The 144,179-nt window shown below is 33.0% G+C and overlaps 4 protein-coding genes across 12 annotated transcripts; 2 read left to right on the top strand and 2 right to left on the bottom strand.

Annotated features, from left to right (window-relative positions):
- The first annotated feature begins 25,665 nt into the window (after positions 1 to 25,665).
- Positions 25,666 to 41,726, top strand: LOC124362153 (ER membrane protein complex subunit 1-like). The gene is made up of 8 exons (XM_046816395.1): positions 25,666 to 25,983; positions 29,944 to 30,059; positions 30,988 to 31,156; positions 32,183 to 32,335; positions 32,709 to 33,009; positions 33,988 to 34,183; positions 38,933 to 39,049; positions 41,588 to 41,726. Exons 1-8 carry the CDS (start codon positions 25,880 to 25,882, stop codon positions 41,707 to 41,709), a joined length of 1,278 nt encoding a protein of 425 aa, XP_046672351.1. The 5' UTR covers positions 25,666 to 25,879; the 3' UTR covers positions 41,710 to 41,726.
- Positions 41,727 to 44,021: 2,295 nt separating this feature from the next.
- On the bottom strand, positions 44,022 to 57,122 carry LOC124363464. The gene is made up of 5 exons (XM_046818713.1): positions 57,071 to 57,122; positions 46,256 to 46,424; positions 45,053 to 45,209; positions 44,372 to 44,507; positions 44,022 to 44,116 (listed from the first exon to the last, which is right to left on the bottom strand). Exons 1-5 carry the CDS (start codon positions 57,120 to 57,122, stop codon positions 44,022 to 44,024), a joined length of 609 nt encoding a protein of 202 aa, XP_046674669.1.
- A 1,711-nt stretch (positions 57,123 to 58,833) lies between these two features.
- On the top strand, positions 58,834 to 98,859 carry LOC124362152 (probable elongation factor 1-delta). 5 transcript variants are annotated; one of them, XM_046816390.1, is made up of 11 exons: positions 58,847 to 58,989; positions 61,106 to 61,217; positions 62,471 to 62,587; positions 66,901 to 67,182; positions 74,041 to 74,127; positions 80,240 to 80,336; positions 81,256 to 81,446; positions 82,740 to 82,809; positions 90,182 to 90,307; positions 97,191 to 97,306; positions 98,629 to 98,859. In XM_046816390.1, exons 3-11 carry the CDS (start codon positions 62,498 to 62,500, stop codon positions 98,665 to 98,667), a joined length of 1,098 nt encoding a protein of 365 aa, XP_046672346.1. In that variant the 5' UTR covers positions 58,847 to 58,989; positions 61,106 to 61,217; positions 62,471 to 62,497; the 3' UTR covers positions 98,668 to 98,859. The 5 variants fall into 5 exon arrangements, with proteins under 5 accessions (XP_046672345.1, XP_046672348.1, XP_046672349.1 ...); XM_046816389.1 differs by lacking the exon at positions 61,106 to 61,217 and having other exon boundaries at positions 58,834 to 58,989; XM_046816394.1 differs by lacking the exon at positions 66,901 to 67,182 and having other exon boundaries at positions 58,849 to 58,989.
- A 4,617-nt stretch (positions 98,860 to 103,476) lies between these two features.
- Positions 103,477 to 142,177, bottom strand: LOC124362150 (aladin-like). Of its 5 annotated transcripts, none has more exons than XM_046816385.1 (12): positions 142,089 to 142,177; positions 140,949 to 141,116; positions 136,931 to 137,071; positions 134,421 to 134,545; positions 131,593 to 131,746; positions 131,032 to 131,237; positions 125,079 to 125,238; positions 121,335 to 121,504; positions 120,037 to 120,267; positions 113,888 to 114,016; positions 104,819 to 104,903; positions 103,477 to 103,744 (listed from the first exon to the last, which is right to left on the bottom strand). In XM_046816385.1, the coding sequence occupies exons 3-12, from the start codon at positions 137,054 to 137,056 to the stop codon at positions 103,592 to 103,594; spliced, it is 1,539 nt and encodes a 512-aa protein (XP_046672341.1). In that variant the 5' UTR covers positions 137,057 to 137,071; positions 140,949 to 141,116; positions 142,089 to 142,177; the 3' UTR covers positions 103,477 to 103,591. The 5 variants fall into 5 exon arrangements, with proteins under 5 accessions (XP_046672341.1, XP_046672342.1, XP_046672344.1 ...); XM_046816386.1 differs by having other exon boundaries at positions 140,949 to 141,300; positions 142,089 to 142,134; XM_046816388.1 differs by lacking the exon at positions 140,949 to 141,116 and having other exon boundaries at positions 142,089 to 142,153.
- Positions 142,178 to 144,179: the final 2,002 nt, after the last annotated feature.

Raw genomic sequence — 144,179 nt, 5'->3', positions numbered from 1 at the left:
ATATTGTGACCTATACCAAGTATAAATTAGCAGATTGGTATCCTTTCATTACTTCAGCGTGGATTTTCCTCAGTAAATTTTCACTTTTTATTTTTTGTGTGTTCTGTATGTTAAAATCTCATGGTGTGAGGAATGGTTGGGGGTTGAAGCCCTTTTGGAACCCTCTTGGCAATGCTACTGATAGTCCTGACAACAGTGGCGTAGCCAGGATTTAAAAAATGGGGGTTATACTATGGAGTTTATATAGACACACAATGTGGTAGCCATATCAGAAACCAAGCAATATATTATGGGTTACACTACGTATAAACTGCTGGTTGACACAACTTTTTCATTGCTATACGTTGGTTTTTCACAGCACCTTTTCTCTCCGATTATAGACTTTGGTTTCTCTGTATGTTGACATCTCATAAGGGCGTGTCCTTCATGACCTTGAGAATACCACTATCCACAGTCCTGAGAAACAGTGGCGTAGCCAGGATTTAAAAATGGGAGTTATACTATGGAGTTTTTACAGATACACATTGGGGTAGCCCCATCAGAAACCAATGTATTGTGGGTTACACCACGTAGTATAAACTAGCTAGCTGGTTGTCAACTTTTTCATTGTTTTACACAGTCCTGAGAAACAGTGGCGTAGCCAGGATTTAAAAATGGGAGTTATACTATGGAGTTTTTACAGATACACATTGGGGTAGCCCCATCAGAAACCAATGTATTGTGGGTTACACCACGTAGTATAAACTAGCTAGCTGGTTGTCAACGTTTTTCATTGTTTTACACAGTCCTGAGAAACAGTGGCATAGCCAGGATTTAAAAATGGGAGTTATACTATGGAGTTTTTTACAGATACACATTGGGGTAGCCCCATCAGAAACCAATGTATTGTGGGTTACACCACGTAGTATAAACTAGCTAGCTGGTTGTCAACTTTTTCATTGTTTTACACAGTCCTGAGAAACAGTGGTCAGGATTTTCAAAAGAGGGTTCATACCGGAGAGTTTATTAACATTCACAATGAGACAACCTCACCAGAAAGCAATTTATTGAGAGGCAACTAACGTATAAATCAGTTGGTTGGCAACTGTTTCATTACTAGTCTATAAGAGTAGGTTTTCCTCGTAATGATAAATTGTTTTTTCCTAAAGGTTAATTGACTCTTTTAAACTGCTAGTGACCTGATCAGAAATAAATATAAGCAAGGATATAATTATATGAATAAAAAATTAAATATCTCAAACGTATGTTATTAACTAAACAAATACTAAAAAGTGAAAATAAGTTGTATTATTAAGTTTATTCTAAACAAACATAATTTTTGAAACTTATATATTCAGCATTTTTTAAGGCGGATAATTTACAGAATTTTAAAAATGAAGCGTTGAGAGACGTTGTACATAATATTTTAACAATAACGAAAATGACGATTACATATCTATAGTTACACTACATAAGTAATTGAAGTCAATATTGATGGGGTACAGCTGTTGGACGGAAAATAGCAGTATACTACGTGTTGATGTATATAAAAAATTGTATATGTGTAAGAAATAGATAGTACTTTCCATGAAAATATGAATCATAAAACATATGTAATATACGTTATCCTAGTGTATTACTGTATAACTTATAGGCCTATTAACTTCTAGAGCGCTCCGCCTTCAAATTGTATTTCTGGGTTTTCACATAATTATAGTGCAGTGAAGGTACATTTATCGCTTAAAAACATTTTCTACTATTTCTTCTCAATAAATTAAAGAATAAAATCATTTTTAATTTTTTATATTTCAAGAACTTGCCTTGTATAGTTTTAAAGTAAGTTTATTTAAAATTGTATATTAGTACCTTACTTTATTAGCACCTGAAGTTAAGTAACGTCGATTAGTAGATACATCGTGTTAAGTCTCACTTTTATATAGGTTATTACATTTACAGGCAAACGGGTCCATTATGTATTGTTGCTCCCCGTCACATGCCACGGACTTCCTAGTGGACCATCACCACCTGAAACCGTAACGTACGAGTATAGGCTACTATCTCCCAGCCATATTTGAGATTAGTTATGGTCATTTAAAGAAACCTCAACCTCCTCAGGAGAACTAGGATATTACTATGAAACTTAGTAGTAACAGCTACACCATATACTATATTCTACCAGTAGGGTATGTGATGGTTATTGGGAGGAAATACTCTCAGAAATATATTCCATCTTGCTGCTCAATATTATGTTTCAAATATCTCTGCAGAAGCGACAAATTGTTTTTTTTTTTTTAACATCTCACTGTTTCAATCGTGTATCTTCAGGATAGATCAGTATTGCCTCTGACACGTTACTTGGCATGAACAGCGTGCCTTATTATAATATAAATACATTGCCGTTGGAATGTATGTATGTGCAGCGAAGTATTTACTTGCATCAGAGAAGTAAGTATGTAATTCCCTTGGATAAAAACTACACATTTACCTCATTACTACTATACAAACCTACCTGGAACCCTGACGTAACAGGGATATTTTTACACATCAACTTTGAATTGATAACTTGCTATTATTGACAAATCTCTGCAATCTATCCTGCAAAATATCAATCTCTGCATTCTATCCTGCCACAGTGCTTTAAGATAAATACATCAATCTCTGCATTTTATCCTGCCTCAGTGCTATAGTAAAAAACAAATTTATTCACTCTATCCTACTTCATTGCTTTAAGACAAAAATATTAATCTCTGCAATATCTGCAAAATATGCTCTGCATCTATCCTGCCACAGTGCTCTAGAACAAATATATAAATCTGTGCACTCTTTCCTGTCTCAGTTCTCTAGGACAAAAATATATTAATCTCTGCACCTTTTCACTCTTTCCTGTCTCAGTTCTCTAGGACAAAAATATCAATATCTGTACTCTATCCTGCCACAGTGCTCTAGAACAAATATATAAATCTGTGCACTCTTTCCCGTCTCAGTTCTCTAGGACAAAAATATCAATATCTGCAATCTATCCTGCCACAGTGCTCTAGAACAAATATATATAAATATGTGCACTCTTTCCTGTCTCAGTTCTCTAGGACAAAAATATTAATCTCTGCACTTTTTCCTGTCTCAGTTCTCTAGGACAAAAATATCAATATCTGCACTCTATCCTGCCACAGTGCTCTAGAACAAATATATAAATCTGTGCACTTGTTCCTGCCTCAGTTCTCTAGGCCAAAATATAAATCTCTGCACTCTTTCCTGTCTCAGTTCTCTAGGACAAAAATATCAATATCAGCACTCTTTCCTACCTCTGTGCTCTAGGACAAAATTATCAATCTCTGCACTATATCCTGCCTCAGTGCTATAGAGTAAAATATCAATCTCTGAACTCTATCCTGCCTCAGTGCTTTAGAGTAAAATATCAATCTCTGAACTCTATCCTGCCTCAGTGCTCTAAGGCAAAAATATCATCTCTGCACTATATCCTGCCTCATTGCTCTAGGACATTTTTAACATAAAAAATATTCTCTTACATTTAAATTTTAGTTAACATTGTCATATCGCAGTTATACAGTTAGAATGGCTTCATATTAGTATAGAGAATATCATGCAGTTCAAGGATCTGAGGATCTACCCATCTTAACTACAACGTATAGTATGAAAATTAGTTTCTTCGTCCTCAAATATTCTCTCACTAAGTGATATTTTACAAACAAATGCAGCTATGATTTAATAGCTCCCATCATACTAATTACAGTAACACTTATCCGTGTTTTTCTTGTAATCAAATAACAGACCAGCAGATTTTCGTTTATCCAACACCAACCAACAGAATTGTTAAAACTATGGGTATATTTATACGTTACTTAGAATTAATATAAAATTACATTTATAATCAGACTGATGCATTAACTAATCAAGTAATTAGGGTTCATGGATTCAAATACTGTCTAAAAAGAGAGCATGTGAAGTTAAGAGCCCAACTTCTCGGGTGACCTGTACCGGTACCGGTAGCGGCTCCTCCTCCCAGGTACTACTGGTCAGTAGCCGCGATCGCGTTCTACTTTTTGTAGCTGGTACACGGTAGCGCGATTGGACGGCCGTAATTGGTGCTGCCTCGCTTTGCATACAACACCTACCCCTTCCCTTCCGGCCTGTGGGAGTTGTTCTCCAGTGGCCATTACGATTGATGAATAACATGGGGGCTCGATGCTCACCTTCAATCTACCATATGATGTTCGGATATGTCTTCTGGCGAACCTAGAGTTAATCAATCATATCCAATGTAAAAGTCCAACAATTACATGTGGTACACCTATGGTTCAATTTCTTGAATTGTGGTGAAGAAAGGGTTATCCAACTTCTCATCGATGGTCAAGAACAGCGTGGCGGCCGCCTATCCCACCTGAGTCACGCAGAAACCGGACAACTCTGTTCTGTTTGGCAGGAAACGGAAAGTGAGTTATAAAACAAAGACCGCTCCTCGCCGGATATTGACCTTGGGCCAATATTTGGTTCCGATTATCAGTGACAAGTGGTGGGCTCGCCTTGTCCTGCGCCGCCTACACCGTGTCCGCGTCTCACACCTCCGTCTCTCTACCTCCCCATCCTTCCGACCGACACTGAAACTGCAATCCAACCTCTCTAATTGTCTATTTCTGTCCATTTAGGCCAAGAAGATGAGGAAACCCTCGTTGCAATTAGTCTTCAAAAGATTTTTCTCTACTTCCGGAGTGACAGGATGGGTTTGGGGTATGAGCTGTCCCCGTTAGATATTCCACGAGAAGGAATAACTGGTCTACTATTTCACTCATATCACGTTGGAAGAAGGAGAGGCTAGCTCTGCTCCGGCCTCTTCCAGCCAAAGCAGGTAGGAGAAACTACAATTCCTCATTGTTCCTCTTCAATAAGTCTTCAACATTAAGAGATCTCCTTCCGCAGTAAACTAGACCTATCGAGCAACCCTTTTATTCAGTATCTCGACATTTGTGGTTAGTAGTGTCTCTCCTGGACATCCGCTGAGTTGCTCAGACTGAAGTGACACATCGGGGTTTGATTTATCCAGGATAGGCTCTTCAAGCAGGTATATAAACCAACAAGAAGAGATCCTTCTGGAGATGAATTTTCTAATTGTTGACATTAAGAATATGTATCAATAACCATTTTACCAGTAAAACAATTCCTTCCATCCATCAGTTTTTACACGTTGCCTACATCATCCAACTGTAAAGTAAGATGAGAATGATGATGATAGTGTGCAGGATGAGAGGCTGCCTGTGATCAAATCTACCCGAAGCAGTTGACGGAGGCTGGTCACAATGGTGGCGGCTGCTGCGACCTCGACTGAGGTTAATGAAGTCTCCCACTCGTCACATTGTTGGCTGATTCTTCTGCTCCTCCGCGATCTCGCAACAATGCTTCTTTCAGGTCGGTTTTGAAGCGACGAATGTGAACTTGCGCGTTGTCCAGGCTGCGGTCAAAGTAGAACTGTTAGGAGTTGTGTAATGAAGCGTTGTTTACTTCTACAGCCACAAGGTGGACAGGGTGGTCAGATTCGTGAATTCCTTCTTTTTCCTCCACTATCCTTCTTTATGTCTCCGCCAAACAAATTTTTGTTTTAATATTTAAAATCTAAAAGTAATATATTAGCCTTCACCGTGACACTTTTATGCAGTGAATATACACCACGCAACTGGATTTTTAGTGAACTCAGAAAGTACGTGTAGTCTAGAAGCGTGCCACGGGGGATGAGAAGGTCAAAACTGTCCAAAATTTTGAAGAAATAGATTGAAGAACTCCCAGTTTGTATTTTTATTTATTTTATATATAGTTAAACTTTGTAATAAAAAATACATTTGAATTTTTAGTTTAGCTCTATTGTGTTCAAAGGAAGGTTCCTTTATTGCAGCGTCTGGTATCTGACGTTGTCTCATACTTGACTCCTGGAATCTGGAGTCATGTTCGTCTGAAGAGATCTCGACGACAAAAAGGAAATTGAACTGGAGCTAAACTCAAAATTCAATTGAATGAACCATTCCTACCATCGCTATGTTATTTTTGTAGAAAACTCGGTTGCTCCACCGTGCTTAGAGATCGTATCTACGAGTATAACATCGTAGTGCACTCAATTGTGTACCTGATGAGACTGCCACTTCACCTGTTTATGGGTGTCTCTGATGTCGAAATGATGTAAATATTTCGTTTTGAGCTTCTTTGTGCGCAAACGATAAAAACACCAATTTAATATATATATATATATATATATATATATATATATATATATATATATATATATATATATATATATATACACACAACTATTAAATACATGTTATAAAACACTGGAAATAATAATAGCTAACCGAATTAAATGAACAATAATTTTAATTATTTGGCAAGATATCTTGAAAAATTTTCATTTGTAAATTTCAGAAATGTTGGATAAAACTTTATTTCTACATAGACAAGAACGAGTTCTATGATGGTGCTGTTCAACTATGGAATTTGGCTGAGCGTTATTGAAGCCTATCACTCGGACACAATTTAGGCCTTATAGAACAACACAACTTCTCTTTAGACTGGTGGGTTATGGATGTGCATCTTTTCTGTATGATGCTTTGTCCGCAGGACGTCTTGAGAATAAAATGAGCTATTGACACGAAAATTTGCATGGAACCTCAATAAAGTTTGTTACCCGATACTTGGTGTGGCGTACTCCTACCATGTTTTAAGAGCTCTTGGCTCGGTTACACTCAAATACAGCACATTGCTTCTTCGACTATTAATGCTAAAACCTTGAGATGTTTGGCCAGTAATGTTGTGTTTGTGAAAGGCGCGAGACGGCGCGGTATGGCGCGGCGGTAAGGCACTGAGCGGCGCCGCCCGGAGAGGTGACAATAGACATTGTGCCGTGCCAGATCACACCTCCCCATTATATCCTAAATCAACGGTTGCTGCGGTGCCACGGAACCTCAAACTGCGCTCCCTTGAATAACAAAGGAAGCGCAATCAACGGTTCGGTACGTCCAGCCTTCTTCTTCTTCGAAACACGTGAAATGTGCCTTCTAGAAGATTTGAATTTGTACCAGAACCTATGTACTATTATCTGCGGGGAAAGCTTTTACGAAATAATCGTCACATTGTTCTTACATGTGCTGCAATTGCCAAGCTAAACCCCAAAAGCTTTGGTGATCCGGTTTAAAACTGGAGCTAAACTTAACATTCATATTGAATGAACCCCTAGTACCATTGCTATGTCAGATCTAGAAAATTCGGTAGCTCCACCATGCTTAGAGATCGTGTCTAACACATCCTAGTGCAATCAATTATGGACTTGATGATATAAAGAGAGTATCAATTCAACTAAGTTACACTATGTTTTGTAATCTAGGTATCTCTGATGTAAAAACCATGTCTTGAGCTTCTTCGTCACCGTCTCTTTTGGATCTCTTCAGACGAACATGACTCCAGATTCCAAGAGTCAGGTCTGTAACATCGTCATATTCCAGACGCTGCACTAAGAGGAAGGTGAACTGGAGTTAAACACAACATTTACATTATCACAGGGAACAAAACAAATTAGGCAAATGCTGTGGAAGGCAAAGAACGGAACTGCAATAGAAATATAGTTACTAGAGCAGCCCGTACCAAAATAGTCTCCGATGGTAGATGGTGCAACTGGATCCTCCCTCCACACCCCGCACCCAACATTGTTGCTAGTTTTACGTATGCAAAACATTACTGATCAGTCACATCATATGTTGCAATAAACAAACATTATCAGTCATTATCAAAAACAAATATACGTGCGTTTGTTTTCATTCGCCTGCGTTGCAGACAACATGTAAACGAACAGATAGTAATCACCATAGCCACGTCATAGCGGGAAAAGCTGGTGGTAAGCAATGATATGGTAATACCGCAATACTCGAATGTCAAGATTTTTTATTGTTGTATAGGAATTTCAAGGATATGGAGAAAATTTCGAATTGTCTACAACTATAGAGAGCAAATAAAATAAAAGTTAAATTGTTCTACTGTGCATGACTTAACAACGTTCAAATCAAGCGCGGGGTAGACTAACGGTAGTTACGATGACATTGGTTGATCATGCAAAACGAGTAATTAGAAAAATAATTAAGATCAGCAAAAAACCATTTAAATTATAATGATTATGAAGTATTTAGCGAGGGATAATTTTAAAATGTGTACTATTTATAATTTGGCAGTGCAAAACACAGTGATCGTCTACGACATGGAAAGTTCGAGAAGCTCAAACAAGAAACAAACGGAATGTCTGAAAAGAACATTCAATAAATAGCATTACAATAATCTAAAATGGAAAAATTGTTAATGATAAATAATTTTAAATACAATAGTTTGGATCGTTTCACAATATCATTTACAATTATAAAATATAAACGTGACCATTGCAGCCTTTCCAGAGGTATACACCGAAGCTTCATTATTATTCTGTGACAGGCTGGACCGGGAACTTAAACGGTATGTCTTCAATTGCACAATAAAGATTTTCCCAATTTCGCGTAAGTAATGAACCTACCACACTGAATTTCTTATTAAACTACTTTAAACGTTCAAGTGATCGCGGCAAAACATATTTAAAGAGCTGAAAATATTATTCATTGAATAAAAAAGTTTTCAACCGTGCACTTGTGCGTAGACACTAAATTTGTATTCAGAATAGGGCTTTGTTCTGCTCATAATTTGTGTTTATACAAACAATAGTTCAAATACTCATGTCGTTTTTTAATGAAATTCAAATAAACTTATTTTTAACTCATACTTTTATTGATTGATGCCAGATAATTTACCAAATTGCCCTTTATAACAATTTGATCATGGTGATTAATTAAAAAACAATTTGACAGCCCATTACGCAACACTCACACATTATGCCGAGGCAATGTAAAGAATTCTTCAAAATTTCGAATAAAATATCCTTGAATTATTCAAGATCGACTGCTGTTTTTGTTTTACCTATAACTTTCACAAGCAATCTAGCCTTGATCAGTGAGCATTGATGAGGGATAGAATATTGGTTTGACAGAAGCACAGACACTACACGGAGTTTGTTTAGCATTTCCTTCGACAAGCGTGATATCACTCTCTAAATTATAATTGGGTAGAACCATTTCTCTTCTAGGATATGAGTACTCCTTCTTAAAAACTTCAACTGAAGCAAGATGGTAACTTGTGATACCGTTGTCTCTCTTTCATTGCGAAGTTGAACAAGAGCATACTCAACATTTCCACGTAGAAGCGTAACTTCCTGAACCAGGGGCTCATACTTTAATGTTCGGTGGTGCCTTTTCATATAAACAGGACTAGGAGTGAGAAGCCATGACGGAGCAGATCCTTAACTTACAGAACGATGAGGATGCATGAACATACGTTCATGTGGAGTTGAATTACGTTCATGACAGTGTAATGAACGGACCAAGTGAAGATCATCTTATTAGGACCAATTCTCAATGACTACTTCCAAGATTAGGACTTTTCAAGGCCAATTCTACTGTCTTCCACAAAATACCATTATATCTCTCCCTTGTCCATTGCTAGCAGGATAGTAAGTGGTAGTTCTACTTGAGGCTATCCTAAGTGCATTCAAGAATTATTTGAATGTATTCCATAGGTGTCACAAAAACATTAAAGAACGGTTTTAAATTAGTCGACGAAACATCTGTGTAAGGGAATGCAAAAGGAACTCGGGAATACTCATCAACAGTAACCAGAAGATAACGATTTTTACTTAGTAAAGGAAGGGGTCCTTTGAAATCGAAGTTCAGTCTTTCAAAGGAAATGTAGCCTTAATCAGTGAGCCTTGCTGAGTGATAGAAGCACAAACGTTACAAGAAGCTGTTACACGCCTTAGCTTTTCAAAAGAGAAATGTAAGTGTTTGCAGTGTATCTAAAGATGAAGCTGAGTAACACCAGGGTGACAAAGTGACGTGTGAATCTCTTTCAAAGTCAGAAATGCAGAACATATCCTAGAGAGAGCATCAGCTGCCACGTTCTCGGATCATGGTCTATAAATAACGTTGTTCTGAAAACATGACAGTTCCTATCTCCATTACATGATTTTCTCATTCTTCAATCTGCCATGGCGATTGTTATCAAACATGAAGGCCACAGATCTCTGATCTATTATTGGTTTGAAATGATTACCGGTAATTTAATGTCTCAATTTACGCAAAGCTTCAAGAATTGCCTAAGGTTCTTCTGTACATAAGAATGTTTTGTTCTGATCCACACAAAGTCCTTGAAAAGAACGCAACAGTGAGTGACTAGCCTGGGATAAAGTTGAAGCAATAGCATTTCCTGATAGATCCGTTTCAACCTTGAAAGGCACTTGAGGATCAGTTCAGGTTTCAACAGAACTCTCCATATCACTCTTCAGATATTCAAATGCTTGAAGTGCTTCCTGAGATAAAGGAAAAGTACAATAGGTAGAGGGAACTATTTTATCTGAAAACTGAGGAATAAGAGATGCATAGAGAGAAATAATACCTAATGCTCTTCTCGATGAAACAGCGTCAATGGGAGGAGGCAGTTTTCTCAGAGGCTCCAACCAATAGAATATGGTTTAATAGACCTATTAGCAATCAAGTACCGCAATATATTGATAGATTTTAAAGATGATTTCTCAGTATTTATAGTAACGTACTTTCGTGCTGCTTTCATAGATCTCTTCAGATGTTTGCCATCCTTATTTTGAGTTTCTCATATAAAGTGGCATCATCCAAATAAGCATGTGTCTTTTGAAATTACTCTAATATAACTCTTTGAAATGCAGTGACACCATTAATTGCGCCAAATGGGATCCGTTTGAATTGGTACAACTGTCCTCCAGCTTCAAAAGCAGTGTAAATTCTATCTTATATCTTAATGGACGCCTGATTATAGACAGACTGTTTATCAATGGTGCTGAAGAAAGTACTGTATAATTAGCAACTTTGTTCACAGTATCTTCAATTCTGGGCTGACGATAAGCACCTAACAATGTAAATCTATTGATGGTACGAAGATAATCAATAACCATCCGTTTCCAATGGTTTTCATTCGAGACTGCCAACGCCTACGCTCAACATGCAGAGTTAGTTTGTTCGATTACATCTTCCTTTAACAATCGAGCAGTTTCGTTTTCTATTATGGCAACAGGCTTAAGCCAGGCTTTAGATTACCAAATAAAGAAGGAAGGAACACCTGCAGCTGCTACACTGCAAATTGTCATTGGATCTCTATTGTCACCAAACATCAAGTTACACTAGCGTGCTTCTTCAGTATATCATGCCCAATTATTACATCCATAAGTCTGGCAAGAGAAAAAGTTGTATCTCTTTATTTATGTTAGAGAAAGGCAGGATCGACCGTACACTCACCTGCGATTTTTGAAGTGAGTGATGCTAAAGATACTGTTCCAGTTGAAGGAAAATTTTGTAAACAAAGTTTTGTTGCAGTGCTCTCATTTACAAAACTTAAAGGACTTCCCGTATCAATTAGAACATTTACCGATTCACCACTGACTGTAGCTGGCACTGTCCTTTAAGCTAGATGACCTACGAAAGCAGCAACTCCATTACATCCACCAACCGAACTTCCACTTGTTTAGTATTACTTGTGTGTTAATCAGTCGAGGTATATACTTTAGAAAAATCTTCTTGCTTCCTTCAAATACTGCAAGTTTTATGCCTAACCTAGCACTGTGTACAACGGTGGTTTTAAGCCCACAAATAAACACAGTTTAATAACGGCTCATAATTCGGGTTTCGAAATTTCTTCATTTTGAAGTTTGACTAAACATGTCTGAGGTAATAAACTGTTGACAACAGGTTGCATTCCTAAATTTAAAGATAACGATTGTTCGCAGAAAAGTTGCAGACAACGAGCTTGATCACGTGCTTCTTAGAGAGTTAACTATGGCTTTTCTAAAAGATATTGATGAATATATACTGAAGACCACTAATGAAAAGTCCCGTACAAAAATCATTTCGATTTGTATCTGTCGTGACAGCTTTAAACTTCCTTAGCACGAAGAACTTGAAAATACTGGTCGATAGATTCACCCGTCTCTTGCCTTCGTATCGTTAATTTTTGTCTTGCGAAATCTTCATTGACAGGTTCAAAAAATATACTTTTGAGAACCTATGTGACATATCGTACTTATCACAATTAGTAGTATACTCATCTATGGCCGGTGATATGTGATTGATTAAAATCTTCATTTTGTGTAGTTCAGAGAGAGTAGGATCAATACTAATTAAGAGTCAGTTCTTAAGTAGCAGTGCATACATTTAGACCAGTATTAAATCTTTCCAGTTCGATCCAGAATCGCATGGAGGTTGGTGGGTTTTAAACTATATTTTACAGTTCATGTCACGCTGCTTTCAGTATACTGGTGCTTACTTGAAATTTTACGTATTTTTACTTCATCTACCATTGAATGTGATTCACGCGTATGTCACCATATTAATTTCGAAGCATGTTGCTTTCATTCTGTACTTTTCATTGTATTTATGTATTGTTCTGAATTAGTTATTTAATATGAGTGGATTATAAAAGAGCTAGTATTAAAGTACACGAATAAAATATATTATACTTTTACACATACGCATGTCTTTGATTTTATTACACTACTGCTTAAAAGTGCAACAAAATCGCTCAATAATTAACTTATAGATTTATTTACACAACAAAATTGTTAACCAAACTACTTTGAATTTTTAATTAGGGACAAATTTATTGATAAAATTAAAGCCTTGAACTTTAATAGTCTCGTATTCTTATTTGTGAAAATTCAAAATAACTTTGCAATCCCAAGACTGAGGAAATGTAGGCCAGAACACGTTGGACCACGGAGTGCAAATGCTGAAGTAATAGAAAAATCAACATAACAAAATAATTGCTTGGTTAAGTTTGATTATTGTACACCGAGAAGGAATAGAACATTTTATTCACGTATGTATACATATAACTTTACACTGCTTTATGTCAAATTAGATCCTGTGTAGTATCTTGCAGTGGAGGTATCCTTAGATTCCACTACTTATATTGGCGCTGATTTTGATTTAGATTATAACCACCTCAATAATAAGGATTTTCAAGATTTTTTTTCGAATCAAGTTATATCCATTGATGATTGGTTTAAATCAATTAAATCCTTATCGTGGCCATCAGAACAAATGCGCACTAACCTAGGTTAAGAAGTTTAGTTTGTGATTTTCCTCACTGATTTGTTTTTAATTGTACCATTTTTATAGGTTTAAATTTTAAAATAATTCTAAGTAAAATTAGTACATTGTAATATTTCTAAAGATTATTAATAAGCATTTTAGAAGAAAAGCGGATTTTCATTTTAATTCTGAAACTAACTTAGTTTATTATGATAATTTTAATGCAAAAACATTATGTTTAATTGATTTTTTAACACTTTTATAATTAATTTCAAAATTAGTAAAACTAATATTTTCTAAAAACAAGGTATACAGTTAAAATTGTTTTAAAACCAAGATAGTGGATATTAACTTCACATTGTTGCAAAATGTGTTATATCCAAAAATTGTATTTTTATTATTTGTAGACAAAGAAATATAACGATAGTAAAAATAACTTTGTGTACGAAATTCAACTGCATGATTTGATCTTATTAATACTAAGATGTATTTTTTATGTAAATTCTTCATACAGATTTTTATACTGAAAAATTAATGAAATAGATAAAACTTGATTTACGTTATTGCTCATCAATTAGAAAGGTCATTCAGACCTTGTGGACATCGGATTTCCCAGAATTCACTGGTCAGAATTAAGCCTGGTACAATGCGTGGCCGATTTCTATACATATGTATAGTTATAGGAAGCACTTGGTCACATTTGCATAGGTTTGTCTCTCCCGCTGGCAGTATTTCCAAACAAGCAGACAATCATAGCGGTCATAATTCGCTACGGTTCATTAGGTGGTTGGCCCATATCCATACATGTCTGCAAGTATAGTAAGTATTTTGCCACATTTGCACAGGTTTATCTCTCCCGCTGGCAGTATTTCCAAACAAGCAGACAATCATAGCGGTCATAATTCGCTATGGTTCATTACGTGGTTGGCCCATACCCATATATGTATGTAAGTACAGTAAGCATTTTGCTACATTTGCATAGGTTTGTCTCTCCCGCTGGCAATATTTCCAAACAAGCAGACAATCATAGCGGTCATAATTCTCTATGGTTAATTACGTGGTTGGCCCATACCCATATATGTCTGTAAGTACAGTAAGCATTTTGCCACATTTGCATAGGTTTGTCTCTCCCGCTGGCAATATTTCCAAACAAGCAGACAATCATAGCGGTCATAATTCGCTATGGTTCATTACGTGGTTGGCCCATATCCATACATGTCTGTAAGTATAGTAAGCATTTTGCCACATTTGCATAGGTTTGTCTCTCCCGCTGGCAATATTTCCAAACAAGCAGACAATCATAGCGGTCATAATTCGCTATGGTTCATTACGTGGTTGGCCCATATCCATACATGTCTGTAAGTATAGTAAGCATTTTGCCACATTTGCATAGGTTTGTCTCTCCCGCTGGCAATATTTCCAAACAAGCAGACAATCATAGCGGTCATAATTCGCTATGGTTCATTACGTGGTTGGCCCATATCCATACATGTCTGTAAGTATAGTAAGCATTTTGCCACATTTGCATAGGTTTGTCTCTCCCGCTGGCAGTATTTCCAAACAAGCAGACAATCATAGCGGTCATAATTCGCTATGGTTTATTACGTGGTTGGCCCATATCCATACATGTCTGTAAGTATAGTAAGCATTTTGCCACATTTGCATAGGTTTGTCTCTCCCGCTGGCAGTATTTCCAAACAAGCAGACAATCATAGCGGTCATAATTCGCTATGGTTTATTACGTGGTTGGCCCATATCCATACATGTCTGTAAGTATAGTAAGCATTTTGCCACATTTGCACAGGTTTGTCTCTCCCGCTGGCAATATTTCCAAACAAGCAGACAATCATAGCGGTCATAATTCGCTATGGTTCATTACGTGGTTGGCCCATATCCATACATGTCTGTAAGTATAGTAAGCATTTTGCCACATTTGCACAGGTTTGTCTCTCCCGCTGGCAATATTTCCAAACAAGCAGACAATCATAGCGGTCATAATTCGCTATGGTTCATTACGTGGTTGGCCCATATCCATACATGTCTGTAAGTATAGTAAGCATTTTGCCACATTTGCACAGGTTTGTCTCTCCCGCTGGCAATATTTCCAAACAAGCAGACAATTATAGCGGTCATAATTCGCTATGGTTCATTACGTGGTTGGCCCATATCCATACATGTATGTAAGTGTAGTAAGCACTGCGGTCAGAATTCAGTCTCGTCCATTGCATGGCTGGTAGGAGTAATAAGCACTTGGCTACATTTGCATTCGTTGGTCTCTCCCGCTTGCATTATTTTTAGTCAACCGAGCTATCTCAGCGATTAGAATTCAGTCTGGTTCAATGCATGGCTGGCAGGAGTAGTAAGCACTTGCATAGGTTTGTCTCTCCCGCTGGCAGTATTTTCAAACAAGCAGACTATCCCGGCGGTCAGATTCAGTCTGGTTTAACGCATGGCAAGTAGGTGTAGTAAGCACTTGCATAGGTTTGTCTCTCCCGCTGGCAGTATTTTCAAACAAGCAGACTGTCCCGGCGGTCAGATTCAGTCTGGTTTAACGCATGGCAGGTAGGTGTAGTAAGCACTTGGCCACATTTGCATTGGTTGGTCTCTCCTGATGACATTATTTCTAACCAAGCGGTCTATCTCGGCGATCAGAATTCAGTCTGGTTCAAGCGTGGTTGGTCTATATTCATTCATGTCTGTTAACTGTAGTATACACTTGGCTATATTTGTATTGGTTGGTTTGTCCCGCTGGCAGTATTTCACATCAACCAGACTACGTAGGCGGTCTGACTTTAGTCTGGTTTAATGTATGGTTGGCCCATAGCAATGCATGTCTTTAAGTGTAGTAAGCAATTGGTTACATTTGCTTTGTTTGCTTTCTACCGCTCGCATTATTTCAAGTCTACCAGACTATCTTGGCTATCAGAATTCAGTCTGGTTCAAGCGTGGTTGGTCTATATTCATTCATGTCTGTTAACTGTAGTATACACTTGGCTATGTTTGTATTGGTTGGTTTATCCCGCTGGCAGTATTTCATATCAACCAGACTACGTAGGCGGTCTAACTTTAGTCTGGTTTAATGTATGGTTGGCCCATAGCAATGCATGTCTTTAAGTGTAGTAAGCACTTGGCTACATTTGCATTCGTAGGTCTCTCCCGCTTGCATTATTTCTAGTCAACCGGGCTATCTCGGCTATTAGAATTCAGTCTGGTTCAACGCGTGGCTGGCCCATATGTATACGTGTCTGTAAGTGTAGGAAGCTCTGTAAGGCTGTGGCCATTGCATAGATTGGTCTCTCCCGCTTGTAGTATTTCCCATCAGCCATACTATCTCGGCGTGTTCATTTTTTCTCGATATTTCCGATTCCGTCGGTGGTTTTCAGTTTACCAATAGAATTAGACTGATGATGTAAATGTACTGTCATCCTCCATTATTGAATAAAATCCGGCCCCCTTAAGTCAAAAATCAATTATTGCATGGTGTGTTTTGTTTCCTTAATGTATGTTAAAGAAAACTAAGGAAAATCTTTATCCGATTCACGGCTATTTTCTTCTACTAGCATGGAAGAGTCCCTGACACAAATGATGGTGGAACACTATTTTTTGTTATAAATATCTGAAACAGTTTTAAATTTAAGACTTACAATTAAATTACTAAATTCAAATGTCTTGTTGAACAATAAGTTTTGTTAAAAAATGACCATAAGCAATTTTTAATTGATCCTTTAGTTAAATATGTGAAATTGATGATTCAGTTACTTTAGAGACAACTCAAGGTCGAGAGTAGTCCATCACGATGGTAAGCGCTTAGGCAATTTTTACCGTTTAAGTATTTTGAAATTGGTTCGACGGGGCTCCTATATATGGATTACAAGTTATGGTAGCTTGTTACTACTGTACGATGGCTATATGTATTTTCAGTTTTACACGAACTTGAGTGAAATATCTCTGAAATTATCTCAATGTTCTTTGTCGCAAAAGATTGATAAAATGGGCCAATGTTGCATATACTCGTATGAGAAACTTCTTTGTCGCTGATATTACGTAAATTTACTCGATGGGGCGTCAACATTGGCACTTATGAGTTTTTGTGCAAAACAATCCTAGTGGAATACAATTAGGGCCTTGCAAATTTCTCAATTCAGAACTTACATCAGTGCGAGGTTAAGCCTTAAGACAGCGCTTAACTCAGTCCATACTAACACTCTCCTGAGTCAACAACTCATACTTTTTCGCACTCAAACTTATCGACGTCTCCAACAGCGACCGCCTCTTTCTTGAAACCGCCTCGCTGTTTGTCCATCTGTACGGTAACCCACAGGGGTTTGTTGAGGACCGCGGAGTATCGCAGTACCCGGTGGAGTAACAAGTGTTACCAACCAATCCGACAAAATATCTTCATCACACGAAGGTCGAATTGAGAGAGGTATCAAAAGGGTTAAAACATATGAAACCATAACTTTTCCTCAGATGTTTTTCTTAGCTTAACACGTTTAAAACAATGCCTCTTACACATAAATTAGTGTTAAATCAGCGTCAAATAATTATATACTTAATGCGGCAACTTTCAGCCTCTTTATCTTGTCTGACAGTGACATAACTGTTATTCAACACCTTCACTGCGACAAGAGTCATGTACCGGCTTTAGGACAGCCGGAATAGTAGTAAGCTACGTCCACAGCAGTATGTGTTAAACTGTAATACATCCCAAGCTACAGAAGATGTTGTTACATTTAAGAAACAAAGCTATTGTTTTATATTTTTTAACTCTTTTTATAACCTCTAATTTCAATATTCGCCAAAACTAACATCGAAGACGGTAGATTTCTTTTTTAGGAAAAAATCCTCGATCGATTTCATGAAACCCCAGGTTGTGTGTTTATACACTGTGAATTGGTTCTTGTGTTATAGACTACAAGGAAAAAACACAGAATAAATAAATGTATGAAGAAACAGAGAACAGTCATATGATGAACAGGAATTTTTCGGAGTGATGAAGATATTTTGTCGGATTTGTTGGGAAGACTTTCATTACTCCTTTGTCCTTTACAAACCCAAGTGGATATTCAAAATACACTAAAGACCCGATTAAAATGAATCGCCAGGATTCCCATAAGCAGTTATTGGTTGGGAAGAACAGGATAGTTACCTTTTAGGTAATTCCATATATAATACTCGCACGGCGGTGGAGGGGGGAGGGGGCCATCAGCGTCAGCGGTCGTGCGCGTCAATGGGAGTAGCCCCAGGACTCCCAAAACTAAATGAGTCAGTTAGTGCGGCTGTAGTGCGGCTGCGGAGAGATGAGTAAGCACTGATTGTCTATGAGAAAGCATTCTAATTGGCAGGAGACGAGCGAGCTGGGAAGAGCCTGCGGTGGGGTCAGTTGCAGTCCACGAGTGGGTGCATTCCCACGCCACGCCACCCGTCTCTCTGGGTGTCCAACATGGCTGTCCGCCGCTATCCACCCTACTTAACACCTACTTACGCACTTCTGTGTCGTATTACCTTCAAACTTTATCTGTTTAAGACACCACGTGTCGCGTAACAGGCTTCTCTGAGGTTGCATGAGTAATTTCAAGTTCACAGCACATTTCATCCTCGAGATGTACTGTGGACAGATAAATAAACACACAGACATCGTACAGAAAAGAAATTTTCATTGCATGAGCATGAGTAATTTCAAGTTCACAGCACATTTCATTCTCGAGATGTACTGTGGACAGATAAATAAACACACATACATCGTACAGAAAAGAAATTTTCAATGCATGAGTAATTTCAAAATTCACAGCACATTTCATTCTCGAGATGTACTGTGGACAAAGAAATAAACACACAGACATCGTACAGAAAAGAAATTTTCATTGCATGAGTAATTTCAAATTCACAGCACATTTCATTCTCGAGATGTACTGTGGACAGACAAATAAACACACAGACATCGTACAGAAAAGAAATTTTCATTGCATGAGTAATTTCAAATTCACAGCACGTTCCATCCTTGAGATGTCCTGTGGACAGATAAACAGACAGACATGGTACGGAAAAGAAATTTTCAGATCCCTCAAAGATAAACTGAGTCAGCCTGCCGAATGGCAACCTTCAATGACACGAAGCCAAATTCCTTAGTTGGTTATGCACAATCATAGATAGTACTCATTCTTGTCTATGTAGAAAGTTTTATTCAAAATTAAAAGTTTACAGATAACCTTTTTTGAGATATCTTGCCACAAGATACATGCACATTTTGATGATTGCGTTAAGTTTCATAAGAGTGTCTGAATAATAAAAGTTCCTGTGAGATAGGGAGTGTACTACAAAGAGGGCGTGCGCCAAAAACAGCTAAATCCTTTCACCAACTTTTCTTCATTAAATTGATTTTCTACTTTATTATATGCATTTTATATTTACTGTACAGATAATCTACATGTGTTAATATGTCACATGATTGTACGCAGCTTGTTTACCAATTTATTTGTCCTGCTATATTCTAGTTGCCATTATGGTTACCCATAAGAGCAATATAGAAATATTTGCTAACACTCAAAACATTCCTTGGAGTGACATGCAACATCATCTAACGCAGTTTTTTTTATTAATACATAAATGAAGCTTCATGCAAAATTATATATATGATTTTATATAAAGTCTTTATATATAGGTCAGTTCATTTTCAAGATATCGTGCGATCGGACAGACATGAATTCATTCCTACCCCACGAGCAATAGGCTTCGCTGACGCTCAGCCAATATATCAATTACAGAGGGGAAATATGATCAATCTAAATTTAGCATTATTTGATATCAACATAACTGTCCGAAATAGTTGTGGGTTCTTTATAGACTGGTGTGAACTAGGATGAAGATGTAAGGTGTAAGAACTGTGGCGACTGCAAAAAACCATTAAAGCGGCGCAGGACCAAATCGTACATAAATCAATGTAAAGCTACAGCTAGATAGATATGATAACATTCTTGATCCCTTCTCGGTGTACAATAATCAAACATAACAAATAATTTTTTTTTTGTTATACTTGTATATTTATTACTTCAGTTTATACCCTTTGTGAGCCAATATTGACTTACCATTCTCCCTTGTTCCTTTTTTGGTGAGCAAAGTTTATTTACAAATTTTTAGGCTAGTAGATGTTTTTTAAGTATCATAAACAACGATAAAAAATATTGAAGTAAAGGTTTTAATTTCGTTCCTAAATTTGTATGTGAACTACAAAAATCTAAAGTTGCTTTGCTTAACAACTTTTTAAATAAAAAATAAGTTATAACCTATCTCAATTTTTTTCGTACTTTTCAATCCAAAATTGTGGCAATGAAGTAAGTACACACCATGTAAGGTGTCAACTGTTAAAGACTGCGCATTTTCGACACTTATCTGTAAATGTAAAATGTATGCTTATGAACACACCAAAATTTATTTAATTATATCCTCCTTTAATTGTTTTAATTATTCTAAAATTCTTTTGTTATATGTTGAAAAAGGCAAAAATGACTAGGTACTCTACATGTTGGCGCTTCTTCAGATACAAACAAGTGGAATAAAAACGTAAAATAAAAATAAATAACTATACAGCATTGTTTTGAGAATGTGTAGCATATCTTTAGACCGTGGTAGTATAGATGTAGATGGTGTGTGGTCAGATGATCCAAATTAACTATGGAGAATTTAATCCAAAGGGAATTTTATTTTGTGACAATTCGGTATGCTTGTTTAAGGTTTCTTAATTTTGATGTATATAAATAATTATTATTGCAACGTATTGGTTTCACTTTCTACAAATTTTCAAAAGCTTCGTTATTTACTTGTCCAAAACTTACTAATGGTTTGTTTCGACGGTGTGCCTAAAGTCACAACGGTGACCTGTCATAATTTTTCTGGGATTGTTTTTTGTGGAGCCAATGTACTCTTTTTGGCATTTTCACATTGAATTTGATACACAACGTTTTTTGCATCACACGCAAGCCACCAATAATTTTGTAGAATTTTTTAGTTGAGTGGTTTGGAATTGTTCATAAATATCACAAATACTTACTCGACCCCGACGCAAACCCGTATCTCTCCTTTGTTGCGAACCACCACTTCAAAACAATACAACAGATTATAAGTTAAATACAATATAAACATCGTGATTTTTAAAGTAGGCCTATACGAAATATACGAGTAGATATTAGTGTATCAAGTGAAACTATGTACTACAAATACAATAAGTTGAAAGCTAGGTGATAATAACTGGAAAAATTAGTCCATACTCCAGCATCCCTCCTCATGCGATTCCGCTCACTGCGATTTCGACATAAGTGACGTCATTGTGCTCTGAACTCCGCCTTTTTAAGACCAATTCTAATTATAGTCTGGGATCCGAGAGCCAATTTGTATTGCGTGAGCACAAAACCTCGTTTTCCTTGAAACTTTATCGATTTCATTACAATTTAAGTTGTGTGTTTAATCAATCAATAATAGGTTATAAATTACACATGCATCAAGAATGGTCACAGAGACAATATATACACAAAAATTAATGGTTATCAAGTTTTAAACCAAAGAAATGTAAGATCTGGTTTAATTAAAGGCAGCAAAAAATGTTGTCAGACAATTATTTTAAGGTAATGAAAACATTAAAATGAAGTCTTACGAGCAGTTAACAATCAATGTTAACAGTATTAGAAAACTTATCGAGGTTGTAAATTGAGGTAGGCTATTTACTAGCAAACTGGTTAGTCTTTTCTTGAAATGGTTAGTCACATTTTGAGTCTCGCTACACTGAAGAGATGTTTTTTGGTGTACAAATTTCCAGGTCGTGACATTTGTGAGTCGTGTGTTATGGCTGTAAACCACCAACCTTTGGTAAATTTTCAAGTGCTGACATTTGCGAGTCGTGTGCTATGGCTGTGAACCACCAACCTTTGGTAAACTTCCAAGTGCTGACATTTGCGAGTCGTGTGTTGTGGCTGTGAACCACCAACCTTCGGCAGATTTCTAAGTGCTGACATTTGCGAGTCGTGTGTTGTGGCTGTAAACCACCAACCTTTGGTAAACTTCGAAGTGCTGACATTTGCGAGTCGTGTGCTATGGCTGTGAACCACCAACCTTTGGTAAACTTCCAAGTGCTGACGCTTGCGAGTCGTGTGTTGTGGCTGTGAACCACCAACCTTCGGCAGATTTCTAAGTGCTGACATTTGCGAGTCGTGTTTTATGGCTGTGAACCACCAATCTTTGGCAAATTTCCAGGTGCTGACATATGTGAGTCGAATTTACACCCCTTCCTATTTTTATATCCTCTCCGTATTTTCTAAAAACAATCGACATCTACAATGAATTAATTTAACATGAATGTCTATACAACACTTATTGATACCTAAATATATACTGATATAACAAGTATGTGTACACAACGTGAATACCCAAACATGTACGTATTTACCATGAATGCATAAAACACAGTTAATAACTAAGTGTGGATTGATGTAACATAAATGTCTATACATTTCTTAGCTACCTAATCAGTACTGCAGTCTCCAACAGCAATTTACATGATAAATGCTGTATGAAGAATTTACAGTACCTGGTACTACTTCGCCTTCTCATGAGTCCAAGCATCTTAAGGCGTGTGAAATATACAAGCAGTAATTGCATGGCTAGTTGTATGTCGTATTTTATACGGTAGTTATAGCTAGTTTACCAACATACATTACCATAATTATGAACTTATAATATAACCCCTTTCTACGTCTTTGTGATGTCGATGTAAAATCAACTCTTGTCAGAGTACAAACCTATAGACATTTACCCAAAAGAATGATAAAGCTTCTATTTGTGGAATTCGATCACAATATCTCTGTACAAAAAGGTTCGCTAAAACATCTCCTTTGAATTATTGTGTTAATTAAGTCACTTTTAACGGCTTCCCCGATACACCGAGAGGAAGAGACGTGATCGCAGCTGTGGATATTAAGTATATTATCTTCAATATTATTATAGTCCTCAACTACGAATAAACAATTAATATCAACATATACCTTCGTCAAACTGTAGTCATGACGCTACTATAGTTTCAAACTCTAATGAGTCATTTTCTGGCTTCAATCAATACATATTATAAATTATGTTGCTTTTTGTGTTAGTCTGTGCATCGATATTTTCTAAACTACTCAACGGATTTTGATACAATTTTCAGTGTTGGCTTCGTTATGAACTAGGGCGGGTTTCTAGGTATGATTCATTAATAGTTAATAGAAAGTGTAGAAAAGTTTGTATAGTGCGAAAATTGATATTTTTGAGCGCTTTCACTGTTAATACTGTCTAAACCTTTCGACTTACAACAAAATGATATTCTACGGTATTGTAGACTACATTTAAAAGGCATACAAAAACGTCCGCGTTGGTATATATCCATCTCTAAAAACATAAACTACAATAACTATTCTCTTTTAAAGTTTATATATTTTGAGGAAACAGGATTTTTCCGGACATGTGCCATCATTCAATGATACAATTGTGTTTAAGTATTACCCGAAACTTAAATTACAAAAGCAGATTTTATAGTTCGTTCAATATTTGATGGATGAGAATCACACAATAAATGGACTAAATGACAATTTGGAAGGTTTACATCAATGTCACAAAGGCAGCAAATTAAACACGCTTGAAGAATACGAAATTTATAAGCATTTTAAAGGAATCAACTAGGCGAACTCATTCAGACGAGAAGCTACAATTCAGCTCCCATTATTAGACAACAAATCCATCGTAAGAGCGCCTGATCAACCGACCGAACAGCTGATAAAGTCGATGCACCGGGAACTGGAACCATGGAATCACCTAATGTCAGTTGTCCTCTCTTCTCCCAGCCGCGATTTTGTGTCATGTTAACTATTCGTGTGTTAAGGACATAGCCAGCGAGGGGGGCCGGACCTTACCCCAGTTTTCATTTTTTTTCAATTACTTGTTTAGTAAACGATTATTATTATTTAAATAATTCATTATTACTAACATGTACTGCTTAAAGATCGTTCTCAACAAATAAACAGGCCAAGAACTTTTTAAGGAACAAAATATGGTCTTACTCTCTGTTTACAACGGGAAAATATCAGTTGTCTCGACCCCCCCCCCCCACATTTTCCTGCCTAAGTACTTGTCGTGTGTTATTCCAACCATTCAAATGGCGGTTAATGATGTTCAGAAGGACTCAGTCTGTTTTATCTTTATAAGTCACTTACAGGAGATGGTCAGACCGATCTGTTTACAGCGGGAGCTGGATATCCTTTATCTACGCTTTCTGATCTGCTGGGATCAGCTATACATCTAAGTTATATTTTCTATCCTTGTTACCGTCGGAGGTCGTTTTCATACCGAACAGGCGAAGTCTCATCTGAATTGACCTAAATCTGTTATGCTGGTTAGCTTGTCCCTTTTCCTTTTCAACAAACATGTTGCAAGGTTTTTATAGTTTTTTTGGGAGTTCCATTGCTTGCGAACCAGAATACTTCATGGAAATTTTGTAATAATGTCATGCAGCAACCACTATGTAGTATAGAAGATGAGTTTGAGGCTATAAAAGTAGGCCTGAGTATGTTTTTGCATATTTAAAGAGCAACACTGACATTCGGGGATCGTTGATTTAAATATGGAGCGTGGTATCGACGGTAAAATCTGTGACTGGTGATAAATTTTGTGGTTACTAGTCTACCTTTCTTTTGGGGCGAAAGTCATTGCAAGAAAAACTGTCCTCACTTTGGTATCCTTCAGCACCGCCCATGGGGTGTTGATGATGCAGGTTGAGCGATTTACTAAATTCTTGGGGGGAATTGAAATATATTAGATGCTAGTTATTATTGAGCAATTTTACTTTAAAACAAAACCAAGATTTGGTGTCTGTTCGTCACACTGTAAGAATCATACTCATCACACTTTGTTGAGGTAAGGATAAGAAGAAATAAGTTTTTTCTGATTTTCTATGAGTGTTCAATCGTTTTGGATTTATTATATTGTGTGCAAAATTGAATTATTATCAATGTTACTAAGTCAGAATTATGTATGCCAGCAGAGATGAACGATTGCTAGTGAATGATAAGCAAATATAGCATTCCATTTTTGAATAGCACACTTATAACTTTAAATATATTTTTTAAGGAGAGGCCGATCCTTTTCTAAGTTTTATTTTGCTCGTCCTCATAGGCCAATGGCACGTGCGAGGATCTTGTGAAACAGAATAAGGAGCAGAGTCGATACAGTCCGATACAGTCCAATCTTTCATCGACGTACTTGCCAAATTTTCGTAAGTTAATATTGTGAGCGTATATTATAGCGGCGATTGGTTTACTGTTTTTGTTTACAGGTTCAAAGATGTGTTAGAATTTTAGTAAGGAGGCTACGCATATATAAGTGTTGGGTAGTCCATTTAGTATCCACGGTTTACCAAACAGACGTCATTGCATTCTCCATGGATTGAGATTGAATCTTTCTATACTCCGTGGTGTTGGTCTTAACTTACCGACTGCTGCTGTTTGCTGATAAAACTCAAACATAACCTTAAAATTATGCGTTATTGATACTTGAAGTGATGAATACTGACTAGTAATAGCGATAATAAATGAATTATTGGACAGTGTACATTGAAGGATTTGTTACAGTGTTGTCTTTTTCTGTGAACAATAGTTACATTTGGTTTTGTTAATTTTAATGAGTGATAAGTTATAATAATTATGCATATCATGTATCTACATTACGTGTTCTTTAGTTTAGTGTTATTATCCTACTTCGATTTAGGATCCAGTTTGTATGAAGATCAAATTGGAAAATTTGACTGGTTTGTAAAAATCTTAGAGTGCATTTTTACTCCAACGCTATTTTTTTACTATGTCTATGTTAATTTTAAGTAGCCTCATAAAAGTCATAATATTAACCCTTTTAAGGCTGACACATTTTTCGTGATGTCCTAAAAACCATTCTCCTATATGGCGTTGTACTGAAAAAAGCCAAAGCATTTCAGCCTCAGAGTAGAGTTTCACAGAAAAACCATACCATTGTTATTCTTGATTGAAAATTAACAATTTTTTTATTCCCTTCACTACTAAATATTGATCTTTCTAGGAAAAATTATTTTACTACTTACAAACATTTTAAACATATTTTTTGTGTAATTATTTAAAACTTGACACAACATAATAAATACTAAACTTTATATTAGGCCTACATTATATTCGGGTAGGGTACGATAAATGGACCCGGTTTTTTATATCGAAGAATGTAATTATCGATACCTAATATTCGCATATCAAATCCTAGTCTATCAATCGATATAAAAGTATCTATAGTCCTCAATAACAATCATATGTTTTAAATTAAAATATGAATTTAATATTTACAGTAATCAAACAAATTATTACAACCAAAATTAGGAAAACTGAAGACGACCATATTTGCTCCTCTCACAGTTACAGCTGTTTCTTTCCCACACATTTCACGTAATGGGTTTTTCGGTACGATTCCAACATGTTGAAGCCATGAAAATCATGTCTTTATCAACTTTCAAAGCAATGTCGCGTAGTTTTCTAAAATTGACTGCCTTTTTTAACAATCAAATGTTGCTCATGTAAAATTGAAATATTACCCTACGTGTATTATTCAAAAGTGTTTACAGCTGTTGATATAGATTATTTAAGTTAATTGTTCAAAATAATTAATCACTATCGATTGATTATATCAATGGTTATGACTAAGTAATATCGTTTGCTAAATTTCGATATAAAAAACCGGGTCCGCTTATCGTACACTATCCTCATATTCACATATATATATTCATAAAATAGACTTAAAAATACATAGTCTATGTACCAATTTTGAAGTGTGTACTTTTATTAGATTTATAAATGTGGCCGATCTCTTAAAAGTTAACACAGCGCCTGATTTACAGCAAAACTGTCTGAAATGGCCGTCTTCCTTACTGAATCATCAAAATTTTTATAAAGTTTAAAATTAAAAGGGAAAGAGATTTAAACTAACACTAATAATAACTTAATAAAAAGTTATTGAACAATGATTAAACTTACATATTCCAAATTTAAAATTAACAATAGTGTTCACCAAAACAGAGGATGCACTTGCACTTTTTACAACTATATCTGCTCCTTTTTCTGGAGCCACCAGTAGCTGTTCTGGTATGATTACATACAGCACAGTTCTCCACTTTCCCAGGTAATTTTTCAATTTCATATACATTTTAACCACCATCTCATCCTCAGTTCATTGGCCTAACAGTTCGATTCTGCGCTTCTGACATTCATCAGCCGATGCATCTCTCTAATATCTGCCGTGTAGTTGTATCTGAATAATATATTAGCCTACCCGAAATATTTTCTTTGTACAAGATTTAGGTATTTAGAACCATCCTGGATATAATGTTAAATGCTAGTTTTTTCCATTATGTCACTGTTCTTCACTGGTCTAAATAGCAATATAGCATTTCTGAGGTATCAGTTCCACTCATGTACATGTTGTATTTGTCAATAAAATTGGACTTGTATACCTTCAACTCTGTATCTCACCTTTCCTAACTTTTTCTAAAGTTTCTGCTTTGTATTTCGTAAATAACAGTAACAGTGAGTTTTTCTGACTTTTCTCTCTCGAAAACTTAGCATCGGGATGTTTCTTTTCGCATCTAGAGTTGTTGGCCAATTTCTAACTTCTCTATAATTTTATTAAGGATACCTTTTCTATTTCTCCTCATTGTTCCTTTGATGTAGGTTTCTTTTTGTACAAGAATCTTGAGTTTCATGGCATTTGGAACTATAGCTAGCCAGTAATATATAAAACAGTTGACCGTGAACGTCAGTTTGGCTGCAGGGTCTATTACGTCCGTCGGATACAAAAATACATTTCACCGCAGGGGTCTATTACGGCCGTTAGCCTTAAAAGGGTTAGTAGTCCATTAAGCATGGTATTTTAGCCAGCTATAACTTTTTCAATGTTTTTTAGTTCATGATAAAAATCACAGAAAAATTTTAGAGCTGGACCTAATTAGAACATTTTAATATACTTTATATTCTATTTTTCATTTAGCCCAGATCTGAGGTCCAACATTTTTCTTTTTAAAATAGAACGTTTCTTCCAAAAAATAGTCCTCTAAATAATTAACTGGGTGACTTAAAATGATATCCACATAGTTAACTATACTTGAAGTATAGCTTTCAAGTGTTAAGAAACCAACATCTTTTAAGTGAAATTAGACACCATATGTGCTTAGAGTTTTAGTAAATGAGGTCATTTAGTTATGCCAAGGCCTACTTAAAAGTTATACTCTTTCCAGTGAGCCGTGCATGGTTCCTGAATAATTATAAATTCTTATCACTTCACACTTCCACAGCTGGCAGCTCCAATCCCACTATCTGCCTGCAATGAGTGATCTACTGATTTCATGGCGTGCAAGAAAATAATTGTATGAAATGCCCAAATAAAGAGGCTAAAGAGAATAAGTCTAAATATGGCATAAATGTGACATGTCTAAAAAATGATGTTTTTAATATAGTCTAGCCGTATTCATTTAAATGTTAGTTTTACTATTTCATAACACACTAGCAGGGCTGTACTCAACTTGGCAGGCCCCCGGAAAAGATATTCAGCCAGGCCCCTTCATGTTTCTTCACCGTTGAACCCGGTTCCTTCTAATAGATGTGTGGCGATGCCTGGCCCGGACACCCTGAGGGGCCTAGCCCTGGTAAAATTGTCCTAAAAAAGCACACATTTCTATACAATTTACTGTAATTGACCTATTTGGACTAAAGGAAGTTGATTTTCTGTGAGCCACACAAGGTACGATTACGCCACACCACATGTCACATAACAGGCTTTGCTAAGGTTGCATGCCAAAATCCAATTCTATATTGCTTATTTCATTCTCTATACGTCCTGAAGGCATTTATAGACAGACATACAATCATGTAAAAAATAAATGTTTACATCCTCCCAGCAGACAATAGAGGAACTGTGTTAGCCTACTTAATAATTACGTGCTCAGCATTAACGACTTAGCTAAATTCCATGGTTTGACAGGCACCATCATATAACTCATTCTTGTAGCCAGTTTCATCTCATTCATCTTTATAGCCAGTTTTATATTGAAAAAGATTATATATATAACATGTTATAGTTTGCCTTATTTTATCACATGAATTTTATTATAAAAGCTTTAAATTAAAGCTCAAAATTGGGTGGCATTCCAGAGTTAAATGATGGGCAGCTATAGAGTTAAATAACGAATAGGTAGACGCATGCGTATAAAACTTAATCTAGGAAAATGACTGTGTTTCCTGAAAACAAATAGTGCAAAAACCGTTTTTATCATCACTGTGTATGGGACTACAGAATTGCACCCTTACGTAGTAAATATACATGATGGTTAACACAGAAGTCTGTAACAGATGCAGCAAACATGCTACATGATTCCCTTCATCGAGTGACCATAACATTGAATCAATTAAAATATAAAACCATGTGTATGACAGGATTTCAGTTGAAATCTAAACTGATATCTTGTGTAGAAATATTTTATAGAGATACTTATTAGATAGATTATTATTTTAAAAAAATTATCTATACCATAATAAGAGTCTGCTATATAGTTTGTAATTGGTACAATTATTATAAATTATTCAAAACAAGACAATATGAAATCATATTTTTAAACAGGAAATCATATACTCAAGTAGTTGTTATTTTCAATATAACTTACTTTTCTGATCTTACAATTGTTTTTTTTTTTTTTTTTCAGGAAAATTAATCAGTTAGGAAAGCTCAAGTTCTCAAGCATCGATTTAAAATCTCCAACAAAGAAAGTTTTTGTAGCGACAGAAGAAAATGTAATCGCAGGTCTATCTACTAAAACCGGTAGGTCTTCATGTGTATTTTTCTTTTCAATTCACGCTTAATTTCATATAACTTAGTTTAATAATTTAGGACTACCGTTATTTAAACAGTTGAAATATATTAGAAATTGTGGTACTTGTTAATTATGAATATACATGGCTTTTTACTGGGGAAAACGACGATATACTATTAGTTTTGATTATCTTCTTTGTTGTACAGCAGCGCTTACGTGACCTGCGCTTGAATACTATCTCGAGGGATGTTACCTTCGGCACCACCTCACACTTCTGATGAAAATTAGAAAAACATCCCTTGAGATATTTCCTCAATTCAAGCTCGGATCATGTAAGCGCTTTTAAATGTTTAATTATTGAATATTAAACTACTGGAACCAACAGAAATGGGGACACAGAAATAAATTCCACCATACACGACCGCAGCATTAGCATTATCGTAATCAGACTACTACTGGCAGTTTGAGAGTTATTGGCTTTAGGTAACTGAAACTAATGACATTGACTAGAGCTACTTGACCATACAACATTGCAGAAACCCAACAATAATCAAAACTTATAGTATATTGTTGTTTTCCTTGCTAAAAAACCACGCATGTTTTTAATTAACAGGTATGAATTTCTTGATAATCTTTAGTATCCATTTAATAATGTATGCTTTTTAATTAACTCTCTCCCTTGCATCTTAAAAAATATAAGTAAATCCTGTATATTTAAATCTTAAGTTTATTTCAGTAATAATGGACTATCAAAAAGTACTTGCTCTACCAGTACTTGAACTCAGATCTCTTATTTACCGAGCGAGCATGTTACTTTTATTCATAATATTAAATCTTAAATTTGTTATTCTTTGAAATTTTAGTAGAAATCATTTTTCAGGTATCATTGAATTATGCTTTATGTATGTGTGACTCAAGCCCAATTTACTTCTGTAGGTGAGATATTATGGCGACAAATTCTAGAGAAAAACAGTCACGGAACTGTCCAGCTGATGCATGTGGACGTAGAGATGGTCACAGTGACTGGCTCTGGACCTTACACGGTGCGAGGGTGGAACATCAATTTGGGCAACATGCTGTACGAGTGGAGTATCACGACAGTGAGGTTAGTCCGTTATTGTGCAGCCATTGTTTAACGTCAGCGAGTTGTTTCAAAATTTCCCATGAAAATAATTAGTCTTTCCATTAAACAATTAAACTTTTCATAGTAAATCATGTTGAGCTTACTATAATGAGACTATTTTTAATCAATTGTTTTAGAGTAGTTTATAGATTATATTTTGTATAAAATTAAGTTGTTCATAAATCACTAGAGAATAGTGAAATGGTTACTGAATATTGTAGGATTTAAGTACTTGAGTTAAAAATGTGTCTGTCAATTTTTAACCTTTTCCTAGTTTTAACCCTAGAACTGGTGATCGCCGAATATTTGTCGAGAGAGTTTGTCGTTCAAGTACTATAAGATATACAGTGCATATACAAGTGCTTGCTTGTGATTGAGTAAATATTCACTGATCGCTTTAAAATTCACAGTTATAAAGAGGAAGAACCAATTATGAATGAGTTTTGTTGGGTTTTAAACTTATCCTGCCAACTAATGGGGTATCCTTGATCAGAATAGAGTGGCTTTTCTTCACTTGTTTGTTTAATAGGCTACGTATGCAGTATACCTTTCAATAGCTGTTCTATATTCATAATAATTTATAAAAAACTCTGTATTCAAAATAGGGGTTCATAATGTGAAAATGTATACCGAACATAAATTAGAAACTTTTACTATTAACAGATAATAATATTTTTAACAATTCATTAGCAATGAGGCAGTAAAATGATGTTTTTGAGGTGAAACATTATATATTAGACATGAGTTTCAGTGTGTAACACAGTTTTAAACTTTAGCCCCATGTTAACAGCAGAGCTTAGAGCGAGTGGTGGGCAGCGGACAAGTTTTCCCTCGAAATCTCGAGACCAACCGTCAACAACAAAACATTTTAACACTCTTAGAAAGTGCTTTGAAAGATGTATGCTAAAGTTAGTGCCTCTATCATATTTGGGTTTAGAATGATATGTTATTTCCAAAGAGACCTCATTAGAGATTTCACTCCCACTTAGCTAAGTTATCGATGTGTAGATGGCGGAATGTGAAGTGGGCTGTACACCAGGGTAAGCTGTACATGGTCAACATAGGAGCACAAGAAGCAGAGGTCTCTGTGTACAACGTCAGGGTAGGGGGTCAGCCAGTCACTCACTCCCTGCGTCTGCCACACACTCCTGACAAACACAAGTGAGTTGCTGATTAACACGTTAGGTACTGTTCTAACTGTATGTCAATTTTATTTTGCACGCTGACTTGAACTTTTTAGGATTGCATTCAAAAAAATTGGCAACAAGGTTTTTCACACTGAACATTATCTTCTATTCCAAGCTTTTATAAATCATTATTGCAGTTACAAAATAATTTGTGTAATCTGTTAATTTAGTTTTGCATCTTTCATTTGGTTTTATTATACAATATTGCTCAGAAGTTATTTTTCTTGGTCTATTCAAGAATTGATCTAATTTCACAACATATTGGCAGCGTTAGTATTGTCATCGGAGAGTTTAGTTATCAATAGTATTTCCCCGCTTATCAGATAATTTGTGTTTCTCTGTTACAGTGTGGTGGTGGCAGGTCTGAATCTGGTGTACATTGATGCATCGAAAGAGCTGCTGATCAGTGTTCCATTGGTAGGAAACTCACCATCGTCAAACGTGCGTCTGCCCAGTCCTGGAATATCGCTCACTGCCGTCACTGGTGTTTCCGATCAGCTGTTCGTGAGAGTCAACCATCATCTGGTGGCCATCTCTGCAGACCAATTGAAGCTTTTAGACTTTGAGGTTCCAGCCGACAGTAACATCGCAGTTCACACTCACACCGCCGAGCAGAACCTCATCATCATCGTTCAGCCTTCAGAAAAGGTATTGTATAAGTTTGTAACAAATTACAAATATGAAAAACATTACAACAATCTGAATTACAGTGGAGTCCCGCTAATCCGAACACGTGTAATCCGAACGTCGGTTTAATCCGAACAGGTCCAGGAGGAATTATTTATAACGATAATGAACAGTTATAGGAACTAATTACATAAAAAATGAAAATTGGTGCATCATTTCGTACATAAACAAAGAAAACTTTAATTAAATAGACATACAGTATTTTATTAAGACAAATTGTGTATGGTACAGTACATAAATAATGAAGTTAAATACAGTACCAAATTGAAACTTATAGGTTAAGTATCAGTTAAATTACTGTATTAAGAAGTGAAATCAAACAAAAATTGGACGTACAGTACTGATATTATTATTGAGTACAATATTAATTGTTAAAAGACATAAATTCAGTTATTGTCTTCTGTCGCATTAAAGAGAGTCTATTGGATGACGCGTAGTTTCGTACAACTATTGAACGCGTGGACCCGTACAATATCCAGTAAGCTCACATTGCTTAACAATAGAACTCTCACACTAAATACGGTAAATGTGCTTAGTATTCGCAAACACGTTTATTTGTCAAGAAATACAATGCAACAGTCAGAAAACATGTTTTAATAAACAATGTTGATAATTCTATAAAAAAAAATAGACCCATCTCAAGTTTAAAACCGTATTTTTCTGTAATTCTGGCTAATCCGAACAATCACATAATCCGAATAGGGCTCGGTCCCAATTAGGTCGGATTAACGGGACTCTACTGTATTTCTTGTACATCAAAAACTTCGCCAAGTTTATTTTCTGATGGTGATATAAATGTAGAAATTCATAGAAACTACTTTTGTTTATGTCTGATTTCAGTAATTTGTATTGCTACCACATTGGTGTAACAATTAGATTATCAAGCAATGTTCATCAGTATCTTGTGATCATTTTGAAGATATGTCGATGGGTGTACAGGAACTGACGGTGAGTGGGCGGATACTCGAGACAGGTGCCACAGTGCCGGAGTTGAGTGGCCAACTGTCCCACGTTTTCCCGCTAGCTGCTTGTGAAGTGAGCAGTGTTGTATGTCTGACACGTAGAGACAAAACTGTAACCTGCCAGCTTCTGCTGTCTGCTCTCGATCACTCCATGGTCTTTGCCCAAGTGCCAGGTAGTCATAATTTTTTTTCTTTCCATACTACTTAGCTTTCCCTTCCCTTCTTTACATTCTATTTTTCACTATTATCATTAAATTTGTCTGTTGTCACATGACAACATATAATAGGCAATGGTAAAACACATGTCAACATTTTAAAACGTCTATTTTAAATTTGTATATAAACTAACAGTTATGCACAGTTTTGCAAGTGATTTCGTATTGAACAACAGGTACGTCATAGGCATATCCTTTATAATGGCATAATAAACACCCTTGGAAATAAGTAATGATCACTGGATATATTCTAATCTTGTGATACATTTAAGAATAATTGGGTTTAGAACGAAGAGAAGGTTTTGGGGCCACTGAACTTGGGGACTGAAACAGTTCCTATGAGTAACAATGTAATATGCAAATTCAAGCCGTTTACAGTTGGTTTGAATTTCCATTTAAGCAGTATAATTAATAAACTGAAAATGTTTTAAATGTTAATATTAATAATGTAAAACTGTTCTACAATTAATACTATTCAACACAGTTACAGTTAGTTGGGTTGAGAGGGAGTGAAAATGAATCAAACCAAGAAAAATTATTGAACTATGATAGGCCTAACAAAGTTATTTGTGACTGATAGTGGCTTTGAACGGCTGTTATTTCTGGCTCGGTTGTCCTTTTGAGCTTGGGTTTATGGTATTGTACTCTACTAATTCAGAACTTTGTTATTAATTGCTTTCATTTAAGATTTTTTCTGACCCCTTGTAGGCTGTCCCTCTGAGGAAGTAATGAGTCACTGGATATGCGTTATCAGAATCATATTTTTATTTGTCGCCATTAAGATAACAAATATCGTCAAGAATGAAAAATACAACTATTGTATTTTGTTAAAGTGTATTTTGTGTAAGCAGGAATTTTTCCAACTCGTATGGTATGACTGTTCCTTGGGGAGGTGGTTGAACAGTTTTCTACCCATGTACAAAGGTTTTTCTGATACAATGTAAGATTGTGGTTGGGCTTCTCTTGTGTTTTGTTGATGTATGCTGTTAGCCCTTCAACTGTAGCTATGGGCTTAACTCAGCTAGTGCCTGTATACGCCACCAAGTCGATTGCCAAAACATGATAGCAGTTATAGATGCAGGGTGCTCTCTCTGTAAGTAACAAGAGAGCTATGGAACGAAATATACTAATACCAGTTTAAATTACAACGGCCATAAATACAGGGTCATCGAAAAATAATGCCTAGATTTTAAATAACTGTCATAAAAAACTATTAAAGGTAATTTAAAGGTTGTAGTCTTAAAATGTGCGGAAAGAAATAAATTTTTTTTTCATACCTTAGTATGTTTCAATGTGAGCACCGTTCGTTGCCCTGCAGATATCAAGTCTGTAGTCAACTTCCTGCCACGTGCGTCCAATCATATCTGGCGTAACAGTTAAGATTGCGGAAGAAATTCGCTCCCGAAGATGGTCCAAATCCCGAATCTTTTCTGCGTAAACTTTATTTTTTATGTACCCCCAGAAAAAGAAATCCAAAGGGGTAAGATCAGGACTTCTAGGAGGCCATGAAATGGGGGCTGCTCTACCAATCCAACCGTTTGGGAAGCGTGCGTTTAGTGCAGCGCGTACCTCGCGATGGTAGTGAGGTGGAGCCCCATCTTGCATAAAAATGATTCGCTGTCCAGTCTGTTGTTCGATATTGTCTAATTGGGGGAACACAAACAGTTCAAGCATGTCCAGGTAAACTAGGCCTGTAATGGTTTTTTCTACAAAAAAGAAAGGTCCAATAACTTTGTCATGAAATAAGGCGCACCACACATTGAGTTTGGGAGAATCACGCACATACTCGTGGATTTCGTTTGGCTGTTGCGATCCCCATACACGGGATTCCTTTTTGTTGCACGGTCAACATCGTACTGAGCGGCGGCGCATCTGTGGCCGGCTGACCTTGACGATTGCGCAGCTTGTCTGCGCATCACAAAGACAGGGAAACACAATCAGACGAACTAAAAACAAAACTTGCGTTCACCAGTTATCGTCCAGTGAAAGAATTACTCATTTAACATGAAAGGTTTTGATGTTATAATTTTATTAAATCTAGGTATTATTTTTCGATGACACTGTATACACTTTTTGATATATTTTCTTTATTGTGGCAACAAGGCAAACTCAACATTGACGTCAGAGATGCTTCAGGGAAAGCAAATGTAATCAATGAGCATTTGTTAGTGTAGCAAATAGTATCAGCTTGGGATCAAATATAACAATTGCATTAAACTTTGCCAGTCGTCATTGGAACAATGATGGCCATTCCCTCTACTTGGAAAACCAGTTAATACAGAAGAAACACTAACTGTAATAAAATTAGTAAAAAATAAGATGGCTTCTGGCTGGTTCTATGCTTTTAATAAAACGGGTATCTAACATTATACCACCTCATTTGGCCTATATTTTTAATCATTGTCTATCTTTTGAGATTTTTCCGGATGTAATGAAGTATTCAATTATAACACCAATTATAAAAACCCGGTCTCTCTGATTTTGAAAACTTTCGGCCGATTTCAGTCCTTTCAGTTTTTCCAATCTCTTAGAGCGAATAATATTGAACCATCCTCTATCTTTCCTACAAAGATTTAATATAATAAATTAACAACAATTTGGTTTCACTCAAAACTTATCAACAGTTGATGCTATAATACGTTTAACATATTTATTATATGAAAGATTTGACAAGAAACTACCATTGACTGCAATTTCATGCGGTTTATTTCAAATTCAATTTAAAAATCATTTGAATGAATGGAGAAATTCTTTTACAGAAAGATGGAACTATACAGTATTCAAGGACTTTTTAAATCTTTTCAAATCATATTTCACCAATCGTTTGCAAAAAGTTAAAATAGAAGATCTTGGTAATTTTCAATTTTCTGATTGGAAACTTAGCAAAATTGGCTGTCCACAAGGTTCTATATTAGGATCAATTTTATCCTGAATTTATGTCTCTGATTTACCCAAAAATGTATGTTTCAATGCAACTAAATGGAATATAATTCAATATGCAGATGACACTTCTGCTGTAGTAACAGCAAGTGACCCAGGACTCCTAAGTCTGAGGTTATCGAATGTATAAAGTGTCTGAATTATTGGTTTACAATTAATGGGTTAAAAATGAATGGGGAAAAAACACAACTGCTTTCATTATCAAGAACAGCAAGTTCATTAGGCCTGATCACTCCAGAAAACATCTTAGAAACATCAAAATTTGAAATTTCTTGGCACATCAGTTGATTCCAAAATTAAAATTTTGTAACCATACCAACCAAATAGCAAAAAAGCTTAATCCCGTATGCGTTATTCTAAAAATTTTGTAAAACTGTGTGGACTTATGTGGCACAATAAGAAATGTATATTATGCCACTTTCCACAGTATAATGACTTATGGTTTAATCATCTGGGGCGACTCAACATTGAGTAGTTTTAATAGAATATTTGTTTTACAGAAAATAGCATTAAGAATCTTACGTAATAAACCATTTTATGAACATTGTAAACCATTATTTAAATCTACAAATATTATAACTCTGCATTGTCAGTATATTCTAGATATTTGTAAATGTTATGTCAAGAACAAGATTGGGTTTTCCAGAAATTCAACTAGTTGATATAAACACAAGACATTTTTTTAACTATTCCCTTACATAATACTTTCAAAATTGAATATGCAACTTATTTTATTACTTGTAAAGTAATTAATCAAATTTTAAAACTCAATTAGAAAGTTTAAATAAATATAAAAAGCTTAAATAACATCAAAAAGATACTAATAAACAAAGCCTATTACTCTGTTAATGAGTTTTTACTAATGTTAACTTTTTGTATAAATTAACATCATTCATTTTTTCCTTCAAATTGTTGGATTTCTTTAAAAACTTATGATTTATTTTAAATAGTTTAAAACAAGATTACGATTACAAACTAATCCATATGCTAATGACAATTCTCTATGTATTGCACTGTATCCAAATGAAAATTAAAGATTTAATAATTGATTGATTGATTAAATATAATTCTCTTGAACCAGAAGTGCCAATGAATTTGCGTGTGAAGGGTAACTGCTAGTATGGTATATACTGTGGTTTAGGTGGTAAAACAGTTTTGTCTAGCTATTATTTTAATATTAAAACATGAAATAAAACAAATATTTAGTAAATTTAACTGAATTAAGGAGGAAAACCTAAAAACTAAACAAATTCTTATATTTGGTCTAATATGAATTAAAAAATGTATCAATACTACTTGGACCAACTAACTAACCATTGATTCCAAGTTTCAACTTTGGAATCTGTTTTACACTTGATATTATTTTATCAAACAAGTTAAAAAAGAGAAAAAAGGCAATTTGCTTAAGAAAGACCCAAATTTAGTTTTAATATTTTTAATGTATTCATTTTATTAACCCTTTTAACCCAGACGCCCGTATAGTGTGGACGTGCACTTTTTATTATTTTACTGGCCACCTATTTTACTACATGCTTTGAAAATCCACATACTTGTGTACTAAGATGTATTGCATCAAAATGTAGTAGTTTGTAAAGCTTTTATTTCATACTTAGTAAGCTGTTTAGTGTCGAACTCGGTGTCAATAGTAAAATATATAAGAAATTGCTAGTAGCAAGATACGGCATCTTGCAGCCTTATTAATTCTGTATTTTTAAAATCCAAAACCTCTTAAGAGAAGTCGGGTAACATGCTGTGTTTTCTGTTAAGGCAATGTAATGTGGGTACGAGAAGAAGCCCTCACCTCCATCGTGAACTTGGAGCTGATTGATCTGCCAGTGTCTGATGTTGAGGCTGCCATTGAAAAGGAGTTCAATATAAAAGAAGGTAAGGAGGTTTATAGATTTGGCCACTTCAGAAGCTGCACAAAAAGTACTTAAGTGTTGAGTACTTGGAATCTTACAACATTCTGTACCCTGGGCCTAGATGGTTCATAATAATGTTTTTAAAATAGCATAACTTATTATTTATTTGTTTTATTCACTTATGGGACAAATGATATTTGTACTGTAAGTATCGTAGTATATTATAATTGTGTGAAAATTTACCAGTTTGGTCCTGCTGCCAGGCCTACTGGTAACTAGCTAAAACTGTTGTAAAAATCTAAAGAGATAAAGACATTATTCACTTTACTTTTTTATATTTTGTTGTAGTAAGGAGTACAGATTGAAAAAAAAAGATTTAAAACTAAAATTAACAAAATGTTTAATAAAGATACAGTATGGATTCAAGTAATATCCCAAAGTGTGAAGAGTTGCAAAGCTTAATACAGTATACAAGATTTGTTTTTTTTTTTGAAATTTAAAAAAGCAAGTATACATTTGTGAATGTTGAGTTTAGCTCCAGTTCACCTTCCTTTTAGAGCAGCGTCTGGAATCTGATCTGTCACAGAATTGACTCCTGGAATCTGGAGTCATGTTTCTCTGAAGAAATGAAAAAAGTCGGTGTTGAAGAAGCTCAAATTGAACTCTACATCGTTTTGACATGAAAAACGTCTAGACTAAAAAATAATGTGTAATCTAGGTGAAAAGGTTCCCATTGTCATCATTGTCTCATCAGGTGCTCAAATTGAGTCCCTGGCAGTAAAATCAACATTCACATTGAAACAAACCTTCCCACCATCGCTACGTTATGTATAGAAAACTCAGTTGCCCCACCGTGCTTAGAAAGTATACATTTATTAACAATTTTATAAAATCCTGTAACTATGCTTTTCCAGATAATTTTCACCATTTTAGGACAGTGTGATGGGCACAGCTTTACTACCCGTCCTCTTAGAAATTTACTGCATTAATCAAAAATTCCTTTTAAAATTTAGAAAAAAGTGACAGTCACTGGAGATACTAGACCGGAACTGTACAGAGTACGATCAAATTGCTCCCATCCAATATGATGAGATTTTGGGTTCGATGAGTTGTGAGTGGAAAAATATTGTGTCATAAGGCAAACATCCTCATGGAACATCAGCTGCTTGTCCCAAAACACAACATTCCAAAACTTTCCAGGCTAAAATTGTTTAAAGTTATATTTTACATATACATAAAACTCTTTGGCTGTTTTACAACGATTTATTGTTGTGTCTTTTCTACAAAAACAGTTTTGCGACAATGTTTAATTGAAAGATTGTTAAACATATAAAAAAGATATAAATTTCATTATGTATTGAAGTTTGAAGTTTATTGTATAGGAATACTATACAGAAATATATTAGTCCTCTATATCTTAATATATTTCTGTATAGTAGTCCTATACAGTGAATTTCAAACTTCAATATATATAAAGAAATTTATATTTTTTTGTATGTTTAACCATTGTTTTCTCTGAAAGACATTTCTATTTGCTGAAAAACAAGGCAAATTTCAAGCAAATATCATGGTTACAAAAAAAAGGTTACAAATTTTTTAAGTTAAACCCTGCAAAAAAAGTCAATTTGAGATGAGCAATTTGGGTATTACACATGTTATAAACTTGAACATTTTTGGAAAAAAATTTTTGTTTTTGTAAACAAAAACAAACAAACCTGTACACAGTCAACTGTTTCTGTTACACCAGCTGTGGCACCCTAACAGATGCAGATGAACAGTGCACGCCATCTGTAGCACTATGATGGTGGCATTTCATAAAAGCACTTGCTTAGAAAACACTTGTATAACCTTGTATAAAAGAGAGGAGATAAGGCTTCAATACTTCAAGTTTGCATGCAACATTTATAGAACCTATTATTATAAGATATTTAACCATTTCAATTACCAACTGTTGTTACTTTGTTCAAGAGGACTGCTTGTGTAAAGAACATATTTTTTGTCTGGTTTAAATAAAATATCAGGAGTTAAAACAATAGTGGAATTTATTATTACTACTGTTATAGGTGTGCTGAAACAAGAAACAATTACCATTTGTGTTCAGTAAACACAAGTAGTAAAAAATACTAAATCACTTAATTGTTGTTTTTTAATTTAATAATGTTATTACTTTCTGAAATCAAGTAATAGTTTTTATTTTTAGCTAAACCTTTCAGTTTAAAATAAACTTATTATTTATTCATTACACCATACCCTAATAATATTAATTGCCATTACTTATTCTGAAACAATACAGATTTTCTTTTGAAATGTAAAACTCAGTTTCTAAAAATAAAATTATTACTGGATTTTGTGAAGTATTTCTCAGTTATGAATTAAAAATTGGAATACAATGGAAAGAGTTCTACAAAGGCAAACACAAAGTTGTTTAAAATTTCTACTCAAACTGCTTAATATGTTCACTAAACTCTCATAGTTACTAAGTAAGGTTTTAAATGTGTCATTACATTATTTTCATCGACATTTGTTATTAAAAATGATCGTCTGTGTTGATTTTTATTAGTTGGAGATTTGGGTGTTTCTGGTAAGTGTGGAGTTTGTAAATGTCTTGTTTCGTTTGGTTTTTCATTTGATATGCAATCAACTCCAGATTTGTCCAGGGTAATTAAAGAGATGATTTACTAGATTTATATTTAATATGTGCTCAACTCTTTTAACCAGAGACTCCAACTAACTCTTTCAAGATATTTCCACAAAACCTGTTTTCCTAACTGTGTTTTGATACAGGAATGTAATGATCAGTTAAAAAAAAAAAAAAAAAAAAAAAAAAAAAAAAAAAAAAAAAAGAATGCAACAAAAATTAAAGATATAATTATTCCTAGTCTAAATAAAAAGCTGAATCAAACAAATAAGTAGTTTTAGAGAATGGAAGATCCGGAAATGCCAACTTTTATTGTCACAAAGTTTTACTTCATATTAAATTTCTGATCTTTAACCCACTTCCTATGTTCCTTGTACAGTTATCAACTTTCTTTTTGCTTATATAACTATATTTATTTATCGAACCACCATAGCTAGTCCATAACATGGTTAATCCACCCTTGGATATTCTGGAGTTGAATGAAATGTTATTTCTGCTTGACTCATAATGCAGTTTCACTTTTTATTCTGTTTCGTGTTTTTAATGTTTTTGTATTTCCACAGTCACTTTTAATGCAAGTTATTTAGAAGTTGCATGAGAAGTTCTGTGAAACCAAATACCTATGCTGGTTAGCTAGCACCGGTGTTGTTATTTTACTAATTTGATTTTAAAGTTAAATATATGAGTTGAAAGACTCTGTAGTACTAGTTCATTTTTAGAGCGTTAGTTATAACGTCTGTATTCTAATTTGTATAAATTGTGTGTTGATGCTTGTAATATTTTTTTAGTATCTCAAGATTTGCTGTATTTTTCTGACAGTGTCTGTTATTCAGTTTGTCAAAGAGGCTTCCAAATATCCGTAATATCTAAGTTTTAGGGAACTTATTCTATTATGGATCAATGTGAGTAACAGTAAAGTATTAAATTGATCTTTTACAACAGTTTTATAAAAAAACTAACAAAAGTTCACCTTTTTAATCATGGTTTTATGAGCCTACTATTGTGACAAATAACAATGATACTGAACGTCATTGCAATGGTAATTACTAATCAACTTGCTTTTGAAGAGGTTTTCTGAATTTAGTGGTTATACTGTCTTATAAAAGCAATAATTTCTTAAAATATCAACAGACAGAGCATTTCATTTGTATTACTATATAATTATTAAATAGTTCTCATATTTAAACATTATATGAGAACTATTAAAATTTGGGTACTTTGGGATTATACCGACCACACCCAGACATGAATCGTTATTTGACATTTTGCTTCTACTGATTACTAGATTAGCGTAAAACAATATTTTCGTCAATATAAAACAGGAATTGTCTTATCGCAAACCCCTCCCCATCCTCAGGACAGAGGTCAAAGTCGAGCAGTATAGTAGATAACGTGATTGCAGAGTCTCGTCACTTTGTTGTAGGCCTACTTCCATGTTTTACCTTCCAAACACAAAAATTCAACAAAAACAAACATTACCAAACTAAAACTAAACTCTTTATTGAAAAAAACACTCAAAACTTGTTTTTATTCTCAAGGGTGCTGCCCCGCGCTGATGTCAACGAAAGAAAAACATCCCTCGAGATAGTAACTATCAGTAAAATATCAAATTCTAGAGGGGCTGATCAGATATAAATTGAATTGTAATGGAAAGGCAATTATGTACCGTGCAAATCATGTGATGCCGCGCGGCCTGCCGTAATCGGGATTCTCGAGAAAGATAAGATAACAGCGACAACAATACCGATCACAATACCTGGAAATGCTTGTAATTTTGTAATTATAGAGTTGTTTTTTCGTTCTACTCATGTTTTGTTTCTATAAATTTATATTTTTGTGTTCTTCATTTACTGGTGTGGTCGGTATAATTCCCAAAGTACCAAAATTTGTTTATGTAATCAGATTTGTCTGGAAAATTAAATAAAACATTTAAAAAATTCAATATCTGTGTCCACTATAGTATTATTTACAAATTAATGGTTTCCAAATTATAAGTTGTACAATACAAAATAGAAATGTAAAAACAAGACGTAACAGAATAAAACATATCAGAGTATTTATAAATGTATAAAGAGCGTTACATATCAAAATTAGTGAATAGAATGCTGCAGCCTAACCATTGGTCATGTGACAAACAGACCAAATTTAATGATAATAGGTTGAAAAAATAAGAATGTAAAGAAGGGAGGGGAAAGCTAAAGTAGTATGGAAAGAAAAAAAAATTATGAACTAACCTGGCAACTTGGGCAAAGACCATGGAGTTGATCGAGAGTCAGACAGTCAGCGAAGCTGGTCAGGTATACAGTTTTGTCTCTCTACGTAGGTTCGCAGAACAGTGATCAACACATTGCTCACTTCACAAGCAGCTAGCGGGAATACGTGGGACAGTTGGCCACTCAACTCCGGCACTGTGGCACCTGTCTCGAGTATCCGCCCACTCACCGTCAGTTCCTGTACACCCATCGACATATCTTCAAAATGATCACAAGATACTGATGAACATTGCTTGATAATCTAATTGTTACACCAATGTGGTAGGCAATACAAATTACTGAAATCAGACATAAACAAAAGTAGTTTCTATGAATTTCTACATTTATATCACCATCAGAAAATAAACTTGGCGAAGTTTTTGATGTACAAGAAATAATTCAGATTGTTGTAATGTTTTTCATATTTGTAATTTGTTACAAACTTATACAATACCTTTTCTGAAGGCTGAACGATGATGATGAGGTTCTGCTCGGCGGTGAGTGTGAACTGCGATGTTACTGTCGGCTGGAACCTCAAAGTCTAAAAGCTTCAATTGGTCTGCAGAGATGGCCACCAGATGATGGTTTGACTCTCACGAATCAGCTGATCGGAAACACCAGTGACGGCATGTGAGCGATATTCCAGGACTGGGCAGACGCACGTTTGACAGATGGTGAGTTTTCCTACCAATGGAAACACTGATCAGCAGCTCTTTCGATGCATCAATGTACACCAGATTCAGACCTGCCACCACCACACTATAACAGAGAAACACAAATTATCTGAGCGGAAATACTATTGATAACTAAACTCTCCTGATGACAATACTAACGCTGCCAATATGTTTGTGAAATTAGATCAATTCTTGAATAGACCAAGAAAAATAAACTTCTGAGCAATATTGTATAATAAAACCAAATGAAAGATGGCAAAACCTAAATTAAACAGATTACACAAATTATTTTGTAACTGCAATAATGATTTATAAAAGCTTGGAATAGAAGATAATGTTCAGTGTGAAAAACCTTGTTTGCCAATTTTTTTGAATGCAATCCTAAAAAGTTCAAGTCAGCGTGCAAAATAAAATTGACATACAGTTAGAACAGTACCTAACGTGTTAAATCAGCAACTCACTTTGTGTTTGTCAGGAGTGTGTGGCAGACGCAGGGATGTGTAGTGACTGGCTGACCCCCTACCCTGACGTTTGTACACGGAGACCTCTGCTTCTTGTGCTCCTATGTTGACCATGTACAGCTTACCCTGGTGTACAGCCCACTTCACATTCCGCCATCTACACATCGATAAACTTAGCTAAGTGGGAGTGAAATCTCTAATGAGGTCCTCTTTGAAAATAACATATCATTCTAAACCCAAATATGATAGAGGCACTAACTTTAGCATACATCTTTCAAAACACTTTCTAAGAGTGTTAAAATGTTTTGTTGTTGACGGGTTGGTATCTCGAGATTTCGAGGGAAAAACTTGTCAGCTGCCCACCACTCGCTCTAAGCTCTGCTGTTAACATGGGGCTAAAGTTTAAAACTGTGTTACACACTGAAACTCATGTCTAATATATAATGTTTCAACCTCAAAAACATCATTTTACTGCCTCATTGCTAATGAATTGTTAAAAATATTATTATCTGTTTAATAGTAAAAGTTTCTAATTTATGTTCGGTATACATTTTCACATTATGAACCCGCCTATTTTGAATACAGAGTTTTTTATAAATTATTATGAATATAGAACAGCTATTGAAAGGTATACTGCATACGTAGCCTATTAAACAAACAAGGGAAGAAAAGCCACTCTATTCTGATCAAGGATACCCCATTGGTTGGCAGGATAAGTTAAAACCCAACAAAACTCATTTCATAATTGGTTCTTCCTCTTTATAACTGTGAATTTTAAAAGCAATCAGTGAATATTTACTCAATCACAAGCAAGCACTTGTATATGCAACTGTATATCTTATAGTACTTGAACGACAAAACTCTCTCGACAAATATTCGGCGATCACCAGTTCTAGGGTTAAAACTAGGAAAAGGTTAAAAATTGACAGACACATTTTTAACTCAAGTACTTAAATCCTACAATATTCAGTAAACCATTTCACTATTCTCTGGTGATTTATGAACAACTTAATATTTATAACAAAATATAATCTATAAACTACTCTAAAACAATTGATTAAAAATAGTCTCATTATAGTAAGCTCAACATGATTTTACTATGAAAAGTTTAATTGTTTAATGGAAAGACAGTAATTATTTTCATGGGAAATATTGAAACAACTCGCTGACGTTAAACAAGGGCTGCACAATAACGGGACTAACCTCACTGTTGTGATACTCCACTCGTACAGCATGTTGCCCAAATTGATGTTCCACCCTCGCACCGTGTAAGGTCCAGAGCCAGTCACTGTGACCATCTCTACGTCCACATGCATCAGCTGGACAGTTCCGTGACTGTTTTTCTCTAGAATTTGTCGCCATAATATCTCACCTACAGAAGTAAATTGGGCTTGAGTCACACATACATAAAGCATAATTCAATGATACCTGAAAAATGATTTCTACTAAAATTTCAAAGAATAACAAATTTAAGATTTAATATTATGAATAAAAGTAACATGCTCGCTCGGTAAATAAGAGATCTGAGTTCAAGTACTGGTAGAGCAAAGTACTTTTTGATAGTCCATTATTACTGAAATAAACTTAAGATTTAAATATTACAGGATTTACTTATATTTTTTAAGATGCAAGGGAGAGAGTTAATTAAAAAGCATACATTATTAAATGGATACTAAAGATTATCAAATAAATTCATGCCTTGTTAAATTAAAAACATGCGTGGTTTTTTAGCAAGGAAAACAACAATATACTATTAAGTGTTGATTATTGTTGGTTTCTGCAATGTTGTATGGTCAAGTAGCTCTAGTCAATGTCATTAGTTTCAGTTACCTAAAGCCAATAACTCTCAAACTGCCAGTAGTAGTCTGATTACGATAATGCTAATGCTGCGGTCGTGTATGGTGGAATTTATTTCTGTGTCCCCATTTCTGTTGGTTCCAGTAGTTTAATATTCAATATATTAAACATTTAAAAGCGCTTACATGATCCGAGCTTGAATTGAGGAAATATCTCAAGGGATGTTTTTCTAATTTTCATCAGAAGTGTGAGGTGGTGCCGAAGGTAACATCCCTCGAGATAGTATTCAAGCGCAGGTCACGTAAGCGCTTGCTGTACAACAAAGAAGATAATCAAAACTAATAGTATATCGTCGTTTTCCCCAGTAAAAAGCCATGTTATATTCATAATTAACAAGTACCACAATTTCTAATATATTTCAACTGTTTAAATAGCGGTAGTCCTAAATTATTAAACTAAGTTATATGAAATTAAGCGTGAATTGAAAAGAAAAATACACATGAAGACCTACGGTTTTAGTAGATAGACCTGCGATTACATTTTCTTCTGTCGCTACAAAAACTTTCTTTGTTGGAGATTTTAAATCGATGCTTGAGAACTTGAGCTTTCCTAACTGATTAATTTTCCTGGAAAAAAAAAACAATTTATTGTAAGATCAGAAAAGTAAGTTATATTGAAATACCAACTACTTGAATATATGATTTCCTGTTTAAAAATTTGATTTTCATATTGTTGTTTTGAATAATTTATAATAATTGTACCAATTACAACTATATAGCAGACTCTTATTATGGTATAGATAATTTTTTAAAATAATAATCTATCTCTATAAAATATTTCTACACAAGATATCAGTTTAGATTTCAACTGAAATCCTGTCATACACATGGTTTTATATTTTAATTGAATGAATGTTATGGTCACTCGATGAAGGGAATCATGTAGCATGTTTTGCTGCATCTGTTTACAGACCTTCTGTGTTTAACCCATCATGTATTCTCTGATATTACTACGTAAAGGGTGCTGCAATTCCTGTAGTCCCATACACAGTGATGATTAAAAAATCGGTTTTTTGCACTATTTGTTTTTCAGGGAAACACAGTCATTTTCCTAGATTACAGATTTTATACGCCATGTCGGTCTACCATATTCGTTATTTAACTCTATAAGCTACCCATCATTTAACTCTGGAATGCCACCCAATTTTTGATGCTCTTTAATTTAAACAGCTTTTATTAATAAAATTCATGTGAATTAAAATTTAAGGCAAACTATAACATGTTATCAATATATAATCTTTTTCCAATATTAGAAAACTGGCTATAAAAGACAAGAATGAATTATATGACAAGCGGTGCCTTGTCAAACCATGGAATTTTAGCTAAGTCGTTAATGCTGAGCACGTGAATTATTAAGTATGGCTAACACTAGTTCCTCTATTGTCTTGCTGGGAGGATGTAAACATTTATTTTTTTACATGATTAGTCAATGTCTGTCTAATAAATGCCTTCAGGACGTATAGAGGAATGAACCATAAACCAAATATAGAATTGGATTTTGGCATGCAACCTTAGCAAAGCCTGTTTAGTGAATGTGGTGTGGCGTTAAATCGTACCTTGTGTGGTCTCACAGAAAATCAGTATATTAGATGCTAGGTTATTATTGAGGGCAATTTTTACTTTAAAACAAAACTAAGATTTGGTGTCTGTGTCGTCACACTGTAAGAATCATACTCATCACACTTTTGTTGAGGGGAAGGATAAGAAGAAATTAGTTTTTATTCTGATTTTTCTATGAGTGTTTTTTCAATCGTTTTTGGTATTATTATATTGTGTGCAAAATTGGAATTATTAATCAATGTTTATCTAAGTCAGAATTATGTATTCCAGAAGATGAACGATTGCCTAGTGGAATGATAAGCAAATATAGCATTCCATTTTTGAATAGCACACTTTATAACTCTTAAATATATTTTTTAAGGAGAGGCCGATCCATTCCTAATTTTTATTTTGCTCGTCCGTCATAGGCCAATGGCACGGATGCGAGGATCTTGTGAAACAGAATAAGGGAGCAGAGCCGATACAGTCCGATACCGTCCAATCTTTCATCGACGTACTTGCCCAATTTTCGTAAAGTTAATATTGTGAGCGTATATTATAGCGGCGATTGGTTTTACTGTTTTTTGTTTACAGGTGTCAAAGATGTGTTTAGAATTTTAGTAAGGAGGCCTACGCATATATACGTAGTGGGTAGTCCATTTAGTATCCACGGTTTTTAACCAAACAGACCGTCATTGCATTCTCCATGGATTGAGATTGAATCTTTCTATAACTCCGTGATGTTGGAGGTCTTAACTTACCGACTGCTGCTGTTTGCTGAATGCTGATAAAACTGAACTGAAACAAAACCTTACAATTATGCGTTATTGATACTTGAAGTTATGAATACTGACTAATTAATAGCGATAATAAATGAATTATTGGACAGTGTACATTGAAGGATTTGTTACAGTGTTGTCTTTTTTCTGTGAACAATAGTTTACATTTGGGTTTTGTTAATTTTTAAATGAGTGATAAGTTTTATAATAATTATGCATATCATTGTATCTACACATCGTGTTTCTTTAGTTTAGTGTTATTATCCTACTTCGATTTAGGATCCAGTTTGTATGAAGAGTCAAATTGGAAAATTTGACTGGGTTTGTAAAAATCTTAGAGTGGCATTTTTACTCCAACGCTATTTATGTTTACTATGTCTATGTTAATTTAATAAGTAGCCTCATAAAAGTCATAATATTAAACCCTTTTAAGGCTGACAACATTTTTACGTGATGTCCTAAAAACCATTCTCCTATATGGCGTTGTACTGAAAAAAGCCAAAGCATTTCAGCCTCAGAGTAGAGTTTCACAGATAAACCATACCATTGTTATTCTTGATTGAACATTAACAATTTTTTTAATTCCCTTCACTACGTAATTGATCCATTCTCGGAAAAATATTTTTTTGTGTAATTATTTAAAACTTGACACAACACAAAAAAATACTAAACTTTATATTAGGCCTTCACATTATATTTCGGGTAGGGTACGATAAAATGGACTCCGGTGTTTTTATCAATCTATCAATCGAAATAAAATTATCTAAAAGTCCTCAATAACAATCATATGTTTTTTAAATTAAAATATGAATATTAATATTTACAGTAATCAAACAAATTATTACAACCAAAATTAGGAAAACTGAAGACGACCATTATTTGCTCCTCTCACAGTTACAGCTGTTTCTTTCCCACACATTTCAACGTAATGGGTTTTTTTCGTAACGATTCCAACATGTTGATGCCATGAAAATCATGTCTTTAATCAACTTTCAAAGCAATGGTCACGTAGTTTTCTAAAATTGAACTGCCTTTTTTAACAATCACAATGTTGCTCATGTAAAATTGAAATATTTAACCCTACGTGTATTATTCAAAAGTGTTTACAGCTGTTGATATTGATTATTTAAGTTAATTGTTCAAAATAATTAATCATTATCGATTGATAATATCAATGGTTATTGACTAAGTAATATCGTTTGCTAAAATTCTCGATTAATAAAACAAACGGGTCCGCTTATTGTCAACACTATTCCCTCATATTCCACATATATATTCATAAAATAGACACTTAAAAATTACATCAAGTCATATGTACCAAATTTTTGAAGTGCTGTACTTTTATTAGATTTATAAATGTCGGCCGATTCTCTTAAAAGTTAACACAGCGCCTGATTTACAGTGCAAGAACTTTTTGAAATGCCCTGTCTTCCTTAGTGAATCATCAAGAATTTTTATAAAGTTTAAAATTAAAAGGGAAAGAGATTTAAAAACTAACACTAATAATAATTACTTAATAAAAAGTTATATTGAAACAATGATTAAACTTACATAATTTCCAAAATTTAAAATTAACAATAGTGTTCACGCAAAACAGAGGATGCACTTGCACTTTTACAAACTATTTCTGCTCCTTTTTTCTGGAGCCACCAGTAGCTGTTCTGGTATGATTACATACAGCACAGTTTCTCCACTTTTCCCAGATAATTTTTCAATTTCATATACATTTTAACCACCATCTCATCCTGAGTTCATTGGCCTAACATTTTCGATTCTGCGCTTTCCTGACATTCATCAGCCGATGCATCTCTATATATCCCTGCCGTGTAGTCCTGTAGTTGTATCTGAATAATATATTAGCCTACCCGAAATATTTTCTTTGTACAAGATTTAGGTATTTAGAACCATCCTGTATATAATGTTAAATGCTAGTTTTTTCATTATGTCACTGTTCTTCACTGGTCCTAAATAGCAATAATTGCATCTTGTGAGGTATTCAGTTCCACTCATGTACATGTTGTATTTGTCCATAAAATTGGACTTGTATACCTTCAACTCTGTACTCTCACCTTTCCTAACTTTTTCTAAAGTTTCTGCTTTGTAATTTTCGTAAATAGACATTAACAGTGAGTTTTTCTGACTTTTCTCTCTCGAAAACTTAGCAAATCGGGATGTTTCTTTTCGCATCTAGAGTTGTTTGGCCAATTTCTAACTTCTCTATCAATTTTATTAAGATACCTTTTCTTATTTCTCCTTATTGTTCCTTTGATGTAGGTTTCTTTTTGTACAAGAATCTTGAGTTTCATGGCATTTGGAATTATAGCTAGCCTGTATTATATTTAAAACAGTTGACCGTGAACGTCAGTTTGGGCTGCAGGGTCTATTACGTCCGTCGGATACAAAAATACATTTCAACCGCATGGGTCTATATACGGCCGTTATACGCTTAAAAGGGTTAGTAAGCCATTAAGCATGGTATTTTAGTGCAGCTAAAACCTTTTTGTCCAATGTTTTTTTAGTTCATCTAAAAAATTACAGAAAAAATATTTAGAGCTGAGCTGGACCAACATTAGAAACATTTTAATATACTTTATATTCTATGTTTTTCATTTAGCAATATTCTGAGGTCCAACATTTTTCTTTTTCAAATAAAAGAAAACGTTTCTTCCAAAGAATAGTCCTCTAAATAATTAACTGGGTGACTTGAAAATGATATCCACATAGTTAACTATACTTGAAGCTATAGCTTTCAAGTGTTAAGAAACCAACATCTTTTAAGTGAAATTAGACACCATATGTGCTTAGAGTTTTAGTAAATGATGTCATTTTAGTTATGCCAAGGCCTACGAGAAAAAAGTTATCACTCATTGCCCAGTGAGCCGTGCATGGTTCCTGAATAATTATAAATTCTTATCACTTCACACTTCCACAGCAGGCAGCTCCAATCCCACTAGCTGCCTGTAATGAGTGATCCTACTGAATTCATGGCGTGCAAAGAAAATTATTGTAATGAAATGCCCAAATAGAGAGGCTAAAGAGAATAAGTCTAAATATGGCATAAATGCGACATGTCCTAAAAAAAATGATGTTTTTAATATAGTCTAGCCGTATTCATTTAAAAGTTAGTTTTTACTATTTCATAACCCACTAGCAGGCCTGTACTCAACTTGGCAGGCCCCGGAAAAGTATATTCAGCCAGGCCCCTTCATGTTTTCTTCACAACCGTTGAAACCCGGTTGCCTTCTAATAGATGTGTGGCGATGCCTGGCCCGGACACCCTGAGGGGCCTAGCCCTGGTAAAATTGTCCTAAAAAGCACACATTTCTATATCAATTTACTGTTAATGTGACCTATTTGGACTAAAGGTCAATTACACGTAGTTTCACGTATGTTAACTTAATGTGAAAACTAAAGGAGGAGTACAGTAATTTGGTCTAGATTTGTAAAATAGATGTATAAAGCACAGAAAAGTTAAATTATTATTCTAAGTTAATAAATAAATTGTAATGGTGATGGTAGGAAGTACTGGGGGTATAGTTAGGGAAATATTGAAATAGAAAAAATTCAAGAGGAATAAGCAGCAGAAAATCAGAATCCAGAATCAGAATTTTTATTGCCGTTGCAAATGGTGGTATGCATGGCATCGTCCATCTCATACAAATACAAAATTGTATTTATAAAAAGTAAAAATTATTCATAACCTAGACTTATGTTAGCTTCAATATGGATCTATAACTTCATCTAAAACTGTATGCTGCCTAGATTTACTAAGATATTTTTTTAAGCATTTCTTAAACCTAATTATAAATCTAGACATTTTAATATGATTTGGTAACATGGTTTATTAAATTTTAATACCTATCTCTACAAAACTATTTTTGGTACACTGGTAGGTACCAGTAGTTTTACTCTTATGATTAAAGAACAATTTCTAGTAAAGTAATTATGTATAGAGCTATTTACTGTTATTGTCTGCAAAGTTATTTTTAACATACATGTAATTACATACCAGAAACAAATATAGAAGGCACAGTCAACAACCTCTAATTGTCTAAACAAAGGTTTGCAATGGGTTTCTATTGTTTACATTACACATTATCCTAATAGCTCTCTTCTGCAACATATCAAAAGTTCTTTGGTGTTAGGATCATTGCCCTCATACAATAACTCTCATAGGACCATAATGACTCTGGATAGTGTGCAATATTATACTGCAGTTAAATGTTTCAATATTTTACAATATAATCTCAATCTTAACAACATAAAAATGCCTCCTTTTGCTAATTTTTTACATAAAAACTTCTATATGTCTGTTCCATTTCATGATTCTCCTTGGGGGTGAAACACCCAGTAAACTTTACATTATCATGGTTAGGTTTATGTTGCAAAACTAAAATTTAATCTCCTGAGTTTTCTCTCATGGTTTTACACAGAGGATGTTTCGCCGCACACCAATCATTCACAATTGAGTTAGGCGACTAAATAGAGAATCATTTACGACATTAAGATTTTTACCATTTCAGTAAGATTGCTAAGGATCGTCTGCAAAACATGTATGAATCTTGTCATAACATTGTTATTTATGGAGGCTGGCAGGTCATTTACATAAATTATAAATAATACAGGTCCCCAAAAATGGATCCTTGTGGAACCCCTGCTGTAACTGCATTGTATTGAGAAGAGCTTCACATTAAAAGCAACCATATGATTATCTCTCTTTGAGATGATGATTTAAAAAATTGTTAAAGAACAGATCATCCAAAAACCAATAATACTTAAGTTTATCTAACAAAATTTCATGATTTACCGTGTCGAAGTGCTTTAGACTGTCGAAGAACTTGCCTATGACCACTTTTTTATCATCTACACCATAAATACCAGTTCTTCATAAATTTTTACAATAGCATTTTAGTGTTTCCTCTCTTAGGGCTAAAAACCAAACTGACTATCTGATAACAATAGGTTACTTTCACAAATGCTGAATTACTTGCCTATTTATTATTACCATCAAACAATTTTGAAACAAATTGGAATTAACGAGACAGGTCTAAAAACTCTTATGTTCTTTCCGTGAACCTTTGTTTATACAGTGGTATAACCTTTGCCAGCTTAATGGCACCCTTGGAAATGTACCATTATTAATACAAAAGATTCAAGAGATAGGCTAGAGCTTCGGCAATAAAAGGTTGCAGCAAGTTTCAACAGCTCAGGAATTAAAACCATACACATACACTCCTCAGACATGAACTAATTAACTTAACAAATTAATAGGCATCATACATCTGATTCAACCTTTACTTCCAGTAATACTAAATTCACAGTTAGACACATTACAACTTAACTTACTTAAATAGTATTATGACATAGACTTGACTAGAAAACAGGCGCCACATTAGCAATGAGATCATTTACACTATTCACTAATAAAAGTTATTGAAATCACAAGCTTGTTAGACTACTTCCCAACTTCTGTACTTTTAGACCCTATCACTATTACTTATATTTTCATTCAATAATAGGATCCAACATAATTTTAGGTTTATTTTTAGCAGATGACAACCCCTCTCACAATTAAAACGAGTAGCTTATCAACTTCTAAAAAAATCGCTTTTATAATTTCTTCTTTAATTCTCATATAACATTCTTTAAAAAGTAGGTTATGCCTGTAGACTTATACTGAGCATAACATATATCAAACAACTTTCCTTAAGTTCTTTGAGGTCTGTATTATACCAAGAGGTGAAGTTCGAAGTTTACAATAATCCCTAACAGTCTGGTTCACATACTTAATAGGAAAAGCAATATTCACAATGTTCAATAAATTTTATTTAAAAAAATAGTTCAAATTTTATCATCTATTGCTATTTTAACTCATATAGAAGCAACCAGTTAATTTTTACTAATTAGAGTGGACCAAAATTACAATGAATTGATATAATCAATGTGTTCTGGACAATTTTAATAATCTTTTTGCTCTAGAACTAATTTACATTTGGTTAGGCCTACTATTTACATTGACTGGTAACGTTATCTTTTCCTTGGTAATCAATTTGCATTTTAGAACAATCGCATGATGGTCTGTACATAAACCATAGGCTCCACTGCAGCATTCGTCAAATTCTGTCAAAATGTAACAGTGGTCGGCAATGTTGATCAATACATTGTTCCGCCATCCACAAAATTCGTACTAGCGCTACCTTGTTTACATCAGAAATGGTTGTCCCAAAAGGTTTTAAAACCTAAAAGAGTTAAATCTAAAAACTCTAGCTTTTCCTAGAGTCATTGACTAAAAATATCCAATATTAAAATTCGCCACACAGCATAATTGATGCCTTATTCTTATTACTATTTCATAAAATTACTCGAACAATGAATAGTAAAAAAGCATTAAAAGCATCAAAAGTAAACGACCGCCCAGTTAAAGTAATGGGAAATGAGTCTCTCATTGCTAATGTATTCAAACAGGTATTATTGTTAGTGCTGTACCGAACCTAAAAATGAATACAATTCGGGTGTGACATGTTTTCTACAGGAACAACAACCTGTAACTGATGTTTACTTGTTGAATAGGTTTGATCATGGAAAGATAATGGATTATATATAAAGTAGTATGTGTGGAATGAAAAATAAGAGTAGTTCTGGGATAGATGGCTAATTTAGCCCAGCATAGTTGTTAAAGATATAATATAGATATATTTGTTACCATTGTTGTACAGCCCAATTTATGAAAAAGTCTCTTGCCACAGGGCGTAGTTCCGGACCGATTTTATGAAAGAGGTGGCTGTAAAGTGGTACCTGTATACAAGTCTAGGGTAAAAAAATGACCAGGATGGTGTCCATCATACTCGTCCAATATCTCCTCATAAACACCGCGCTAAGATATTAGAGACACTAATTAAAGAAAGATTATAATAGTACTGCAAGGAATTTAATATATTTTCCACCAATCAATATGGGATTCTTGTACCCTTGGTGTAGGGTAACCGACTTTATGTCCTTTGGAAAAGCATAATAATTCAAATAACAAAATTCAGTTAAACGCTCCATAAAATTTACATAGGCTATTTATTTGGATCTCAGGAAAGCATTTGAGGTTTTTAGATTATAGTAATAAATTGATACAAAAAATTTAGAAAAATAAGGTATTTGGGGGCAATGGCCTTTGGACTTGGTTGATATCTTTTTGCAAACATCCGAAGACAATTAGTAAAGATAAATAATTGTTACTGAGTGAGGTTCTAAGAATTGCAATATGGGAACAGCTCAGGGGGGGGAGTGTTGGGCCCTCTTATGTTTTTAATTTATATTAATGATCTTCTAGATATTGAACTTTTCAACCTCCTACTATATTTGCATATGCTTGATGACACGGCTTTGGTGTGGTTCATCTGGCAGGCCCAGAGGCCTTCTCTCAGGACAAAGATTGACAGGGACTTGGTAAGGGAAATTGTCGGAAATGGGTTGATTGCCAACAGGTTGTTAATTAATGTATCGAAGACTAAATGTATTCTATTCTTTGATAGTAACAAAGCCTAAGTCTGGAACCTGCAGAATATGTTTTTGATTTTTGTTTCTGCCATGGCCACCCAGTGCTTGTACGGCTGTACGTGTTCAAATATAGAAATAGTCATAATGTAAACATATTTAGAGAATGTTACGGTTGACTCTACAGTTAAAGTGGGGATTCCACGTAACGTACCTGACAAAGAAACTGAGGAAAATCAATTATGCGTTGGTTACCACATGAAACAGTTTTTGACCTAGCGAATTATTAATACAGTTATACATGTCATGGTTCGAGAGCACAATGAGAGATATGGGGGATCGTGACACTATGGTGGTACCTTTAGCCACGGTGTTGTTGTTGCAGCCTTGGTGGTAATGAGTCAGAGGCATGCTTTTCGCGAAACGGTTATTTCGGATCTTCGGCGTTAGACGGACAGAGTTAGTTACTTGTTCACTGATAACCATATCCTAACTTTCAAACAAGTGTCATGAGTCTATACGTATTGATGTATGTATTATAAACACTTGCAGGATTATCCCATTAAAATTGACGTACAGGGAAACAAGAGCTGCTCAATTAACACTTCTCGATGTACCAAATTATTTTAAAGAAATTGCACCAGACATCAGTTTTCCGGTATGGTTGGCCCAAAGATGTTTAATAAAATGGTTGAGAGAATATGGCAATGGTATATATTTGTGAACGAAAAGCCATAAATTTAAGATGAAATGTTTTAAAATTTATAATGGAATACAATGTATAAAGGTTTCATATCAGGAGTAAGTCTGGAATAGAATTTAACCTGTTTTTCTGTCTTTGTTGTTTGATATATTTTTTATTGTTTATTTAATATTTAATTATTTATTTAATATTTATTATTTATTTAATATTTATTATTTTATTTATAAAAATTATTATGTACTAGTTATTGTTGTTATGTTAATTTATTGTTGTTATTTGTTTTGATTTGTTTTCTATGTTTATACCTTGTTAAATTGCTTATATTAATTTATCTCTTGTTATTTATATACAGATGTGTGTAAGTAAGGTGTGTGGCCTAATATGTATGTAGATTTACATGCATATATACAAAACATTGTTATTGAAGGATATAAAGTATGGTATTCATGCGTGTTAGTTGTTACAGTAGCAAAATTGGAGAACATTGGTGGGCTCAATCAATTTAATTTGTGTACATAATAAAATTTTTTACTATAGTTACAATTTAAGCATTTATATTTAAAACATATTAATATACTGGGAAAAAAAAAGCATTTGTATCAAATATCACTTTTTAGAATGTAGTGCTTGGTTGGAATAGTGGTGAATGACTTGTGCATGGAGAAGATTTGGGGGGGGGGGGGGGTGGGGGGGGGGGGGGGTGGGGGGGGGGGGGGGTGGGGGGGGGGGGGGGTGGGGGGGGGGGGGGGTGGGGGGGGGGGGGGGTGGACAAGTCAGAAAAAGCAGAGTAAGTATATTCTAGCGCAACTGCATTAATAGTCTAACTTCTCGGTTCTGTTCTCCATTTATCTACCCTGCAATATTCAAACGACCATTAATTTGTCGGGTATATTTATATAAGGATTTCCGGCTGTTTGCAAGAGTAGCGCTTGGAAACCGACAAGATTACCAGCAAGATAATGCTGTGTAATTAAACAACGAAAAATCGAATGTATTTATTATTACAATACCTTCAAGTAAAGCTTGTCATGAACAAAACGAGAAAGTAATAACAATTGTATTATTACTAGTGTTGTATCTTTGAGACAATGGAAGCTTTAATAAGTAACATTATATGAAATTATTGTGACATTGACAAAATGTATTCTGTGACTTGGAACACCCAATTTTTGTCGCTTACCTTTTCCTTCGCAGCTTCACCATTTTTATGAAAATTATTTCAGTGATATATATTCTTATTATTCTGCTTGTTAGTGTGCGCATTATCAGTATTTATATTTGCAAGCCCGTTATAAAAACAATAATAATAATAGAAAGAAATTGTGTTAAGTGGTATTTTTGTTGTATGTGTACGTATAGAAATACAGAAATACAGTTTCTCTTTGAATGTAAACGTCATTCCGATTCCAAATCCAATCGTCCGTCATTCCAATCCAATCCTATTGGTTCGGCCTTCCGGTTTCACTACTGACTGATGTTCGTATTTTTAGTGGCGTACTGCCTATTGAGAATACGATAAAAATATATAATTAACAGAATAGTGTCATTTTGTGATTACATTTACTCTTTTTGAAGGTTTGTAAGCCATTAAATGTATTAGTTTTCGTAACTTAATTCATTTTAATATTAGTTTTGATTTACAGGGTTTTGTGGTGGAGGTTAAGATGAACACTTGTCGGCTACGTAGTCACATTAATTATTAAACTGATCTGAAAGAAATGTAAATACATCGTAGTTGGCTACATAACGGGAAGAAACTTTTCCGATTCCTATAGAATTACCAAAGGATATTTCCAAACAGAAAAAAATTTCTCCAGAACATGTTTGTGCCTAGGCATACACCTGCATTGACATTTCCAAAAAACCATTGTGAATACACGACCTTTACCAGCAATTTGTTTTGCTGATCTAGTAAGATTGGGATAACAATGATCTAAACCAATCCTTTAAACTATAACATGGCATGAATGGTGTAATTTAAATCCTATATATTTGCTTCCACATTGGTCAGTGACCTCATGTTTTATCTATAGGTCTAATCAAAATTCCAACCTCAAGGTATAACTATAAACCAAATGAGATTGGAGGCTGCAAGCCTGTTTTGGCCCTTCCTTACAAGTTTGGTAAATGGTTACTTTATTCACAACACACACACACATAGCATATGGTCACATTATTTTGTGGAGACAAATAAGTGACCTACACTCGTAATTCGATTTTTATTATCCAACAATTTGATATATCATCCAATTTCGATATTATATATAATAATCGTACTTAACAAAAATTAGCCTATATTATGTTAACAAGTAGGCTGCAGTATGATAGTGTCCAACAATCGAATGATCGATAATATTGAATCATTAATTAGGACAATTTAAATGCTGTCAATCACGTTTACCCTGTTAAGTAATTGTAAGTACTATGATGTGCAAACGTAGTACAAACAGTTTTATTGTGTTCTCTAATCTAAACTGCATATATTTCTTTGACACATAAAATATAGCTATCTTAAAATTCAATAATATTCAGTTTGATATTATTTCTAATTAATTTAAACATTGAAGTTAAATCATGTGTATTGTGTTTGAGTAATGGCCTCTAGAGAACTGGAAGTACTGTTGTTTTTCAATTACTTTATTACATAATAACATATTGGGGTAATATGTTTCTAGTAACCTGTTACCAGTAATAGTAAAAATAAAGTAAATGTCATAGTGTTTTGTTTTAGTTATATTATAAATATACATATCATACATTGTTTTTTATTCACCATACCATTATTACTTTTTATACTGTAATTTGTAATGCCTGTTACGTAATTTGGTTTTTAAAGTAGTTATAGCAAGGATTCTTTGGTCATGAATATCAATGATTAAAATATTGATCAATCTAGTGTCGGACGTTTATTATACTGCAGCTTACAATTTTTAATGAAACAAAATTTAACAATAGCATTAAAATATTACAAAACCATCCTAGACCTGGATATTGGAAAAACATTACAATATTTGTTACTCGCCCAGATAGCAGAGTGAGCAATTGATTTGTGTTTTAATAGAGGAGAAAAGGTTCTCTCCATTACTTATCAGGAGACAAATCCAAATGATGAAGCCACTTAAAACATCTTGTAATTTTTAAGAAATATCTCATAAAATTTCCTCTTACCAGCATTACCACTAAAAAATGTACTGTAACTAATAAGTTAAAATCATATGTTAATTCAAATGTCGAGTGAGGGCTGCTCATTAAAGTCTACCCAATATTGTCTTATCCAAAAGTAAAATGTTAAAAAGTAAATTTAACAGAAAACAGTTGTTTTTGAAAGGCCAAGAAATGTTTTTTTTTTTTTAATTCTTATAAGAGGAACTAGTAGTTGAACGGGCTGTCAGAAATGCTCCTGTCTATCAGTGCGGGCTACAACAGTACCTATGATGCTAATCTGCACTTATGGTGGTGAACGAAAAACATCACTCAATGCATTACAGTTTAAAATATTTCAAACATACTTAACCATTTTATTCTATGTATCTTAGTAGGGCAATGGTTGCTACACTTTAAGTAAAGAATTTTTAATTCCCATTACGAATAAAAGAAAACCACACAATGTGTTTTGGTCCATTCTGATAGAATGAAAGTAGTCTACTTTAATGTGCATTCGGACACTATTTTTTTTTTTTTTTATGTGCAGATAAACAACACTCACTGATGTGAGCTTTGCAACTGAAAACTAACCAATCAGAAATTTAGCAATACTGAGATACCCAAAGAAGTGTAATGGCAATCAAGACTGAATAACAAAGGTAAAACAATGAATAAACTTCTCAATGGAAGTAGAAACTGTGACTGAAATAACAAAAAAACAGGAAAAACTAGGGAAAATTCATAAATTAGCCTTAAATGCTGATGATAGACCCATATTCCTTCCACTTAACCTTCTGGTCTTTTTAAAAAAGAAACCTGTTATCCCCTCTGTATTATTTTAAGAAATTTTTAAAAGTGGTTGTTAAGTAATATGGCTGAAGTAAACATTATCCCAAGTTTCAACACACCTGTGGGCATGTTAAAATGTTGAATATGATGTGGTCTATTTGGTGACCAGCAGCTGAGGCTAACTGCCGGTGCACCCTCAGCCCAGCTCATTTTAGGTGAAATGGTGATTTCATGTATCTGCTTTTTAAAGTATTTTTAACACATTTCAGATTAACACGCTTTATCCTAGTTGTTACTAAACAGGAGTTTACTTGGAAATGTTTTACTGTTAAAATGTATGTTTTTTATAAATATATTATTATAAATGTGCTTGACCCCAAAGTTTTTCTTTAAATCAAACCATATAGCCTGTTACAACGAGGTTGTAAATGAGGAGGTTAAAAATTTAAAATATTAAAATGGGATAGACAAATTCAATTTGATTGCATAACAAAATCTGTGGGTGGATTTCTGTTGTTCCAATTAGAATACTTAGCTTGTGTTTCTGTTTCCTTTCAGCTATAATTTCTCGTTGATCCACTAAGGCTTGCCATCTGTTTCAGAATAAATACATAAGCTGATCAATCAGAACAGTTAAAAAAATGAAAATAATCAGCTGCAATTTGATTTCTTGCATTTCCTATGACTGTACGTCCTTCATACTATATATTGGTGTACATTTTTTTTAAATAAAAAATTGATATGTGACATGTTATTTTTGTTTTCTATATCAGTTATTTATTTCGTATTACATCTGTTTTAGCAAATAATATTTACAACACAAATATTTTTACCTCATTTTTTGGAGTACCACAATGATAACCCAAGAAAAAGGTTTCAACAGTATAAAATTCCAATAAAAATGATACTATAAGCGAGTATACTGTAAGGAAAACATTATATTATTAGTTCAAACTAAATTGGATTTTAATTAGTTAAAGTGTTTATTGTTTCTTCGTTACAGTGCCAAAAAAGCAAGAATCAACAAATAGTTTAACTTAATCCATTAGTACATAATAATCAACGGTTTAGTAAATATAACTTTTCGCTACCTTCCTTTACCTGTACATATTGATTTGTTTAGGTCTAGTATCTATCCAACTAACTAAAAATGGAAGTTGCTCTTGCTCAGGAGAAAATTTGGTTTGATAAGTACAAATATGAAGAAGCTGAAAAGGCATACTTTGAAAATCTCTCAAAGGTAAGGAAAGTTTTTTAGAAAATAACTTAAATATACAGTAGAGTCCTGATAATTTTAGTTGATTTTTCTGGATGGTACAAAAACAGTATCTGTACAACATCCAATGGAAATAAATTTTAATACTGAAAAGTCTGGATGGACAATTTTACCACTTAAGGATGTGTTGTAAAATTTTAGGTACTCACTTTTTTATGTACTTTGTATAATTGTTGGAACACTGTAAATACTTGGAATCTTATACTTGGTACAGAGATTTGAATCGCCATGACGAACTGTAAAATAAATAAATACCCTAGAAAATGTGTGGCTAGAAACTAAAAATGCTACATTTTAAATTTAACACTTAAAGCACTAAAAGAAAATATGGTTTCGTTTAATTTGTGTGCATTTAGAGATTTCTTGATTGGTTCTTTAATATCACTCAATCAATCTTTAATGAATTGAGTGATAATTATTAAAAAGTATTATAAGACTTAATATTAGTACTAAATGTTTCTTAATTTTTATCTCTAAAGTGAAATAGATCATGTTTGAATAATTTAAACATTAACTTGGTACAATTTACAATATAACTATTTGCAGCCAACCACAAACTTAATAGTATTATTAAACCTATGTACATTAAACACAATTATTACTATAAGGCAGAAGGGTCAAAACAAAAGGCAACCTGTCCTATATAAAACATTCCTTGATCGACTAATACACACACTCATCAGAGCTTTTTCAATTATTTTTTTTAAGACAAACTGATTGCACTATCTCAACTCAGATGTCAGTTTCCAAAATAGATTAGTTGCGAAGACAGCCAGACTAGTGTGATGACACATCTACCTCAAACACTTCAATATATTATTTTCTTGCAATTTAATTGCTAATATCAAATTGAATAATATGAAAAAATCAACTAACATAAAATGTGTTATGTTACTAATAATGATGATACATTTTTAACAACCATAGGTAAAATTTATTTGCAAATCTTTTTCTTTAAATGACTGCACTTTTAATTTTTTCATGTTCTACTAACTTGCCATTCAAGTGTTGGTTTACTTTAATGATTTGTTTTCCTATACCCTATAATTCCAGTTTTTTAGGTTTGGTTGTAGGTTTGTTTAGTTAACTAAGTAAATAATTAAATTTTTTTCTCATATATTGTGTATTGCCTCGCTACAAAAATAGTGAAAAGTTTTTCTTTAACATTTACCTAGAATTAATGTTTAACTTATTATTTGTTGATATTTAAAGCAGCACATATCTAAAGAAGTGCAACTACCATAAAACCTTATATATTAATTTAAACGAAATAACAAAAAATTTTGTTTTAGAACGTTTTGATGCTTTGTTATCAATTCCACTAAAGTTAACATTACATCAATTTTAGTGGATAGAACACAGTTACATGTAAAACTTATTAATTGACTAAGCCGTTACTAACAATTAACATGCAAATATAACTTATTACAGAAGTCACTTTCTAGCCACACATTTCATTTAATTAAATACTTTTTAAATTGTTATATAATTTTTTTCCTCTTTGTATTAATTTAAATCAGTGTTAGCGTTTAGGCATTCTGTACTTATCACTTTTTCCTCCCAAAGAAAATTATAATTTTGTATTATAATTAACAAAATGTGCTAAAATTAAGTATATATAATAATATTAAAGGATTACTGTACTGGTAATATTAATAATGTTACACAAACAGAATTTCTTTTCTAGTAAACTACAATGTCAGTTATGAAATTTTGAATTTGCTTCTCAGTTAAGCTTACAAAGATTTGTTTTCTAACTCTATTGGGTATTTCGCGGATGGATTTTTCCTAGGATTCAAACAAATTTAATTTAATAACAAATTGGTTGATGTTGAAATTAAAAAATTAACTAGTAGAAATTCTAAAAATTATAACTAGTGGAAATATTTTTGTTAATTTTATCCAATAATTGTGTAACTCAAAGAAATATGAATTTTTGTTTAGTTCAAATATTGTTTTACCTGTGGTTAGTGAAAATTTTAACTAAAATGTTATAATTTTCATCTTTGTAAATTATTAAGGTTTTACTGTTCTGTCCAGTTACTCAAATAACTTTTTGCATTTAAGAAATTTGATAACACTTTAAAAAAAACCTTTGGAACATTCTTTTAGTAAAATGGTATAAAAAACAACTTCCTTGCCATTTTGTTGAATCTGGTATCGAGTCTTGAACGTAATCCAGTAGGGTTCATAAAAAATCCTGAAGAAATGCATCTATTTTTAAATTTTTATTGTTTCTTTACATAAATTTAATCTTTTTATAAATCAGTAAATATTTGTCAAATATTATTATATCATATACATGTTTTTTTTTTTTTTTTCAAGTACAAAGTACATTATTTTCATACACATAGATCAAATAGTAACTGATATAAGAATACTATAATCAACTGGAAATTCAAATTTCTATCTTTTTCCTGCTTCTATAGTCTTTCCAACATAGTTGTGCTTATCTGGTATTTTATCAGTTAGAGATAAATGTGACATGATTAGCGATCTCTTCTGCTTGTATCAATCATTTCTACCAAGTTGATCACCTGTTCAAGTGAAGTCAAATCTTTCCTCTTACTACCCAGCAACTATTAGAAGTCGAACTGTGTTACACTTTCTGAACACAGTCATCCATATTAAATCAAAGTGAGCACTTTGTAGTAAATAGTTGAGTTTGCTTACACTTTTATGTATCTGCTAACTGTGACTAAATGTCCCCAGCAACTTCTAGAAGTTGAACTGTATTACACTTTTCTGAACAATCATCCCCACTAGATCAAAGTGAGCACTGTGTAGTAAATAGTTGAGTTTGCTTACACTTTTATGTATCTGCTAACTGAGACGTTTACATTATTTAAATGGAATTTAGAGAACTCCACACAGCTATATGTAATAGAGAAGCATCTTCCTAATTTCACGGTTTAAAAGTTGGCACTTTTTTACATGATTATGATAGAGTGAATCTAAATACAATACTGTTTTAAAAGAAATGTGTCATCTGATTAGAAAAACTTGTATGTAAATGTGCTTAGTAGATTGAATATATGGACAGCTGAGAGCTGTGAAATTTTAATTATTTTTAGCTTTAGGTACAAGTTTTGATATACCACTTAGCATGCAGGTCATCTATACCATTCCTCATACACTCAGAACTTGTGGCAAGGCACAGCTCTATTCTATCACTAGTTCAAACAGTAATTTAACAGTAACTGCATTTACAATAATTTTCTAATGATGGTGATGGGTGGTGAGGGCGAGAATACAATAAGTATTGGTTGCACCTCTTCTTTTTAAGTCGAGTCTAAAGCATGAGTATGTTTTTTTAGTTTAAAAAACTGCAATTGTTTACATTAAACATGTAATAAGAAATTAAATATGACCTGTAATAATTGAAATGATTTTATATAAGAACATGTCACTTAGATGCATTACAACAGTATTATGTTTTAGATGTAATGTCTTGAACTTTTTGAACAACCAAGGCATATTTTGAGAAGTTTTTTTAAAATAGAAAGTTGCTATGCAAGTATCACGGAAACAAGTAATGGTGAATTGTTAGATAGCTGTCATTGTTTTTGTTTTTGTTTCAACTTTAACTAAGTATTGTCTCAAAACCTGATTTTTCTTAACAAATTTAATTTAGTATTTAAATACCAGTTCTTTTTAGTCAGGACAAAGAAATGTAATTAAATCATTTATTTATTTTTTTTTAACATTTGTATCAGTGTAATTTATTTTATCTTAATTTTAATAATTCACAGGAAACATTTTCTAAATACTGTACATGTTTCAATGATTGGAATTAATGTACAAGTGTCATTTCTATTTATTTCATGTGACATATTTTTATTCACGGGTTCAGCATCAATGGTTTGGCCATCTCGTACACAATTTCTGAGTGCCATGGTCACCCCTGTCTCGATTTACACTGAACAAAGTATTTTCTGAAGACACATTAAAATTTCAACACTACATGAGTGAAAGCCAAATTAAAATGTTTAAATACTTCCCTTTATTGATTATTTTTAAGGTTTACTAGGAACAAAATAGTTTAAAAACTAAGTTTATAGATTTCAAAAAGATTATTCTCATATTTGTGAACCTCCTTTTACTCACATAGATCATAGTATTATATATATATATATATATATATATATATATATATATATATATATATATTCTGGGTTATATGATAATTCTAGTGGTAAGATTGTAAGTGATAAAGGTATGTTTCTGATGGCTAAGTGATTTATAATGTTTTATCAATTGGATTATGTTTTTGCAAGCTGCAAAAATTGGATGGATTTTCAAATCAAACACCTGAACCCCCTAAAACCAATATTTCCCGTTCCCCAGCTCCCAAACCAGCTAAGGATGATACTGTCAAACCTGTCCCTAATCCTGATCCTACTCCGAATCCTGCTCCAAATCCTATTTCTAATCCTGTGACCTACATCACTATTACTGAACCTCGTATGGACGACAAACGATTTAAAGTGAAGAATCGAAATAAAACCAAGAAGGATGATGAAACGAAAGTTGAGAAAACTGTAAAAACGGAGATGAAGGTGAGCGTCACTGGTACATGTGAGGGAATTGGTTTTCATTTTGATGTGTTTGGAAAGTAGACTATTGTGAGTATTAATAATGTTTCAAGTAACCATTGGTTGATGTTTGTTTCTAATAATTTACCAACAATTATAATTCCTAATGGTTTTTACAAAAAGAGTTATGATTATCATCAGAAATCCTTCTCTTTTATTTTTTTAACTTAATATAACCCTTTCAACCCTGTGGCATCAATATCCAATGCGGTAAAAACCTCGTATATTGCTGGTGCCAATCAGCTTGACGATCCATATATAGACAATATTTAATACCTGTATAGTACATAGTTGAAATTTCCGAATAATCTATAGTTGCATTCGATCCATTGATTAATGCCTATTTTGTTTCTTTCTTATAGATCTTTGGAATGGTAATGAATTAATATGTTGTTATGGTGTGTCAGCCCATGGATTATTATGGGTTACACGCTTGGCTAGTAGCACTGTTTACTTTGTTCCGTAATTGTATTTTGGTATAAAAACAAACCATGAAACATTGTAAAATTTACATTTAAATGTAATAATATCAATATTGATTGATATTTGGATGTTTCTATAGCAATGATCTTTTGTTTGTTTTATTATTTCCTGTACTGCTGTATAAGAGTTTCAATGTATTGTTGACATTAGTTTTTTAGTACACAGTACATGAATAAGTAGTGTTGGTTTGTGCCTTATTATTTTGATGTCTTTTATTTATAACAATGAGTGAAGAAAACTTTGTAGACAATGAAAATCGTCCCTTACAGGCTTTAGACTAGAATATTAGCTCAACATTTTTCAGTAGTAGGCCAGGTGCTGCTGGTGATTAATTATTTTGTATAAAATGTTTTTATTCGGAAAAATATAATATTTGACTTGAACTTTGATTTAATATTCAATGAAAAAAATAATAGGCCTACATATGGACAATATTGAATGAAACTTAAAAGTTCAGAAAAACCTAAAAACGTTAATTTGTACTAACACATATTAAAAAATATTGTACTTTATTTTTACCAGGAAAAAAGTATTATATTTGTGTGTGTTTTTCAGAAAGGTTTGCAATATATAAAACTGAGACCAGCTATTTAAGGGGTTAATACACAAAAATAGCTGTGGCACCCAAAGGTTAAAATTCAGTGCTCCAGCGACTCTGGTTTAGAAAGGTTTTTTATCGGCAACACTTATTTTATCCTAAAAATTGTTTTAAGCTAAATAAATGTTCCTAGCTATTGTAAATTTCTTCTTATTGTTAGATAAATGTAAAATAACATTATCTTCCGGCAGTTAATTCTGCTCTACTGTATGTCAAATTGTAAATTACACAAACATATCTGGTAGTAATATGTATGTATTTCAATATTCATTGTCCAAAATTAAGTTTAATTCAATTATTTAAACATTATTTATATCTTAAATTAAAAGTAAATAATAAGTAAGGAAATAAGTTCAAGTCTCACTGGACTCACAGTAATGTTTATTCGTTGGACTTAGCTCCTCGGGCTAATTGTTTTCTTGATCTTCGTGTATTATCGCCTTTGTCCTCTGCTTCAGTTACAAATTATTCTTAATTAGTTTATGTTGAAGTTCACTGTAAATGATTCACTATCTTTATAAATCATAATTATTAATTTTAAATTTGTAACCTACCTAACAATTTTTTTTAAACAAATGTGCATCGAAAAACTTGATTTAAAACTTTTGTAAACTAATATCTTTTTATGCAATTTTATATATGACTATTCAAAATTTAGGCAATATAGAAAGCTATATAAAAACGGTGTAGTTATGAAAATAACTGTTAATATTTGAAAGTCAATATTTCTAAATTTATACAGTCACAGAGAGCAATTACAATTTATCAAAACTTTTAATTAGATACTTTTAGTGATTCACAAAAATAAAGCGGTGTGGTAAAAAAAAATTCACCATGTATTGCTTTGGGTATTAACCCTTCAAAAGCTGTTGACGTGTATACACGATCTCATGACTTGCTCTTAACGCCTTTGAGGCGTACACCTGTTCTGGCTATATATTATTTTTTTGAGTCTTTATAGTTACCAAAACTGATTAAAGGAAATTGACCAATTTTAGCACATCGCTCAAGGGTTAATATATAATAAAGTGTATACAACATGAATATTCCTGTTTAGAAGGTTCTGTTCTAAACACTCGCACATGTTTTTCAGTTCTGGGGTGAAATGTCTTTCTCAGTCATTTCATTCGCTGGACTGTGTCCTGTAAATAATTAAAGTACTTAACTTAATTAGTACATAAATTAAGGGTGTACTAAGTACTAAATTATGTATGTAATTAATGTGTAATATTATTGAACGGGTGTATTATGTTTTGTAAATTAACAATTTAACATTTCGTAAGTTAAATGTTTATATGTCTGAACAATTTTAATGTTTATTAAATCGATTTCAATGGACTAAATTAATAATAACTTTAACGTTGTGATAAAAAAAATGTAATACTGAAAAAATACAAAATTTAAAAGTATTTTTTGCAGTTGTATAATATAATTAGTAAAAGTTTTAGTATTGAAATTTGAATTAGTGATCGTAATTAATCTTTATAAATAAATAAAAAAAAATTTATAAACCTAGAGTTTTTCTAATGTAGTATATTACTTATAACTAACTGCTAATTTATTATACTAATAAATTATAATAATAGTAAATCTTTAATGATATCAAAAGCAATATGGAATATTGTACGAGGGTCGTCCACAAAGTAACCTCCGTTTTGAAATAAAAAATAAACCAGTTGAGATACAAAAAGTTTATTATATAAATGTTAAAACTACAGCTCTTCTCTACTTTTCTACATATTCACCATACAAATTCAAGCACTTATCATATCTTTTAACAGTTTTTGAAATTCCATCTTTAAAAAAAATCTGCCGCCTGAGAACGTAGCCAACCTGTCACAGCGTTTTGAAGCTCTTCATCACTCGCAAACCTCTGAGATGCAAGCCACCGCTTCATGTATGGGAAAAGATGGAAATCACTGGGAGCCAAGTCCGGGCTGTAGGGTGGGTGGTCAAAAACGTCCCATTTGAACTTTTCCAAAAGTTCTGTTGTTCTTTGAGCTGTATGAGGGCGGGCGTTGTCATGGACAAACAACACCAGATGTCAGAAGACCACGACGCTTGTTTTGAATCGCTCGTCGTAGCCATTTTAAGGTTTCACAGTAAGCTGCAGCTGTAATGGTCATACCACGCTCCATAAATTCAATGAGCAAGATGCCCTTAGCATCCCAAAAAACTGTAGCCATCAATTTTCTCGCTGAAAAAGATTGGCGAGTTTTCTTTGGCTTGCTTGGCGAAGCGGTTTGACCCCATTGCATTGACTGTTGTTTTGTTTCGGCATTCACATAGGCTACCCAAGTCTCATCTCCTGTAACGATCCTGTTCAAAAATGTTTCTCCTTCAATGTCATACCGAGTAAGAAAGTCTATGGCAGAACTCATTCTTTTCATTTTGTAATCATCGGTGAGCACTTTTGGAATCCAGCGAGCACAAAACTTGTGATAGCCTAGTTTTTCTGTCACTATCTCATACACAAGACTTCGAGAAATTTTAAGAAAATGATCTGAAAGTTCCGAGATTGTGAAGCGACGGTTCTCATGAATTTTCTCATCCACTTTGTTCACCAAGTCATCACTGACGAGAGATGGTCTACCACTCCGGTCTTCATCGGGAACATTCGTTCTTCCATTTTTAAAAAAAACGAACCCATTGACAGACTACACCTTCACTCATAATGTTTGGGCCATACACCGCACTCAGTTCACGATGAATCTCAGCTGCTGTGTAACTTTTTGACCACAGAAATCTTATTACATCACGCACTTCACACTTGGCAGGATTTTCTATCACGCCGCTCATGTTTTTACGTTGTAACAAAGGAACGCGCGATCACACGATGCTCTCCCTTGCACAGCTAGAAGCGTACTGAATGGCTGCGCACACCGATGTGAGAATGGCGGCGCTACCCCACTAGTTATCACACCACGCCTAAACGGCGGTTACTTTATGGACGACCCTCGTAAATTAAATAATTTCAAACAAGACTTTTAAATGTTATTAAAACATTAGTAGAATGAGAATTAAATCTAATAAAATTTATTTAATAAAAATAATTACATCAACAATTTAGTATTTTGAATTAAATTCAAAATGTTCTTCTAAGTAATTCCATTTTTACCCGTGGGTTTAGTCTACGTTTTTGAAAAATATTTACATAAGTAAAATTCATTTCAAGTGTAGAGCAATGAAAACATAACACCAAAAACTATATTAGTTAAGTATACCTATCCATGTAGCATCATAAGCACTTCATTTGCCAAGTTTCAGAATGCCCAGCAGCAGATAGTATGCAGTTGTCAACTCAGATTTTTAAGCCTTCTAAAACTAAAAACTCTTAAACTTTTAGATGTCAAGTTCAGTTTTCGACTTTTAGATGACATGTTTATCAGTATTGGAATAGTTCTTCAGACCTTTGTCTGCTTTATCCCTTAATTGTTTAATAATAAAGCCTTCATTTTAAATGAATTCAAATTATGAATCCCTGATTGTTTTATATTTATTATATAGAAATAAAGTATGCTGCCTCAGATATTAAAGTATAAATGCAAAACAATGCAAAATTGCAGCCAAAATATTGTGAAGATGCTGCAACTTGTCAAACTAAGTTTTTTCTAAACTTTTATTTATACATTTGAAGCATGAGTTTTACATGATATTTATAGATATTTGCTTGAAGTAACCAGGCTCAACCTTTGATTCTTGCAAAGACTTCAAGTACTACATTTGTGATGCAATTTTGAAAAGTATTACAAATTTCAAAGTTACATTGTTATGGACTTTATTTCATGTCCTATCCCATGATAGAAAGAAAAATTTGAACTTATGTTTTTATTGTACAGTACTTTGGTGTTATAAGTGCAATGCGAATGAGTATTATTTTACTGTACAGAATAATGTATGTTAAATTATATTAAAAGTCTAATTCTAGGACGAATATATTCAAATTGGAAATATCTCCAATTTTAAGGTAATAATCACTTGATGTGTTCTTAACATACACTGATATTCACTATGTTGATGGATTGGCTGATGGCAATGCTAGTTTAGTAAAAATACATTATGCAGAGAGTTTCCCTAACAGGCACCAATCGGGTTATAAGGTGTTTACTACATTCCACAATCATATATCATAGTATTTAGTTACAGTACTGAATAATTTTCCATCTATCTATCCATCTTATGTAAAATGTACACTAATAAGATCATTATACTTACAAAGTTTCCACTTGATATCTCAAACCATTTGATAGGTACAAATTAATTTATAAAAAAAACCCAGTCAGACAGATAAGAAACTAAGCAAGCAACTAATTGCTCAGATGCAAACTACACAATGACAAGATTTAATTGTGAGGATTACAAAAATTCTAAACAAGGAGTAAAAATACAATAGAAAAATGCTGAAAAATACTCATAATGAACTTACAAAAGCCATAGTATAAGCAAAAATTTGCTGAAAACATTCGTTCAAAATATTTATTGAATTAATGAAAATCTATTATAAAAAAAAATTAAAAAAATATGATAGCTGACATGGGAATGAAAAGGGTTAAGAAGTAACTTTCAAAGAACCTACTCAATTAGTCTAGTAACTACCAATCCAGTAGTTAGACTGTTACTTAGAATTATCTTCTATTATTCACCTCATATACAGGATGTTTATGAGCCATCTTGCAATCTTTTAGGATTTGTTCTTTGGGTCAAGGTAAAAAAAGTGTACTATAGAAATTGGTCAGAAATGTTAAGTTTATTGTCTGTCTATCTCCAGGTGTTATTTAGATTTGATTTTCTATTTCAGAATAAAGTAAAGATAAAAATTCAAATTTTGTCAGTTATTGCTCTTTGCACAGTTGTTTAAAATCAAGAAAAAAAGGATTATCATATTTACAAATCAAGACGATGGGTGATTGAAAATTTTAAAGCTTAATAACGTAAAAACTAATAGGATTATGAGCATTTTTAAAGAATAATAAAAGTTGCTAAATTTAATTGCAAACATTATGACACAGATCAATGAATAATATAGATGCTTTTTACTATGTAGTGCATGATTAATTGTAACAGTGCCATAAATATGTAAACCATAAAAGTAGTGATGGTGTACATTACTACACTTAAAAGTTTATATATACATTATTTTTATGTTCTAAGTTTCAAAATGTTTGTAAATAATTTTAGCAACTTTTATTATTTTTTTATTGTTTTTTTATTTAAAAAATTTTATTTGTTGTGAACATGATATGATAAACTAATGTTAATTTTTATATTGATTTGAGATTGCAAAAGCAATAATTAAGCCTACTTTGAAATTTGTCTATCTGTTTCTAAAATAAATAATCATATTTTAAAAACAATGACAGACAGTAAACTAAGTATTTTTAAACCATCTTTATACTATATGTTTTGTTTGCTTTGATCTGAAAACACGAATATCCAAAAGATGACTGGAGAATTTGTAAACAATTTGTATAGTTGTTGCTATTGCCCTGGTGACACAGCAGTTTACTGGGTAGATTCCACTTTGCCCGTTTATAATGGTGTCATTCTCGTAACCGGACAATTGTTATGTTCTGATGACAATGATATTGAGTGACTCACAATGATTGTTGAGTTTGATCTTGTAATGTTTCAGCTCTTGCATGAGTAGTCTGCTTGCGTAGTTTCCCCGAACAGAAGAGTTTAATGCTTGTTTGCATGCTGTACTACTACTGAGGTTAACGTGTTTGTTTCTTTGGTGTCAGGTTTCCTCTAACAATGCTATAATGAAAAACTCTTTGGCAGAGGAGGTAGCAAAGGCTCGACAACACATAAAAAGTTCTCTTGAGTGTGTGAGTAACTACTAAATTTACTGCTCAATCTAATTAACTAATTTCATTATTTTTAGGTCTCTTAGTACTGGTAAATTAGTGTATTAGTTCATAGTAATTCAAGGTTCACAGGAATTGAATTTTAAATGATTTTTGCATGTGGTTTTTTAAGAAATAAAATATTTTATTTTGTATAGAGCTTACAGTTATTTGATTTGTTTCTTGTACTTCTGATGAGTATTGCTATCACATCATAAGCTCTCATCAAGGATTTTTTGTATTTTGTGAAACTGTTATTTCACTGTTCAAATGGTTGCTAAAAAGTAAAATCAAGGTATCAATAAATCAATCAGATTCTAATTCGCTAAAAAAAGTGTGGAAAATAGTGAATTTGTTTAACGTTGATCAAATACAATCAGCTTCTTGATGCGTAAACACAGTAAATGTACCCAGGTAAACATCACTATAAACTCTAATAAATAATTATTTGTCATACAATTTGTACAAGCATTGACATTATTATGTATTAACTGTCTATGTATACTTTTAATAAAATTAAATAAATAGATTTATCTACGGACCACAATGTAGTTTAAAGTTACAATTCAGGTTTAAAATAACTCATTGAACAATTGCTAATTAAAACAAATCATTACAAAAAATCTGTTTTCTTGTCCAAAGAACTCATCAAGTGAATAGAAGGCATTGCCTAACAACCATATATAAAACTTATGAAGGAACTTACTGGATATAAAACAATTTTCAATATAAATCTTTTAATTAATTATTAATTTTTAAAGACAACAATATGACAACAGTTTTTGACAGCCTATAATAATCTATTACAACATTTTCCCTATTCCTAGTATTCTATAAATGGGTTTTGGAAACAAAATTTAGTTTCAGCTTCCCGAATAGTTCAACCTAAGAGGTAGCTTTAATAAATTATGAAGCCTCACTAAATATTTTAAATTTTGACAGATATAAAAAAATATTATGAATTCAATAATAACTGAATAACAATGAAATAATGATAAAATCTAATAGTAATAACAAAAGCGTTAAAAAGTAAAATAAAAACGAACAACAGACACAACATAAAAATGTTCGCATAGTGCTAAGTAGCAATTCAATGTCAAAATAAGTCTTGAGGGTGGTGCTAATTCATTTGATTTTATATTGTATTTTTTAATTCTTTAAAGGGAGATATTTAATTTCATTAATCAAAAAGTTATAAAGCTATAGTCACTAGTCACATAAAGGTTTATAAATATTTTACTGTACAAATTACAAATTATATTATTTCTGTTACAAGCTAAATAACAGTTATATAAAGTATGATTTTTAAGATCATATTAGTTATTGTCAACGTAAACACTGAAGCAAAAATGCTATATAAACTGTTAAAATCTCTAAATTAATGAAAATTTGCTTACAATGAACATTTCAATTAGCTCCATTTATTATTCTAAAAAAGAATAACTTGAAGCTTAATCACCAGAAAAAATATATCTGGGATATACCTACATAGTTGTATCAAAAATATTGTAAGGGAAGTCATTAATATAAATAAGAAACAACAACTCCTAAAACATACCCTTGAAGCATACCATGTTCAACTGTAGAATATTTAGAATATACACCCTTGAAGTTGTGGATATATGAGAAAAATAATGTGCAAGATCAATCACAATTTAAGCGTTAGAATATTGTGATGTATTGTATAGAATATATGCCCTTGAAGTTGTGGATATATGAAAAAATCATGTGCAAGATCAATCACAATTTAAGCGTTAGAATATTGTGATGTATTGTATCAGATGCTATTGATATATCAAACATCTTACTTATAGGATTTCTTCAAAGATATAAAATTCATTCAAAAACTCAGTTGCGTTACATTCCTAATCTAAACACTAACTCCTTTTTGGAAATTTGATTATTATTTTTAATGCATTGATTGTTTATTCAAATATATTTAGATTTTAGGAATCGTAAAAAATCAGTCTCCAGCTGTCACAGGATGGATGAATTATTGCCCTTTTCAAAGATTGACTAGATATTTTCAAGAAATCTGAGAAAAATTGTCATTGACATAAGTATTAAAAATACTGTGTAACATTTCCAATTATGTTGTTTGCGTAAGCTGCAGTTTTACAATAATTGCATTAAGATTTAAATTTCAAGAGAGTGACTGTTATTAAGATTGCAAATGGATTTATTTATTTCTTCCAGGTGTAAAAGGTATTTTAGTAAATTTTAAGTTGAGATTCTTAAGGGCACTGTACGTTTATTATTTTTGTCTGATTTTACTAAATAAATATTCGTAATAAATACTATTAATAAAATGAGCATTATTAGTAAGAATCGTTTCATTTGTGTTCGTCTAGTATACTGAAATTAGGAGGCTGCTATAGACAAACAATACCTAAAACGTGTAGTTTTTATTTTGATGAAGTGTTTTTGAGAGTTAAAAGGATAATTAAATAACACGATTACAGTGCAGATATTGAATCAACCAGATTTTCAAAACGAACCCGCATATTTGGTAATTGTCTTATAATACTTACTTTCTCAAGGTGCAGTCAATGTTATGATGAAATACTTTTAGTTATTATAATATTAATTTTCTCAAGGTGCAGTCAATGTTATGATGAAATACTTTTAGTTATTATAATAATTTTCTCAAGGTGCAGTCGATGTTTTTATGAAACATGCTTAGTTGGTATTCTTCATCTGTAAATTGATTGTATTTATTTTATCTGCATTTTCTTGGAATTAAGGTTTCTGAAATACTGTTTTCAATAATAGTAATTAGTAGGGGAAGAGGAGTTTTGTAAAGAAGCTGGGTTTAGTCTGGTGGATGGATTAATGAAATTGTCAATGATGTTTTAGTTAAAATCACTTGTTTACTGAAAAATGCTCTTCATTTTTAAGAACTTTTGCAGTTGGTTTTTAAACTGTGTTCATAGGAGATAGAAATTTAGTATTTTTGAGTGTTTGTTTGGTTCTTGCCCTGGGAGGAGTATTATATTAGTACTTTGGCTGTCAATTTCAGAAAAGCAATGGGATTGTAATTTTAAAGGGATGTTAAGCCATTAATGTTTTCTAAATATGAGCATACAGCTTCTTCTAATTGGTTTCACTGACTTAAATTATGTAATATTTAGAGTTCTGTGTAGTGAGCACTACACTTTTGCTGTAGTGAACTTTTTGTTTTAGTTGTTAATTTAGTTTTCCAAGTATAATATCGCCTTCTTTGGTTTATCTACTAAAAAATTTTGCATTCTCTCATTCTCTTTATATAACTTTTGCATTTCTAATCTATGATTCTTCCTCTCAGGCAGTCAGCTTGAAATTTGTTTAGCTTTAAATCAATTTCTAAATGAAGAGTTTTATTTTATCAAAATTGAATGTCTTGAGATGACTATTATTCTGGAACGGTAGGCTACCAGATTCAGCTCCCAACAGTTGAGTTTTTCAAGTCAGTTTCTTCATTTGTTACACTAATAACATTTGTTTCTACTATTTTATGTTATCCTGTTTAGTGTAGAGTCTACATGTTGATGTTAAGGTTTTACAGGTGAAGTTGTCAATTTCATCTTTGTTCAATTTTGTAAGGACTTGCCAGTGATATTTACACATCCAGCGTATGATCATTACAGTTACACGAGTGAATTTTACAACTAAATCATATTAAGTGGGTATTTTCAACCTGTTGTAATCTTGTTCTTACATTATTTATAAGGCGTGTACTGTTGTCATAGATTAAGTTTGCTACCTGATTCAGCGACTGCAACACAGCATTTTGACACTATTCTTGTCATTGCACTACTGACATTCAAGATGATGTTTAAGTTGAAAAATCACACAATAGTCACTGGGTGCTCAATTGGAGCTATATGGAGAGTGATGATATTATTCCCATATAAATTTGATGAGATCTTGTTTTTTCCGCATGTGGAAAGCTATTGTCATGCAGCAAAATAATCCTTTTTTATAGTTCAAAAATTATATAGAGAATATTTCTTGAACTGTAGAAAACTCCGCTGATAACAAAGAAATCGTCAAGAGTCGTCAACTCTGTTTCTCACTAAAAACACGTTTTCGGTAGGATTAAAGATCTTGCTCATTTGTGTGCTATTCCATCAATTATAGTGTTTTGTCTGAACACTTACAAATTTTGTCGGTTAATTATTTCAACTTCTTCATGCCTTTAGCAATAAGAAAACAAATAACATCATGCATTTCATAGTCAGAGGAGCTCATATTAAATATGCATAAACAGATGTGAAAAAGATAAATTTCAGTAACAATTAAATTGAATTGAATAACATTTGCCTAAACTTGTTACATATTTGACGTTTGATAATGTAATAATTGAACAAAGGATACAAGATTTTAAGACTAAATCTACATTCATCAAAGTTCTTACATTTAGTACTATCCTTTCAAATTTAACAATTTAAAAACTATATTAATTGCCTTTACTGAGGATTAATAATTTTGGAGTAAGATAATTTAATAATGGATAAATGTAAAATTCGTCTCTTATGCAACTCATAAAAATAGTTCATAATGATGAATTCTAGTGTGTAAAAGCAAAATATAATATGACTTTTGTACAGTAGCTTGATAAGTAGTTGGTTTCATCTCATGAACAAGCATTTTTATCAAGTAATTTACTATAATTTTCATTTGTTAACTAGGGAATCAACAAACTGTGTAAAATAACATTATTCTCCTCTAAAGAATGTTAGCTCCCATAATATGGTAAGATGTATTATATGATTTTTACAATATGTATAATTAATACATTTAAATGGCTTTTTCCATTTATTTTAATTTGGTTTAGCTCAAATGTTCCATCTGTAGCTCTGGAACATGAAAATAACTGAACCTAATTTCATTGTGCTGTAAAATTATTTTGGACTTTCTTCCATCATTAACTCCAAAAAGGTTGGTGTGTACATTGCATGCCGATCTGTTTTGTAAAACACCCAAGTAATAATATCATATTTCAAACTCAATTCTACTAGAAAAATATGTGAGGTGGCATGATTACTGTTTTCTCCAGTAAATTTACAGAAATGTCTATCTTAACCCTTTGAGTGCCACAGCATATTTTCCCAAGTCATACGCATAAATTGCAGGAGCATTTCCTTCTGTTTTGCAAGCGTGTGGGGAAAAAACTATATTAAAAAACTATTCAACCGATTTGAATAATTTTTTTTAGTTTGTGAGTTATAAAACAAGGTATTTTTTCAATATAATATAATAATTTTATTTTTATTTACACAAAAATAATATAGGTTATAACAAAAACTAAAAAATGAAAAAAAAAAATTTCAAGTTTTAACTAAAATTTTATATATACAGTATTTTTTTTTATTTTTTTTTTAGCTATACCATATGAGAGAATATGAAAAACTGAACAAAAATCATGCATAATATGGTGTGTTACAGTAATATTTAACCAGATACTGCAATATATACAAAATACAACAAAAAGCAATATACATCACTAAACAAATAAACACGAAAAAAGAAGTTTATAAATGCATTGTAAGTTTTACTGAACACAATTGCAGAATAGTAATAACAACAGTTTTCAGCATAAACACACGAAACTAGCACAATGTAAACACCCAACGAACCAAACTGTGTAGTTAATTGCAACAAGTAGCAGCTGACCAACTATTGCGTCATCTGTTTTTTTTTCTGATGGCAAATAACTACAAGGAGGCGGTGAATAATAAAAATCAATCACAATCGATTGTTAGAAACTTGTAGATTGCCGTGAAAATAAGTTATTTGTCAAAACAAAAATTAATTATATGTGATATTAATTAAATACAAATCGTCTACTGAGTAGATGCCAGCAATTTTTGCACATTTCACAACATCTACTATGTAGACGCTGCGGCACTCAAAGGGTTAAGTATCTAAACACTGTTAACAGTCAGTCAATCATACTTAGGATCTGGGAGCCAACAGATCCTTATTATAAGATCCTTATTATCCTTATTATGCTTAAAATATCTTTATTAATTAATTTTAGTTGTGCATGAACTATCTGGAAGTCAAAAGTGGTGAACTGTACTTTTTGTAAGTGGGGTTTTCTATTTTGTAGATGGATGATCTGGCAAAACTTACATCTGAAAATATTGCAGTTGAATTCAACAACAGGCTTAATACTCTGGAGACTGAAAACGCAAGCCTGAAAAAAGGTAATACACATTATTTTCTGAACTTGAGAGCTTAGAAAACTGGTTGATTAATCTTAGTTGGAATGAAAAATGAAGGATTGTTCATACTAAATAATATATATATATATATATATATATATATATATATATATATATATATATATATATATATTTGTTTTGTTTTCTTTAATATCTTTAGGTTGCATAGTGAAAAAATTTCAGTAAACAATAAACAAGTTATTATTTTTTTAATAAACCTTATTTTTATTATTTTATGTAAATATTTTTGTTATAAAACATTATTATAAGAAGCTTTTTGTCTTACATTACATACCTTACGTGGGAAACATGCTTGTTCTGGCAGACTGATTATCTTAAATAAATGTTCGTTATAAATCACAAGATATTCGGATTTCTTAACATCGTCTTATAGTCTTTAATATAAATAAACCACTTCATCTTCATTATCCAGCAAATGACACTTTAACAGCATTTTCACGTTAACTTTCGTTGGATAAGCTAAAATTAAATATAAAATACTGTTAATATAAATAACTAAAGTAATGATTAAATCAGTAGAAATATAAATAAAGACACAATTTAAAATAAGATTAATCTTAACAATAACAATCCATTAATTACACTAGATTGCAAAGTAGGTTAAACCATACTTTTTAATAGTACTCTCCGAAACTAATGTGAACAATTTAAAACTATACATCTTCTTAAATTCTTCAAGCCACAGGGGAGGTCATTATACAATTTCAGTCCAAAATAGAAGAAAATAGGAAGGTAGATTTGTATGTGCAGTAATGATGTACAAATTTTATTGCTTTATCTGTATTTGTTCAGGAACTATCAAGCCCATGCAGGAATTTTTAACACCCTGTATACAATTTAACATTATGAGTTTTTTTAATGAAATTATATTGTTTTGCAGATGTAAATGAACTAACAGAAATGATGAAGAAGTTGAATGAAAGAATCTCAACTCTGGAGAAGTCTGGAAGTGCCTCATCAGCTAAACCTGCAGCCCCTGCCCCAGCCGCTGCAGCCCCCCAGAAGCCAGCCAGCAAGCCCAAGGTGGAAGACGATGATGATGGGGTTGATCTGTTTGGATCAGATTCAGAGGTTTGTATGGCATAGATTTCTATTCATAAAAATACTTTGGATGCCAAAACTGCAGTGACAGATTTACTTTCACTTGATGATATCTGGTATGTTTAGTTTGGTATAATTGTTCAGTCTTACAGCAAGCATTACATAAAATCATAGCCGTATAATGTGTGTTAAACTGTCTATCTATTTTTATATTAATATGTTAATTACAGTTTGTACTTGTAACTAACAAAACTCCATCTCTCTCTTTCACACACAATAAATACATCTGAATGTGTATCAGATATTTTAATTTACTTGATTGCTAAATAAATTCCTGAACACAATTAGTTTTTAAAAGATAAAAAAGGAAAGGTTAACATCACCTCGAAATTAAAAAATATCCTTTGTATACGTGTTTACAAAAGTGTTGGCAAGGCTTATCAAGGGGTTGGGAATTTATCTTCAGTTTGTCTATCCACAGGATACCTGTTGAACATATTGAGCTATAGATCTAAAAATTAGCATAAAACTTCAGTTTCCAAATGCCAAATTTAGTGTGATGATGGTACATGTCCCTTCATCATCTGGACGAGATACTGTGAAGGATATGTACATAGAATCCCAACAGCAGTATGTTCAAGGAGGCAGCAGTCCTCCTGTTATTATAGGGCAATCTTTGCTACATTTAATTATAATTTAGCATTTTAACGTTATCAACATTCAAATTTTTTTAAACCAATATTTTATAACTTTTTATTTTGTTGTAAATTGTCCATGTTGTGATAAAATAAGAAACCAATATAAGCTCCATCTTCAACAATATTGGGGTTTTTCTTCTTTGAAGATCATACTTTTTTATCAAACCTTAATTGATGAAAAGTAGATAATAATGCTAGACAATAACTGTTGTAAGTAAATATTACACATTTAAATTTTTCAACAGTTTTGTTTTTTGGAAGATACATAACTTTTTATTTAGATTCCTAAATTTAAGTATTTTATGCTTGTTGAAAAACTACATTTAATACAAGCTTGCTACATTTAATTCAGAAGTTTTGAAATTGGTTTGATAAATCAAATTTTCCTGTTGGCTTTGCATAAGAAATTCATTGGAACCATTTTGTTTCTAAAAAATTACCTCTAAATAAAAGAGGGTAGTTTGAATTTTTCCAGTATCCTGAGTAATATTTTAGGTTAGATGTTTAAAATTTTACGTCTCTAACACAATGTCCTTAATCAGTTTTTCCTTTAAGTAAACCAGTGAGACAGTGGATCGGTCAGATTATTCAACTTTATATATTATAGTAGTAATAAATGTTACAGGAAGAAGATGAGGATGCAAAGAAAGTGAAAGAACAGAGGCTTGCTGAATATGCTGCAAGAAAATCAAAAAGTAAGTTAAGCAAATTGCGTTTATGTATAGTGTATTCTTAATAAAGCTTATGAAACTTGTAGTACTCATGCCTGCTCTGTGAGCCAATTAATTGTTCACAAATAGCTCCATTAGTCAGATGACCTTAGCTTGCACTTCATTACGGGCTGAGGCAACCAAAGTATTATCAGTACCTTTTGAACTGTATAAGACACAAATAAGTTTAAATTGTGAAACCCTTTTAATTAGTGGACAATTTTAGTTCTTGGCTCATTCTAGTAGGTGGAAAAAGATCATACCCTTTTGTTAAGATCAAAACACTGTAAATCCATAGTTAGCATGCCATGCAACACTGTACAAACTGGATTTTCTATAATTTGGCTTAACCCTTTGAGTGCCAAGACCATATATTGAGTTATGGAACTTTTTGCAACATATGTTATATTCAGGGTATGTCTAAAAATGCCAGACCCGGAAATCCCAGTTGTGTAGCAACTTAGTAAAACATTTTTTTTTAACAGGATTAATTTCCATAGAAACTTATCAGAAATCAGAAAATTTATTTGTCATTTAACACAAGAAACAGTGTAATAGACATCGTCACAGCCTAAGTTATGATTAATACCTTTTCGTATAAAAATACAATGACTAGACTACTTTAAAAACACAACATGTAGCAATAAAACTTTAAGAGACACATAACATATAGACTTAAAAAATAACATCAATGTCAGGCATATTAAAAAATTCTTGTACATGATAAAATGGGTTTTTCTTTTAACCAGGCATATAACACTCTTCTTTAAATCTACTTATAGGCACAGATCGGGCACTAGAAGGTAATCTATTAAAAAATTTGATGCTTATAACTTTATGTGATGCTTGAGTTTTTTTGCTAACCTAACATATGGTAAATCTAACAGTGCATTAAATCTAGTATGGGTAATGATGAAATTCATTCCTCGTGTAATAGTCCTGCAAGTTATTCTTAACATTACATAAACAAACAAATATATACAGATTTATCACAGTAAGAATACCTTCTTGAACAAAAAGAGGTTTGCAATGTGCCCTATAAGGAGAGTTTGTTAAAATTCTTAAAGCTTTCTTTTGTAGAATTAAGATTCTCTGTACATCACTGCAGTTTCCCCAAAGAATAATACCATAAGAAATTATACTATTAAAAAAAGCATAGTATGCATTAATTACATATTGTTTTGGGACAAGCTTTCTAATTTTGTCTTAGTAAATAAATTACTCTGGAGAGCTTGACAGAAACACATTATTTACATGGGCATTCCAAGCTAATTTAGAATCTAAGGTTATACCTAATAATTTGACACTATCATTAATCTTAAAGCCTAAGTCAGTTTCACGATTACATAAACTAAAAATTATAGATTGAGTCTTAGACTGGTTTAGCATAAGACCGTTAGACTGAAACCAAATGGAACTTTCAGTAATATAATTATCCATTAATACCAGATAGCATCTCTAGCTTGTTTCTACAGAAAAAAGTTGAGTCATCGGCAAATACAACAGAATTACAATTAACAATTTACAGGCAAATCATTTATATGTACAAGAAACAAAAAAGGGCCCAAGACCGATCCCTGTGGTACTCCGCAATTTATATCTACTATTTCAGACAGTTTGCTGCCAATACAAACTCTCTGAGTGCGACTGCTTAAAAAAGACTGAAAAAGATTTAGCTCCACACCACTTATGCCGTAATAATGTAATTTTTTGAGAAGAGTCTCGTGTGGAACACAGTCAAACGCCTTTGTGAGATCGCACAAGGTTGCTAAAGTGCTACAGTGAGTTTCAAAACCCTCCAATACAGATACCACAAGACCCTCCACTGCATCCACAGTTGACCTACATGCTGTAGATCAAAATGCTTGGTTTTAATTGGGCTATACTTTTTATATTAAATTTTCTTACAGTTTATTTTCTTTATATATATATATATTTTTAACACAAAACAAAAAAGTTTTCTTTTTAAAACATTTTTTTAAAGTTTTATTGCAGTTTTTACAAATAAAAAAAAACATTTTTACTATGGAAAACACTTTCTTTTCTAAGGGAATATTACTAATAAAAAATGTGCAAAATTTCATAGTGTTATGTTTAAAACCGGGACAAAAAAAAATTTTTTTTTTAGACCAAAACAGTTTGGAAAAAATACACTCATAGCCTCATCATATACATTTGTGTGTGGTCTAAAAGAAAACTTATAAAAATTTACTCACCACATACAGTATTTCTTATGCTCAAGAATGAAAGAATGAAATTTCAGTTCAAAATCTTCACTAAATGTTTATATACAATTATTTATATACACTATTCACAACAGTTTGTCTTCACTTCACTTGCATTTGTGCTTTGGGAAGCAGGTGCCATGACAGCCTTCCCCACAGTTTGTGCAAACTGTTCTAGACCTCATCCTTCCTGTTTTGAAATCAGGCCCCCTCATTGTACATACAAAACAAGTCTTTTCTTTTTTTCCGGGCAATTTTTCTAATCCAATTTTTCTTTTGTCACCCTCTACGTTTACAGTTTTACCTTGCTGTGCTACCCATTCATCAGAAATACTTTCAATGATTTGCACAGTATACTGGTATCTAGAAAGAGGTTTTCCTGTTGTTTTGGACACAATTTTCCCTATATAATAATGTAGGAATTTATTACCATTCTTGCAAAAAGATTAAAAACAACCTTTTTCCAATACTTAACTGTTCGTCTTTCGTCAAGGTAAGAATAGAGCATCATGTCGAATGTGTCTATCCCACCCATGTGCTTATTGTAATCTAGTATGATGGATGGTTTGTTTTCAACTGTTACCCTGCCATGCCTCCTTTTGGTATGTACAATATCTTTTATCTCAGCTTTTGAGGACAGCAAAACAACTGGTTTTTTTGTGATGCTTGTTGTCTATAGGCCAGTGTCACTATGTTTTCCTTGATGGTAGTACTTCTTCTGGCCAACTTGAAACTTTTCTTTGATTCCATCAGGCAAGCCTTTTTTATTCTTCCTTACTGTGCCAGTAAAAAAAGGTTTTTTCCTCATACAATTTTTTGACCAGCGGAATACTAGAAAAAAAATTGTCTGTAAAAACATGAAACCCTTTCTGTAAATAATTACAAGCACGAAGAAGAGAAGTGACAACCGAATAGCCAAGACCATATTTTTTTACCTCATCAGATGGAGATGTGTTCTTCTTACCCTGATAGCAAAATAAGCTCATGCAGTAATTAAGATACAGAGTCACACAACACCCATAACTTTATTCCCCCACCTATGGTGGTGCTTATTGGGGAGGTATTGTGTGATTCCGGTTTGACTTTTCGTCCCAATTAGAGATTCGGTCGACTGACAACTGTTCATGGGCTGTATAAAAGAATTTAAATAGCCTATTACAGTGCTCAATTAAGGGTTTGAACTTTTGAGTGGGGTCGTAACCTGGTTGGTTGGCTTTAGGTAGTTTTTCATTGTCAACAATGTGAAAGAAACTAAGCAAAATTTGAAATCTATTTCGTGTGAACATCTTACTAAACCATGGAGTTGCTTGTGAGTCACTAGTTGACCAATAAGAGGGGATAGTTGGTTTCCTAATCAGGCCCATATTATAAAACAGCAGCAATAAAAGCCTTCATTTCCAAAATGTTCACGGGGATCCAGCTGTGCCTACGACTACCAGGTGAGTCATTGTCTGCAAAGACGAAATTGTCTGGTTAGCATACCTGTTGGTTTCAACCACAAAACATAGTCAAAAGTGTTTTCTGTAAACAATAGTGTAAAATAGTCAATGGGCTTAGAGTCAACAGGTGGGCAATGTCTAGGTCCTGGAGATTCAACATAAGAAAAATCATGAGTGAAGTTACTGCGGCTCTCTTCGTTTATACTAAGCCAAATATCATTGTCTGTAGGCCCGTCGGCATCATCACCCCGATACGGAGGAAACTGGATAACACACTCCTATCAATGATTCTACTTACGTTAGGTCTAAGGCCTAACCTGTGTTCCTGACGTACTAGGCCTAGGTCTAGAAACATCAAAGTCACTCTCTGAGGATTGACCTCTATGTACATTTTTTTTGTGGCTCATACAATGGATCAGCATCACTATCATCACTAAAATAAATCACTAAGATCGTCTTCTGAGGGTTAGTAAATTACCATCAGATACATCACCATCAAGTTCTCTGTCCACCTCACTTGATCTAAGGTTCTCAGGATCCATTATTCAGCCATTTGAAAACTACTTAAGTGTTTTACACACTAATAATAAACACTACACACGCACAATTCAAACGATTGTAGCACAAAAAACGTAATAATTTACGCTATTAGAATTCAAGCAACAATGTTTTCAAAAGAAACAACACACTAGCACGCGGTTCTGCATTCTGTTGGCAGCGCTGTGATGGCCATTGTTTTTTTTTTTTAGATTCTCTTCTGGATTGGATTTTTTTTTCCAAACACCACAGAAAATTAAAGGCATATTATTGGAAATACAATTTATTACGTCGAAACATAAAAAATACCGAAAAATATAAACAAAGGATCTTAAAATAATTGGTGGCGAAGATTTGTCACCATGGCATTTCTCGCATATACAACTGGTTGGCGAAAAGTCGTCACCGTGGCATTTCTCGCATTTATCATTGGTGACGAAATTTCGTCACCGTGGCACTCAAAGGGTTAAAAAATGAGTTATGATCTTTTGGAGAAAAATTCTAATGAACCAAAATCATTTCTTTTGTTAAAAATTGGCTGTGTATTCAGAGCTGTTATGTCAACATTCTTGTAAAATATTAATTTTATTTGTTTCAAATTTGTTTGACGTTATGGAATGATCACTTTTTAAGTTGCATAAAATCAATATATCCCTTAAATATGTTTTTATATATATTCTAAGTAGGTATTAGAACACTTTAATATTTACATTATAAAAATAATATTTAATAGAAGAAAGAACATTAAAAAAGTGTGTTATGTTGTCATTGTTGATGTTATATAATCTTATTAACATGGACTGATGGATTGTAAATTTTATAATCCTAGTGTGAGTAATTCTATGTACAATTTAAAAATTTACACATGATCGATTATGATAAGTTTTGTTTTTAAAATGTTATTATCTAGTGTTCTTATTAACAATGTTTTTTATTTGTTTTTTATTCACAAACCTTTTATATTAGTTTTTTGCTCACTTTGTTTTTACAATAATTGAAATTTTGCTGTCCTTTGTACCCAGTTTGATAATATTACCTGAGATAAACATTTAAATTTATGAGTATATATACCCATAATATATAATATTCATAAGAAACCAAAATGTTTAAATTGTGGGTTTTTTGTGTTTATTTACATTCAGTTATAATAAAATTAACATTCCATTTTGGATGTTCTCCGATCATGACCCCCCAGAACCCAAAACTATCGTAGTCCAAAAATTTATACATACAGAGTGTGTTGGGGGAGGGGGTGGGCTTATGAAATATAATGTAAGCTTGTGAACATGATAGATAACTGCCGTAGTTTTTTTTTAATATCCCTATTGAACTTGGTACAAAGGCAGTACTTGCATATATAGCTGGGATGAGTTCGTTAGTCAATCTTAAAAAAAAAAATTGCTAGATGATGGCGGCCGTTTGGCCGCAAAAATTTTAACCCAACTAATTCTCAATATAGATCCAAAACAATACATTTTTGTAATATATAAGGGTTTTAAACAACTTTTTCTCTTTCACGTATTTTAGAAATCTCTTAAGGTTTTAAGACGGCTGCCATTCAAAGTTTAGAAACTGGTTATATATCAGTTATTATGACTTTTATTTGCATTACAGTGCAAAACAAAAAAAATGTTTTAGAATTTTCAGATTTTATAATACTGTTTTTCCTTACATGTTTTTTAATGTCTTGTAAGATTTCCAGATAGCGGGCACACAACATTTTAAGTAGTATACAACTTAATGGGAATAATTGTGAACAAGATAAATACCGTAATTTTTAATATATCCAGACTAAACTTGGTACAAAGGCAGTACTTGCTGATAGCTTTGATGAGTTCGTTAACCCATTGCGGATCACTGACGAGCTGGGCTCGTCACGCAGCGGCCGGGCCTAACGGCACGGTGACGAGCTCAGGTCACAAAAGCGGTCTGCTTTTAAATTTCCCTCCAAATAGTTCTGTTAATGTCTGATAGATCGGGCGATCGTCTTCACTTGTGTGCTAAGAGTGTTTAACAACGGTCTACGTTTAGAGTTTTCAAAAGTTTTATAAATATCCTACAGATCGCAGTTGTATGTCGAAGTTGAAAAATCATTCATATGAGTTTACTCTCTGCTTTTTAGCGCTTCTGATTGGGTGTTTTCCTCAGTTGTTATTATAATACTTTTGAGGTTAGTGACACAACTAAACGACGCAGACGTACATGTTGGTGGGTTTAGTCTAGACAATGGCCCGGATGTTGCAATCGATTCGCCCGAGCCGCTTTGTTTAGACTATGATTCAGACATCATCCCTGCCACGCCGTAACCTTGCTCGCGTATTATCGTTCCTACATGACGGATACCCCAGCAGGCCCATGTTCCATCTGAACGAATACCTTCGCAGCTGAATTTTCTAGTATACAATAGCGAGCGATACAGTGTGGCGCACCATTGCTGTTCGTGCGGCCGCTGACCATGAATGTTATGTTTACATACATAATATAAAATTTATATGCTTGTAACAATTTTGTCTTGTAAGGTTTCAAGATTATGGAGTTTCTAAATCTGTGTGTGTGTGTGTGTAAAAGTGTTCCGATTGTATTAACCTGCCAACATGGATAGTTATTGTCCCACCAGTGTAGGCCTACTGTTAATTAAACATCTCAACTAATAGTCATCTTCAGTTAGACATTTAGAGATGACGCCTACATATGTAATCTACCTTCGTTCCGACTAGGCCTGAAGGAATATTTTTTATTTATATGCTTAAAAAAAGTACATGTGGCAATTGCTTATTTGCAATTTCCTGTATAGAAAAACTCTATGTCTGATTGTTTGGGATGTAAATATGTTTTTTATAGACAGTCTTTTACATGTAAATTATCAAAAATTCTGAGAGACAGTTATTCAATTCAATCACAATATTTCTCATAAAAGAAATATCTTGAATAATATCAAACATAGTAGCTATTTTTAATTACAACTGATTCCAGAATCAAATTCAGGTATCAAAAACAAATATTTTTTATCAGCGTATCCGTAATTACAATGAATAAATTACAAAATTATACTGCCTTTCCATTTGTGTCACACTCATTTCAATCACAACTCAACAACCTGAAAGCGTTTATTCAATTAATTTGCAACAAAATGTGTATGATATTTTGTTGTTTTAGAACCTGTACTTATTGCAAAGTCAAATATAATTCTGGACGTAAAACCCTGGGATGATGAGACTGACATGAAAAAAATGGAAGTAGAAGTCAGGAAGGTTACTACGGATGGCTTGATTTGGGGAGCATGTAAGTATTTTCATTTCTAATATATGTTTATTAATACATAATTGAATTTAGTATCATTCTTTCTGTTCATTGTTTCTGATCATGATTTAGTTACAAAAATCCTTCTCTTACTAATTGAATTTGATTCTGTGTAATTTGATGCATAATCCTCTAGAATTTGTAATTTTACACAAATAATAGAAGGATAAACAGACTTATTAGAGCTTATGATCCTCAAATACCTATGGTACTGCTTAAGTATTATGTTATATACAATGATCAATGATTCACACAAAGTACTTAGAATCGGTCAGTGTTTCTTAGTTTAGTACCAATATATTATGTTTTTTTTCGAACAAACATTTAAATGTATTTCACAATATTAATTGTTTTTCTAAAGTAACAAGCTAAAAGTTACAATAAAAAACTTTTATTATCTTTCAGAGTAATAGTTGCAAATGGATTATTATTTTATAGTTTTGAACGTGAAATTTGAGTTATATTGCCTGTTTGCTGTGACATGTTTAAAACCAAGTTTGTCTGTTTGATTGAATACCTTATCTACAACTGATAAACATTCCCTTCTAATCCATCACAGTAGTTCAGTGGATAACGTCTCTGACTGTTAACCTGGAGGTTTCAAGTTCAAATCCCAACTGCAGGCAAATATTTTTGCTTTATAAATTTTACTGTGATAATTTTTTTTAGAGTTTTATTTGTATTTTATTGGATTGACAAAACAAATAGAGTTTATTTTGACAATAACATATTTTATTTGTTTTAAATTGTTTTAACAGGACTAACTTGACTTGTGTGTTTCATTTTTTATTATTTTATTATTTGTGTACAGTGTTTAGTGTCTGTGTAATGGATCAAAGTTGTGTAAATGACTGTTAGAGTGTGTGGCAGGTATGCAAAAAGTGCAGCCATATTTTTGCACTGGTACTTGTAAAAAATGGATTCATTTTAAATGTATTGGTTTGACATATTTCAACAATTAAAAATATGACAGATGAAGAGATAGGGATATGGTTTGTGTCCATTGTGCAGTGAAGCTGAACTGAATGGTTCTAATATGAATAATAAAAATGAAGATGATGATTTTAATCTTTCCCTTTCATTGGCTACGGAATTAGGTAGTGCCATCCTCCAAGAAAATGAAAACTTGAAGCAGGAGTTGCACGAAGTAAAAAATCAAAGTCTACATATGAACTAGAGTTGGAGGATAAAATTCAACAAATAGAAGAAGAAATGAAAATAATATTAAAAACTCATAGTGATAAGGCAAATGAAATGGATGTAACAATAAAATCTCTTGAAAGAAAATTAAAATTGGAAAAACAGCTAAGGGAAGAACTTATAACACAATTAGAACAGGAAAAAAACACTGCTACCCTGATCAATAAAGACTCTGCCCTAGACTCTCCCCAAAATACTGTAATAAAAATCTCCAAATTTTCAAACGCAAATTATTATTCAGGAGCTGAATTCTTGTAAACAGGAAATTGTGAACTTGAATACTGTCATCACAGTGTTAGAACAAAACAAAAGGACGTTAGAGAATAATTTGACTGAATTAAAAGCCCAAAATTCAAGGTGTATGCACTGTTTTCCAGTTTTTCAGGATGCCCAATGTAATAACAGAAGAATTTTCTAAAAAGCCTATCCAACAAGATAACACAGCTTTTCAGACACAGTGCAGTAATCAATTTGGGGTTTTATTGCCTGTTGATGTAAATACTCCTAAATCAATCCTCAATAAAAATTGTAGTAAAAACAATAAAACTAGAAAAACAATACTGACTAGGCCAACATCTCCTGAGATCCCAATCCCTCTACAGCCTCAAATAATAATCAATAACAGCCCTTCACATCCCTCCACTGCAATAATAAATGAATCCTGCAAGGCTCATCATAAGATTTTGTTGTGTGCCGACAGCCATGGACGTGATTTGACTTGGAACTTAAAATAAATTGATTAAGATACATCAAACAAACAGTAGGTTTTTTGTAGCCCCCAGTGGTAGAGCCAAGCAAATTCTTAATCCAATAAACATTCAAGGGGAAAAACTGGACGAAAAAGACATTTTGGTGGTGTTTTTGTGGTACTAATGACGTCTCAAGGAATGAGGCAAATGAAGCAATAAATATAATCAAAGACACACTTGAAGAACATTCAAATCAAATCAAAATATAATACTATTAAATATTCCACAATCGATATGATTTAGTGCAATGGTCATTGTGTCAATGAAGAAGTTAAGAGGACTAATGGTATTCTACAAGAAATAAGTGATCAGTATAATAATGTCAAGTTGGTGAATGTACATGATGCTGACAGAAAACTTCATACTCGCCACGGTCTGCATTTCAATCATAAGGGAAAACTGTGGCTTGCAGACAAAAATTTGGGAGGCAGCTAAGACTTTTTGTGACACTGGCTGAAGCTTCCCGGAGCCAGTATCCCAACCAACCCGGATGGTGTGCAGAGGGATACCGAGCACGCAGCTACAGGAGGAGACAACAGCATCGGTGAAGAAGAGGCAGCCACAGTGTCGGGAAACTCCACATCAATAATTCTAGATCCGTTAAAGTAGCATATGTTTGATAATAAATGCAAATTTTTCAATGTTTTTCCATCTAAATGTTCAGTCAATTAGGAAGAAAATTGAAATGTTAGAACTTTTATTAGAATCACTAAATTGTAGTATTTTTAACACTAAATGAACACTGGCTAGTCGTAGAAGAAAGTCAGCTTTTTGTTCCTCAAGGGTATAGTCTTGCAAACATTTATTGTAGAAAACCGCCATTAACTAGAGGAGGGTGTAGTATTTTTGTAAAAAATGGATTGGATTACCAACCTATTGATTTGGAAAAAATTTTGTATTGATACTGTGTTTGAAGTAACTGCAGTTTTATTGAGTAAGACCAACATTATTGTAGCAACAATATATCGCACACCAGGTTTAGACTCGCTTGCTTTCTGTCCTCTTTAGATAGTTGTGTTGGTTTCCTGTACAAAAAGTACCCTTCCAGACATATTATTATTTCAGGAGATTTTAACATTGATATTTTAAAAGATGATTTTAAATACTACAAACTTTCTCAATACATTACGCTCTTTAAATTTATACTGTTTAAATCATGAACCTACAAGAAATGTAGCTTGTCTTGATAACATTGTTACCAATATGTTTAAAAATGATATAGAAATGTCAGATCATCGAGCCTCATATCTCTGATCACTCTGGTATTTTAGCAGTCTTCCCACGACTTTATGGGTAATGATCCAAACAAAACAAACATATTTCAAGCGAATGAGGGACTTAACTCCCAAAGCAATAAGAAACTTTAGAATGGTGCTAAGTGAGGTTGACTGGAATTTCTTAAAAACATACTAATAGAGTTGATTTAGCTTTTAATGATTTTATTAACTTTTGACAACTTCTTTTGAAGAAATGCTGCATGATAAAGAAAATAAAAGTAGATTTAAATAAAAATATATGTAAGAATAAGTGGTTTTACACCTGAGCTGAGGTCATATAGAGATTATGTTATGTATTTGTATGATTGCTATAAGAATAATAAAGGTCTTGCTGAAGAAAATTTATATAAAGATGCATATTTAAATGCTAAAAGATGTTATAAAGTAAAAATAAAACAAGCCAAGTTAGAATCTCATGAAAAATTATATTCTTAGTTCTAAAAATAAGTGTAAAGCTGCTTGGAATGTTATTAGATTAGAAGCTAATTTAAGACCTGCAAATCAGGAAACAAAAATTGATTCAGAAATTTTTAATGACTATTTTATTAACTCTGTAACAATATCAAATGTAAATAATGTTAGCGAGTAACTGTAATATAGCTGCCATCCAGTTTTTAAATAGGTATATATCTGACATGAATATTGAGAATAACGTTTTCCACTGGAAGCAGATTCCTTCAAAGAGATGTGCTCAAGTATGTTTCTAAATTTGAGTTCATCACAAAGTGAAGATGTTTATGGTTTCTCCAACAAAGTAGTCAAGGAAAATAATAGATATTATTCTAGAGCCCTTAACACTTCTTTTTAACATGATGCTTGAGCAGAGTGTTTTTCCAGATACTCTTAAAGTTGTCAAAGTTGTACCTATTTTTAAGAAAGGAGATAAATTGTGCCCCTCTACTAACTATCGCCCGATATCATTAGTTTCCTATATTTGGTAAGGTCTTTGAGTGCTGTATAAAAGACCAACTGTACAATTACTTTGCTGAGGGAGAACTACTAAGTAAGGAGCAGTTTGGTTTTTTACCTGGTAAAAACACTATCAAAAGCAGTTGAATCAGTTGTTGAAAAAATCTTAAGAAGTTTTGAATGTAAAGATATATTATCAGCCACTTTAATTGACTTGTCGAAAGCTTTCGATAGTATATCTCATGATCTGCTTTTTAAAAAAAACTTCATTGTTTACGGTATACAGGGTAAAGAATTGAATTTAATGACCTCTTATCTAAGTAATAGGAAGCAAATGGTAGCTCAAGGTTCTGACGTATCAAAGCTCAAATTAGTTCAAATGGGTGTCCCTCAGGGCTCTCGGTCCTGGGGCCTTTTTTGTTTATTGTAGCTATAAATGATTTTGCTTTTAGTGTACCCTGTATGTCCGTTTTATATGCGGATGATACAACTTTACTCAATTCTGGTAAAGACCTGATTAGCTTAGACTTGGTGCAAGGTAATGCAATGAGGGTAGCTTGTGATTGGTTTTAGAGCAAATTTCTTAAATGTAAACAATAGTAAAACAGAGAATATTTATTTCAGTTTAAGAACTGCTGTAACAAGTGGAAGTAAATCAGTTAAACTTTAGGGGTACATTTGGATGACAGGCTTAGTTGGGATACTCATACAAGTAGTCTATGTACAAAGCTATCTAGGGTAACATACTTATTACGTAAATTAAGTTTATGTGTAAGTAGAGAAAATGTTAATAACATCATATTTTGCCTTTTTTCACTCACTCTTGTTATATGGAATACTTCTTTGTGGTAATATTAGTGGAGCCCAAAGAGTTTTTTTTTGTGGCAAAAGCAAGCTCTAAGATTGATTAAGAATGTGAAGGGTAGGGAATCTTGTCCGCCCAATTTTCAAAGAGTTCTCCATAATGACAGTACCATCTATGTATATATATTGTTGCTTAATGAGAGTTAAAGAAAATCTAGACAAATATGAGGTGCGTCAAGACATCCATAATTATAATACAAGAGCTAAATATATGTTAAATTTAATACCAGAAAGACTTGAAAAAATTTAAAAAAAGTCACTGCTTTATGGAGGTGCAGTTTAATAAATTACCTGATAGTGCATGGACAACGAGTCTAAATAAATTTAAAACAGTTCTTAAGAATTGGTTTAAAGGTTGCACCTTTTTACTCTGTGGATGAATTCTTAGTCTGTGATACAAGTACCATAATTTTCTGATAGTCTGTTTTAAATGGTCTGATACATCTTTTTAACTATAAATGTTGTTTTAAATTTGTACTGTTTTATATGTTAGTTTTAATTGTACCAGTTTGAAATCTTTTAATTTAAGCTCAGCATTCTAGTCAAACTATTTTAATTTGTTATATTCATTTTTCAATGTAAATTTTGTGATAAATTATTCATTTGTGTTTCCTATTTGTAAGTATTTGAATTTTAGCACTGGTGAATATTTATTATGCAATTTTTTTTTTATATAGTTTTAGAAAGTAAACCACTTATGTATAAACTTACTACAGAAAAACATTACTTGTTACTGTGTTATAACCACCATAGAACTTTAATAGATTATATAATATATTTATATTGTCTGACAAATGTCTATTGTACCTGTGTGTATTTAACGACAATAAATCTTCTTGATTCTTATACATAATACGTTCATTTCACACAAAAGAATTGTTTACCATTTCAATCAATAAATAGTACTAAAAATATAGAAAACCAAAATGAAACCAATATGGAAAAAAATATTTAGTAACTAAATACAATTCAAGTTTGTAAAACAAAAGATATATAGGTCATTGTTATTTTGACTATATTCTGTTTTGCACACAGTACATTACACAGTACAAAAGATCCGAAAATCTAAGATTTCCAATTCACACTGTGTCGAAACATTGCTTTCACAATGAAATTCTTTACAAATTTAAAGGCTTGCTGTAGTTTCTGTTAAACCAAATCAGTTGACTGAAGATGGCCATCTACAGTGAGAACCGGAAAACTTGATTTTAGTATTGACAAAGGCTGGATAAGTCTAAGATTATATGGTCCTAGCCTATTGTCTTAACCCCTTCACGGTTTTTGACATTATATCACGCATTGTTATATTGTTTGTTTTATTCTGTTATCTGTCTTATTATTGCACAAGAAGAATGTCTATGACAGTTGTGCATCGTACAACCAGTTCTGGCATTTTCTACCAGATGTCAGCACTTCTTTAGTCCTCGTGTCATGGGTGTTTGCACCTTGATGAGTTCGCTGTAGTGTTGCACTGTGCAGATAGCTACTGCGTGTTGTTTTAGTTCTAGTGTTTATTGTATCATGGAAATATCCGACACACAAATATACGATTGGTTTCGTTTATGTAATGATGACACAAACACGGATAGTTAAAATGACTTAGTGGACAATATATATAAAAAAATACAACAATTTGAGAAAAGACACTAAAAATATCTTTTTTTCATAAAGAAAGTATATTTAAACTCTACATACTGTAAAAAAAAACAGCATAAAATTAAGCAAAACGACATAGTTTAAGGTACAGAAAGGTGTCCTTTAAGGGGTTAATGGCAACAAATTATTTTTTAAATAGTAACTTAACAATCTTGTAGTAAAGTAATTACATAAATGAGTTAAATGCAATCTTTTTTCAATCTGTTTCAGCCAAACTCGTTCCTCTAGCATATGGTATCCATAAACTCCAAATATCCTGTGTTGTTGAAGATGATAAAGTATCTGTAGACTGGTTACAAGAGCAGTTAGAGGCAATAGAAGATTTTGTAAGTAGTTTTATACTCATATTGAACTATTTATAGTATTAGTAAAGTAATGGAAAACACGTTTTGGAACACATTGACTTTTTCATTAAGTAAGAGCTTAATCTGGGTTACTGTGCAATTCTAGAATAAGTCTCTTTGACCTCAATCTCCTTTGTCATTGATACCTTCATCCCATACTACATTATAATGGATCAATTTTGAACTTCCCACTAATTTACCAACCAAACTTTAGAACCATTATTACTGTTGTTCTGTGGGAGTTGCATTATATCTTAGTTCAGCTTCTTAAAAAATTTCAATGAGCATGTTTATTCCGTTCTGCAATGAATTATTTAATGTAGTATTCATTGAAAAGAAATAAGACTTATGTATTTGTTTTAATTTAATATGTTTTAATGTTATCTCGCATGAGAAAAATTATAAAATATTTTAAGCATCATCAATTTAGTTTTTAAATAAAATGCATTAAGTTGAAAGATATTGACCCACCTACATTCAAATATTTTGTATGTTCCACTCTTAAAACAGAAAGAGTGGAACTTTATTTTTACATAAGAATACAATTGATTGTTTTGTTATATTTTTATGGTATAGACTCATCTAAACACATTTTCTCGTAACAAAGTTAGTCTTGCACATTTACATTTATATAACACAACAAACTGATCTTATCAACTTCCAGCAAAGCCTGTTCTATTTAAATTTGAATTAATTTAAAGCTGGGTCTCACACCAACTTTGTACTGAACTAATACACACACATAATTATATATTATACCTGACCAAAATAATCTCAGATGCTAAAAGTGAAGATTAACCCATGACAGCAAACCTGTTAGTACCTGTTGTAACAGGTATAAGAGGATTTGTGTTGTTTGTTAGCTCATTAAGAATGCTGGATGTTTGTGCATTTGATTAGCGCTATAGATTGCCTCTTGTGTGCTAGATGTACTGTTAGTTTGTAGGAGATCAGGTGTTTGATAACACAGAAGTTGTTCTGAACGAAGAAAATAATATTAGTTGAACACTCCAATTTTTAAGAAAGGAGATGGTAACTTTTCAATGGCCAGCGCTTTTTACTGATGTATATAAACAGATTACATGTTTATGTGGATAGTGAAATAAACTATTAACAACCTTAATAATTGCTTAGAATTGCATCAAGAGATTCAATTCAAGATATGTTGTGTTTGATAATTCCATTTTAATTAGAGTGAACACTCAAATTTGTAAATCATCATAGTACTGTATTTAGTTAGGATCTTTTTATTAATACTCACTTTAAAAAAAATTAATCTCAAATTTCAATGTCTTTTGTTAAAGGTTCAAAGTGTAGACATAGCAGCATTCAACAAGGTCTAATGAATCAACTGTTTACAACTCTCCCACTCCAAGGTTCTACATTACAGAAGATTTGTCTTGCACTCTAACAAATTGTACTACAGCAGTTTAAAATTACCTGGTGTTATTATAACCGTTCCACATTAATGTATTTAGCCTGTATTTTTGCTAATGATTCATGTGCAATTCCAATAAATTATAAATGACATGATATAAACCTTTATTTAATTTATAGCCCTCTAACTTCAATAAGGGAAGTTTTATACATAATGGGTAGTATTTTTAATCTTTGGGCGAGTGGGCTATTTCTAGCTTGTAAAGTTCATTGTACAAGAAGACAATGCAGGCTATACGTAGCCCATGGTAGTAAATGGTGCTACCATCTAAAGAATCACAAGTTAAAAAATCAGGAAAGAAGATGACTTAGGTAATGTAGTTGAAAAATATAAATTTTTGTAAATCTCCTAAGATAAAGGTTTTTTTTTTTGAATTTAAGAAAACTGGGGATAAAACAGGTAGCAACAATTTTCTACACATTTTCCAATTCCATATGACAAACATGCTGTTGGATCATTGACCAAACCATCTCTTTATTGTCATCCTCTTTTTTTTTTCAAAATTTGGTTTTAATTTTACTCTGTGTCACCCTCACAATTTGTAAATACAGTCAAACCTCCATATAACGAACCTCAATATAACAAATTCCTTGATATAACGATTTTTTTAAATCCCCTAGAAGTCTCCATAAGAATCAATACAAATTTCACCTCTACATAACGAATAAAGCATGCTCACAACCTTCATATAACGAATTTTTAGAAATACTGGATGTACACGGTATAGTGAATTTTTCATTGTTAGAACCTCTTTTAGCGAAATTCACCTCTATATAACGAATGTTCCACGACTGCACCTTGTTATAACGAACGTAAACAAACGTCGCAACGGTAACAAAGGACAACAAACAAACAATCGTTTCTCGACATGAAAGCTTGTCTTGACATGAAAGCTTAGTTACAGCCACTCCGGTATGAACTGCTAGACGAGTTTATTCAGTTGTTGTGGAAAGTTTGGATTGTGCGGTGCTTCGGAATTAAGTTACAGTAGTTTAGTGACGATGGACGCCAATAACAAAAAGAAACGGCGCGCTATAAGCGTAGAGTGTAAACTAAAAATTATCAAATGCGTTGAAGACAATCCGACAAAAAAATTGGACATCGCGAAACAATTCAGCATTTCTCCCAGCACTTTAGCTACAATTTGAAAAAAGAAAGAGAAGTTTGATGACGGAAGTGTACTGTGTTCCAAAATCAGAAAGATAAGATCGTTTGAGCTGAAGGACGTAGAGGAGTGTGTCGTTAAATGGTTGAAGCAGTGCAGAGACAAAAATATTGCAATAAGTGGACCTATACTTCAAGAAAAAGCCCAACAGTTTGCTTTTGAACTGGGACACGAGAACTTCCGAGCAAGCAATGGATGGTTGCAAAACTTTAAAAAACGAAATGAACTTATTTTTCGAAAAGTGTGCAGTGAAAGTGCAAAAGTCGATGAAGGTGTTTGTACTGAGTGGAAAGATAATCTTCCCGAGCTAACCGAGGGATATGCACCAGAAAACATCTATAATGCAGATGAAACTGGATTGTTTTTCCGAAGTTGTAAAATAAATTATAGAAAAGAGGTCGTACAACAGTTCCTTAGAGACATACGTTTACCTTCAAATATAAATGTCTTGAACGCCATGTGGATGATCCCAAAAGCGTGGAGTAAAGTTACAGAAACTACAATTTGTAATAGTTTCAAGAAGAGTGGATTCCCTGTCACAACTCAGGAGGACAATGCAGACCAGCCTCCTACACAAGAAATCGACACTGCAGAGGGTTGGGAAACAGTTAAAGAAGCATTAGAACTAGAGAAGGATGCAGAGTTCGAGGACTTTGTTACTTTTGATGACGACGTGGCTGTATGTGGGGAGTTGACGGACGCTGACATCATTTCTTCTGTGACCTCTGTTCCAGATGAAAATGTGGCTGCAGAAGATGACGATAACGATGAACCAGATTGTGTAATGCCTGACCCGAATTTAAAAGAGGCTCGTGAAGCCACTGGTGTTCTAAAGTGTTTTTTTCTTAAAAAGGGTGGTTTGAGTGAAAGTATGGTAAAATCTATAACTGAATTGGATTGCTCATTGGATATTATCAACGTCACATCACGTAAGCAGACTACTATTACTGACTTTTTCTCTAACAAACAGGGCGAAAACAGATTCAATAATGATGCCATCGAAACACAAAATGTAGATTAAGGCCATTTAAACTTTAACAATCTATAATTTTTAGTTTAGTAATACTGTACAGAATGAGTACTGTATTTTTTACTATCTGTAGCGTAAGATTTTTAAGTTTTGTTCAGGTCATGTTTGATTTTCAATTTTCTTTTAATGTGTTTTCAAAGTACATAGCTACTGTATTACAGTTTTTCTGTTTACATACTGTATTCTTAATAAAAAAGTTTCATTGTTCCAAATTAAATGCATTTTTATTTCGTTTTACACACTATTTACCCGTAAATATAGTACAGCATACGATTTCACGAACAAGCCAATGGTCTGTGAACCTCGATGTAGCGAAATTGTACCTAACCTAACCTCAATATAACGAACCTCATTATAACAAAAACTCGATATAACGAATTTTCTGTCCGGTCCCTTGAGGTTCGTTATATTGAGGTTTGACTGTAGTAATAAGGCAGGGTTCTAATCTACAACCATCCTCATCAGGAAGCACACATTATTTGTTTCTTAAAAGTGTTTTAACTTGTGAATTGTCCATACCCTGCATCATGTACAGATTCAGGCCAACTAACACCAGCACTAGTGAATATTTCTTTTAGAGCTGCTTTACCTTTGTGATTAATTTATTCACCTTCATGATATATATAATAAATTCAAGTCTAGAGATGAAATCTCAAGATATACTGATACATTCACATTATTGCCCATTAAATTGCATTTCATATCAGTGTTTCAAGACAAATGTATATACCAAGTCGCCAAAATGATTTTGGGTCTGTTGGGCTAAATGTGTTAATATTTTATTTTACTCTGTGATTACAAATCACATGTTAAAATCTCTTATGAGTATACTGTGTACAGAATATTTATTCTGCAATGTTCTTGTTGCTGTCATGGTTGCACATAAGACCAATGTATAAATATTCACTAATGCTCCCATGGAGTGACATGCACCATAATAAAACTCTTCATATAGAAATTAAGCTTCATGCACAATTTCAAGTCTGTAGGTCAGTTCATTTCCAACCAAGTTCAGCCCAACGAATGATAGGTTTCGCTAACGCTCAGCGAATGACAGCACACATCCACGAGCTTCTTCATTTGCATCTAAGAATTTATCTACAGCCAATGTAGATTATTTCTTCCAAACAGTTTATGTTTAAAATTATGAAATACTGTGGGTAAATATGGATTGTGTAATGTTTAACAGCTTTAACATGCACATGTGCCAAAGGACGTGACAATAGGATAAAATCAACTAAATTTAACAAGTCTGCACACTTAATATAATACTAGAATATACTTATTATTTCAATAAGTATATCTACTTTCAAGTAGAAGTTAGATTTTTATGAATACCCATTTTCTTCTGTGTGAAGTAAATAAAGCAAAATAAAATAATTATAATATAAATTATACTTCATAAGTAAATGGTTTTCTAAACTGAAGAATTGCCTTCATATTTTGCCAGTATAAGCATATCCTTTTTTATTTTAGCTACTTAGCAGTACTAGCAATCAGTTGTGATGTAAACCATTCTTTTGCTCTAGACTAGTAAATAGTTGTATCTGGGCTACCAGGACCCTTTTATTCCAAAACAATATTTAAAAGTGATAAAATAGACACCAATATCTTTTAGCTACATTAATCCTATTCTCATGGCTGTGTACAATGTTACTATTGAACAAAAGTGTGTGTAACTACTGTACGAGTACAAGTTGCACAAAAATATTTGTGTACACTGAGATGTACACAAATATTTTGACAATTACACTACTTCACATGAAGTTTTAATACAAATAACATTTAATGCATTAAAACACTTGTGAAGTAGCCTATTGTCAAAAATATTCCTTATCAATGTAATTTCTTAGAAATTTTATTTTATTTTTTGATCACACCATTGTGCAAGTTAATTTTAATAAATCCTTCAGTGTTGGCAAGATCAACTGTTCTCTGAATCAGTTTTTTAGATCTCTGCTCATATCTGGCCAAGTTGATCATAGTTTACTGAAGATATTATATAAAATATTTTTAAAATGTAAATATAAACTAATTTCTTTGTTTGATGTAAACTCTTCGGTTGTAAATTAATTGTATCTTATTTAAAATTTTCTATAATCTTAATAACAATAAACACCAATCAACCAAGCATATTGACTAATGTTTGTGTGTTTTTTATTACTTTTATACCAAGTATCTAAATGTCAAATGAGCATTGATTATACAATTTATTCTCGTATTTAGTTTCTGTAACTTATCATTTGATCCATTAACCAGTGGGGAAATCAGTGACTTATATGGGTTGCGCGAGCCTCACCAAAATGTTTAATTTTTTAATAAGTTAATAATTAAAAACATTTAACAATACACTCTACATCTTTATTCATTACAGTTTGACTTTGACATAAAGTAGTTAGTGTACTACTATGAGTCAATAGAACAAGTAATATAAATCAAGAATTTGATTATACAACATATACATGGATATAAATAGCCTTAACTTAGTAATGGGACAAACACCACAGAATAATTGTAGATTAATTTAAAAATCCTTTAATAATACAAAATAAATATAAATAAAACTGAAGTCTACTAAGGCACATTATTAACACTATATCTTTTCAGAGACAATTGTTTTTTACAAGATTTAAGCTAACTGAATCCTACAAATGAGGCAGAAGGTGTAAATGTAGTTGACACATCAGGAAGATCATAAGCCAACATGTCGGCCTCGTAGCTTTTCTCATTCGAGTGTAGCTCAGTAAATACTATAGGAAAATATTGAACTCGTCCACTTGACCATCCCTGAAACAATTCAGATCCTTAACTCAATAAATTTATATTAATAACTACTGAAAAGGCAGTTTTAGTGCTCCAGCACCTCGTTGTGATGAAAACAATTTCTGGAAACCAGATAATAGTAAACCGATAAGTTTCTTTGGCTAAATTCTTATATAATACAATAATGTGTATTTCTCGTTCACTCTGATCTACTCTAAACTTATATAACATCTTGCTCTCGCATAATGATCATAATCTTAACTAGTTCCATGATTAAACCTACTCAGATCAGAATAAACTATATGAAAGTATTGTGAGCAGAAATAAAATTGTGTTATCAATTAATCAATCAAGTTTTAAAAAAATCAGTCAAGATTCAATATATAAAACAATATAGAAACCCATAGCAGCATTCAAGGCAGACAATTACTGCAGTACGCTACAGTGAATAATTCAAACTTGTTTTGTTTTTAGGTTAGAAAAGCACGGCCATTTAGACCGATCACAGATGATCAACATTACTTTGATTGCTTCATTGGATTAGGGGAAAGCGTTCCTTACATTTATAACCCTTGACAAAAAAATGTGTTTAACTAACTGTATTGCTGTGTGACGAATAAATTTGAACTAAAGGTGACTTAATATGAAGGATTGATTTATACATATGGTACAGACATGTGAAATAAATCATTATACTAAAACATTAAAATAATAAAATTTCTCTTAAAATATGATTCATAATTAATATAATATACTGCAACCACTACTAAAAATAGAAAATTCACAATAACATTTTGTTTAAACATTACTGTGGATAAATTGGAGTACCCTATTAATACAGTTGATATAGTGAGATATTGACACTCAAAACTATAGCTTTCAAGATCTACTACTAGGCTTATCAACTGACTGATTGCACATCAATTGTTGATCAGTATGTCATAAAGTAGAGAAGAATAGAAAAGAATAAATAACTGTGTCTTACTGGCATCCATCGCATAAGTAATACAAGCGAATAAGTAAGATTCAACTCACTTGTGAATACTCAAATAACCCACCTTGAGAATATAACAGCTGATGCAATTATTAGATACTTACAATTGTAAGATTGGCACCCTCCGCGAAATTTTCTTGAAAAGCGATTACAGCCGGAGATTCACTAACCAGACCTCTTATAAAACAACTGCAACAAATTTAATTTGTTTGTTATTTAAACTAACACATTTATTTTAAACTATGTTAATGTATAATTTCAAAATCAGTAAAATATAAATGGTTTTTAGTCTAGTACATTTGACTTGAGAGAACAAATTAAAGACCTGTACCACGATACGAGGGGTAATAAAAAAAATTTCAAGGACTTTGTATATAGTATGAGAATAAAACGTATAATGATGCTGGTCGCAGCAGTGTACGATTACTCTCTGACTCAACAATCACACAGCTGTGTCAGATCAGTCATAACGTCACTGAATAAAATAAGCAAAGTTTGTTTGAGGTTAGCTTGATGGATTTTGGCTATTTATTGTTTAATGAAAATGAATGTGAAAGAAGAGCAACATGTTTATGTGAAGTTTTGTGTGAAACTGAACAAAACTTTTTCTCAAACTTTTTTGATGTTACAAGATGCTTTTGGCAACGAATGTTTAAACCGATCATGTTGTCATCAGTGGTACAACAGGTTTAAAGATGGCCGACATCCACAAAAGATGATACTCATATCAGATCAACATCAATCAACAATAACAATGTTGCTAAAGTAAATGCTCTCGTATTGGTAGAAGGGTGAAACTTTGAAACTTTTTTAGAGCGTACAGTTATAGAACAATTATTTCAATCAATCAATAAATAAATACTTTATTCAGTAAAAATGCACACTGTACATTGAATAGGGTCAAAATAACATTAATTAGTTTAACATAATTTATGCTTAGTAATTAACAGTTTACAATTAATTGTTCAAAGTATTATAGACTACTACTATTTTACCAATAAAGTTTATTTATCCAAACATATATATATAAACATACATACATATACATATACATATACACACACACACACACATACATGTATACACACACACAAAAAAACCATTATTAAAATATAAATCAATTATCCTGAAAAGAACTCATCAAGTGAATATAAAGGAAGTTTTAACAAATGTTCTTTTAATTTCCTTTTGAATTTGCCAAGATCTGGTTCTAATCTCAGATCCCTTGGCAAATTAAATAAAAATTTTGTTCCCATTAATGTAGTTTTCTTTTCAAAAAAGTTTAATGTATGTTTTTCTACTCTTCTGTTTAATCTTGTGTTATATTTATGTTCATTGTTATTGTCTGTTGATTTGTCGTATTGTCTAACATAAAGAACGGTCTGGAAAATATATAAGCTATAAACTGTCAGAATTCCAAGCTCTTCAAAGTATTTTTTAACTGTTTCTGTATTTTTCAAATGTAATATAATTCTAAGTGCCTTTTTTTGTTGAACTAAAATTCTGTCCAAATTTTTTTTTGTCGTTGCTCCATAAATATTTAATCCATAAGCCAAATGTGAATGTATTAATGAGAAATAGATCGTTTTTAGAAAGTCAATGCTACAAACCTTAGCCATTTGACGCAATGCGTAAAGTCCAGATTTTTAAGTATCTTATCAATATGTTGGTCCCAACTAAGATTATTATCTATTAGTAATCCAAGAAAATTTGTGCTATTCACTTGAAGCAGTTCTTCATTATAAACAGTGATATGAGGGTTTAACTTTGATCTCGCCTGTTTTGTGGAAAACGAAATAAAATTAGACTTTCCTGAATTTAAAAGTAAATTTTTACTTGCTAAAAATTGTTGTATCCTTGAAAGACCAACGAATGAGGATATTTCAATACTTTCCTTTGATTTGCCTGAGACAGTGATGCTGACGTCGTCAGCATACATACAGACAGAGCCACCCCCAGGCACCAATCCAGGCAACCCCCTGACATAACAAAGAAAGAGGAGAGGACCCAGAATCGATCCCTGGGGTACTCCATATTGCATTGTTTGCAATTTTGAGCGATATGTTTTAATATATTTGTATTTGCATAAAGGATCATCAGCTACATGTTGTATTTCAACACATTGTTGCCTGTTTTTAAGATACGAATCAAACCAATTAAATTCTTTATTTTTTATTTTTTATTTGCTAAGACATTTTAATAGTGTGTCATGTGAAACGCTATCGAAAGCTCTTGTTAGATCTAAAAATATGCCAATTACTTTATCATTCTTATCCACTGACTCAATTATATTTTCAATAAAATTTATACTTGCTGTTATTGTTGATCTACCAACCCTAAAACCATATTGTTGTTCATCCAATAATTTATTCCTTTCTAAATAATTTAACAGCTGAATAAAAACTACTTTTTCGTAAATTTTTGAAAATACAGGGAGCAATGATACCGGCCTATATGATGCAGGATCACATAGATTTCCTTTTTTAAAAATTGGAATTACCTTAGCGATTTTTAGTTTTTGAGGAAATATACCAGAAATCAATGAGGAGTTAATAAGGTGAGTGAGTGGTTTTGAGATTAAATAAAAGGCCTTTTTTATTATTGTTATTGGGACCTCGTCAATTCCTGCAGATGACTTGTTTTCAATGGCCATTACAATTTTTTCCAATTTAAGCTCATCAATTGGTTCAAATCTAAAAGTTAAACCATTAGGAATATTAGGAATGGTTTCACTGTTTACACTATTTGTGTGATTAAAATGTATGTTTGGTACTATAAGCCTGTCTACTGCATTGACGAAAAAATCATTTAAGCAGTTGCTTACTGCAATAGGGTTGGTTATTTTTTTACCACTGTCTTCAATGTTTATATTCTTAACAGACTTATTTTGGTTATTTATTTCAGATCTAACAATATTCCAAATTGCTTTCGATTTATTTCCCGAACTTGTTATTTTTTCTTGAAAGTAGTTTTTTTTAACATTATTTATTTCAACTCTAAGACTTTTTTTTAAACTTCTAATTGTTACGTTCAACTCTTTATCTTTAAACATTCTAAAATCTTTTTCTAATTCTAATATTTTTTGTTTTTTTATTTTAATGTCATCTGAAATCCACTGATTAAAATCAAACATTCTATCGGTTACCATAATTTTAGGAAAGCAAATTTCAAAAATGTGTGAAAAAATATTACAAAACATGTCATATTTTCTTTCCACAGTAGCTTGGTACACTTGAGACCAACTTTCACTACCTAAATATCTCAAAAACAATTCTATATTTTTTTGTGTATATTTTCTAGAGAACTTTCTGTATACATTTTTTTGTAACTTATTCCCAAAACTTCCAACATTTGAGCATCATGATCGGAGATCTGGGTTATAATTCCACATATTTTCAAGGGTTTACTATTTATATTAGTAACAAAGTTATCTATTGCAGTTTCTGATTCTGTAGTGATTCTAGTCGGGAAGTTTACTTTGTAATCCAAATTATAAGATTTTAAAATATTTACAAATGTAAAATATGTTTTGTCATGGTTTAAAACGTTAATATTAAAGTCACCAGTTATAATATTTTTGAATTTGTCATGTAATATTGTACATAAGATGTCAAATTTTTCCAAAAAAGATTCTACAAAACATTGTTTAGGAGACCTGTACACACATACCAGAATAAAGGAAAACTTGTCAACAGTTATTTCTGACAGGCAACATTCAAATTCTTTTTCATTTAGTAAATTCTGAACCGCAGGAATTAAGATTGTTTTACTTTTAATATCCTTTCTCACCATGATGACAACCCCTCCACCAATTGAATTAGATCTTGAAAAGAAGGAGCATTTTTTATAATTTGGAATGTTCAATACCATGATTTCTTCCTCAGACATTTTGTGTTCTGACAATGCTAGTATATCAGGATGTACTTCCTCCAGATTTATTTTCAAGATATCCAAACGTGATGGCAGATGCTGTACATTCTGGTGCAAAATAGACAATCCATCTGATTTATTTTGAATGTTACCTGTTTTACGTTCATATAACATTTCTTTTAAATGCTTATCCTCATGTATACCCTTACAATTATTTAAACTATCATCATTTACTAGAATATCTTCAGCATAAAGAAAAGTATTGTTTAAAGTCAACGAACTATTTACTTCTACATTTTTTTTACTTAACATTTTCGTGACTTTAGAAGTACTGTTTAAAGTATGGATTTTATAATCACTATCAGCTAGGTTACACTCCTGGACACAGGAGGATGGCAGTTTTTTTCAACTGTTACAACCAAGGAGCCACCCACTATTGAGGCAGGTACTGCCTGACTATGACTAATTAATAATTCACCAAAACCACTATTACTCTGCTTTAGAGCCTCAGAAAATGTGAGGTCTCCCGGAACCACAAACACATCACCAGTCCGATTTTGCGGTCTCAGCTGCTCCCCGTACAGTGTCACGAAGCTTGCTGGGGCCCTCTCCACTGCCGATTGTTCTGTATCTAGATTGATGTTAGACCTTTTATCTCTCATTGCTTCTTGGCTGGACATCTCCTCTGGACCAGTTGTGTAGTGAAGTCCAGGCTGCATAGTCTGGTGGTTGAATTGAGGCGATTTAGGTTGCTCACAGAGTTGAGTTTGGGCCGGATTAGGAGATCTGTCCTCGTTCACTGATGGCAAGTTGTTTGAGCAATTTTGTTTGTGTTGTCCAATTAATGTTATTCTGTCATTTGTTATTGGTGTTTTGGGGGATTTAGATGTTTGCATAGTTTCCTTGTTTATCATTTGGCGCATTTTGTGTATAAATTCTTCAAAATTTAGTCCATTTCTTAGGGTTCTTGAAGACTCTTCTTTATATGTTACCATTTGAACTAGTGCCCCCGTTGCCTTACAGAAATCCTTTACATTTGAGATGAAGTGATACAGTGAGATATTATCCCGTACACAGCCAAGAGGAGAACAAATTAATCGTTTTAGTTTCTTGTTTTGAAAATTTAATTTTAGTTGTTTAAAGGCCAAGTCATTGTCATCTTTTGATGGTTTCCAATTATATTTCTGTTTGGTTATTAAACTATATATGGTAGCTCCATCTTCAATTGTCTGACATGCCAAATGTGTACTGGGACACTGAGATGGTAAAGGTTTCCCAAAGCGATTTCTAAAAGCCACAGCAACACCAGCACTCATTTGTCTAGGCTCCCCAAAATCAGAGGATATGCAGTGGGCAAAGGCTGTCGATTTGTCATTTTCGAATTTCTTAATGACGGTTGCCATGTTCTCAACAATCACCTGAATACAGGAGCCCGAACACACTTTCTCCCCTTCCGAAACAGGAAATGAAAGCTCCTCCTCAGGCTTAAGAGATGTTTCAATGTTGTTCTGACTAATTCCATAAGTTCTGGTCCAGGAGTGCCACCAAGAAATGCTTTTTATAATTTTGTGAGCCAATTTTGTCTTGCCTTTATTGTTCAGGTGTAAACCATGTCTGGTGTAATCAGATCTTCTAAAACTGTTGAGATTAAGGAGATGAACATTACCATTTCGAGCTGTTATCTCACTGATATAATTGTTAGCTAGCTGTATATCCTGGTTAGTAGGGTGATTAAAAGGCTTGTCATGTCTGATTGGAATTGTAGTAATAAATACTGGTCTGTTTTGACTTATTGTAATTAATTTATTTTCTACTGACTCATGTATTTCTTGCATGTTATCACTTAGACTGTCATTTGTACCACCCAACAGAATAACAGGGTTCTCATTGTCCAAGGATGCCGACTCTATCACCTGCATCAGAGTTGTGTTAGCTCTACTATATCCGAAAGCATTGATTTTCCCATGGCTGAGTACCTCTACTTTATTAGCAATGTTGCTACCTTGACTGTCAGAACAAATAATCATCCTAGTTTCAGGCAACTCAAGAAGTTTAGTCCCTACTGACCCAAGTTTTTCATTTTTATGTTTGATTCTAGCAGTTTTCATAGCTCTGTTATTGTTACTTTGTGTTGGTGTCGAGGCCAGTGTAGTCCCTGAAGATTGTTCTGTCTCTTGTACATCAGCTAAAACTTTATATTTGTTATTTGTGTCCAACCCAGTCATAGATATAAGCCTATTGTTCTCTTTTTTTTTATTATGACTTGTATTTTTTCCATTTTTATTGCATGATTTGACAGTGAGCCAAGCATCCTTTTGTTTATTGCCATCGTGTACGACTTTGCACTGGAAGAGGTCAGAACTCTGTATTTTTTCTGAATCATTTTTGCCTTCCTGATAAGTGTATACCCCTTCGTAAGTTTGGTCCCTTGTCTGTCTCTCACGCTCTTTATTTGGTTTTTCTACCATCAATTTAAAAAATCTCTCACCGTCTAACTGAGAACTATTCATCAAAACATAGGACAAAAGCGAGCGCTTTACGATTATTTGTGGTAAATCTAGTACAACGGTTTGTATGAAATCAAAATTTGGAGAGCCAGTTTTTAAAATGCCATGAATGATGGATTCAATAGTCCAACAGGTAAAAATTCCACAATCATACCCATTCTGCTGCTGAGGACCATTTAAAATGGAGAAATCGGCAGTCAATGCAGCGTCTCCAAGATACATTGACAAATTATTGGCAACTTTATTTGCTGAACTCAAATTTAGATTCTTGTATGAATCAAAATAGTAGTATTTATTGGCAGTTCTTTGATAAACCAAGGTACTCCAATGTGACCCACTGTCAGCAACCTCAGGTTTGTCTGAGTTATTAATTGGTAGTATTATATTTTCTTTTGTTTTCAATAAGAGGGGGTCAATCATAGGTACATACTCTTTAGAAATCTGTAATGCGTGCACAATAAGTGGGTTTACCACAATGCTTGAAGTGTTTTCCAAACAATGCTCATTCAGAAGCTCAAAATAAGGTTGCAATGTAAAATCGGTAAGACAGTTCTGGCTTAAGAGCTCCGAAGTAATAGCTAGTCGAGTATTAGTATTAAGATCATTAACCTCCAACACTGATTTTGAGTCTTTCCTCACTTTCAAGGAGTCCATTTTCTCCATCAGTCCGACATTTACACTGTGCAATCTTTTGATTTCTGTTTGCAGTTTAAGCATTTCTCCATTTTTTGATTTGTAGATTTTTAATGTTTCTTTTAAAGCTTTTATTTCACTATTCAACTTTTCAACTGTTAGTTTTAGTGTTTCCTGCATTTTTTTATCATTTTCCTCATACTTAAATTTTATTTTACTTAAATTATCTTCCAAAAAATGGTAATGGTAATCTTCCGAAAAATATTTGGACCAATATGTGATGAAGGGGTGTGGCGAATAAGAAAAAATAGAGAATTACGCAATGTATACCAAGATCCTGATATTGTGGCTTTGGTGAAGGCAAAGAGAATTAGCTGGCTAGGACATGTACATCGGAGACAGGAGGGCACAAGGTTAAAAGAGGTCTACCAGGCGGTACCGACAGGAAGGCGCCCTTTGGGTAGGCCAAAGATAAGATGGTGCGATCAAGTGGTCGAAGATGTGACCCGGTGTGGAGGGTCTGTGGATCTGGCGGAAGACAGGGTGGCGTGGAAGAGGCTCATAGACGAGGCAAAGAATCGACTGAGATTTGTTACGCCCCGGCAGTAAGTAAGTAAGTAAATTATCTTCCAGGTTCTTTATTTTTTTATCATAAAAGCACTTTTCTTTATATTCTTGCTCTTCAATATCTTCTAGTAACTGTGTTTTTTCCTGAAGTCTCATAATTAGCTGTGATTTCTCCATGTTGTTTTCTTTTGTTAGCTCATAAAGTTGTAGGGAAAGGGTGTCCATTTCTTTCTTGGCAATGTTTAATTTATCTTCAGTTTCCAACTGTAAATTAACGAATTCTAACTTTTTATCATGAATTTCCTGTTTAAGTTTATTGTTTTCACATAAAAGTAAGTTACCTGCTTCTGCAGCCAGACTTAAAGACGTTTCCAAGTCTTCACTTCCATTGAGGGAGAAATTTGTTAGTTTTTCATGCAATGTTTTTTCCATATTTTCATAATTATCTACAATCAATTCCACACTAGCACTATGATGTTCAAAGTCCATATCCTTTTTTTGTAATGGTTTGATCATTCTTAGATTACTTAATTTTGTTATATTGTTGCTTGTTTCTTCCGTCAATTTATTAACTAACGTAGTTTCTGCTTCCTTCAAGGCGTTATTCAATTTCTTATTTTTCAAATTTTCTGCTCTTAAAATTCCATATTTATGTTTATTTTCAGAGTAAAGGCAAATACTACCCTGACTAACTAGCCCTATCTCTTTCGTGCCAAAAAATTCTACCTTATATTTTGGTACCTTGGAGTCATTTTCAATATCTAAAATATTTATAAAGCTTAAAAGTATTTTATTAACTATTCTAGCTGATAATTCATCTATAAAAAAGAGGATGTTTGTATATATGACATTGATAAACTCAGAAACTGTTTGACCAATCATTATGAAAATTTGTATTTATATCTATTTTTCACATACTATGCCCATTGATGAAACTTGTCAGAAAAATAAAATAGTAATATTAAGAAGAAATATTATCTTAATTATATTATATAATAATTATAAATAACAAGGGCTAATCTTGATGATGGCTGGACCAATCTGGCTAATTCGTTTTTGTAAAATATTCATTGAAAACCGAGGAGTGTTTATATGAAGAGATAGATTAGAGAAATTACTTGGAATATTTTGAATTCAGAAAAATTTTTAGTATTTGTTTTATAATCCAAATTTGACTGACACTACACAGCTGTTGAATTGGTCACCAGGCTGCACTGCAATGTTAACCTATTGTCATGAAAATTGGTACGTTCATGTATTTTTCCACGGAGATAATGAATATGCTATGCTCATTGATGTACATCGCCACCAGAAGGCACTGCAAAGTATGGAATTCCATCCCGTTCAAACGATTTCTATAAAATTTGGTACGTATGTGTATTTTTTCATGGATAAAATGAATATTAGAATTAATTATTTGAAGTTTAATGAAATATGTACTTTGCTTAATATATAGTTTATTTAATAAACTAAGCTAAAGCCCGGTATAGCGGGCCGGGCTCTATAGTTCTTTTATGAATTAACTTTTCCATTTATCTAAACCAGTTTAATCTAGAATAAAATGCAATAAGATATTTAAATTCAGTAATATCTTACCAAGGGGACACTTTCAAATTTTGTACAAAAGATGTCATAAAAACAGCGATTATATCACAATTCTTAAATGTCACAGCAAGATAACATCCTTTCTTGTCCCAAGCCAGGCTGCTAACTTCACCACCAACTCTGAAATTACAAAATACAATTAGACAGTAATTTCACTTTACATTCTATACAATCTTGAATAAGAAACAGTTAAATTCAGTTAACAATTTGTTACATTATTGACTTTATCTGAACATGGGGAGAAGATCTAGTCCACTTAGCCACAATTATATTGTCATCAACTGTATTTGCATGAAATGCCATGTTGGCTTAGTAAACTCGCTGTCAGCTATTTTAAGCTCCTTTATTTATACCTCCTTTGTCTTTCAATGTGTCACCACAGCATTGTGTATACCTAATAATTTTCTTTTTTGTAATGTTTATAAAATATATGTTTCCAATTGGGAATCAAATCAAATATCCTTTATTTCCAACAGACATGTAACATGCATTGGATTGCGTCATAAATATTACAAAAATACATGTACAGTTTTTATATCTATACATACAGACTATTTATTTCCAATAAATTCACTGAGGGTGTAGAAACATTTGTCTATTAAAAAAGCCTTCAGTGTTCTCTTAAAGACCATTATATCATTTACATTCTTTAGGTCCACAGGAAGAGAATTATAAAAAATTACGGCATTATAAAAACAGTGATGTTTGAAAAAAGAGGTTGCATGGGGGGGATTATTTAATTTGTTGCTATTCCTTAGATAGTGTCCGGACTGTGGAATTAGTGACTCCAAAATGCCCTGGTTTTGCTTAAAAAAGACCAATGTGTGGTAAATATAGATACTTGGAAAAGTAAGCAGATTGAACTTCTTAAAGTGTGATTTGCAGGATTCTGATTGACGGATGCCAGCAATAACTCTCACCGCTTTCTTCTGCAAAAGAAAGACATGGTTTGTTCTGCAATTTTCAAAACCCCAAATTTCAAACAGCATATTAAAGGTAGGGATAAACTGATGCAAAATATGAAGTCAGAAGCACATCAGTGCCTGTGAAAGATGAAAGTCTACGAAGAACAAAAATACCAGCACAGACTTTACGTGCGACATGATTTACATGAAAGGAGAAACTAAGATATCCTATCGACAATTAGGCCTAAAAACTTGACCATTTGCTCAGAACAAATCTCTGTATCGCCAACCAAAACACTCAGAGTCATTGCGTCTTGATGAAATTGAAAAGTCTAGCAATGTAGTTTTATCAGTATTCACGGCCAAACCATTACTCTGAAACCACTGGACTATTGAATTACACTGAACAAACGTATTTATCTCCATATTGAAACGACAAGACTCATCAATTACAAGTGATGTGTCGTCAGCAAACAAACACAACAAGCCCCTCGAAACACAACTGCTGAGGTCATTCACATACAAAATAAAGAGGAAGGGTCTAAGTATGGAGCCCTGTGGCACACCCGTCTTGACAATCTGCTCGTTAGAAAAGCATCTTTTCCTAGTATTTACGTCAACGTATGGAATTTCCACAACTTGTCTACGCTGACTCAAGAAAGATGACAGCCATTGATTTGCCAAGCCACGCACTTGACAAGCTTTTGCAAAAGAAGTTCATGCGAAACCATGTCAAATGCTTTTCTCAAATCAAAAAAGATACCAGCAGAAAACTTTCCTTCATCAAGAGCTTTAACAACTTTATCCAAGAGAGAAAACATTGCCTTCACAGTTGAGCCTCCCTTGACAAAGCCAAACTGTTTGTCAAACAAAACGTTATTACTCTCCAGGAAAGCCGTCAACCTTATCAAAACTGCCTTCTCAAACACCTTAGAAAATGACGTCGATCCAATCGAAATAGGCCTGAAATTATCAAGTTCCTCAACCAGTCCCCTTTTATGTAACGGCTTCACTATAGACAACTTTAAAATGTCAGGAAACACACCATTTTCAAACGAAAAATTTATCAAATGAGCAAGTGGCCCAACAAAATACTCCGTACATGATTTAAGAAGCTTTGATGATATATTGTCGAAGCCAGAAGAAGCCTTTGCTTTTATAGATCTGATGATGCCAGATACTTCCACTTCAGAAACAGGTGAAAAGAAAAATGAAGCCACCCCTGCACATGATTGTTGTTGAAGAAGAGACAACGATATGGAAGATGAACTTGCATTCGACACATTAATGAAGAAATCATTGAACAAGTTGGAAACGTCCTTCGTATCCCTAACAATGACTCCATTACTATCCTTGAGGGTTCGAGGAATATCTGCCAAAACTCTTGCCTGACCTCTATGCTCGTTCACTATGTCCCACACAGTCTTAACTTTATTTGAGGAAGTCTGCAGTAAATGTTTAACTTTAGATGACTTAGCTTCCCTCACACTAGCCCTATATTGCCTCTTCAAAGAAAGGTATTGTTTTCTTCTCTCATCAGAAGAACTGAGGTCTTTACTTTTATAATACCAATGCACAACCAAATCACGTAGCTCAATTTGCTCCTGGGTTAAAGACACTTTGGCATTTGGAGAACGCCCACGAATCCGAACTCTTTTCTCAGGAAAAGCCTGAATGAAATAAAACTCTATAGAGGACATAAACAAGCTCATCTTATCATCCATTGTTCTAGCTGCATAAACATCATGCCATGTTTCCCCACCCAGAAGATGTCTAAAAATACGAACATTATCCTCTACAAATGATTGCTTAAGCATAAACTTAGGGCAATCAGGACTAGATAAATACCTGACATGTGAGATTTGTGCATGGTGATCGGACAGAGCATTTATCACGACAGAGCAACTGAAAATGTGACAGGTCAAATTACGACATTTAAATATTCGCAGGAAATTAGCAGACCGTGACGCAAGTAAATCACATGTTATTGGAATTGAGATTTATTTAATTAATAATGGAGAAATATGTTAAACTTTATACGGGAACAAATTCAAAAAATTAAACTGAGCTTAACATAACCAAAATTCGTTTTTACTAAAAGTACCAAATGAAATTACGCAAAAAAGCCAATTGTGGGATAAAATGACTTGCGTATTGATGACATCAGAAAGCACATGTTGCAAAAATTTAAATAAAAAGCGATAGAAAAATAGTAAAAGAAAATAGAAAGACTTAAATTGATCAATTATAGTGAACGTGATAAAATTCGATAATTATGAGAAAAGAATTAAATTATATTCAATCGTGAAGATGCTGATTTGAACGGGAGAGGGGTTGAGCATTGTTTGAGCCAATACGCAAGGTTTTGGCCTGAGAATCTTTCTTCTGTCTCGAGAGCTGAACCAGGGAGGACGTGTACTCTTGTAGATCCACCTGGGAGTGATGCAATACGGAATTGTGCAATAGTGTATTAAAAGTTATAACCAGGTGATGGGATATTGTTTTTAGTGAATAAATTAACAACAAAGCAAAGTGAATACAATTAGTTGTTTGTATCACATCAAAATAAATTAACGTATCAAAGTGATTTGCTTTGTTTTAATATGATTGACTATCCCATCTGTGAAGTGTGGTAAGTAAAGAAAATGAGCGTTAGTTCAAAGAATATTACATTTCAAAATTTATTAAAATCGAAGTGATTGATGAGAACCCAGTGAACATTTGTGAACTTTATCCTGATATAAATAATCATATTTATCAGAGCCTTCAATACAGTGATATTTAATTTGCACTATCATTCAACCTACTTAAAACCTGAGATGAATATAGGCCTAGTCCTAGTGACATATAACGTGTACTTTCAATAACACTCAGTATACTTCCAACAACACTAGATACAATTTCCACAGCATAGGACACATCGACGTGGGAATTGGAAACACATTGACGTGGGAATTGGAAACACATTGACGTGGGAATTGGAAGTTTGGACATTATTTAAACACCGATTCGGAGCAAAATGACACAGCCAACACGGGACCACAACACTCTTCAAAACTGATCGTATTCAAAAATGTCTTCAGAAAGATCAGTATATACGTGATCGATTAGGGATCGGGAGTTTTTAAATTCCCTCGTAAATGAAGTTACTTTATTGCTTAAATCGTGAGATGCCATCACGGATAAAAGACTACCTACTTTCATGTCAGCAACAGAGAAATTAACATTGAAATCACCCACAAAAACAGTTCTAACTGCTGGATTTATAATTTTGTGGAGGCAATCGGATAAAAATTCATAAAACATCTCATGTTCTTGCACTGACGCTGAAAAAGGTTTCGGCTTATAAGCGGTAACAACAAGAAGAGGAAACTGTCTGAATTGAAAAATCGCTGCCGCAAGCTCACACCTACCCTCCTGACAAAATCGGGAGACATCTAAAACATTGTGTTTTATTGAAGATTTCCTAAAAATGCAAACACCTCCCACAATGCCTCCACCACAAATGGAAAAATAAAGAGAACAATAATTACCAACACAGCACTACTGTGGGGCAGGCTGCAGTCTAGCACTGCCAATCAGAGGTCTGCCGTGCATGAAATTTCGGAGTAAGACCACATGATTTTGCTGGTACAATAGGTCAGTTTAGTACCAACAAAAAATTAACGACAGAAAAATTTACTCTGTAGGTTGTGTAAGTTGAACTCTTACTTTCAACCTTGTTTATCCTTTGGGAGAAACAAGCTTAAGAATACCAGGATATTTCAAAAGTTCAGAGGAATTTACAGAGGTTCAGAGAAACATGTATATTTTAAAAACTACATCCCCTACCTTCTATTTTTAAACATGATATAAATGTTAGATTATAAAATGGGCTTCCAGAATCTATTCCATTTACATAAAAATGAATGGGCATATATTTGTATTAAGTATAATACTGACATTTGAAAAAATAAAACATCTTTGGAAAATTTTGAGATATAAACTTATATATATCAAGAACAAACACAACAAACACAATGAGAAATGGTGAAGTAGGTAGAACTAATTTTTCTGCAAAGATGAAAACTGCAACATCATTATACAATTACTACGCTTTCATAGAGTGATAAAAAAAACTAGAGCTGTGTTTGGCAACCCTTTACCATTCCAATGGTATATGAATCGCGTCAATTGTACTAAAACAAATAGCAATAAGAGGGTGGTTCAAATCAACGGATATCCTTTTACTGGCATTTAAGAAATGAAAATAAACAATGGATATCTGATGATTTGAACCACCCGCTCCAACTGCTGGAGGGTTAAACGGCTATTATTTTAAAGGAAAAAAAATTATGGTTGCCTGTAAAGTCGGTTTTACGGGCGAAGATTTTACGTGACAACGTCTTTTTCTCGGTAGAATATTTATTGATATGAATATTATTAAATTGCACAATAGGAACAAGGAATTGAATGAAAATAAGAATTGCACAAATTTTAACTATAGAAATATATTTTGTTTACTAAAACATTGTACATAATTTGAAATTAATTAAAATTTGTTATTGTAAATGGTAAAGTTGAATAAAACATTTACTAAAATTGGAATTTGAAATTCTTGCTAAACACAGTTAAATTCTAACTCCGCGCGTGGTGATTGGTCGGTTTAGTTCGTTTGTTTGGTCGCACTGTTATGACAGGTGAGAGGTTATAATTTGTTATTTTAAATGTTTGACTAGCAATACGCGCTTTTTCTTCTCAATCGACTGAATTACGATTGATTGCAGAGTGATTTAAACTAATAATTTACTTAACACTATCAACATTTGTCAATAGTATGACATAACCTATAAACTCAGTTTCTCAACTTTTGTGTCAATCTAACAATTAATCAATCAATCATAGTTTACGATAATGAAATATCAGTGTACAATTATTTACCTTTATTGTTGTAGTTGTTGTAAATGACGAATCTAATTACATTTACACGAATAAACATAGTTATCTGCTTTATCCCGTGCGGCGGACCCACAGTTATCTGCTTTATCCTGTGCGGATCCCGTGCGGCGGACCCACTGGACGGGCAACGTAACGTTACCGGGCGTTACATGAGTGACTCCGAGCCGCAACCTAATTTAAGACGTTGTCACGTAAAAATATATTTTCTCTAAAAATCAAATGCATCATCATAATAACCGCAATCCTTTTATCTTTTCAAATCAGCCATTATCAATAATTAGTGTTAATGAATCCCACCTTTCCCCTGAGTCCAGTTCAACAGGTGTAAGGTCGATGAGGGGTGTGGCTCCTCGCCTGTCCTCGGACTGGAATACACTGCTCGCTACACCGCAGCTCAGACAGTAGATGACAGGTTCGAGGGACACTGCGAACAGCACCAGGGAGCTACAGGGAGACCAGACAGCTGACACGACTCTACCTGTAGCCAGAGTCCAGCGATCAGGCTCCCATTGACACGTCTCCCACACTCTATACAACAGTTGCACATATACAATGTATTTTTAACTTCAAAAATAGTCAAAGGTATATAAAAATGGTTTTATTCCGGTAAATTTGCGCGTCTAGCTGATTGATTCGTCCAGTTTCCAACCAGATTCATCAATTTTTATAAATTGTTGAGAAACACAAAAAAAAAAAAAACAAATAAAACCCAATATTTGTTGTGGCTTAGTTATGAATTTTGTATTTTGAAACTAGCTCATATAGTATAGACACGATTTAGATAAGTTTCAAATCTATGTGTTTAACACATGTAAAGAAACTTCTGTTTTTCAAATTTAATCTACCTAACTCAGCAAAATGCTTCGTAATCATACTGGTTTTAGGACAAAGCCTTATTATCTATAGATTTTTTTCATTAAAGCTAAAAGAATATCACGTTTAAATTTATTGTGTTTTTATATGTGTAAAAAGAAGTAATGCATTTCCTCTATTAGACAAAATACTACTAGTAATGAGCTAGTTAAATTTTACTATGATCTAAGGAGTAATAAGGTAAAACAATGTATCTTCCAAATAAATCGTGGTATTTATTATACAAATTTAAACAAATTACACCATTGACTCCAATTAGAAAGTAATTTGTATTTACAATAGGTTACATAGTAAAAGTTTCAAAAATCAGGATATTATCATGTTTTATGAGCATTTTAAAAATTTGAATCTCTTACTAGCATTGAATTTGAAACGCCACTGTCAGAGAGGATAAACAATACTTTCAAAGATTTTGTTCCAATTGTAGTTCTTTCCTGACAATGAAATTATGGTTCCATGTGAATTACAAACACTTATGGTGTTACAACAACCTTGTGGTAGAAACGTTAACTACCAGGATCTTATTCTTCCGATACTGATATCTTGACCTATCTAGGTTTGCAAACAAACCCACACCATTTAAATTACGAACATATAAGGTTTAAAACGTTTTAGTCTTTAAACATGTATATCTTAATGCAATAAAGCAGAAAATATCATAACCTAAAAAAGTCATCTATATGGTTTTGAAACTTGTTGTCTCACTTTTTTTACTGGTTTACCTGAAGACCAAATTAGTGGTTGCTGCAAACAGCTTGAGAGAGTCGGGCGACCATGAAACAAAACTGATTCCTCCGCCTCCAACTCTCTTGAGTGGCACAGCCTTGTCCAAGCCGACTGCCCAGACATACATGGTGTTGTCACTCGCACTGCCACTCACAAGCAGGTCACCCTGCAATACCACATCACACACAGTGTACCACATATCTAATAAAATACAGTAGAATCACAAAATAAATACAGTACAATAGCCAGTACAGGTGTTCCTTCAATAACACAGTGACATTACATTTCTGAAGACATTTCAAGGCAGTCAATTGTTCAGAAAGATTGTGAATGAAGGTGGTTATTGTTAATAAGTGAATACAAATATTCTTAAAACCAAATGAATGATACATGAAATGCTGCTCATAGTATCTTTGGGGATGGACAATGAACATTGATTTAATGGTAATTTTGATAAATAGCTATTTCTAAAATTTGCAATCACTAATTCATTTGCTTTATTTACATAATGGAATAGTTACATGATGGATGACAAAACAATGTAGATCGTTTATAAAGTACATTTTGCATCTATAATAAACCTGTATCATATCACAATGAAATATTCGAATACAATAATAATTTTAGATTACCAAAAAGTAATGAAATAGAAAGAGATTCCAAGAATTGTTTTAAAGTTTCAAAAACCACTTTCTACAACATCTTTGAATCTAGATATTTAAAAATGATTATTCATTCAATTTACTAATTCTTAATACTAGTTCAATCTCTCTTTATTTTAATGATTTTTCCTTAATTTTTTATAACATGTCTTACCTTAATTAAACCAATTCATCTTGATATTAAAATTGTATAATGAATGACAAATTTGATATTATGATGAGAGATAATCTATATATATATGTGTGTGTGTGTGTGTGTGTACATACATTTTTCAGAAAAGTCAAACATAGGTAATAATCAGTCAACATGCAAAACATATCAGATATGATCATAACGAATAAGTGTTATGATCTGGAATGAAGAAACCTACAACAGATCTCTACAGGTAACTTTATTTAAAAATCAAATAATCCCAGAGCCCTATAGCACATGATAAACTCTGAAAGAAAAGTGGGAAATTGTTAAAATACCCAAATACAGTTGAATATCCTACAATGAAATGACCAGCCAAGAATAACCAGGATTTGGTAGGGACAGAAGTAGCAGAACATCTAAACACATTCTTCACTTGAATAGCCAAAGCCACTCTTCAACAAAACTCGAAAATAAGAGGGTCGGAAAGTCAATGATATGAACAACCCACAAACGGTAGAAAAAAACTGCCAAGAGCTCCTTCTCACCACTGAAGAAGTGGGAGATGTAAATGACTCAAGTGGTATTGATGACTACTCATTGAAAACGGTAAAGCACAGTAAAGAAGAAATGATGCCCCCCCCCTTATTCAACATAACAAATAAAACATTTTAAAATGACCAGTTTCCTTCACTACTACTAAGGCATATCCAAAACACAAAAAGGGGGTAAACAGATACCCAAAACTGCTGACCCTTCACACTGATATCACATTCTCCAAAACATAGAAAAAAACTGACAAAACTCATAAACCACTTCATACTACATCTTGTAAAAGATGGCTAACATGTACTTTTACGGGGTAGAGCAACAACCTCCACCATTGTGAGCCTAGTTGAGTTCATAGCAGAACAAATGTTCAAAGAAATTTTTGTCACAGCTGGTTTTTCTGGATTACAGCACTTTGCTTTTAATAGCCTTGAACATGAATTAACTAAAGAAAAACTTGAAGCTCTAGGAGTGAAATATCTGTCACAGGACTGGTCATGAGTTACCTGCAAAGGCGGACAGATGTGGTAGTACTGCAACAAACCACAAACTGCACGATCTCTTCGATCCATTGGCAGAATACAAGATGTAACTCAGAGAATTGTTTTGGGACCAGTTTTTTTCATATTGTTCACAAACGACTTCACTGGTTATATTCAACATCTAAACACAAAACTGATAATGTATGTAAATGACACAACAATACTGATCAAAAACACTACTCCAATGGCCTTCCAACAGACACAACTGATTTTAATAAAGCAATATAATACTGTAAAATGAACACACTAGCAGTGAACCTTTCCAAGACATCCCAACTACACTTCAGCAGAAAGAGAGAAGTAATTCCTGAGATTCAGGTGTATCAGTGGAAAGATAAAACATTCCTTGTGGTTTCCTGCACATTAGCAAAACAAACATCCAAGACAAGACGTCCATTCTCACAACACCCATCATAGAACAAGATAGGGGAAAGTGCTGTACCTTGGGACAGTTGTACCTTAGGACAAACCAGTTGCTGCAGTTATAGGTTAACCTAACAATGATCTAAGCGTTCATAGTTCTTTCTTTCACCACCAGAGTAGGTTGTGGAAGATATCAATCTGTTTGCTGGCTGTGTTCTCCTTCTACAGTTGAATTTATGAATTTGCTTATGGTAAGTAAATATTTTGAATCTTGATTAGTTATTTTTCAAGGTTTCAATTATGTAATTTAATTATTTTCTGTTGTTAATTTGAGACTAAAGATTTCTGATGCTTGTTTTGCAACTGCTACATTTGAGTAAACATAACCTATAACAGAGTTGTGGTTTAGTTTTGTTTCTTGTGTCTAGTGTCGTACCTTGGGACTATAAAAGTGTTAGACCTTGGGATGTCCTGAGGTACAAATATATTCAAAATATATACAAATATATATATACAAAAAATATTCTTAAAGCCATGAGTATTTATTCTTTTAATCTTTACCATGGCATTAAATGTGTTTTAAGCTACCTGCAATATTTAAAGCAATTAACCTAAATGTGTGAGCTATCTACAATATCATTTACATTTTATTATGATTTTTAAAAATATTAAAGTATATACCTTCTTTTGGATTAAAAATGTAATTATTTACAAATTGTCTATGAATAATGAGTAAATAGTTACTTCCCTTCCAGTTGTAATTGTAATTAGTTTTTTTTTTATTTACATAGATGCCTAGAAGCAAGTCAGGTGTAAAACGTCAGAAGATTGACAAGACAGCTTTGCAGCAGGCAGTCAACGATGTGTTGGAAGGAAAACTGGCAGTTAATAAAGTGTGTCTAAAAAATTATTTTTTCTAAACTGTCCCAAGGTACAGCACTTTCCCCTACATCCTACCACCACATCGCACAAAACTTAAGCAGAAGACACCATCTGGTGGCTGAAAACTAAAAAACCTGTTTCTACCAATCCTGGGAAACCTAAGAGGTATGGGGATTAAGAAAGGACTCAAGAAGTGGCTGATAGAGATACATGTATACCCTACACGAATTAATTGAAAACACACACAAACACCACGACAAGGTATACACTTGAATATTGATAAAATTACAACTACACCAACAATTACAATTACATCATATTTAACACCTGATACACTATTCTTGTTACTTGACTCTGATGCATGATACTGTAATAAAGAATTATTGATTCATTGATAATAAAATAAGATGAATCCAGATCTTCGTTACATAAACACTCATTACAATGCATAGTGTAAAATTAACAACAAATTGCCTTTAATTATTAATGTTTAATTGATTGATTTGCATGGCTATAAAATAAAACCGATATATTAGGTCCAAGCCCACATAATTAATTTAAAAACTTACAAGCTTTTAGAGAAGCTATAAAAAATAAAATAAATCTTACATGAGGGCTCCAGGCCAGGCTTGTGACATACGTGTGGTTGGGTCGACTCAAGACTTGGGTATTGGCTGCTGAGGGGCGAGTGATGACTGAATTAGGGTCTATATGCCAGATCACAACCCCCAGTTCACAGCCCACAGCCAGTTCAGATGCGCACAGAGGCCTGCACACATATACATTTAGTGATTCTTTATTCACAAAACATTAAGAGCTGTGATGGCATCATAATACATAGCAATATTTATATTAAAGTTATAATCGTTTTAGATGTCTTCATGATGTACATACTCTTGCAGTAAGTAGAAAGGTCTCTGTGATAACCAGTCGTTGAGCTTTCTCTTGAGCATCTTCTCCGTGAGGTTTCTTATTTCAGCTGATGAAATGGTTTAACAATTTTGGGCCAATGTAGGTTGGCTTCTTTTCATATAGAGAAATGTGGTGTGCAGGAAGGGTGTACTGAGATCTATTCCAGGTGTTATAGCCGTGCATGTCATGGTGCCTTTGTTCTTATTATTTATTCTTTACTACCAGCATATAGGACCACTTCTCGGATGTAAAGTGATATAATTGTCAGGATTCTCTGTTTTTTGAAAGTTTCTCTGCAGCTACCTCTTGGGTCAAGGTTTCCAAGCATTCTTATGGCTTTTTTTGTATAATCAAGATTCTTTGGACATTACCTGCTGACGTGCTTCCCCACATAGCAATTTCATATCTCAGATGGGACTCAAAGAGTAAGTGATATGTCACTATTGCTGTAGTAATGTCAGAAATATGAATTATACGTTTTAGTATAAAGAGGCAGGTGTTTAGTTTTTGCATAGCAAGTCCACATGTCCAGCCCATAATAAGTCATCATCAACTATTATTCCTACAAATTTCACTTCATTCGTTACATGTACAACATCAGGTAGACTAGGAACTTCATTTCTCCTTCTCCCACAACTCAGTTGGTTTGTTTTTGACATATTGTCAACTAAGTCATTTTTATAGCAGTATTGGTAGGCCATATATGATTCCTATATATGATTTAATGGATAGGTCGTCAGACGAGCTATCTGATACGAGTGTTGTGTCATCTGCATGCATTAAAATTTAACAGTACTGGCCAAGATATATGAATAGTACGAATAGCACAGGTCCTAGAACGGATCCTTGAGGTACTCCTCTTTCTACTGGCAGGGGATTGGATCCAGTAGTTTCTGCTATACCATTTTCTATATGAGATATTTCTACTAGTTGACTCCTTCTAGTCAAATAGCTCTCAAACTACTTGTAAGTAATGTATCCTAGCCCAAGATGTTTTAGTTTATTGAGTATACAGTTTTGTCCCAAGGAATCAAATGCTTTGCTGAAGTCAAGCAATATGTTTGTCACAAGTTTTCCTTTTTCAAGGTTGTCAATGATATCTTCAGCTAATTCTATCACTACAGTGACTGTTGATTTCCCCTTTAGGAATCCTTGTCTATCTGTCAGTAGGTTATGCTGTTGGCAATGGTCCATCAGCCTCCTAAGCACTTCTCTTCCAATTACCTCAGAGAAGATTGATATGAGAGATATTGGTCTGTAGTTGCTTGTAGTTCTTGTGCAGCTAATTTTGAATTTCGGATAGACCTTGGCTATTTTTAAGGCTGATGGAAACAGACCAGTTTGCAGGGACTCGTTAGTCAGACTGGTTAAGGGGGCTGTAAGTGAATCACAAGAATGCTATAGAAGCTGAGCTGATAGGTCAATTCCAGCAGACTTCTTGGTCTTTAGATTTTTTATTGTCTCCAATTTTTAAGGTGTTTGATTTTGAAGGTAGTCAAATTCTTTGTCAATTATTATAATATAGACTGCAAAATGTCACAATGCAGTTTTTTGAGCCAGGTTTGCCTAATTCTTGTTTTTATAGAAAAGTTATAGTTTTTTATTCAAGCTTTGCCTGATTGATGTTGTCCTATTAAATAAAATGGTAAAATTTAAACACCTTGTGGTTTAAGAAATTCAATTATTTCTTATCAATAAAACATTACCACTAGGATTTATATGCACCCAAATGGGGAAACCATAAAACCAATTTTGATTTCGTTAATGAATATGAAAATTATTTTAATATAAATATGTAAATATGAAGGCTTTTTATATATCATAAGCTTGACTACATACAAAATTGATTTCGTCATCTCAAGGTAGGAGAATGATTGCTGTTGAAGTATACTCTTATTCACAAATTGAGATTTTTATTATTAACCCTAGGACTGGCAATCACTGTATATGCGGTTCATTTGCACTTTTTTTGTTTTAGGGACTTGTGAACGCGTAATTATTCACCAATCACGTTTTATCTCTTACGACTGTAAAGAAGAAGAACCAATCTACATTTCGATATCAGTTTTGTTACTCTTTGCTTTTATGTTGCGTTCTCTAAGTTCACTGCAAAATACTATTCTACTCAGTTATAGTATGTCAGTAGACAGCTGACGACAATAGGCTTGTTACGCAACATTTGTTTTCATCGCTGTCGATCAGTTGTTGCTGCATACTTTGTACTGGTTATGTTTGTTTTATTTTTACACTATAATGTAGGTGTTATCCAAAACCTTTTGTTTAATTGAATTCGAACAACATAAGTAAATATATATATTTATTTATATATAAATATATATATATATTGTAAATACTTGTAATTACATTTAATTAAAAAAAAAAAACTGTTTCATATTACATTATATAGCTGTTTAGATGGATTCTGAATGGAGTTATGCATGATATATTGTTTTAGGGTCTTACATACAGGAATTATTATTTTGTAATCCCTAATAATAGGAAAAAATATGGGTGACAGGTTTTTATAAACTACTATAAAGAAGTATAATTTTATGTAAATAAAAGTGCAACAAACTATATAATTCTGAAATCAGCATAAACTTGGAGCAAAATGTATATCTCAAATTTCTAACTTGATACACAGGAAATTTGCTAGGCAACGGAATATTTGAGTAAAAATTTATTTGAAATATTTTTTTTTAAAGTAAAAAATGTTTTTAACTTGTTTTTTTAGCTCATCTAATTTTTTAGGCAGTCTAAATTTTGTAAACTTTCCTGTAAAAAGTTATGTATAGTATGTTACATTTGGAGTAGGCTATTTTGTATAAATACTTGTAAAAAAGTTAACCCTTAGCAAGCCACAAATAAATAACCAAAACTACTCCTTACCATACACCTTAAAAATAAAAAAATTCCCACATACCAAAACCAATTTTTTTTATAATTCTTATAACATAAGAGGTAAGAAAAAATAAAAAATATTTTTTTTTTACTCTTTATTGTTAACTTATAGCCAAAAAATGGTTAAAATCATAATTTCACTGAAAAAAATTAATTTTGACATTCTATGTGTTCATATATAAAATTAACCCTTTGCACTCGAGAGTAAAATTTTTGGTCACTACCAAAAACTCGGGCCTCTATTGAAAAAGTACTGGCGAAAACCTCGGAGCCCTTTTTATCAATTTTGTAAAGGTTTTGTTAAAAAGTTGTAACTTTTTTTATTTTAGCAGTTAGAGTTATAATTTTGGTTTTGTTTTATTTGTCATAAAATTCTATATTGTAAAAAAAAATATTTGTAATTACATTATTTTTAATACCTTTTTTCACTTAAAAAAAAAAAATTCTTTTGCAAAATTTTTTACAACAGTTAACTTTTAGCTGTTATAACTGAAGAAAATTGCATTGACATTATATAAACTACTATTATTTCTAGGTTCCTTACATAATTGTAAACATTCACATAAAATTTCATAAACTTACCTATATAAACAAAAATGTTGTAGGCAGTTTTGTAATTTCCGACAATTTCCCCAAATAGTGAGTTATTTGTCAAATGATTGAATATTTACTTTTTTATACCTTTTTATGCCCGTAATACCGGTACTTTGGGATTATACCGACCGCATCAATATGAAGAACACAAAAATATAAATTTATAGAAACAAACCTGATAGAACGAAAAAACAACACTTTAATTACAAAATTACAAACTTACAACGATTATCAATGGGGTCAGATTCCGTTATATGCCCCCAACGCTTAAACATTTTTCAATGAACTTAGAACGTTATAAAACGATGTAGTTGAGTAATAGAACTAACATTCCATCAATCAACAAGCATTTCCAGGTATTGTGATCGGTATTTTTGTCGCTGTTATCTTATCTTTCTCCAGAATCCTGATTACGGCAGGCCGCGCGGCGGGACTCTGCAATCACGTTATCTACTACACCGCTCGACTTTGACCTATGTCTGAGGTTGGGGAGGGGTTTGCGATAAGACAATTCCTGTTTTATATTGAAGAAATATTGTTCTACGCTAATCTAGTAATCAGTAGAAGCAAAATGGCAAATAACGATTCATGTCTGGGTGTGGTCGGTATAATCCCAAAGTACCGTAATACCTCCCTCACTTTCACTTTTGGCATCGTCAGATGATTCCGAATCTGATATGTTACTGACAAAAATATCACTCAGATCGTCAACATAACCTTATTGACTGAAATAACTTATCAGACTAAACAAAACAATGAAGAGATCAGCTGTTGAAGTTGGGATCAAATCAGCTGACGAAAATGGTTGACAAACCTCTACAACTCAATGTAAAGCTGCAAAATCACCGCTATAGAGTATACAAATTTACTACGTTTTTACATCCAACAACTATCCAGATTGCGTATATCGCAAATTTACCGCATTTGGATAATTTATAAAGCCAGTGTAAAGGATTTACCAAACGTCCGACATTTCGGACGTCCGAGGTTTTGCCTAAACAGCAAACGTCCGAAATGTCGGACGTCCGAGGTTTTGGCCTAAACAACGTTGTCCGATATTTCGGACGTCGGAGTGCAAAGGGTTAACAATAGTTGAACACAATGATTGTAATATTTACAAAAAACAAGCATATAGTAATTTTTATTTAGAAAAAATTTAAAGAATGTAGTAACAATTTATATATACAAATTAAATAAAAGTAATGAAACTACAAAAAATTTCAATTTTCCAAGTATAAAATTAAGAACACACTACATTTTACAATATTATAACATGAGAAAACTTATAAATGATAATTATTGAAAATGAGCTACATATATGTGATCCTTAGGCACAGGTTTGTTGTGTGTGGTACAGCTCAAAACACAGGTCAGGATGCAAGGCAGGCTTCGACGCACGTTTTGCGCACAATAAAGCCCTACATCACGATAATAATACATAAACTACACTGTACATTGATTAAAAATATTGATTAACATCAAAATTGAAAAGATAAATACGCGGATCGAAAATGGAAGGGCGAATAAACATCTATCTCACGGAAGTCTACAGGCAGACTGAGCGCGCGTCAGTAGACGTCGTTGGCTCTGCGGGAGACTATGAACATCCGGCCGCCCGCCATTTTGTCACTCGAACAATAGCCGTGACCTTCAAAATAGACACACACGGTTGTCCCTTGTTTAACAGTTTTTACTAATTTTGTTACCCAAAAATGCTTTTGAATAATATATATTTTTTTAAAATTTATTTTGCGTCAGTGGACGTCAGAAAGGGTTAATAACACTTCGGTCTAAAATACTGTGGCATTTGAGAAACAGCCATTACCAGTTCTAGGGTTAAAACAACTAATACTGAAGCATGTTTACATTTTTGTTGAGTTTACAAATTAAAGAATCAAATTATGACCCTGACAATACAAGTAGCTGATTTTGTACTATCAAAGCAAGCAGAGAAGCCCTAGTATTGATTATTTAATAGTACATGCATTTTAATCCCTTACAATGATGTCTTTAAAGGATGTCACCTGGTTCTTCTAATAGCCTCCTGCGAAATAATGCCAATTCCATAAGAGCCAATGATGCAGTTGCAACTTATAAAGCCACATTGATTACATCACGCAGTTCAATACGATAATCAAAAAACACATATACAAACCTCCAAGCCATTGAAGATATCAAATGTTGCCCTCTGCATTTAAGTAATGGAATGAGTTGGGAATTTTCTGAATATATCCTAATAGAGTCATCACTTGCAGCAACTGCTAGCTTTATGCAGTGTGGATGCCACGCCAAGCAGCGTATGTTACTTGTAGAATAAACTGGATTTTGAGACAACATCGGTGCAAGTACTTCTCCACTTTCCTAATAAAAATACATATCATAAAAACATGAAAATAAGCTTTTATTCACCAACATAAGCTGGAATAAAACTAAGTTACGAACCCAAAATTTTCAAATTTAATCTGAAAAGAATATTACTAAGTGTTTATTCTTAAAACAGTACAATAGTGAGCACACCCGCTCACTAATGCTTGAGGCAAATTTTATAAAAAAAAGTACAGTTAATTGGTAGAATGCAGTAGTAAGTTATTTGACATGAAAAGACATTGTTCGTTACCTTTTTCCAACTTGTCACATTTATTTACAATTATTACATTAGAATAAGTTATAGTTCATTAACAGGTGGCCTTATCAACAATATTGCTTTATTACATACCTTCTTTTTATATCCTGGGATAAGGCTGTAAAATTTAGATGCTACTTTCAATGCAGACAATGTTCGTTTTGCTACAAATTCTAAAACGAAAAAGCCTTGGTTCTCTTTTGGGTTGGAAGCAATTTCTAACATTGACACAAACCCCTTTTCATACCTGAAAAATTCATAAACAAAATATTTAAGTTACTTTAATATAAATAGCAGTTACTACCAAAAGCAAGCTTGGGCAAGTAAACTGGAAGCGCAAGCTTGGTTAAGCACATCTGAACAGGTCTGTGCTCATACTGTGCACAATTGTAGGCAAGTGAACGCTTCCAGTTTCTATAATAATTGAATCTTCATGTTTATTGATAATGGAGGTTTTAGTAATACAATAAACAATTCACGAAAAAATAAAATAAATATTTTGCAGGCAGAGTAGAAAATGGAGAATAATATACTCAAATTTTCTAGGACCTCCTGATACAGTCTTTGCAATTTTGAGGTTGCATTCCATATTGTTCTTTTTCTTTAGATTGCAGCTATTAGTAATTCAGTTTCCATGATGAGAATTGACGTACAACAAATAAACTAAACATACTAGTAATCATGTTGTTTGTTCACTTGTTTGGACAAACTGAAATAGGCAGCACAAGCTTATCCAAACGTGTGTGCTTGCCAATGCAAACTAGTTTGTCTGTACTAGTTTATAAGCACATATACAAACTTTGTTTTTTTTTTCACGCTATACTAAGGGTGTGTTTCCAGTTTACTTGCCTAAGTGTGCTTTTAATGTAAACTTTGTTAAATGCAAGCTAATTTACACTAAAAAGTTAAATTATATTTAATTATAGCTCGTCTCCCTCTTTTGTATCCACAAAGATTCAAAAACAAACTACACGTTTGAATACAATGACATTTGAATTGATGGTTTGTATACTAAAAATAAATAAATATAGAATTTCTAATTGTAAAAACCTTTTCTGAACTTGAAGGCCTTTGAAATGTGTAAGCATAAAAAGCTGGATTGTCAATTTCAAATCAAATGTTTTATTGTTATATAAAAGGAATAAACATACATAACAATTGTCAAAATACAAAGCATTTAAGAATGAGCTAATAAAAAGAACTATAAATCCATATAATTAAAAAAGCTGTCAATATATTATATTTCTTTCAATAGACTCCAATCTTTGGACTAAACACTGCCACCTAACATACAGAGTCATTCAAAAGTTGAAGGCCACACCTGTCACTTCTAGATGGTTTGACCAATTGAAATAAAAATTTGGGAATCTTTTTAGGTTAACACATTCACGACGATGTGTATCCCATCGGGGATCTTTCACAACTGCTGTCATATACTCAATCAGGTACACACCAGGCTTTTGTAAAGTGAGTTATGCTCCTGATGGGGTATACGTTACTATGCATTTAATTATTGCGTTTTGATAGCCTGTCCTGGTGGTTCGTTAAATGTGATCTCTCACTTAAATTAATACCTTAGGGTATTGTGTACATCGTCAGGAGCACAACTGCTTAATTTTCAAAGTAAATTGATTTTTTAGGTACCACTTGGGGTATATGGAAAAACACTGAAAAAACATATTGAATTTTTTTGTTGTGCAAAAATGTGAAGCCTGCGTACATTTATGTTATATTTAGACTAAAAAAGTCCAGAAATAAGCCGTTGTCATGATGAGAGTGATTTGGCATATTAAAAGAAAGTTTAGAGGCGACCAACTCAAAATTTTCAAATGGGGAAAAGGGAATGTAAATAGAAACATTTTTGTATTAAGCAGAAGTCGCTATCTATTAACAATTGGTTCTTATTTTCTGGATCCCAAAAGGAAGCGATGTTGGCAAAAAGGAGGCCATTCTGTCCCTATCTACTATTAGTTATTGGACTATATAAATAGCTAATTACCAAGTACGTATTATAAATATAAGTTAATGAACACTCTTGTGATGACTGAGCTTGAATTTAGGTACTAGGTATTTTCTTTTTCTTTTTTCACCAGAAGTACAGGGTCGAAGGCGCCACCGAAGCCCGTACTTATGGCCAGGGACATTTCCAATCGTACCGATCCGGAACTTTTCTGAAGTCAGATCACGTTGGACAATCTGGTACCTCTCACTTCTGGTGAAAAAAGAAAAACATCCCTCTATTTAGTACCCAAATTCAAGCTCAGATCATGTGAACACTCGAAAAGATTATATTAACATTGGTACACAATAAGTCAAATAAAGTCTGTTCTTTCTAATATGTAATTCTTTAGCTCCCCTGTAAGAAAAACTAGTGGTCTCCGGATAATTTCAAAGAACCATTATTTTATTTTATCACTTAAATAGTACAATAAGTTAGACTCTAAAATGAAGTCACTCTAAAAATATATTTTTGTCTAAGTTTTATAACTGGCTTGTGAAAAATCCATTTTTTACTCAATAAAAGATTTTTTAACAAGTGGCGTTAGTTATTAAATTATTGCTTTACTCTATAGTAATAATTTAAGTTAATATTTATAATATTGTCATGTACTATGTTATGTAATAATGTTTTATTTACATATTTATACCTTTAATTATACAATATAATTATTTTCATATTTTAAAATTCTACACTTGGTTAGAATTAATTAGGTTAGTAATTTTATTTTATATGACTTGGCAATAAATGCTCAAAGTAACTTTGCCAATGCTTTGTTAAGGTTTAGGACAACAAATTGGAATTTGAATTGAGTATTTATAAAACTACAGACACGTGTCTATAGAGAGCATAGATACTAGGTAATAATAATAAAAATGTAAATGATTTTTATTTTGAGTTGATGTTATATTAATAGTATTACCATGATTGCTGTAGTTTTTTCCAAAGCGTTTGTGAGACTGGCAGAAAAACTCGGTTACTGTCTTCTTTAGACATTGCTGGATGCAACACATCATTGGAAATTAAAACATGTGGATGAGAAGAAACCTGGAACGAGAATACTTGACAGTTATATAAAATTAATTTAACAAAAACGTTAAATACATAATTTAAGTTATTAAAATTTCCCTCTTATATTTCTTTAAGCCAACAATGTTAGACTAAATTACTAAATTGTTAAAAGTGAATCTGGATGAGTGGAATAACCACCAGAAAGGAGATGGTTAAAGCCTAAGGAAAAAGAAGAGGATAGTAAAAATAAAATAACTAGTTTTAGAATGCATATCAAATTAAAGGTCTATATTAGTAGAGTACAGAGCCACAAACCCGACCTCAAACGGATAACCGAGTCAAAAATGGCAGCCGTTCAAAGATGGCTATAGTTTGCAACTTAGGTTAATGTAACAAAATACACTGATGAGATTTTTGACTTTAACTTTCCTAACATTAAAAAATGGACATGAGGTGTTTCTTGAGGTGTTTGAGGGTCATTTGAATAACTCATTAAATTGTAAACAGTTTTGAGTTAGTAAAGTTAAAATCAAAAAGCTCTTCAGTGTATTTTGTTACATTAACTAGAACCTAAGTTGCAAACTCTTAGCCATCTTTGAACAGCTGTCATTTTTGACTCGGTTGTCCGTTTGAGGTCGGGTTTGCGGCTCTGTACTCTACTAATATAGACCTTTAATTTGATATGCATATCAACCTATGCTTACATTTAAGATTTTCTTCTGACTCCTAGCGGGCCGCCCCCCTGAGGAAGTAGCGGATCACTGAATATGTGATAAAATAGATTTTTATGTTCATTAACTTTGTGTAAGGTTTTTGTAGCTCTATTTAAAATAATTTGAAAAATATTTAACCGACCCAGGACTTTTTGGACACCCTGTATAACTTCCAAAAGAGGAATAAATGGAAGTGTAGCTTACAATTAATTTTTATTGACATTTCTTAAAGAAATCCACATATACAAAAACTTTCATGTATTAACAGTATTTTAGAACATACTGACAGTACATAATTTCTATAACTTGTGAATAAATTAATCATAGTTTTGAAATATTGAAACAAATTTTAGACAAGGATCAATTGCCTGAGTATCCATTGCATCGTTGGGCAACAGGGCTCCCTTTCTGGGACTAATGACATCTAGGAATGTTGTTAGGTGATGATCTACAGTAGTAATGTTTTTAAAATAATCATTACAGTTGTAGTGAGAAACAGAAGTCACAAATTTGTTTATATGCAGTAGAAATTCAGTTATCTGAGTTCCAATTATCCAAGCTGCCAGGTTACCTGGGCCGTTAAGGAAAATAATAGCCCATTAGAAAGTGTATTAAGGACTCAAGTATAATAAAATGTCCAGCTATTTCATTGTGTACTTTTTCAGTGGTAGCTGCTAAGGTTAGATGTGTTTTATGAATTCAGCGATTTTCATTTATTATAAACAATTGATCAAAGAATTTGTATCAAATTTTGAGTGAAATAATGAATAAAGTGTTGGAAATGTTAACAAAGGCCTATGGTAAGTCTTTTATGAGTAAAACAAGTGTTCACAAGAAGTGCAAAAATGTTTCAAAGATGGCCGTGAAAACATTACAGATGATGAACGCTCCGGACATCCCAATTAATGAAAACGTGAAAAATGGAAGAAATGGTTATGAAAATTCAAAAAGTCACTGCTAGTAAATCGATTGGCTCTTGTCATGAAACGTTTTTGATCTTTTGGGTATAAAACATGTGGCAACAAAATTTGTTCCCAAATTGTTTAATATATTCCAATTACTTTTTGAACATACCTTGTATACCTGAGAGTCGAAAGTGGTTGGAATAAGCACAAACTATGTTACTGCACAAAATAAGCGTATTAAACAACACATACTGCATACACGAGACGTGTGAAACCGATAAAACACTAAAGACACTTCCTGTGAATGTAACACAAAAAACACATAAAAACAAATAAAAAAGGGTGGCATTGGTTGGCTGAATGTAAAGGGAAGATGCCTTCAGCCGTATGTTTTTGTTCTTGATCTCAAAGTTGTGTATGATTATCAGAATGTTTTATGGTTTTTTGGACACCTGATGAAGAGGATAGATTCCAATACTCGAAATGGAGTGTTCTATTTTTATAGCATAAAACAATGGCAAATGTTCAAAAACCTGTTATCCTTTCAAATCATCTGTCTGCAATAAACTTTAAACTAACAGTGGTATTCTCAAATATCTCTAATCCTTTCTACTCTACTATAGTTGAATTCCTGAACGTTATTACTGTTTAAAGTATTTTTTAAATACTCTTCAAGGGTTAATAGGCTTAATTTATTTTGTTCTTCAGTTGCCAAAATATATCACTATCTTTTTTTATAATTAGATTCATCTTAAAACAGTCGTAGTGTATCAATTTTCAAAATCACCTAGTTTAAAACTTACCGAAGTTGTGTAAATGTGAACATTGGTAAAATCGGGAGTGCTGTACTGGACCTTTCCTTCAATTAGGCACATTGGTATCTGAGTCCCTTCTGGGAGTGACGGAAAGTCGGCTAGACTGCAAGCCATTGTGGACTTCCTGACCTGTGTATCAATCAATGAAGAGTTGTCACATTTCTAATTGTATAGTGTGCTACAAATAAATATACACATTTAGATTTCCTTGTTAACACTTTTGTAACTAAGTGGTAAAGTGTCTAATTGTACATAGTTGATTACGATCTGCTACTTTCAGTGGTGTTGAACGTGTTAATCATTAAAAAGTGTTTTTTTCCAGATGTTTTAGCCAAATAGACTTAATCTATACTATACTATTCTGATTACATTACATGCTTATCAATAACTATGTATTTTACAAATGTAAACTTTTTGTATTGGCGATTACATTAAATCAATATACAAACTGTATAATTCAAAAGCTAATATCTTGCTTGTTTGTATCAAAAGTCCCTCTTACTCCTGTCCCAGTAGTCATACCTTTGTTTAGAACTTTAGTCAGTTTGATAGAAGTTGAGACAGTTTTGTGATCCATGATCTCCCACATTCTGTTTTCGACTTAAACATTGAGTAGAATCCCTTCTCTACTAAACTCCCCAAAAGAAATTATTCATCTTCTTTTCAAAATCTGGTTTCCATCCTGGCCTTTCATAAATGTTTTACGCCCTGGTAGGTAAAGGGTTACTGACCTTTGAAAAGAGTCTTTCAGTCTCCTTATGAGTTATAAATTATCTATCAAATTATATTGTATAATTATGTATCAGTAATTGTATAGCCTACAATTAATTATGTTGCCACCTTTATTTCCATAAGGAGTTATGTTACTAAGACTGCATTGTAAATAATAGAAAAGTATAATTCAATTGCCAAAAAGAAAATAATTACTGAATATTTCACTTTAAAATTAGTTTTTTCTTCCCCTTAATCTGACAAGATCCTCGCATAGGTCAATTGCCCATGAGGCTAGGTAGAATAAGGCTTAAAAGGGGATCAGACTCTCCTTAAAGAAATAATAAATAAATAAAAATAAGAAGTTTTCAATAGTTCTATTAACATTCAGTTTCTGTAATAATGTCAGCAAATTGAGGTATCACTTTTCCATAATGATTGAGAGCAATACCTTAAATAAAATATGAATAAACGCATTCATGATCTTTGAAATTTTTATCAGTGATCTTAAAGATATTATGCTCATCATCCGCACTGCTGGCAACATATGAAAATCATGCCTAGAGTTAGTATCTAATAAGTAATATATGAATCAGCCTATTCCAGAAGATCTAATCTCTAATGCCTCTGGCCAACAAAGTGTGCTACAGTAGCACAATTACTAACAATGCCGATAAGCAATGTAGGCTACTAGTAACTGTTTAAATGGTCCTGTATATTGACTTAAAGAACACTCAGTAATGAATATTCTTTCCTTTGTAAAAAGATATTTCAGTATGAAAAGGTTTAGAAGCGACAACGTAATAGTATACAATATAACCGATATATCTTTTTCTGTTCTCATCCAGTATATTAATACGTTTAATTCTGGCCAACATTTTATGAGGCTACGCCCGTGCTGAAAAATAAAAAACTAAATTTGAACAATTCTTGGTAGTATATAGTAGCATTATAGCCTATTAGAAATTATCATTTTTTAACTTTACAGGGGAAAAATAATAACGATGCAGATGGGCTGTTCAAAATTTTTGAGTATGTGCAGGTGACACCGATCAGTGTTGGTGCATTTTTTACATAAAACAACTTCTATTGTACTGTAAAATGTAATTTTTTATAGCCTAATAAAATATTAGACTATCTCTTATTTACAAAACAGAAAATGTACTGTTTCTAGTCTTTTTTTAATACTGGTTCCATTACAGCTTGTAGTAAGACTTGAGTAGTCCCAAAGGCACAAAGGAGGAGTTTCTGGGCACGCTCAAAATATATATATAATTCTGCCAATAGCTCCAACAGACCCCTCAATTGGTTAATGATCTTTATGCACTTCCTGAATGAGAGCTGATTCTTTAATTAGCCTTGACCACCTTTTATTCGGATCAAATTCCCCTGATGTCAGCATTATTATTATTTTACATATCTAAAAATGATGTAGGCCTAACAACTGATGTCAGCATTTTACATATCTAAAAATGATGTAACAACTGATGTCAGAATTTTACATATCTAAAAATGATGTAACAACTGACGTCAGCAGCAATCAGATACAAAGTTGATTCTATCATATGATGCCGATATAGCAATGAAATATTACTCCATGCAGGAAAAGTAGTTCCACCCTTTGAAACCTTATATTGTCTTGTTCAGGAGGGCGATAGCAATAGGTTAATAACGCGAAACTCATATTTTGTCACTCCAGCCATTAAGTTCACAATTACTCCATCACAGTATTATGTAGTAGTTTCTCCTTTTGTAGCTTTTTACTACTTAATACCAGAATTAAGATCTAATCAGTCAGCACACAATGTACCTGTAATATGTATTTTTCTGCAGTAGAACTTTTTACAAGGATATGCTAAATTATAAAAATTAAATAAACAGATAAACAGAAATAAAAAATAAATATATCCAAATAAACAGAATTATGACTATCAAGCCCTTCTGAAAGCAATTGTACAGTAACCCTTTCAACATGAACTGGACCTGAGAGTTCATCTATTGTGTCACCATAAACAATGAACTTATGCCCTTCACTTTTAAAGTATTATTTTTGAACACCAAACGCCCTCTGCACAAAACCATGGATTCATCTATTAGCAACTCCGGGTAGGGTACAATAAGCGGACCCGGTTTTTTATATTGAAATTGGCAAACGATATTACTTTTAAAATCATAACCACCTATATCGATACTGATTAATTATTTTGAACAATTAACTAAAATAATCTATATCAACAGCTGTAAATACTTTAAAATAATACACGGTAGTCTTTCAATTTTACATAAGTAACATTTGATTATTAAAAATGGCAGTTAATTTTAGAAAACTACACAACATTGCTTTGAAAGGTGATAAGAGATGTTTTACATGACTTCAACTTGTTGGACTCGTACCGAAAAATCCATTATGTGAAATTTGTGGGAAAAAAAACAACTGTAACTGTGAGAGGAGCAAATATGGTCGTCTTCGGTTTTCCTTATTTTGGTTATAATAATTTGTTTCATCACTGTAAATATTAAATTCATATTTTAAATTTAAAACATATGATTGTTAATGAGGACTATAGATACTTTTATATCGATTGATAGTCTAGGATTTGAGATGCGAATATTAGGTATCGATGATTACATTTTTTCCGCTTATCGTACCCTACCCGCAACTCCTTATCGGACATGTAGATATTTTATATTTAGTTGTTACAAATTGTGCAAGCAATCAGGAGAGTTGTCATCATTTTTAGTTAAATGTAAGAGATCAGTCACGTGACTAATAGTTATAGAAAAGGGTTTTGATAAGCTCATATACTGTCCAGTATATTTGTATTTTAGGCATTTTTAATCTTGGCATTTTTTCTAGGCATTTTTAGGTCTTGTGTGAAATAAAAGACCCAAGAAAGTTTAAATCCTGGAATATTCATAAACTTTCTAAAAGGAAAATATTACTTGCATTGGCATATGCCCCTCTCTGACATCAGATATTATCCCAACAATTATCAACAAGCATGTACCAAAGTCAACAAGCATGTACTGAAGTCAACAAGCATGTAATAAAGTCAACAAGCATGTACTGAAGTAATTTACGGTGCATTGCCAGGCACAATTATTCGCAAGCCAGTGAGATGGGAAAAAAGTAAATGTTTCAAGTCAGAATTGTCACACCCATGCAATAATAGTCTGTTTTTTACAATTACATTAATTATTTTTATTGAGGAAATTCCCACCACAGCAACAGCAACCAGTTGATTTTGGTATTGTTTGTTATTGTTATTGATATTGGTGTTATTTGGTTACTTACAAATGACAGCTGCGGTAAAACTACTTGTGGATGTGATAGATTGCTGAATGCTTGGTATGGCGGGCCGACACAGGCTAGGCTACTAAAGATGGTTGATGTTTGAGTCAGTAATGGTAGTCTTCGAACTCAATAACTATTTCACTTTCACTATTACTTGATGGCCTCCATCTATAACCATTACTTGAGTCAATAATTAGTGGGAATCAACAGAATACCAAAACTTGTACTTGGTGACTTAGAGCAAATATGTCTCAAATGCTTATCAGGTCATTTTGAGGTTCACGATTGATGCCATCAGCAAATTGTTTTCAGGTATTTACCTATTTAAGTTCTGGTTTCTCAAATCAAAATCCTAAAGTAAACATGTCTTTAAATCTTAGTTTTCACTTTTGCTAGGCCTAGTCCTCACCAAATTTGAAACAAAAGGTTTCTGAGGTTGGTACATGATACACACAAATATTTTTTGAGCTGATAGGCCTAACCTAAGTGTTGATTTTAGTAATTGGCATTAGATTTGTGTAAATCTTATAGAAACTAACTTATTCAACAGTAACCTTAACCAATTTGGAATAAATACTTAAATACTTTCTGGAACAAGATTTAACACACTTTTCATAAAGGCTCCTATCAGTAATACCTAGGCTATGCAGCTAAAATAGTTAGAACCAAGAATTCAGCATGGCATGATACTATGCCAGACATAACCACAATTCTCATATGAGGGTGACTACTGATTAGCAGTGTGTTTAAATTAAATTTTAATAAGATTGATTTACAGACTAATGAAATTACTTAGAAAAGGCAAATTAATTTTGGCGTGTATAAATATTTGCCTAAAATAAAATTGGAAATAAAGATTAGTATACAACAGAACACACTGTAAAGACATATAATTTAAAAGATAGATAATAATAATCATATAAGCATGATAATACAATACAACATATATTTCACAATTTAAACAAACTTTTCCAACCGATAAATCCTAACCAATAACCTCTAAAAACTTAAATACACAAGTTGTGAATGCATATGGTATTTAATAATTCGACGAAAAAATCAGGGCTTACTGCTAACGTTTAAGATTATTCTAATTAATAAGTTTACAAATTAATAAGAAGAAAATTACAAATCTCTAACCTAGCCTCTCAGTACCAAACCACCCAAGTATCGTATCCGTATCGTAGTCGTTACTTGACTCGTTATCGTATATTTCGATTTGGTTTTACCGCTTCCCGCCAAGACGTTTTTTTCAATAACGTACCAAAGGCGTTATGAAGGAAAGTCAAGACATTTATTGTTTCATTTTTACTCTATGTCATGATATCGAATACCCAAAACCTTTGACAGTTTTTACTCAAGAAGTTGTATAAATTCTAAGCTATATAATTCGTAAACCGTAACATTATTTATGAACACTGAATGATTAAAGCATTTAAAATATGATATTAGAATGTTATAATGAAAGTTAAGTAAATAGTTTCAATGTTCACATTTTATGTTAGTAAGGACGATCTTCATAGGTCTGTCATTAGTCCCGTGCTAGTTGGAATAATTATTAGCACAGTTTTTCTGAAGAAGGCAATGCCATGATAAGCTGTAGTTCAACCAATCAAAGAATAATATGAACTAAATTTAAATGTTCTTATTGATATAATACTATTTCCATTGCAGGAATGATTAACACAATTTCTTACAAAAAATGTGAAACTTTTCTTCCTTACTGAGGAGAATAGTCTTCAGTCAACAGATGTTAATCCAAATTGATCGGTCTATAGGTAAGTACTGTATTGAGGGAGGAGAATTCCGTCATTAGTTGGAGCTCAAACTCAACCAATCACTGATCAATATAAATTCATTAATGTTAGGTGACAGTGTTTTATATCTAGCGCTAATTCTTTGTTGGAAATATTAACACGATTTCTATTATAAGCTTGAGTGTATAGAGCTTCGATGAGGGTTATCATCTTCAATCAACAGATGCTAAACCAAACAGGAGAACCAGCAACGTTCAACTAAAGAAGACTGAAGAAGGACAGACAATACCGTGATTGACTGGAGTTCAATCAACCAAAAAACTGTTTTCATTGCTGAAATTACTAACACGACTTCCAACAAAAATTATTAAGACTTACCGCTATTGCTTAGGAGAACCGTCTTCGGTCAAAAATGTCGAAACAAATTTAAAGCCCTAGTAATGTATTCCCAGTTAAGTGAAGAGAGAGTAGAATTCTGTCATTGGCTGAGTTCCACCAATCAGAGGATAATACACATTTTTGGGTTGCCTATAACTCTTCTATTACCTATTAACAAAATATCTAACAAAACTAGTGAGACTTTCCGTATTTGCTGCGGAAAATCGTAAAGCTGTTTTCATTACTTCACTTATTAACACTTTTTTCCAAAAATTGTAAAACGTTTCGGGTTTGGCAAGGAAATCCGCCTCTAATCAACATATGTTAAACCAAATTGTCAGGAACAATAATCTACGACCAAAGGTGAGTGAATAAGAAGGACCAATGCCATGATTGGTTGGAATTCAACTAATAAAAAATAATATGAATTTATTGACTTAATGGTAAATGTTATTATTAATCAACGGCTGTTTTATTGCTGAATTTACTAACACTCCGTACTTCAGACAGGCCGACAAGGATTTTAATCTCCTCTCTGGGCAGTTTTTGGGAAATAATCCCAATAAGAATAGGGAGATCAATAAAGAGCGTGATCAAGTATGATGGGCATTCATTGGGTCAGTGATGTCCGGGTAATGGTGTTGATTATGTCGGGTCGTCACCCAACAGTGCCTTAGGTCTCTGCTGTTTCCAGGGTGGACCACCCTCCCAAAGAACCCAATTCATGATATGGTCCCACTCAGAATGTTCAGCTGCTGAGTAGAGCTGACGGACTTGATCCTTGATGTAGTTGTGGATTGATGGTAGACCCGAGGTACAAAAAATCACTGCGTTCCTGACATACCATCGCAATCCAGTCACGAAACGCAGTGTGAAGTTTTGTTAGGCTTCTAGCCTTGTTCTGGTCGAGGCAGATGTAGGGTACCAGACAGGCGCGGCGTAGGTAAAGATAGGACGAATTATGGCCTTAAACAGCAGCAGCAGCAAACTTAGTTTTCTCCGAAAAGAGAGTTAGGCTTTAGCAGCGAGGAGAGAGCGTTGTGTGAGGCTATCCCGACGTTGATGCGGGCGTTAGCGGCCGGTGTGGTGGTCAGGT

This window comes from Homalodisca vitripennis, chromosome 5, assembly GCF_021130785.1.
Source record: "Homalodisca vitripennis isolate AUS2020 chromosome 5, UT_GWSS_2.1, whole genome shotgun sequence".
Classification (NCBI taxonomy): domain Eukaryota; kingdom Metazoa; phylum Arthropoda; class Insecta; order Hemiptera; family Cicadellidae; genus Homalodisca; species Homalodisca vitripennis.
The sequence above is the reverse complement of the archived record's forward strand: the minus strand, read 5'-3'. Positions and strand labels throughout refer to the sequence as shown.

Excerpts from the sequence above, each read along its gene's own strand:
- LOC124363464 (XM_046818713.1), bottom strand. The coding sequence starts at position 57,122 with ATGCCTCTGACTCATTACCACCAAGGCTGCAACAACAACACCGTGGCT. Across the intron at positions 45,210-46,255 it reads TGGAGTATCACAACAGTGAG|ATGGCGGAATGTGAAGTGGG; the intron begins GTTAGTCCCGTT and ends ATCGATGTGTAG. Across the intron at positions 44,117-44,371 it reads TCGTTCAGCCTTCAGAAAAG|GAACTGACGGTGAGTGGGCG; the intron begins GTATTGTATAAG and ends ATGGGTGTACAG.
- LOC124362153 (XM_046816395.1), top strand. The coding sequence starts at position 25,880 with ATGCATATCATGTATCTACATTACGTGTTCTTTAGTTTAGTGTTATTA. Across the intron at positions 30,060-30,987 it reads AGGTCTATCTACTAAAACCG|GTGAGATATTATGGCGACAA; the intron begins GTAGGTCTTCAT and ends TTACTTCTGTAG. Across the intron at positions 31,157-32,182 it reads TGGAGTATCACGACAGTGAG|ATGGCGGAATGTGAAGTGGG; the intron begins GTTAGTCCGTTA and ends ATCGATGTGTAG.
- LOC124362150 (XM_046816385.1), bottom strand. The coding sequence starts at position 137,056 with ATGGCTTGCAGTCTAGCCGACTTTCCGTCACTCCCAGAAGGGACTCAG. Across the intron at positions 134,546-136,930 it reads TTCACATTTACACAACTTCG|GTTTCTTCTCATCCACATGT; the intron begins GTAAGTTTTAAA and ends TTCTCGTTCCAG. Across the intron at positions 125,239-131,031 it reads ATATCTTCAATGGCTTGGAG|GCCTCTGTGCGCATCTGAAC; the intron begins GTTTGTATATGT and ends ATATGTGTGCAG.
- LOC124362152 (XM_046816389.1), top strand. The coding sequence starts at position 62,498 with ATGGAAGTTGCTCTTGCTCAGGAGAAAATTTGGTTTGATAAGTACAAA. Across the intron at positions 80,337-81,255 it reads AAACGCAAGCCTGAAAAAAG|ATGTAAATGAACTAACAGAA; the intron begins GTAATACACATT and ends ATTGTTTTGCAG. Across the intron at positions 97,307-98,628 it reads TAGAGGCAATAGAAGATTTT|GTTCAAAGTGTAGACATAGC; the intron begins GTAAGTAGTTTT and ends CTTTTGTTAAAG.